Below are 144,179 nucleotides of genomic sequence, written 5' to 3' on the forward strand. Positions count from 1 at the left end.
ACAGCATATTTTCAAAGATTCTTTGAATAAAACAGGCTAATATTGTGGGCAAACAAAGGTTTAATTTCGGCAGTCAACAATAGAAAGTATAACAAAGAGAATTGCTGGAAGAGACACTATCATGAGGTTTCATGATGATACAATAGAGAACACAAATGAATGAAATTTTTTAACGAAATTAAATGAATAAAATTAAGGGAGTTAATTATAACTTATTTCTTTATCGTAAAATTTAATAGGAAGTAACAAGATAATAATATTTTGTTGATCATCAAAGTTTTTCTTTAATTTACGATATCAAATAGCTCGGAGTTTTACTATCGCTATTAAGTCATTTAATTGTGGAACTCTAAAATTACTATTTTTATCTATTTTTAATAGATGCAAGAATAGCTGGACATTAGAAAGATTAAAAAATATTGTTGAATGATTAAAAATAATTTCATTAGAATGATTAAAAATAAAATTGTTCTCTTCTACTACGCTCGTCGATTTGGAGTGGTCCCTCATAAATTCAAACCAATGTTGGATCAATAATGTAACGTGTCACTGAATTTTTTCTGTATGCAGTGCGCTAAAAATTGAAGATTTATCTTCAGAATGAAGGTTTTTTCTGCAACATTTCAAAACAAGATTTTTAAAATTTTTAAATTTTATGCACAAAATATCTTCAAAATTAAGGTTTTTTAATGCTACTGAAGTTTTAGAAACAAAATTTTTTACACTTTTTTCTATAATATTTTCCAAAGTTCATAAAAAAACATTTTAACCAAAAAGTCAATTTAGCCGACAACGCATGGTAACGCTACTTTCATAACAGAACATTTCCGATATTCTCCGCTGCAATTAGTTTTATATTAATCTGGCATTAATAAAATATTAATAAGAATTATTAATGTCATTAGTTTTTCCTTTTGGTGCCTGATATGGTTCGATATTGGTGTTGTATCTGGTAACTGTATGTAATCCATTTTTTTAAGAACACTTCCATGAATTAGAAGGTCTAGCAAGGTAATTTTTTAAACTACATTTTATTCTTAAAAGAAAAGACCTTGCCTACAGTCTTTATCATTAATAATTGGTTATAACGTTTAATTTAAACGGATAAATGGCATGTAACGAGAAATATTTCATATTCTAAGGAACTCGATTTAGATTTCTTTGACTTATGAATTATGGCTCAGAATATTAGAAAAATTATATTCTTCACTTTTAACACAAAATACCACTTTTACCAGATTCTACTAGAAACAGTTTAGAAATCTGTAAAATTTATTAATTTGGGATGAGTCTTTACATTTCCTAGAAAAGTTATTTTGCAAACAAGTACTTCGAATTTGAAATAAGTAACATATGAAAGAATTTCAGGAATGGTAAAGAAATTTTATTATGGTGATATTCCTTTAATACCATAAAAGCTTTAAAAAGAATCTACTTCAACCATGGGCACTAAAGCACACAGGTAGAAAAAAATTAAATCGAACCTAAATATATTAAAAAAAAAATGTACTCATTTACACCTTTGATAAAAATCAATAAAGGCATTACACACTTTCTGAAAATTTCTCAAATTTCTCAAAAAAAAATTATTACAATTTTTAAAAAATTCTTTGAAATTTTTTTGTTCTCAATTAAGAGCATTGCCGAAAAATACTTATTAATTCTTTGTTGAATCTCTTAACACAATAATGTTGTATAACATGTGTGCGTGTCAATATTTTGGTACACTCGACTAGGATTTTAAGTTGTTTTTCTAAAATTACCTAGATCTGAACTGGAATTATTGCAAAAAAAAAAAGAGGATAGAAAAGAAAAATAAAAATAAATTTCAAATTTCTTAGTTTTAAAATGAGAGTGAGAGACAAAGATGAAAATACAAATACACAATGAGTGAGATAGACTACAGAGGAAAATATATTGTATATTAAAAAAAAAAGAGAAGTAAAAATAAAATAAAAGCTTTTTAGATAAGATAAATTTACCTCAGAGTATAATAATGATGTGGCTAGGCTAGAATATAAATTACTAGACAAAAAATTTGTATCCTATATAAGAAAATAACGTAATTGTATGTTAATCTATACATACGTATTATATACGCATGTATATGTATGTATAAGATTGTACAATTTATATTTATTCATTTTTTCCTGATTATGTCTTAAATGTACTTTTGAAGAATATAAAAATAATAAATATAATATAAAAAGCGGTATATAAACCTAATGTAGATATTTGTATATAAAAGAAAACTTGAAAAAAATGTGGGTCTAAATGTGAAAATAAAGATAGATAGATGTACATAGAGAAATAGAAAGAAGCATATTATAGATAGATGGATTGATGAATATAGATGGATAAAATCTTGTTCTTGATGATGTTGGAAGAGGTCTCGCCTGTTATAAATTGTTTCACTTCACCCAAAAAAAAAAAAAAACAGAAAAATATTTTAAATAAAATAAAAAGTATTCGAATGAAAATAAAAAGAAACTCAAAGTTATTGATAATGAAATGTAAACCACCCTTCTGTACATCATCAAATAGAGGAAACCATTTTAAGGATATAGTAAGAAAAAAAGGTAATAGCGGTTCTTTTAGATAATGAAAATTTTTGTTTTTACGTTTTCTTATAAAATATTTATTAATGGAAAATTTACATAATATATTTAAATTTTTTTCTTGTAGACGCATGTAGACTAATGTAAGTTATCTGAACAATATCAGTTAGTATACTTCATAAAATGATAAACATGGTGATATTTTGAGTGAAAATTCTTACTTAAATTATTGTAAGTGAATTGAAAGTTAGAGAAATTTTTGTATATTGTGCCATCGGAAAAGTAAACTGTTATATCACATGGTAAATTTAATTCTACATATTTAACAGTAATTAAGTTAATTTTAGGTAGAATTCAATTAAATTTTTTGTTAACAATTTGATATTCAGTCCTGGTGTCGAATATGAAAAATACGGGATAGATATTCAGCTTACAACAGTAAAAAAATAGCACTGCATATTTTCAAAGAATATATAGTTATAATACAATATGTAATCATAAATTTTTGTATATAAATTTAATGTAGGGGATAGAATTCAAAATATCTCCAAAAATGAGGAAAAAAAAATTCTCATTGTGGAAGTTCTATATTTATTATATTTGCAAATTTTATTAATATTGGATTATTATTAAGACCGAAAGAAGTTTCTTTACCTTTCAGTAAATCGAATAATTGCATTTTTGTTGAAAACCCTATATTATACTATTTGATTTGATCGTTTGTTATGACTGTTATACAAACATAATATTGGCGCGAGTCGCTCTTTTTGAACAAGAAATGTGTTTTAATATAAAAATTACAATTAAATTCTTATTTATATACAGACATACAATACATTATACATAAATATAAAATAAAGTAATTTATTCGGAATATGTAAAATTTTTAATCCTAGAATCTTTTCTATAGCTAATGCTGAAGGAAAAACGCATATAATCGACATTCAAATATTGAGAAATAACAAAATATGCTTTCGTTCTTGAGTTTCTAAAACTATAATAATTTTTACAGAAAAATTTAATTTTAAATGACACCGTTTTAATACTGTTATATTTTAGTTGCTGTATCTTTCAATCTTGAACACATTTGGTAATTATGATAATCACATGATTATTATTTCTTCATTGTAAAAATATATTAAAGTAACATATAGCTATACATTTCATGTCTTATATTAATAATCATCTGGTAGTATTAGTCAGGCTAAAATCTAGACGCGAAGCTAAAAATTTTTTTTTAATTTTGTGACATCTCATTTTTAATGGATTTTTTTTCTTCCTTTCCGCCATGCCACTATTCAATGATTTTAAGTTGTTGCATGATTTTTTGCACAAAAATCTTTAAAACCATATAATTTCTGCCCTTTAGAAAAACAGACAAAATTACCAGAAATTTCTGTTCAATTCGAAGAAAACCTATAATAAATTTCTGATAAATTTTTGAGATACCCAATTAAAAATTGTGTAATGAGAAAAACCATTGTGTCGAGATAATCAAATTCTTTTGGTATTCCTTGTGTTCCTGATTATTTTTCATCAATGTCAATTTGATGTTCTTTTATACATTTCAAAATGTATGACAGACAACTTAACATGTTGAAATGAAAAACAAAAAAAATTCAATAATAAGGATGTTATTTTCAAGGTCAAATTCCAAGCATGTATGCATGCTGATGTTTTTTTAACGACAAAAAAAGTAAATGTACGTTTTGTTTTTCACATACTTTATGCCATCATGTATATATATATATTGTGTACATATGTATGTATGTATGGTAAAGTATTTGTCAGATTCATAATTTAACATGACTAGTAACATTTTTTGTTTGAGATACGCATTAAAATGTTAATTTAATTAAAAAAGAACAAAACAAACAAAAATTATAAATATTTTATGCATTTTTACGATTTTAATTTTCGTAGTAACTTTAATATTTTTATTACAATAAAAAGTAAAAGAGAAAATTTCTTTTTAAAAGGATTTTGCAAATTGACATAAAGTTCAATAATAACTTTTTTCTTTTTAACCATAAATTTGAAATTATTTGCAAGTAATATGAAAATATTTTTGACATTTCATTTTATATAACAAAGTTTTGTACTTTTTATTTACCTAAAAATTTTTCAATGCGCACACTTTCCTTCCATTTTTAGATATTGCAAAAATTTTCTTTTCTCCATAAAATAAGAAAATTATACACTTAAGTTTTTATTTTGTTTCCTTTAAAATATTAAACCATAATTTAATATAATCGTTTATATTACCGTAATTTAACTGTAAATTACGATTAATAAAAATCTGAATATTATTTATCAATTTTTTTTCTCTTATTGTAAAAATAATTTAGAGAATTTTAAAAAATGTATAAGAGAACGGAAATTGTCACACCACGTAATGAAATTTTAGGGTTTTCCCGCTTTCTGCTATATTACGATATGGCATCCTGGTAAATAACGCTGACTTTTTATTTACCTAATATATGAATATTTTGAATATGAAAAATACATTTAAATTGAAACAAATATGAAATGAATTTTTAATGGCCATTTGCAGCCGGTCAAATACCATAATTAAAAAAATTATGAAAACGTCTTTGAATAACCATGAAATCCTCTTTTTTCTTTATCGCCTTATTTACATATCAAGTTTTGTTCACATAACAATTTTTTGCTCCATATGATTAAATATTATTAAGTTTTTTCAATATCAGAAAATTTAGCAAAATTTTGTCAAGGACTTGAATTATTCCTCATTATCCAATAAAAATTCAAATCAAAACTGTACACATGTAAGCCAAAAAATAATCGTTCTTTTTAAATTGTTACTGTACTCATATAATTACAATATGACTAAATTTTGAGATTTAAACCTAATAATTACAAATCTTAATCAGTAACTAATCTATAGGATAACTACCTAATATAAAAATTTTCAAATCAACTTGGAAAACTTTTAGTAAAATATTAATTATCAACTAAAAATTCGATACTAACGATGCTGCATACTAAAAATTATTTTAACTTTTGTTGTTCGGATTAATGGGCGAAATTTGAAAAAGGAATTACTTAATTAATATTAATTGCAAACAAGTAAGATATTAAAATTCATTTTATATACAAACAAGAACAATTGACAAAAATAATAGTTAATCTTTATACATGATCTTCAATCTTATTCAACTTCAATATTTTGTGGAAAATTCCATCGGAGAAAATTTCATTGCCTCTACTATCGGGAGATCCAATACAATATAATATTATTTTCCTTGTTCATTATTTCATATTATCTTTTTTTTCTACATTATTCACTTCCTTTTCTCTATGCGTCCACTGACATGAAAATGAATGATGTACCGGATCAATGGTATGAAATTATCAATCAATATTATCAACGATTTGCCTATTATTGCTGTTATAAATTTGATCATTCTTTTTTAACCAAAATATATAACGTAATAAGAATAATATTTTAGTTAAAAAAAAATGGGAAAAGAAAATATTGAAAAAATGTCATTGAAAAAATAATGCCGATAAAGGATATTTAATCGAATTCCCAGAAATGGAGTTGATACTATAAAAATTGGTGATAAAAGAAGTATGAATGATGAAGTCATCTTCAATACTACAACTACTACAATAAGAAGTTAATTAATTTAAAACTGTACAGGACTTATAAAACCCTTTCAGCTCAACAGGAGCTCTATATCTAATATAAGATATTTTTACGAAATCATAAGATTTAATGGAGTAAGATTTATACTACCACTTGCGAGCTTACTTTACAAAAATATAATTAAGTGTGAACTAGCAAATATAACAGCCACTATGTCCCGAACACATCCTGTACAACAATCCCTGTATAACAATCTTAATATGCCTTTTAACGTATTTAAGAAATATTTTTGTACTAGACAAAAAAATTTATATCAAAATTTTAAGACTGCTCACCAGTAGTGTAAACTTTAAGTATAAGTGTTGATGTGTGTTTTCACTTTTCTTTTGATGTATTTTCACATGCAGTTAGACGTCAATATACAAAGTTGACTGAAAATTTTTAAATTTGGCTTGTGCTGAAAGAATGTTTCAGAACGAATCTGGAACTTTTTAACAAAGATGTGTGATAAAAATAATGACTATTAAAACAAAAATCGAAACAGAATATGAATAAAAGGATTTTCTCGACCCCATTACATAGAATGAGAGAGAAGAATTTGTTTTCATATCAAATTTCAAAACCTTATGCTTTTCAAAATTGCTCATCGAAGCATAAACTGCTTTAAGAGAAGAGTTTGTTGTATTGTCCGTTTCATGTACTCAAGTTCAATTAAGCAGCTAGTTTCTACAAAAATTTGTTGTCGAATTCATTTTTAGAACGTAAAGAGTTGATTTGTTGATTAAATTTTGGCGCATTAAGTACTTAACCGTACACCTAGGCAATATGTAGGAACATCTAGATTCTCTCTGATGATATGTTAGGACATTGGATAGAAAAACTCGACATTTATTACATTCAAGACAATTATTATTAACGAAAACTAATGAAACTTAATATTAGAAATTTGTTTATCAATGAAACTAATATCCCTAATCGGACGTCAAAGTGCTGAATCCTTACCTATTAAGAACCAAAATGAAGATAAACCGAAAAGGCTTCTAGTTTTTTAAAATTAGAAATAAGTGAGCATAAGTAAGTATATTGTCGCCATTCAACCCTTTTGAATAGCTGATAAGAAGATTTATTGAAAAAAACTTTCATGTGCTGACCACATCAAATTTTTCGAAAGCAATATTCATATATTTTAATGAATACATAAAATTTCGGTATTTTTGGTGCTCTTAAATATAATGTCAATCATTCTATTATCTATTTTTTCTCTTTTATTTTCTTCGTGATTTTCTTTTTAATGTTTAAATTCATATATTCATAACAGACCCAGACTGAGGCTTAGTCGATTATTTATTGAATAACAAAGAGGGTTTTTTTATGAGACTTAATCCTTTATTTTTTTTTAATATAGATTTAAGCTGCCAAATAGAAAAAATAAAATGAACAAAAGATATAACTTTTTGATTTTCTTTCATGGCAAAAAAAAAAAGTTATTTTTATAGAAAATTATAATTGATTAAGGGTTCAATTTTAATTTACAGTACCCTTTTCTTATATTTTTTCGATTTTAAATTATTCAAAAGATTTTATACCTAACGTTTTCACGTGCCATTCAGGTTGTCTTTTCTGTGTTTTATTTAAAACCTTAGTATTTCTGTTGTTTCGAATTATTCTCACATTTATAAAATATTGCAAGTGAAAATTATTTACGCATACACCCAAAGTGATTATTATTTTACGCTCACTATCTGTCTGTGTTGTAAATGTGAATGTTTTGCAAACTTATTTTGTAAAACAACCTAAAACTTCAATCAAACACTCCATTCACATTAATATTGATACTTAAAATATGAATTCTTTATAATGTAAAACTTTGCAACAGCAGCTATATCATAACTTGAATAAACGTTACAACCAGTAGAAATAGAAACCATATTCCTGTTTTATTATAAGCGATACATTCTGTAATAAGTGTGAAAGAATTTCAAAACATTTTCAAATTGTTTCAAAAACATTTTTACTTTAGCACACTTAATTTGGTTCAAAATTTGTTTTTAAAATCTGCATTGCGTTTATGACAACTACGTGCTCTAAATCTTTCTCTCGACTTGTAATTTTATAATTATAGTTGTAACAGCAGTTATAAATAATTTAGCTGAAAGAAACGAAATTGTATTGAAAGAAGGGTTATTTATTTTGAAATATGAAATGATGATTTCAAAGAAATGAGTTTATTATTATTTCCAATTAAAAATTTGCTATAGGGTAAGCAAAGTGGCGAGATTTCACTTTTCAAACAGATTACATCTTTTATTTCATTATAATTTTTAATTAACCACGTCATGTGTTTAATCCACTTTTATTAACACTTTGATCATAAATTATTTTTAAAATTTGATATATTGCATTTTATTTCAGGTTTCAAAATTTCCTTGTAAATAAAAATTAAATTTGAAGAGGAAATCAAAATCATACAATATCATTGTATTTGTAAATCTATTCCGCCTTAAAATATGTAATAAATTATAAACTAACAAAAGGAAAAAACTAAACCAGCTTATTGTGATTTCGTGTGCACATGAAATACAGTATTTGATTTTTTTTTTGTTTCCACATTTGTTTAAATTTTCCTTCAACAAATTCATGCTTATTTAAGTTTTGTGCACATGGCTGAATTCACCTTTGAGGTTTTTTGTTTAGTTTCGAGATATTTTTTTGCTTTGTCTTTTTTTTTTGTTTTGTTTAATTATTTAATGAAAATAATCTCAGTAAAAAAAAATCTACAAAATCTCCTTTTTTATTAAAAATTTTCGAAATGTAAAAAAAATTGAGAATTATTTGTGTATAACTATTTTTTATAACATAGTTTCAGGCCAATGAATTTCATTTTCACATTTTCAATTGCAAATGAATAAAAAGTGTTTAATACGAATTGTAATTAAAAAATCACAATAAAATTCACAGGAAAAATATTTTTTCTTTTCGGATTAATTTTAAAAATATTCCTGCGTAGTTCTACCATCAAAAATTAATAAATCAATATTTAGCACCCATAAGTATGCAATTTTTATTTAATTTTACCACAGTATTACTAAGCCTATTATAACGGTAATATTAAGTTATTAAATTTAAAATCTTCTATTAATTTATTTTATCTGCTTTTAAGCATATTGTCTTATTCAAGTACAGAATTTTTAAAATTATTAAACGTGCCCAAATTGATTATGTATTCGATAAGTTTTTCCAAAGTCAAATTTTACCAGTCTTGACGAAATTTTAAGTATTGAGATATATGTCTATTTTTTGTTGTACATCAAACTGATTTTACTTGAACTCTTCGTACCTCGAACTTTACAGTTTATCTTGAAGTAACACCTCAATTACTTAATTTAAATCATTTTTTATTTTATTTATTATTTATCAATTATTTCTTTAAAACTTGTTTCTGAAATTCAAGGTAATTTGAGCTTTGCAGTGCCTTACTGAATATTGTATCGTTTAATTTTTACATAATGTAGAACAAAGCCCAAAAATCATATTCATAGTCTATTTCTATAACTTTGTATTCGAAAATGACGGGCTATTTGCCAATATAAAACTTAGAAAAAGTATTTGATTCTTTTTTGGTACAATGTTTCTAATAAATAACGTTCTACCAAATAATACCAAGACTAAATTTTCTTAAATAAAGTAAAGTGAAAACAACAACTTTTACAGTACACAGTTTTATTGTTCGGTTTTGTAATTTCTCTTCTTTGTCTTCTTTTCCTTTTTCTTTTTAAATATCTCAAGGAAACGTTTATAATTGCTTTTTTTTTTCTTTTATCGCCTTTGCTTTTCCACCATTTATTCTTCGTATATAAAAAATTGTTCTCTTTTACTAGTATTTTCGTTTTCTTTACTTTTAAATAAAATGCTTTTTCATATCCTGTCAAGTCAGAAACGTTTCCTAACAGGAATTTTCGAAGAACAGAATTCGAAATAGGCATCTAAAGTAGATTTCTGAATGATATAGAAAACCTTCTAGGAAATCTTTTCCATTAAATTTGTTAAGATTCACATCGTAGATCTTTATAAGGATCTTTCACTTTTGAGAAAATTAAAGCTTTTCTTACTGTATTTTCTTTATGCATTTAGCGAGGAAGGAAATTTCAAATAGTTCTTCTACTATTTTCATATCCATACACAAGGTACATTTAAAATACTATTATAAATTCGTTGCTTCATTTTAACAAAAGTTAACAAGTCTCTTAATATAAGTTTGTTACTTCACGAGGCGTTGCAGTTGTAAGGAAATTTATTAATATGTACTAGTTCAAATTCAAGCGAGTAGCATTTCAATTCAATATCAGCTGTGAGCCAATAAAATAATGTTTTTTGTTTAAGGATCCTTCCGCTTTCAAAATATTATTTTATGCTAAGAAATTAAGCACACAGGATAATTTGGGTTGTCTTATTGCTATAAATTGCTCGAACTTGTTGGTGTACAAAAATTAGTTTTTATTACAACAATTTAGTTTTTATTTAACAAGCGTTCATTTCGCCCTTTTGTCACAGTAACAATGTGCCTAACTTTATGCGTTTTGAAGTATTCATGATATTTGACTGGTATCTTAGGGTTGACAAAAATTAAAAATTCAATTTCTCACTTTCTTTACGTATATACTTGAATATTTAAAAATTCCAAAAATTTTAAAAATAATTAAAATTTACAGCTCATTAAAGAAGCAATTAATCTTCTGCGAGAGAGAGGAAATATTATTATATTTTTATATTTGAGTATTTTAATAGCTAAAATTAAAATCAATTTTTTAAGCCTTATATTATATAATAAGAATACATAAATATAATCTAAATTCTTATATCTAATATTGAAACATAATGCTTATTTCATCTATAGATATTTTTTGTGTTAGCCCAAAATCATGTGGTTAAAATACATTATTCTGCATTCTGCATTTTACTATAAGTAGGAGGAAAGTTTAATTTTCATATAGTGCGGAATTCGCAAAGAATTGAAACCTAATGATTTTAGTGTAACGTAAACGAAATTTTTATGTTCATTGAACCTTAAAATATCTACAATTAAATTAAGTGAATTTGGTTTTGCATGGGTTCTGACAATTAAAACAAAGTGAATTGCTTTCTTTTTAGATGAATACCAGTGCTTCCATTCATAATATTTTCCAAATTTTTAACTTGTTATTCTATGTTGGCAAGTAACGAATAAACAAGTAAAAGATATTGAGCAAAACTTTTATAAATTATGTTAAAAAATCCTGATATTTTGTTTGTATTTGTGTTCTAATATGATGATTTCGCATTATAAATTTATTACCTATTATAAGAAACAAAATATCCTGTTGTCTCCTAATTTTCAACCAAACATTCTGTAAAATTTGTAGAGAAACAAATATTCCTTGCAGTAATCAGTAACCGCGTTGACTTTAACTTTTGCAAAAATTTTTTTCTTTTACGAGTTAAAAATTTTTACAATCACAATATTCATAAATTTTCAAATTCGCTAACCAGTTTTCCGATTAAATTTAAATTAATAACTCTTTTATGAACTTCATGTGTCTAAAATAAAGTGAAATTAAATTTGAAGGATGTGCTTAATAAACTTCGGTGTTTTTTCTTATAAGCAAAATTCTTCCAAATTTTATAAATATATCTATGGGTACATATAGGAAACTGGGGCGCAGGGTTACTGTGAACTACGCTGGATGCTGCGCTTACTGTGAATAATGACTTCCTTTGGTCGTAATTATTCACTTCCCTGAAAATCCACAATACTTTAATTTTAGTCTACAATTTCTTCAAAAAAAATTTATTCTCATTATAAACAGTTAATTTTAAAAGTTCACCAATATTAACAGAAATCTTAATTTGATTTTTTGTATTTTACTTCAGGAATTTTGAAATTTACGTTTTGTACCGTCAGATACAATAGTAGTAAATTTCCTAAAAGCGTGCAAATGAATTTTTCTTTTCAAGATCAGGAACAAAACTCATTCATGGTACATCAAAAGTTGTTGATTTCTCAAAAAAAAAAAAAAATAATTGACTAAAACCTAAAAAATATTCCAAATTTGCTGATGGTGAAATTTTATAAATTTATCTTGGCCTAAGGACTAAAAATATAAATTAAAAAGTATTTTTCAATTTTTTTTTTTTTTGTTAAATCAAACAAAAGTGTCCTGTCCACCTCATTAATCAAAAAAAAAAAAATACATTCGAAAGAAATTTTTCAAATAATTTCAAATTATTTGTTTCCTTTTCCCCAAGGCTGTAGGTCGTTTCTACGTTACTCATTTTAACAATAACAACAAGAACAAAAAAAAAATCAAATTTTTCTTTTGATGTCCTTTGTAATAAAATTTTAACCTTACTTTGACTGATTTTTATTTTTCTTATTGACCTGTTCCCAGTAAAAGGATTTACTAAATGGAATTTTTTCCCCTTTGAGATCAAGGACATCTATTTAAAAAAAAAAAAGAGAAAAAATATTTTTCTCAACAACAAAAAAAAAAAAAAAATCACAAAAGGAAGGACAACAAATAAAAATAATTTTGGAATTTTTACTTGTTTTCTCTTTTTTTTTGTTAAAGGATAACAACATTTTTCCGGAATATTTTAATGGGGCTTCAAAAATTCGAATTACAATGAATAGATTTTTATTTGGTTTGAAATATTTTTTGTTTTATATGTATATATACATATACGAGTATATAGATATATATACGTATATAACAACCAATTGAAATTTTAAATATTTTGTCAACTTGGTTGACTGAAATTTAAAAAAAAAGACTGTAGTTACTTTTGTCATAAAAATTTGAGTAGCAAGAAAAAAAAGCAATTTATGGTCACTTGTTGTACGCATTCTTCCACCATTTTGTTTACAAAATAATATAAAATTTTTTTCAATAATTACAATGTTTAATTTACTTTGAACAGAATCGCCTCTGAAAAATTAAGTCTGGAGGTTACAACTAAAGGGAATACTCATTCTAATTTTTTTTAAATTAATTTCCTTAAAACATAAGGTCGAAATTAAAGTATGCCAAATTATATAGAACCTTCAGAAGTTTTTATAATTCTTATCATGATTATAAGCCAATTGCAAAACTAACCGGGGCTTTGCCAACAGCAAAACTAACCGGAGCAAAATATACCGAAGCTTTGCCAACAGCAAAACTAGCCAATATTGTAATTTTGTGAAAAATAATTTGAATTCCTAAATTTTTTTAGGTACATATTTAAATTTTGAAAAATTTTTTATTTATATTTTTGCTACTTTTGCTGTCTGTGATTATTTTATTCAAAAAGAATGAACGAGAACTAATTCAACAAACAAAGGTTTAGATTATTTGAAATTTCAAGTCACTTCCTATGTATTATTAAAAAAGTATTAACGATCAGTGGTTTTGACATTTAAAAATGTCAAAAGATAAGAAAGTCTGGATCCTAAGGATCCTTTAAATATTTTATTTTCTGCATTTTTTTTGGCGAAATGAAATTTTGAGTAACACTGATAAAATAAAAATAGAAGCAATTTTCGTTTAAAGTTTACGCATCTGGTTCTGTTTCGTTCAACCACGTCCTTTGAAAACTGCTCTTACTAGATATAAGCAAATAGGATAAAGTATGTAAAACTTCAAAATCACTAAAAACACAAATTTATTAAAAAAAATGAGGAAAAATGAAAAAGAACGAAATATTTTTTCTCCTCTTTTTACCGACCGTATTGTGTAAACAATAGGTAGGTTATGTGATGGCAACAAATTTTGCATATCGAGTTTTCGGTGGGAACGAACTTCTCCATAGTAGGGAAGTGTAAATAAACTATTTTTAGCAACCTGTCGGTCTGTCGGTCTGTCGGTCTGTCGGTCTGTCGGTCTGTCGGTCTGTCGGTCTGTCGGTCTGTCGGTCTGTCCGTCTGTCGGTCTGTGTGTGCACGCGTGTATTTCAAGTTCGGCTGAACCGATTTTGATGAAATTTTATATACAAGTTTATTTCCACCATGGCACGGATCGATCAACTTTTGGTATATATCAGGCCTCGGGAACTGCACTTTTTAGCGGGCCTGTTTTACATTTTTGAGCATATTGAAGAACATATTCAACCGATTTACTTGAAATTTCATATATAAGTTTTGCTCTACCGGCGATGAAACCTCCTAATTTTTGGAAGAAATCAGGCGTCAGCAACTGGACGTTTACTACGGGCCAAATATACATTTCTGTGTATATAAAGAGAAATAATCACCCGATTTTATTGAAATTTGATATATAAATTCCTCGTATGAAAACTATGAACATATAAATTTTTTGGAAAGATCAGGGCTCGAAAACTGATTTGCGGGCCGATTTTACATTTTTCACCATTTTGAAGAAAATATTCAACCGATTTACTTGAAATTTCATATATGAGCTTTGTTTGACCGTCCGTGAAAATTCCTAACTTTTGGAACAAATCAGGCATCGGCAACTGGACGTTTACTACGGGCCAAATATACATTTTTGTGTATATAAAGAGAAATAATCAACCGATTTCATTGAAATTTAATATGTGAATTCCTCGTATTAAAACAATGAACATGTAAATTTTTTGGAAAGATCAGGCACCGGCAACTAGACGTTTACTACGGGCCAAACATACACTTTTGTGTATATAAAGAGAAATAATCAACCGATTTCATTGAAATTTAATATTTGAATTCCTTGTATTAAAACAATGAACATGTAAATTTTTTGGAAAGATCAGGGCTCGAAAACTGATCTGCGGGCCGATTTTACATTTTTCACCATATCTACGGAACGAATTGATGGAGTTTCTTGAAATTTGATATTTGAGTTCTGATTGTTACCGAAACTAACTGGCGAGCATTTCAGGGAATTCGGGTAGCACAAAGCGAAACTCTACTAAGAGCCAAATTTACATTTTTCTAGGTATGTTAACTATAAGCTTACTAATGTCCTAAAAATTGGAAAGAAGTATTTAACAGACATTCTTATAATACTCTGTAACACTTTCACTTAACTAGACAATACCCATTGCGGTCGGTTATGTGCTGACCACATCAGATTTTTTCTTTTCGTGTTATTTTTTTGCAGTTTCTCTAAATATCCTTTTTATTTTTCTCTTTGTTTTTTGTCTTTTTCTCTCTATTTATATCATTATTTTTTAATGTCCTTTTCCATTAAATTTTTCTTTATAGTAAAAGATAACAGCATAAAAAAAATTATTGTGAAAATGCTTGTGGAACTGGTAAAATCTATTGCGTTCCTTTGCACAAAAACAAGAGAAACATTAAAACAAAAAAAAAATACTCAACTCATTTAAAATTATTTTAGATTATGCCATGGCCATCATCATCTAGCGATTAGAGCGGATGGATTTCATTATGCGAAAAATTTTCGTATTTGAAAAAAAAAAACAAAAATGGGTCAGTGATTAAAATAATGAAGATTTAGGTGGATAATGTAAAAATAAAAGAGAAAATAGAAAAAAAGTTGAAAATTATTAAGAGGAAAACCATAGATTCTAGTGAAAATATTCATAGCGACAAGAAAAAAAAACATTTAAAAATTAAAATGAAAAATTGAAATTTGTATACTAAGGGAAAAAAATACTTAGGTTTGGTGATAACGTTTTGATACCTAAAATTAGGATAAATGGTTTTACAAGCATTTCACGTGAATATTTTAAGAGAATAAATTTAAGGTGAGAAATGAGAATATAAAAACAAATTCAGAATATTTCAAATACACACAAAAAATTAAAATAGAATAGTGTGTCAAAGACCCTCAATTTTCGTGGAACTAATAACTTGTATAATTTAAAAAGAATGAATTAATTTTGAATGTGGAGAAACATTTAATGCTTATAATTAGAAAATTGTAAATAGGGAATAGATTATTTTTATATAAGTCCCTCATTTGAACTGTGACTTTATAATATTTAATTTAAAATTTCGAATTGTTTGCTTCCTCATGCTTCGGATCAGCGTCTGGGACCCCATCTGTGATCTCATGACTCAGTGTGGACGTATTACAGAAATTTTTCATAGACTTAGATATGTATTTCATATGTGGATGGAAGCGCAGGTCGAGAATTCTATAATTTAGAATTAGAAAGGCCTAAGTATTTTCCTCAAAAGAAAGTAAAGAGATATATGATTATTCATTCGCGTTATATGAAGTAATGCCTTTTATATTCTGGGTTTCGCAAAACTAAACTCTAATAAAGGGGAATAAATCATACGGATTCACATTTTTAATCAAAATCTTATAAAACTATTAAAATCGTGGTTTCGTATTAAACTCAACATTGACAAGTGTCAGATTCTAAATTTCTCTACAGAAAAGAATGAGTTTCAAAAAGTTATTGATTTTAAGAAAATTTCAGTAATAAATTGTTTCAAGAACAAAACAGTAATAAATAGACTAAATTCAAACTTGCAAAGTGTTATGGTGTAAGTTTTTCAAAAATTTTTATTACATTTCTTGTACGATAGCTTCTTTTAATTTTACGCATTTCTTTGACTTGACCAGATTCTTACCAGAAGTATTTCAATTTAGGATGTATGCTATTAAATAACCTTTCTCCCTTTCTTTAATCGGATTTTACGACTTAGTATTGCCAGTTGAAAATAGTTTTTTCATATAACGTAACCAGTTGCGGATATGATTTAAATAATCAGTCGTTCAATACATAACCACAAAATATATAAAAAATGTTTAAATTTCGCATTGCTAAGCACTCATCTCTTCAATATCTTTTCGATATGAGAAACGAAAGCACACAGTAGATAATTGAAAAAATAAAAAATCCACAGTGATTTACATTAATCTATAGATTTTGGGAATTTCAAAAGAAAAATTGCAATAAAACAAGTCTGTACTCATTTTATTTTCTATTGTTATAAAGTTTTCATGAAGTAAACTTTTTTATTATTACAAATTAGCAAGTAAAGTTCTTCAAAAAATTGATAAGATTTCAAAATGATGAATGAACTTGATGAAATAACAGAATTTCCTTACAAATCTATTATTGAAGCTAATTATAATATTCTGTAAACTTTATGCTTTTAGTAATTACTTCTCATTAAATTTAAAATTTTAAATTTTGAAATTATTTTAAAATTTTCACCTCTTTAAATTCACTAGACTTGAAATTTTCTTAAATTAAATTCATCTTATTTATATAAAATGCTCTCAGTCTTAGTAAGGATGTTTTCTTTTAAATATTTATCTTAAAGCTAATTACTGTTCACCACTAAATAAATGTTTGGTGTATAACTAAGTACTTTACTATAATTTTTTACAGCTATATTTTCGCATATACATACAGAAAAAGAAAATCATAAATAATTCTTTGCATTGCGGGGGATAAGTACATTTCCTTTTATACTATAAAAAGAAAATTCATATTAAATTTTTGCTCTTTTTATGATTTTCCCTTTCTGTTTTTCTATGCTTTGCAATGAAATTTAAGTCACGTTCTAAAACTTTATTAGGGTCTTCTTAAAGATTTTTAATTCATAAAGGTTCTTGTAAGTTTTTTTTTTGTTGGTTGGTCCTCACTTCGTTTCAGGAAAATTACAAAGTTTAATACTATTTACTAATGAATTTCTTTTTAAAATCATTTTTATAAAAATGTACATAAAATAATAGGGTCTAAGAGTTGAGTATGAAAGAAAAAAAGATGATTTCAAACTTTAAAGGACAAAATTTAATTCTTAAAAGGGTTTTTCGTCTTAATTTTTCATTTTGATAATTTTTTTTCTTTTTCGGTGAGTTATGGGTTTTATATTATGGTATCATAATATTTTTGTTATGGAATGATTAAGAGCAGTTAATTGATGCCATAATTATAACATTAGCGATTTCATTTAACTAAAAATAATTCAAAATATAAGATTTCTAGAAGGCAAAAAACTGAAATAATTCTGAAAAATGTGACGTTTTCTATTATTTTAATATTAAAATTAGTTGTAGTTGTTTATTATTATTTTCGAAGTTAAGAAAATAGTAAAGCTCTAAAATTATGGCAGATTTCTTGAGAAATTATTTAATTAACGGTTAAGAAGTCCACATAACGCAACAATTTCAGTAATATAAGTTCTCTGAATTGAAACTTTATAAACTATTTTCTGTTCTGTTTGAGCATAGCTTATTAGAGCAAAATATTTTATGTGTTTTAATATACTATTACTAATCAGATTCATTTTTTAATTAAATATAATTATTTTCAATTCTTTCAGGTATAATATTGTGTTATCAAAGGCCAAATCATAATTCTAATACAAATAATCATGGTAATGATAAACCAACACATGTACCACATTCACCATTTGGTCATAAATGGACTGAACCATATTTTGATGTTCAAATGCCTAGAAATGTAACATCATTAGTTGGTAAATCAGCTTATTTAGGATGTCGTGTTCGGAATTTAGGTAACAAAACGGTAAGTTAATTTTGTTCATAATATAATATTCAAGTTGAAATTGTTTGGATGAGATGTTGATAAATAAGCTCATTTTAATACATAATTAATATAGATCCTATATACACCCTATATACAATTAGCGTATTGCTCTTTATGTGTTGTATATTTTCCGCGTTAATATTAATAGTGTTCTAAGATATTAATAGTGCCGCGATTGTGTATGAATAACACTAGAATAATAGAACTACAATAAGAGCAAACTTGTAAAAATTATATTGTTTATATTAAGCGATAAGGTGGACAAATTTTATTTTTAAGTATGTGTAGAGTTACAAAGATTGTTGAAAACTTTTTCCCTAAAAACAACTGAACCTTTTGATTAGTGTATTGAAAGTTGAGACCAAAACAAGAGAATAACTTATATATTGTACGTGCTCAAATATTTTGAATATTATTTTTTGTTTTTGCAATTAACAATGCGACCTTGCTCACGTTCCTACAAATTGAGAATAACTTATAGACACTTTAAGCATAAATGGTTTCCTATTTTCCTTCTTTTTTTTTCTTTATGTAATATGAGTCTGCACCAGATGGTGTAAAATATAATATATTATCTTTTCATAAAAATATTCTTAAATTTTAATAAATTAAAATTTCTATAAATTTTTTTTTTCTAAAAAACTAGAAAAAAAAAATCTTATTGACCATTTTTAATGTCATCCCATTCAATTGGTTTTCCATCCGAACTTAAGGCTATCAAAAAGGTATATATAAAGTCAAAAATAAGAAAAACAAAAAAAACCATAAATGAACACCAAAAGTTAATCGTACTTATTGAATATCATAGAGAAAATGCTGAGTTTCATATAATTTTTATTTTTCTTATTCTAAAAAATTGCGAAAAACTTGAAAATTTCAATAAAACAAATTTTTGTTCTCATTCCAATAATGTAGTCCTAAATAACATCCTTGAAATTTTGTTGGCTTCATTCAATTCCTTTTTTTTTTCCATATCAGTCTACAAAAGAAAGAAATGTAGTATAGGACTGGGTAGTTATTATAAAACTGAAATTTCTTTAGAATGAAAATTAAATTATTTTCAATAAAAAAAAAATATTTTGCTGCTCGTGCTTCCTTAAAAGTGTTTGCATGCGTACGTGCATTTTGTTTTAGTCTTTATAGCTATATAAATTTTATATCACAACTGTGTAAGCATTGTAAATATTTGATATATAGATTTGGTAGAGAAAATCTAAAGGAAGAATATTTTTTATGTCTTCTTTAGAATAATACTGCTAATAAGGTTCTAACAACCTGGCCAGTGAATATTTTATAATAAATAGCTTAAGTATTTAAGGAATATCGACAATATTTTAATATTATGTATATCAGCTTCGTCTTACAGAAAAAATCGCGGAAAAACCTAATATAATGGATTGTTGGTAAAAGGTAAATTCTTTCGTTTAAAAAGAGCAAAATTCATGAACCATCTTGGATGTTTAAATGGGATCGACAATAATTATATTATATTTACGAATTGAAAACTTAAAACATCTAACAAAATCTTAACCATTACAAGATCCGTATATAGTTATGGCATGTGACAATACACGTAAAATATTAAATTTCTGGTACAAGGGTGATTCCGGATTTTTACTCATCATATAATTTTAAAGTTATTGGATTTATTCTCATTTGTGCTAGCATTAGCTGTACTCTTATCATTTGAAGTAAAAGCTACTACATGTCCGTGTGAGGAATGATTTTCAAAAAGCAGCTACTTTTGGAAAAGTTTCTATTCTAAAAAGTTGTATTAACATTTTTATTGAAAATTTGTAAGTAGTCCTTTTTATACTTCTAAAAGGAACAAAAAAAAAAATAGATCCCAACTCAAAACGATTTAAGTCACTTTTGTTTGTGAAATATTAAAATCCCTTGGGATTACATTCGGATATAATTTTTTTAATAATTGTTTCTCAAAAAAAGGAAAACAAACTAACGAAACAAAAGTCAATAGCAAAAACAAAAACAAAAAAGGCGAATAAGCAGAAAAGTAACATCCTTTTTAATAAAATCAAAATTTAGATAAATTTACAATAAATAAAAAAGTATACGGAAATTTCGGGAGAAAAATTATTATTATATATTAGGCTTCATAAGGTACAAAAAACAAAATAAATTACTGGGACTTTTAAAATTTATTCACTACGTTATACTTAAAAACTTGCGATGTTTACTTTGCACATTGAGAACTGTAGCTCACACAATTTTGTTAAAGAGTAAGAATTCGATTTTTTTATTTAATGTAAGAATTTGAAATTGAGCTACTGGAAACTACCTCTAACTTTTTCCTAATATACTACAACTACTTACCCGAACGACAATAAATAAGAACGAAATTTATTAAGTAAAATTCCATTTTTTTTTTCATGTAGTTTTCCACTAAAAAATTCATAAATCTGTTTCGTCCTTGTGACTAAACTTTTGCATAAATAAAATATTAGTTTCCATTTTATTTGTTTCAATTCGCATACATGAATAAAAAATTTTCTATTACTAATTTCGTGAATCCTTTCTCTTATATCAATGTTTTTGTTTGTTTTTTACATAGAATCAATTACGTGTGGAAACTACATAAACATTCTTTAACAAGAATTCATTATAGATAATTTCACATGCACATCAAAACTATTCGTCAAAACAATTGGTCTCTGATATATTTATGAATACAAATTGTTAAAGCCAAAAGAAAAAAAATAAAATAAAATAAATAAAATTGAGTGTAATTTATTTATTTCAAAAATTGAACAAAAAAATAATAATCATAAAATTACATGCAATTTATCACAAATCAATTGAATATTTTTAAAACTCAATTGCTTTCCAACAAAAAAAAACACGACAATATTAAAATTATATGAAAACAAATCGAAATTTTTATTGGATGTAATGAACGTTATATTGAACGAGGAATTTTTAAGTTGAGCAATCTACATTATTATGGCAAGAACGTTTTGATAAATACAAAAAAAAAATCGTACGACAAATATGTACGACATATAAAAGAATATACCCTTTAAATTGTTTATTTTTTGTAACTAATACGAACTCTTACTTAAATTAAATGGTATTAAAAATTTGTTATTCCGTACGCAGCTTTAAGAAATAATAATAGAAGATAAAAATATAGGAATTGGAGTCCCTGCTATTCAAGTTTAGAAGTAATCTTATAAAATATTGAGAACGTATTATTAATCAAACGAATGTGCAAATAAAATGTAAAAATTGATTAGGATTGTGTGAGTACTTTTAGTATAATTAATACAAAATGATTTCATAATATAACAGACACTTTATAGGCCGCAATATTCAAATATTATTTTTAAACTATTGAGTTAACACGAACTATTCTTAAACAAAGCCGAATAAAAAGAGAAAAAACAATTCCTATTAATAAAACCAATACTTTCTAAATGAAACAAATATTGTCGACATTACATCAATTCATTAAATTTCGGCTGCATTCAACAATAATGCTCTGACTGAATTATCCAGTTTACACCAAGATTTTTCTATAAAATATGGTCGAATACATTAATATACGCTGTACAAATATTCTAATTCATGTTTAAGTTTTCAAAAATTAAGCAAGCGATCAAATCAATTTATATTTTCAATTTTTTTTGTAGATTTATTTGCAACCTAAGATTGTTCTTAATACCACTGTTTCAAATGTAAGACTAAATTTTTTTTTCGTATCAATTCAAGTGCATTACAAAAGTACAAAATAACTGCAAATCAATATTACTTACCAATATCTTCATACATAGGATATATGTATATTTAAGGAAATGTTATGATACAGATCCATATGAAGTAACTACATGTGGAAATTTGCTAATATATTCCATTTAACGTGTGAGAAAACAAGAGGAAAGTTTTATTTTCATTAAATTGTTTCCAAGATTTTTAACTTGGAGATAAATTTTAAACTGATTGCATCAATAGTACAGTTATCCTTTGCATGCGATCATCTCGATTTAGAAAAATTCTATGGAAATCGCTAAAATTTCGGAAATCTAATAACTATAAATATTTCTATATACATATATTTTTTTAATAACTCCAAAATATAAGATTTAATTTTTCTTATCTAAAATTTGGGTATTAAAAGAACCCAAATTCTTATCTAAAATTTGGCTTTTAGTCTGAAAAGAACTTTCAGCGGGGAATTATGTTATTTTATCTCAAGAAACTCAGCGATGTATATGTGGTAATTTGGGCCAGAAACAACAAAATAAATTTAAGGTTCAATAATTAGAAAGCTACATCGACATTCAAATTTTTTTTAAATTTTTTGCAGGGGTGCTAGACTGTGATTTGGTATTAGGCTGCCTAATGAAATTGTCTATTAATTGAATTATCTTATAAGCAATTTTGATAAATACTTCTTTTTATGTAAACAAAACTCTCCTAGGAAATTAAAAAGAATTTCTCTAACTTAAATTATAAAAGGATTTGCTAGTAACTAGTTATTTATATTTAAAATAAAAGAAAACTGCTTAATGCAAATACTTTCCAAAATACCGTATCAAAGTCAATTTTAGAGTAAAACTGTTATATTCAATGATTTTACATAACAATCCTCTTTAGCGAATATTATTACAACTATATAACAGCAGATGTATGCATGTATGTTTGTATGCCTGTTATTTAGAAATGCGTACAAATAATATTATAACATTTCAATATATTTTGAAAAACATGACATACACATGAGACAAACTGAATAGAAAGAGCACGAAAATTGTAAAAAAAAAAGTAAAAAAAAAAAATAAATAAATATAGAAAAACAAAAAGGAAAACAAAGATAATATAGAGGAAAATTACAGGAAATTTTAATAATGCAAGACGTAAGCAGGTCTTGAAAATATTTTCACGCCATTTTGTAATACACATCATGTATACATATTCATGGATCTACATACATAAACATGTATACATACATTATTGCGGTACCTACATAAGTAAGTAAGTTTGTACATGTAATGCCGTTTTAACCTCTTTTTCGTTTTTTTGTTTTTTTTTTGTATCAAACAAATTTTCAAAATGTCAATTTGTTAGAAACGAAAATGTGTTTTACGTGCTGTATTGTTAGACAATAGAGAGTACAGTTAATATAACAGGAAAAGAAGAAAACAATCATTAAATGATAAATAACAGCATAAATAAAAAAAATGAAAAAGAAATAATAAATATGAAAACAAAAAACGCAAAAATGGTGGGGATAAAATTTTAACAATGATGATGACATGAAATCGGAAAAATCATGAAAAAGGAAAATAATGTATAAAAGAATGTTGTATTTGCATACTCAAAAACAATACAAAAATGCTTTATATTTCAGTTCATACGTACAGGCATATGCATATACATACATATATGTGTTATGTGTGCAAATATTTATACAGACATACATATGTATTTCCATATGTACATTTTCTTACCCGAATAAGCATTTTAAACTTAGTTTTATAATTTAAGATACTTTCTTTTTTTAAGAACATGAAATTTTTTCATGAAGTTTCGCTTTTTCTGGTCTCCTGAACCCGATATGCCTTTAATAGTCGATGACAACTTTAATAGTTTTAAGTATAATTTTATATTGGTAATGTTTCGACTAAAATTAACTAATCTTCTACTTTTCTAAGAAATCTATGTGTATATAAAAATTTTAATATAAGATGATTGCCAATACAAAGCAACACAAAATCTGTTACATTCTTATTGTTATATTTAATATTGTGAAATTGAAGGCTAGTAACTAAATAGTAGTAACTTGCCCTTTGTAAATCGATATAAAATAGATAGCACATTATACTTACCCAAATTTTAAAAAAAGACTCGAAAACTTTCATCAAGTCAAGTAATGTAGTGAAATAAATGTCCAATTTTATTTCGGGAATGACAACAAAGAGTCAAAAATTAAGATAGTGAACGTAAAAGACCTGCTTTTCCTAAAATTAGTTGCTTTGTATTATTTCTCACTAACACTTACTTGTAAGTAATTACACTTATTTAAAATTTTAAAAAAGTTAGTAAACTTTTAATTGGCATACTTGCTTATAGGACCATGTTGAAATCCAAATATATTAATATGTTCCTATAAGGAATAGTTCTCTTTGGAAATCATTGGCTTCTCCTTGACGTCTCTTTGGAAATCAAGCAGAATATATTATAGAATTTCGTTGAAACCTTTATATCATTTCATTTGATATACCTATAGCTGATATGCTTACGAGATCTGATTAAAAACTGTCATTATATCATTAAATCATTCCTACAAAATCTATTAAAATCATTGCATTTTTGTTGAATTGCTTATTAGTGCTAAGATTTTTCAATTTTTCATATTTTCTGTTTTGCCGAAGCATAACTGCAAGAAAGCATATATCTAGGAAATTTTTCTAAAAGACAGGTGGTTGTTTTTTCGGATCCATTTTAGAAAATTTAATTTTTGTCGAAAATTGTTTATGCGATATTTGGCATGAAAACCAATTCTCTAACCGAAATGAGTGTTGCGTTCAGTAAAATCTATAATTTATCGAACTGATAAATAATTCTGATTACTGAGTTAATGAAAATATTGAAAAATCAAATTTTATGTTAAAAGTTTTATTTTTATTAATTTTGCTAGAAAAATTATCAAAATATAACTTCCATGTACAATTGAAATAATGACAAAACAATAATAGAAAATTAGGGTAATACAAACTATCGACACGATCATCGGTGTAGTGGTTATGGCACTGGTCCTTTAATAGAGGGCCTCAATGATTGAAATGACTATCTATGATAGCATGCACTAGCCTTATGTTCCTCCTAGGAGTGAGCAAATGACAAAAACAAAAAGGTAATACAAAACTTACTATAACCCCATTTTGCGCTATGCTAACATAATCCATATGATACAATTTTAATACAGAATTAAATATTGTTTGTTGGGATAAACAAAACATGAGCATTTAAAGCTACAAGAAAGTACACGCAAATGTTATTTCCTTATCTAATATTAAATATACGGTTGACAGTTATTCGAAAATGTTTTGCAAAAGCGTTTATTCCGGTTTCAGGATTCGATTTTTTTTTCCTATACACCATATTAATTTACATATAGAGGAACTTTTTTTGCTGTATTTTACACATGGAAAAAGAAGAAAAATATTATTACTTCCTGGTAATTTACCATTTTTATGCTTGTGGCGTTCGAAATAATAGAAGTATTATGTTGGAAAATATATTGGAAATGGAAACTCTTAAAGCGATTCATATTAACATGTTGTGATACATCTACATTGTAATTTTAATAGTCAAAACAAGATTTCCTTAACAATTATCATTATTAAATTCATTATTTTATATCACATAGTATTTTGTATTTTAATTAAAGAGCTAGTCCTGAATATGGTGATATTGATTGTGGAAAATATTGTAACTAATAAATGACTGCGAAACAACTTTTCGGATCTAATGAATTTATTCAGTTAATTCTGTTGTTTAGAAAAAATTATGGGTTGTAGTTTTTTGGTTTAGTTTTGTATTCCTCAATTAATGATTTTTTCCTAATTTATCCTTGTTTACCCAAAAAACACATTGTCTAGTCATCATTAAAAACCTTCATTGCTTCAATATTTTAGGACTCAAATATGAGATTTCAACAAAACATTTTCATTAGTCCAATTGTGTTGGGGCGAACAAATTAATTCTCACTCAAAATTCCCAACTCCCTTGATTTCTCACTCAAAAATAGCACTCAAACTATTTTCGAATTTAAACATTTTTAAAAAAGTAAAATTTTCTTTTCAAATTGAAAAATTCTTTTCAATTTTTCAATCTGAAAAGAGAAAACAACTTTCCCTACGTAACAAAAAACATTTACAGGCCAAAATAGTAGTGAATGTGAATTGAATGAATTTTGCTGTTATAAACATGAAGTTTGAAATGTGCATCATTTGTGAAAAAACTACCTATAAAACTACAAAATTTTTCTTTAACGAAAAAACTGTTTGAAAAAGATTAGATTTCAAATTATTGTAAGGAGAGAATTCATGAATTCCACCTCTATATTACTTTTTTTTAATTCCATTTCATTACTTTTTGATGCAAAATTGAGAAATTCCAGTTGAATTCTCATAAATTTTAACTAAAAATAAAGTTATCTTCATTATACCAATTCAAAAAAAAAAAGAAAACCTATGTATACCTACATATATGTAGGTTTGTGATATGACTTTTGTTCACATTTTTCAGCCATAGGGGGTTTTTACAATACACCAAAGAATTGGGACAACAGTCGAATGAGAGCAAAACTAAAATGAAAATTTAGTTACTTTGATTTTTAACATTTTCTTTACGCAAAATTCTCAGAAAAAGCACATTTGACATTATTTGAACTACACACATACGTTCACATGCATAATATGTTACTGTAAAGATGTAATTTCATTTAGATTTTACGCATATTATAGATGCATTCGAGTGTTAAAAGATCTTTATGTATCGAAATTAAAACTTTTGATTTCAACTTTATTTTAAGGAAAACATGGAAAATTTAAAAAAGGAAAATTATTTTTCTATGTAAACATGTAAAAAATACATTTTAAAAATTTGCATTTTGTTTTTGTATTTTTGTAAGCAATGTTGACTTAAGGCAACTATTTGATACCAAATATGCATTCAATTGGATCATATTTTGCAATCAATTTATTTTGGATAAAGATTTCAATGAACTTAATCCTTCTTGAACTATAAAATTCTTCAGCAGATTATGTTAATTACGAATAGCATTGAAACTAATTGTTTACTTTGGAAATATTTATAGCAAATTTTAGAAAAAAGTTGTACTATTAAAGTCCTTGGCTTGGAGTTGGATTTAATAAATTTTATATATTTACGGCATAATCAAGAGTTTTCCAGGAACTTGTTCTCCACATATTAAAATTTTTTTTTTGTTCAGATAAACAAAGTCAATTTGACATCTTATTGAAAATATTAGTATAACCGATTGGTCACTCAATTATTGACACTAGGTTTCTCTCATACGATTACTCCAATGATAACTCAGGTAATAAAAAAATTTTTGTAAGTTATTTGGTTTCTAATTTTTATTTGGGCCCTGTTTGCAAATATTAAATCAATTTTGTAATTAAACTAAATTTTAAAGATAGCACAAACATATTCTGTTTAAGTATAACACCGATTCTATTCCGAACCCTTATCGTTAAAAATATAATATTGAAGTTTTTATTTCTTTTGCCGTAAAAACGTAAGTACATATGTATGTTTTTTATTTCATATGTACATATATATACATAGAAAATGAATTTTTAATTCTCGAAATATTTCAGGATACGAATTTAATAAATCTGTTTTATGTGTTCTCAATAACTAACGAACCAAACCAAAAAGGAATAAAAATCAAATTATTGAAAAACTTACAAAAATAAATTATGAATGTTTATGAATATGTGTACACTCAATATGTGTACATGTATGTGTGTATATTGTATATACTAATCAAAGCAAAAATCCTTTTAAAAACGGGAAGTCGAACATTCACAAATTAGAAACAAAAGCACGAGAGAAATTTATTTATTTTTCATTGAAAAATGAGTTTTTGAACTTCAATTTTGTATAGAATTTTACAGTTTTCTTTATATTTTGTAACATAATATAACATTTAGATATACAATTGCATGTAAGGAAGGTTAAGCGCGAATAAAAAATTATTTATACTGAGGTAGAGTGCTCTATTTGCCTGCTTTCAGAGTACAAGTGATTTTCAGCCTTAAACTAAACTTATTACCCTTGTATAATCAGCGATTCTCATAAGTGTGTTTTCCAAGAGTTTGAAATAATGGACAGAATTTAATGTGAACGAAAGAAATCAACAATTTCTTCCCTAATAATGGCCACCATTCAGAGTCTTTTTCACAAATTTGAAGCATTGTAATTAGAATATAACAAAATTTTTTTTATTCTGCAGTTATTTTAAGAACTTAAACAACCGCAACCAAAAATTTACTGAAATAGTGACTTTCCCATTAAACTGGTTAAAACGAAATTTTAGATTTTAACTTATAAGATGCGGTTGAATACTTTTTCTATTATATTTAGCATTATAATAAATCAAAGTAAAGTGTATCGTTAATTTGGTCTAGTTCAATTAGACGAATGGATAAAGCGATGCAGCTCTGTAATCCACTCAGAACTCATCGTTCGTTTTGGGAATGAAGAATTGACTTAAAATTAATTCTAATCGCATGGGCTAGACCAAATCTTTTGTAGATTCAAATTTGGTATCGTTATCAAATTAAGGCACACGATTCTACATATTCGATTTCGATAATTTAAAATGTTGAAATTTTTGAAATAATTTCTTAAAATTTACTTCAAGTCTCTCTGCTACAAAATTTGTTACATTTAAAAATGTCGTTTTGTGCAAAAAACCCCATCTATTACTGTCATCAATAAATTTGTTCAATATAACTGAATTTGTATGTTGTTTCGAAATCATTTTCTAGGCGATAATAATAATTACATGTTCAGATATAAGTATAAAACGAAAATGCATTCTTTTCGCGACTTGCATACAAAAGCTAGTTATTTTATGCTTTTTGATAAATTTAATTCTAAAAAGAAAAATAAAATATACAGGTAACACTATAAATAAAATGTAACTGTTTTCTAAAAGACAGAAAACAACAAAAACAATAACAAGACAAACAAGAAAAGTCAAAGTACCTAATGTTCAATAATATAACTGCGATGAGCTTCATAAACATGAGTGAAAAATTTGTTTTGAAAGTCAGTACGTGACTGAAATTAATTTTTATGTTGCGTTTTTCTTTCTTATTGTTTTCCTCAGCATAAAAACATGTAGAATGTTTCCAGAGAAAAAAAAAAGTAAAATGAAATTTTCCATTTCCAATTTGATTTGTAATATGAGATTAGGATAAAAAAAATAGAAAAAAAAAAAAGGAAAACAATAGCAAGAAAGTAAGAGAAAATTGAGTTTTCGAATAATTTTACTGCGGGTGTATACGTTGTTTGTACTGCAATAATAACAATAATTTTTTCTTCCTGTGCAACATTCTGCTGCGCCCTCTCACCAATATCATTCTAAAGGATTTGTATAATATGAAATTCTTCTTTAATTTTAACTCTTCTTCTCAAAAAGTTTTGAATAAAAAAAAAAATGTGTAGCTAAACTTCTTGCTTTGTTTTCGCTTATCAATATCAGTTTTTAACAATAAGTGGGGTAATTGTTTGTCGGGTAAGGAAATAATGTTTTAGTCATTTTTTTGTCGTATTCATGCATAGGTTAAAGCCCATACATACATACTTATATATATCTTATTATTATATAAAAATAAAAAAATGAAGCATTTAATTCTTAACTTTTAAAGAATGTGATGAAAAGTGATGATTGAATATTTCTTATAACCAAATTTTTGACATGAACACACGTTAAATTAACTTACCTGGATAAAAATTTGTAGATAAATGTCATTACATATTTAGAAATTGAATATATAAAGAAGAATCAAAAACAATTCAACAATTCTTCGCTAATTATTTTCATTGGTAGTCATACGGGAAAGTGCTCATTTCTTAAAATTCAAACAAAATAAAAAGTACTAAATAAAAGTCAATATTGAAATTAAAATAAATTGTATAATTTGTGTTTTATTTAACAATTAGAGAAGTGTGCAAAATTGATATAATGATGGGCTACTTCACTGCATACCTTTTTAAGATTGACCAACCTGATGCAGTAACTTAAAACGATAAATATGCAAATTCCCGTAGCCTCAGTGAAGGTCATGGAGGAAAAATTGTAACAAATTGAAGGCCAAATTGTAACCATAAAAATTTTGTGCAACAAGATTTGCTCATTAACTAAATTTTCTGATATTATAAAATTTTTCAGTATAATAGATGAGAGTTCTGTAAATATAATATTTTTATATGAAGCATAAATCTGCAACAATATTTCAAAACAGCATAAGCCGAATTTATTAAAAGAGCGTGAAAATTTCTGAAGAAAAATTAAAGATATTTAATGTAAAAGTAATATGATTAAACTGTAAAATATTTTAAACGTTGTATACTAGTTTCTGCGTGGAAAAATGTAAGTAGCAAGTGAATTACATTTAAACTTCCTGTACATCTTTCTCAAGTTAACATCTTTCTCAACTAAAGATTTAGTAGTTTTTATATAATATGTAACAAAATCAGGTCGAACCAATGGTATGTAATGTAGCACTTTTCTCCTCAAATAGTGAAAAAACTGTTTTTAAAAAGAATTATGTGTAGCTAATACACTATCCATCACTATCCAGGGACGCGGGCATATAGACAGACGAACGAACGCAGACAAAGTGAAACTAATAGCACTTGTTTTTCCAAATTATTTTAAAAAAACGTCAAAAATTAATCTTAAGTTTAATAGTTTATTAATAAGTTTAATAAAAGGAGGCATGTTATTAATATTTTACATCGACTTAAGTTGAATTGAGCTAATTTGAAATAAGTAACTAAAAGCAAATGTTGATTTAATAGCATTACATTTACAATAGTTATACATTCTTTGGATGTAAAATTTAATTGTCTAAATTTCATTTTTGGGTTACCTACAGCTAAGCGGCCACAGTTTTTTTCTAGAGTATTTTATTATGAAAACCCACAGTAATTTCCAAGTACGATTCAACCTACCCCTATATTAGTTCAGTTAAGTTGAGTATATGACTCAAGGTTATTTGAATAAGAAAAATATATAGAAACTATATTTTAGAACCCTATCTAAATCTATCAATAACCAATAAACTTGCAGTGTTTTGCATTAATTCTCGCTTTAAAAATTTGATTTCAATTCACATTTAATTCAGAAGTTTTTGAAATGTTAGGAATTTTTCTAACAAGCTTGTTAGAAACAATTTTAGATTGCAACAGTATGCACTTCTCAATAAACTTGGAATCAAAATAAACCACAAACCTATGTACTTGTTAAGCAATAATCAAACTGTTTTTATTCACGCACACAAATTGCATATTTATCTAGGTATACATATGTACATATGTGTATATTTTATCTTCATGTAAAATTTTAAATAACATGGTATTTATATGTGAGAAATGCGTTCTTATAAATTACTATTGTTATAACACAATTCCCATTTGTTATGCGGTGCCATAAATTTCAATTTTTTATTTTTAATAAAACCAAAAAATTAATTTACATTCACGCAACAATTATTTATTTTTTTCCCATATTTATGCGTGAGCTTTGTATGTTTTTTAGTAAAAGAAGTTCACCGAGTAATTTAAATTTTTCAAGCGAATTTCAGCGAGGTAACGAATATTTAATGGTTTAATTTTTAGCAAGAAAATTAATTGATTTGTTGAAAAATTTATGATATTCTTTAAAAAACAAATATTTTAAACACAATGCTGTAAATTTTTTATTGCCAATAATGTTATGGCATTTTATTATTATTTTAATTGAATGAAAGCCGAGTTTTTAGGCTTCTTCAATATTATTCGTTTTAATTTATTATATAGTTTTTAAGTAATGAGAATTCTTGTAAATATTAAGATTGATTTGAGGATAAATTCGAGTTTGAAAGAAAAGTCTGAAATAAATAATAAAATGAAAGGTAAATTCAGAAGCATTGCAGTCACAAATATTTGCTTAAAATTATTCGCCTGATAAATACAAATTATAGAATGTAACAGAAATGGTAGTGAAAATAATAATGAAAATGGAAATTAGAACAAAAATCGACTCCTTTCTTGATTTATTTCCGGTCTTTGTTAGAAAAAAAAGAAAATTAAAACGCACCGTTTGATTAAATAACAATGAAATTGAGTGCAGTTTAATTAAAATTTGTTATAGAATCAAGGAAATTAAACCTCCTAGAACCGTAAAAAAGAGGCGATCTTTTTGGAATAGAGCCTAACTAAGCCTCTCAATAGTTTGCAGATATATTTAAAATACATTTTTAATAGAAATAAATTATAGTGAGTGGTCATCCTATTTTCTATCTAAGTTTTTGTTTGTTTTTTTAATAAAAATTGTGAACATTGAATACTGAATTAAACAAGTAATATTACTAGTCACTAAATAGAATACTATTCATGTTAATAAATAGAATTTAATATTCATTTTACAAAACACCAATTTTCCTTGGCTTTTCTAAGTCCCATAATTAACCTCATTCTCTCTGTAATTTCTTTTTTGTTTTACATAATTCCTAGATGTGAAAAGCGCCCAAAAATTACTCTAATGTTCAAGAGAGGAAGTCTTGTTAAAAAAAGCAAGTAAAATATTTTTTCCATTCCCACATTAAGTTTTTTAAAATTCTGTTTGTCTAATTCTTAAAAAAAAAATTTCTCATAAACATCGGTAGGCGCTCAGGAATTGTAATATTTACTTGTATAAAAAAAAGGTTGATTTTTCTTTCAATGTATACAATTGCTATTATTAAATTCATTCTGCGAAATCCTAAATCAGTATTTTATTGAAACCATTACTCCTTCAGTTTGGACATAATTTATTTTGTTTCTTGTTTGCATGAAAAATCAAGGATTGATTTTAATTTTTTTATGCTTTCAATCTGAATTTACTGGATACTAAAGAAGTTCATATAATATGTATACATACATGTATTTAATTAACTGAAACCTGTCAATCTTTCATTATCTATAATTATGTCTAGGTCTTAAATCTATATAACAGAATTGCAAAGTAATATTTTAAGGTCTTTCAAATCAAATCAATCACACAAGTACAGTATTTATTTACTTTCTACAATACTTTCTTTTCCCCGTTTCCTTTTTAGTTTTTTTTTTATTGTGGCGTAAATTATCCTTGAATAGAAATTTATGGAATTTATTTGAAATCAAATTGAATAAAAAAATGGTGGAAAAAAAAACCAAAATTACCAAAACGAAAACAAAATCTACTTTTAAAAATGCTTTCAACCCTATAATGCATAAATGTAAGTTTAATCATAGACAAATAAAATTTTTATAAAAATTCATTGTAAGTCTATAAATACAAAATATACACACAACATGTCTATTTTTTATTAAAGAAAATTTCAAAGAAAAAAAAATATTAAAGAAAATTTCAGTAATATTAAAAAAAGGATAACAGAAAAGGATATTAATAAAATATAAATTTTTTTTTTGTTAGTACTTATATCTGTTATAAAGAAATTAGTTTCTAAGGAAAAATGAGTATGTATGTACTTATATAAATATCCTTAAAAAGATGAAAAAAAAATTATTTATTTTAATAAAATATGCGGTTTAAATATAAAAAATTTTTAAATGATTAAATTCCAAAAAAAAAAAATATTGCAAAATTTAATAAAATTTATATTTTTAGTTCGATTTGAAACGTGTGTGCATTGATAATTTATATTAAACTTATTATAGCCATTTTGATAGCAACGGATCGCAAAAGAGCACATTTCACTCTATAATAATTTGACTCGAAACTCAAAAATTTTAAATAGTTTTTAATGGGGACACTAAAAAGGGAAAACATTATTTCTTATTAAAATTTATTTCTTCTGGCATAATTTGTTCCATCTAGCCTCAGCTGCCTGAATTCAATAAACATTAAAAAATTTTTAACGATTTGTTCTGATATGATAAAATCATAGCATTTCAATACTAAAAAATTTGGTGTAAGGTATGCAAATACATAAAATACACTTAGTTTTATGCTTTCACTTAGAATTTTGATATAGTTTCGAATAAATAACATACCGAGACGTGATATAATTCGAAGACGTATAAGTAAATAAAGAAAAGCGTCTCTCTTTAGAAAACGAATTCTTGTTGATATCTTTTGTTGAAATTTTATAATTAATATTAAATTCGGTTACTTGTTGTAGTGCAAGGGAAATACGAAACAATAGTTAGGAATTTCATTGAAGTAGATAAAATAAATCGAATCCTCTTTGCACTTAGAAGACAATTAGAATCATTTTACTTGTAGAATAACTTTCCCATTGATATCACATTCGCATAAAATATTTTAGCACTCCGTATTAGACAATTTGAGGACGACAAGATTAAAAATTTACAAATACATAGTACATAAATTTACAGAATATAATTTTAAATTTTTCTGCTTAATCATATGAGATTTTGGGAAAAAGCATAAATGATGTTTAATTTTGGAAATATTTGTATAGTACGTGATAATTTCGTGAAATTGAAGAAGCTTTACATGAACATGTATTTCGAAATTCGCATTAATATTATATAATTCCAATTAATATAATTATAAAAAATTAAGTAAGTGTAGATATAATACAATCATAAATACTCAATGGAATAACAAGTCTTGAATCGGCACTGTTATCAAAATAAATATTAGTGCTGAAAAGAATTTTGAGAAGAAGTGCAAACATAATTTTTTTATTTTTTCAAAAAAACATTCCAAAAACATATTTTTCTCATCATTATCCTTTAGAATTTCTCTGGAGTTTTCAATAGATGTTTTTTTTATTTATAAACTTCATTAATTTAATGGTGAGATGTTTTATGTTTTTCTACCAAGTGTCTAATTGTTTTATAATGTAAAATACTTGGGATTTAAAATGAGAAAAGGAAAGTGTCTGAGTTCATAATAATGAAATGCAAATTTCAAATTCATAAAATTTTTTACCTATGCGGTTACAATGTTTTTAATTTCATAATTTTTTATGCATTCATAAACAACTTTTCACATAATTTGCTGTAATATTATTTTTAAAATTATAAAATTTATCAACGGAAATTAAGCTCTGTGGACTAAAAATAAAGCGAAAATAAAAATCGTGGCAGCAGAACATAGACTGTGAAAGTAATATTTGCAAAGTCGAAACCACACTCTCCTCTTTTGCTTAAACATTAAGTAGGAAACAATTTTTTTCAACATGAATATGTTTTACTTGAATTCGGTTCAAATGTTAACAGCCTATAGATATTCATAAGTAATTTAATTTACCTATTTTGCTAGAAAACAACTCTATTGCATATACATCGTCTCTTTCCTAGATTTATTACCCCTAAAATATTAAAAAAATTAATTTTTCAGTTCCCTATTTTAGCGGCACGAATTTCTAATTTTTATTAGTGCAAGGCAACACAGTTTCATTTAACTTCTATAAAAATTAGAATGTTACATTGACTGTGTTCTAACCATAAGATATACCTTTCGCCTGAACTATTTCATCTGAATAATTAAATCTAATATTTTTTTTTATTCCTACTTCGTCCTGGGAGGAGCACAGGGCTAGTGCACGATATTGTAGGTAATCATTTTTACGTCATTGAGTTTACTAGATATTTTTTTTTTTTTTTTTTTTTTTAAATACTTTTTATTTTTGTATTAATTATTTCTTTTCTTACAGCTTACCTTAAAAGTACGAAAAAATCAGCTTAGATATATTTACAACATGAAGTTAATTAACTTTAAGACTAACTATCTTATTTTGTTAATAGTGTATCATTTTTTTTTTTAGTTTTATTTCATTATGTTTTTAATATTATAATAAAATGATTTCAATATTTTATATATTTAGTAAAAATCAAAGAAAAATCCAAATTTAATTCTTATTTTTGTTAAAATAAAACCCTAAATCTAGACCTACCTAACTTAAACTACGTACTAATCCTAAAAAAAAATTTTATTAAATTTAAATTCTTATTTTTTTCCTTTTTTTTTTAGTAGGTCCCCTCGAGCCACCAATAATCTCTTCTAATTTCTCTATCTTTTTGTGTCACATACGTATCGAACAATAGGTCGCTTTCCAGGATGTTATTTGGATCGAAATCTATAGTCTTGCATGTAGCCCTCCTACTATAGTGAAATAGTAAGGGGACATGGCTCAGACTTTGTATATATTTGTTTGCATCCAGGTATATAAAAAATTCTGGAGCAATGAATCCTGTTTTCATTGAATATTTAATATAATCCTCGTTGTGATAATAAATATGTGAAATTAAACTGTTCTCATGCATTTTTAATGCTCTGTCGTAGTGATTTCTTATTAGTTTTATACAAAAACTGTCGAACCGTGAGATGTTTGATGCATCGTATATTGTTTTATTAGAGAAATAATGTAAATAATTTGTTTCTGGCTTTCTGATTTTGCCCGTGCAGATTCTGATACACTTCCTTTCAAATTTACGTAATTTCTCCATTAAGCTTGCGCTAATGTTATACCAAACAGGCACTGCGTAAGACATTGTTGGTCTGATCAGGGATTGATATGCAATTATTTTTACTCGCTGGTTAAGGTTTTTATTATAGAATATTTTTTTTGATGCCATAAAAGCTTGTTGTCCTTTTTGTGCTATGTAATTTATGTGCGTTATGGGACTTAATCGGTGGTGCAACTTATATCCAAGATATTTAACTATTTCTACTTTTTTTAAATTTGTGTTAGTTGGACCCTTTATATTAAATTCCCTCCAATTTTTTCTTATGTTGTGGTTGCAATTTCTGATTGTGTTGCGAAAAAGTATAGTTTCACATTTTCCAAAGTTAATTTTCAGCTTCCATACTTTACAGTAGTCAATCGCTAAATTGAACATTTTTTGCAAATTTGTTTTTATTTTAGGTAATGAATTTGCCGCTGAGTATACAACTACATCGTCTGCAAATGCTATAGAGTAATTTGGCCCCCTAATATTTTCAAAAAGTTGTAGAAGCTCAGCTATGTATAACGAAAATAGTACCGGTGAGTTTATTGTGCCTTGTTGTAAGCCGTTTTTTAATTCGAATGTTTTACTGTATAAATTTTTGCCATAGCTTAATGTGAATTTACCATCAGATATCATGTCACATACTAGTTCTAAGAGATCTATGGGAAAATCCATTTTCTTCAGTTTATATATAAGGCCATTAATCCAAACTTTATTGAAAGCTTTTTCTAAGTCGATAAAACATGCTCCAACTGCATTCTTTTTATTTATTTGCCAACATATATCTGAAACAAGTTTTGTAATCGCGTGAACTGCACTATGTCCAAATCTGAAGCCAAACTGATTATCAGGAATTAATTTCTTTTCAACAACCACTTTATTAATTTTATCATTAATTAAACTTTCGTAGACCTTGCTTATATTTGGTGTTAAGCATATAGGTCTGTAGCTATTTGAGTCTGTAGGATTCTTGTTGGGTTTTTTAACCATTACAACTTTCGATATTTTCCATGACTTTGGAAAGTACGAATAATTAAATGAATTATTGAACAGTATGACATATTGTTTTATTACGTCGTCTGAAAGATTTTTTAGAACGATATTTGGTATTTTGTCGATTCCTGATGACGTTTTATTTCTTAATTTCTTAAACTTGTCTCGTACTATGCTAAATGTTGTGAAAAATTCTTTTTGAGATGGGCTTGAAGCTTTATTTTCAATAGAAAAATTATATTTTGCTTTATTTTCATTTTTTTTTCGAATTGTATTTTCTTTAAAAATTTTAACTTCATGGTCTATTCTTTTTTGAAATCGATTGTTGCTATCGATGTTATTGTGTGTTTCTTCTAGTTTTGCTCCTAGAAAATCGTAGATATTCGAAGGACTCTTAATAATAAAATTGTTTGTTGTTGTTTTTTCTAATATACTAATATCAATTCCTACTTTATTTAATATGTTGTTGTCGTTATTGTCTATTACAATTTTTTTTACGCCAATTTTCTGTTTAGGTCTGAATAATTTATTTATTTCGGCAAACATATTGTGATTAGACGGCTTTATATTATTTATTCTTTTTTCCCAGTATTGATTCAGTTCAATATTGATTTGTTGTTTTATCAACGTCTTCACATTTTTTAATAAACTTTTAAGGGTATTCAGTTCGTTTGCTGAGAAGTTTAAATTTCTTTTATAAATTTTGTGAATGTCCTGAATTATTTTAAATTTTACTTTTTGCAGTTTTTTAAGTTTTCTAGATGCAATTTTAGATAAAATATCCCTACATTCTTTTTTTGGTATGGCTTCATTCATGCTCTTTTGAATAATTTTCTCTATTTTTTATAGTGAAAATCTATTTCTGGTATGAGTAGATTTCTATTTTCAGGAATTAATAATTCATTGGAATACTCTGTGTTGAGATTGTTGTTTAATTTTCTTTTAAAGGAATCCCAATTTACTCTATAATATGCATAAGAATCATAATTGTTTTCGTCATTATTTAAATCATATTCATTTGGAACTTCAATTTTAATATATATGGCTTTGTGGTCCGCATCGTAAGGTATAGTTCTTATTTTGTTAAATTGGTTTGCATCTACTGTTTTTAATCTAACATCTGTGAGAAATAGATCTAAGTACGAATTCGTTCTAGGATATGTAGGGGTATCAGATAAGTGAATTTGGCATTTGTACATAATTGTGTTTCGATTGAGCCAATTATAAAGATTATTACCTCTTTGGTTGTTATGTTCATTTAGCCAGGATTTGTGTTTCGCATTTAAATCACCAGCCAATACAAAAAAATTGTTTAGGTCATCGAGTCTTAGTTCCGTGAAAATTTTTTGAAATTCTTCAATGAATTTTTGTTTATTTTTTGTTGAAGCGTAAACAGCGATTATAAAAAGATTCTGATTATTTCTCATTTTAAGGCTTATTACAGTTGTTTCTAAACATCTAAAATTTTGAAAATGTAAATTTTCGATAATTTTAAATCTAATCTTATTTTTAATGCATATTGCAGTTCCACCTCCACAATTTTCAGAATTTCTGTCGGTTCTTACTAGTAAGTAATCCTTTATAGTGAAATAGTGTTTTTTTTGTAACCATGTTTCGTTAATACACATTATATCTGGTTGATATGTTTGGAGAAAATTTATCAGAGAAAGTCGCCTATTGTAAGATACTAATGACTGGACGTTAGCAGAGATTATTTCTAACATAGTATTATTTGTGTGTGTACTCATTATTGTATATTAAAACCTATTATTTCGAAAAGTTTTCGTATATTATTAGTATTTTCTTTTGTTTGCTTATCAATTAAGTCTAGTTTATTATTTATTTCTAAAAGTAATTTGTTAGTAATATTAGTATCATTAATACTTAAATCTGTTATGTTAGTTGGGTTATTTTTTTGTGTTACCTCTAAGTACACTTGCATAATTTTTACCATGATTTACATAGTTGCTATACATTTGTTGTCGTGTTATTATTTGGTTTTTGATTTTCATTTTTTTTTCTTCTCTTATTTTAATTTTTTTTTGATAGTACGGACAGCTCCTGTATGACGCTGGATGTCCCTTTTGGCCGCATAAGATGCAATATAGATGTTCTTTGCCCTGTTCTGATGTTATTTCACAATTTCCAGGCTGATGACTTTTTCCACATTTGATACATCTGTAGTCCATGTTGCAATTTACTGCAGTGTGGTTAAATCTTTGACAACGTGTACATTGTCTAATTAATGGTTTTCTTAAATAATGCCAAGACACAGATTGGTGATCGAGCAGAGTAATTTTTTTTACTTCATTTGTATCGCTTCCAGGTGATAATTGAACTATAAAATATGGAAGTATTTTATTATTCATAATTGAATGTTTTGTTGTCAGACGAGTAACTTTTTCAAATTTTATTTTTTCATTTTCTTTTTGCTTTAAATAATACATTACGTCATCTATTGGATAGTCATGTATTAAACCTTTTAGTACTAATGTTGTTCTTTTTTCTTCTTTTGGTGTGTTTGAATAGTACCTTGTTTCAGTTATTTTCAGAAAATCTGCAATACGATGATAATCGTCTATGTTGTACGTAATAATTGCGAAATTTGTCTCATTATAAGTTTTTATTGCAAATTCATCAATTTTAAGTTCTTTATTGATCTTCTCTTTTACATATTTGATGTTGGTGTTTGCTATGTGAATTGGTGGCATTTTTTGTTTAATTTTTTTTTTAATATTTTGATTTTCGTTCTCGAAAACTTCTGTTGTTGATTTTGTTGAATTTTTTTCTCTTATTTCTTTTGCTTTTTGTGAATTCATAAGTTTTAATGCTTCTATATAGTCTTCACACTCGTATTCAATATCAGTAGTGTTTGCATTTTCTACTTCATCTTCACTTTCGTCGTTCTCCCCGCAATCCATGGAAAGTATTGAGTAGCGATTGCTTTCTCTCAGTGATGACAATAATTCACCATCGCCAGTACGTGGGCTTTCATTATGATCGACATTATTTAGATTTAGATCATAATTATTTAAGTTCTTATTATTGTTTACATTGTTACATGTGCTTTTTTTTATTGTTGTGTTATGATTTTTATTATTGTTATTGTTATTATGATTATTTTTATTGTTATTGTTGTTATTATCATCAACATTTTTATCATTATTTTTTTCATTGTTATTATTTGTGTTGTTATTCTCGTTTTGTTTAGTGAGAGTTGCAATTTGCTTTTCTAATAGTTTTAATTGGTTTTGCAATTTTCGGTTCTCTGTTTTTAATGAGAGAACCAAATTTCTCTCTGAGAATTTTGGATTTTTACCGGTTCCAGAACCATGTGCTTTTTCAACATTTTTTTTCTTTGTCATTATTTGGTTAAATTTGTCATTAATTGTTCTTTTAAGTTTATTAAATTCTGTATTTTCGGATTGCATTTCGCAATCCTATACGTGATGAAAAACCACTATAAGCAACTTAGCTATTATTTTCACTATTTAAATTATTATTTCTCTTGTTCACTTAATATAAGTAAATTATTTATTTAATATGTATAATAATTTAAAAGTAAATTTTTTGCACTTGACAAAACGCGTCTGATCGGTTTAAGAACTCAATTCACTCGAGTTTACTAGATAGGTGACTAGTCTGCCGTAAAAAAAAAATTAATATTAATGCTAATAAAATTTTCATAAATATCAGTTTAAAATTTTACTCCTTAACTTATGTAATGTTATAAAAAACTAAGTATATCAGTAGATCATTTCCAATACTTGAACTTAAAGTTATTCACTTGAACCTAAAGCTATTTTAAAAATCATAGATTTGTTCACATTTAGGAATACAAATCGCGTAGCCGAAAATTTAAAATACTGAATTAAGCCTGTTTGCAAAGTATTTCAAATGTTTAAAGCATTAAAATTGTTCGTGCCATCAGCATTCAAACATTTTATTCGGATTTTTGTGCACATGCAAATTTTTTTTTGTTTCCCGCAATTCGAAAAACGAGCAATAATTTAAAATTATTCAAATTTTTTTCTCTTTTTTACAAACTTTTTATACGCATCGGGAATAACCCGGTACATATAATAATGTGATCACTTAACCAAACTAAATTTTATGATAAACAGTAAAAATTGTATAGGTATTCCTTTGGGTAAACATAATTCAAAAATAACTTTTTCTTATTTCAAAATAACTTTGTAGTAGAAGAAGAAGAAGAAGAAGTAGAAGATAATTTTCATTTTGATTAAAGAAGGTTCTTCAATTGTAATTAAGGATAAAAAGTTGTCGCAAACATGTAGCATTATAGGTACCATAAAAATATAGAAACGTTTCAAATTATGAATAGCACATGGGATTTGAATTATATATTATTTTATGAAATGAATGAATCTAAATGTTATGTGACAAGTTCTTTTAAGATATTTTATTTCTAGAGTGTAACGTACAAATAGTTTTTAACTATAGACAACACATCTTTAAGGTTACAGAGAAATAAAAGAAATATAAGTTCCATGATGTGTATTATTGGGAAAGATGTTGCCACAAAACAAAATATTGATGGCAAATAGTTGTCACACTTTCAATTTCCTAATTGTTGTACTTCTACGGAATATTGAGTTTTATATGATAAATTATTTGCAATAATCTTTAGTTACAAAAAATTAAATTAAATTTTATAAACAAGAATTGTTTATATTTCCAAAATTAAATTCCAAAATTAGGTTTTTTGCATGATTTATTTTCACCTAGAAAATAATTAAGTTCCAAATTTTTGTATACAATTTTTAAAAACATCCAAAACTTCCTTAAGTTGAACTTTAATGCACATTAAAATTGCATGAGAAAAAATAAATGGTAAAAATTTGTCTACCTTGAAGATTCCAATTAACAGAATAACTGTAATTTGTAATCGTAAATATAAAGTCTTGTTAAAATTCTCACTAAATCATTTTTGATACAAAAAAAAAAATTTACTATGATTAATTAAATTTTATTGTAAAGTTTTCCTCCTTAAATTTTCTTATCTGACGTATTCTTCACAATAATAATGTTTTTCAGTTTATCCTTACAAATTTTTTCATCTACCACACTTAGTTTAGTCTTCTTTTATATTGTATATGCTTCATAACGGTAATATACTTCATAACGGTATACTAAATTGCCGGAAAAAATGCACGATTCCATGTCCGTTTGCAATTACTATTAAAAACCGTAAAAAATGTTTTTTTTTTTTTTTTTGAATGGTATATGAAAGCGCGATTCTACTTATTTTCAACAAACACGTATACATACATGCAAATATGTATACATATGCATATATTTTATGAACAGTATTGCGAGGAAATTTGTCATAACTGTAAACATAGTGTCGAAAATAATGATGAAATCAACTTGAGTTTTATTTTTTAACATTCCTTTTTTCTCGTTTATATTGTTTTGTCTTGTACTAATAAAATTTAGAATTACCACCTCTTAATATTTTATAAGCTCTGCTCGTGTAAATGTATTTTTTATATTTGTAAGTGATACGATTCTAGTTTTGGTAATTAATCAACCAAATTAACTATTTTATTGTCATTGAGCATACCCAAAAATTTCTCTTTATTTTCATCTTAAATCAGGTTGTTCCAAAAAGTATAATTCATTTTAAATGATTCCAGTCTTAACATTCAACAACTTTTTGTAACAATATTTTGTCGAACAACAATATCCAGGCATAACAACAATATCATATTATAGCGCATTCCAGCATGAGACACGGTTTTTATATATGACGCTGCATATGAACAACATAAAATAAAACCGGATGGCATTCCAGATATGTTTTAATTCAGTTATATTTTCCTTGTACTCCTTATGCTATTGTGCTAACTTATATAAACTTATTGTGCGAGCTACATAAGTTTTTAGTTTAATGGAATAAAACTTGCTAAGTGAAAAATTCATCTAAGCTAGTTAGTAATTAGTTGTTATATAGAACTGTATCAAATATCGTGAAAGAGTATTGAGAGATTTTTCATAGGGTTAATTTTGAATAATTGTTCGCGAAAGAGAGAATTTTAAAGTTATCATTAATTTTTTTTTAAAATAGTTAAAAAAGTTTCAGTAAAATGTGACTGAAAAATTGCTTTGAGAAAAATTTTGAAGAAAACTTTTACAATTTTAAATAGTTCAGAACAAAACATGCTGTGGACAACAGTCGAGACAATAAGAAGTTTTGAAATTTCTATAAGGATGAAAATCTCTTTAAGCATAAAATAAAGTCAAATATGCATATGAAAAACATAAAACTAATTAAACATTAACCAACTAAGGAAATTATTTGAATGTGATCATATGCATCTTTTCTATTATATATTAAATAAATGATTAGTTGATTCGAATGACTAAACTTAGAACTAGTTCTCTGCAGAAAAGAAATTATTAATTTCTACTGCTCGCTGAAAAAACTATCAAATTGTGTAAGCAATTGCCATCGTTTTAAAAATTGATTCCATTTGATTTCAATTGAATGGTCAAAAACATCTTGTCTCAACCTGAAATTCACCGTTCTTACCCCGAATGTAACCTCTTTTTGCAACCTTAAATGTGGTATGCTTAACTGAAAATTTTCTCAAATTCAAATTCAAATTGTAAATAATTCTTATAAAAATTTTTGTATAATGTAAAAATATTAAATTTAAAATTGAAATTAAAGGAAGTTGAAAAAATTTCCTTAGACTCCATTTGTTTACACACTTTTTAATTTTGTATCCTTTATTATAATAATATTACCTTTTTGTTAATAAAATTTTTCATATAATTTTTCAAAATTTTTTTTTCTTTTAATCCAATTTAAAAGAATTTTCATTGCTACTGCTCATAATAAAAATAAGACAGAAACTTATTCTATTTAATATTTTTGTGTATGTTTACGTTTTAGACATGCACATAACATTTAATTTTAATTATGATGTCACTTGGCGTGTGGTAATACATGACGCGGCGTCTATTTTTGTTGTTCTTTTTGCTAGATGGTTTTATTCATGGATGATTTTATTTTGCTTTGTATCTTTTTAAATAAATTTTTGGTTTGCTTCTGACATTCTATTTCCCTCGGCAATTATATACTCTTTTTGTTATGGGAATTCATAAAAATAGCTATAAGCAAATAAAATTCAGTGAAAATAAACTGAAAGTTATGAGGACATACCAAAAAAAAATATTTTCTTATACACTAATCGTAATAAAATGTTTATATTAATTAAAGAAGTTATAAGAAAAAGCTTTAAATATGGTTGAAATATTTAAAAAAAAAAAATTAATGGTATTTAATTAAACTGAGTCCTTCTGAGCATCATATATGATGAAATAAATGAGTCGACTATATGCAAAGAAGAACTTCATTTACAGATTTCTAAACGACGAAAAATATCTCTTGTCATAATTTTATAGTTCTATGTATTCTACCTTACACACAAGAGTTACAATAATTTTTTTCAAATATTCAAAATACTTCATGCTTCATATAGAAAAAAACATAAACTTTGAAAAAAACCCTTAGTATTTTCGTCTCATTTGATTAACAAATTTAATAAAATTTGGTCAAACCAATTGTTTCTAAAATTCCACTTTTAACTTCAAACACTGAATTAATATACTAAACTAATATTAACTGAATTAATATTAACTGCCATTAATTAATATGCCAAAATATTTCGAAAAAATTGCATACATTTAGGGCGAGACAAAAAAAAATTTAGCGAATGGTTTACATAAAGGCGAATTCAAGGGTTAATTGTATTAGATAAGATAAGTAATTACATTTTTTAATGTCACTGCATTTCCCGTAAACTGTTTACATTTATAGAAATTTGGTAAAGTTAACACTTTCATTCTAGCAGCCATATTGTATTTTTCATATTCAACTATGCTGCGTTGCGTTTACAATACTCGAAAAATGCTTATGGCCTCTTTAACATAAATAATCAAAATATAGCTTTTTGTTTTGATTTTTAAAGGGAATAAGTGTTAGAGGGGGGGAGGTAGATAAAAGTTTTCTTCCATAAAAATAAGTTTCTAGTAAAGATATATTAATATGTAAGAATTTTAGGATGTAGAAGTTCTGTAAATATGTCCACGGATGGACGGACAAACAAACAGAGTGAAACTAATAGGAATTTTTTTCAAATTTTTTTTTGGAAAAGTGGTAAGAAAGTGAAAACTTTTAAAATTTTTTTAAATACAAAAAAGCTCGTATAAACATAATGACAATGATGCGAAGAGTTAATTTGGGAGATTATGTTGGACTGGTCAGATTTTTATATTTAACACTTTCCAAAACTTAAAAATCTATTAAATAGTGTACCAATTTCAATAATGTAAAATATTTCAATAAATATGTATTAAATTATATTTGATGTTGTTTAGGATATTATTCTTCATGAGCCCTTCTAGACATTTAAAATTTCTATAATAAGTAACTATATAATATTACTTCAAAGAAAGTAACATATTTATGTAGAGCAAAAAGAAGTACTAAAATTAAAATTCAAAAATTACAGAAGACTATTGATTTCAATCACCTCTAATGATAGCAAAAATCACCTCTAATGATAGCATTAATAACACATGCAGCAAGATTAAAATTATAAAGCTTAACTTATAGATATATTTTAAATTATTTGAAATTGTACTACTTTTAAACCTAGAAAGAATTCGAACAAAACTTGAACCTATTTTAGAAATTGCTCAAAAAATTAATATTATTTAGATAAGACTTCACATTTGGCCGAAACTTTTTTCAGTCATTATATTTAATAGTGGCGAACTCAAACACTGAAAAGAATTATTAAAAATTACAAGTATTTTTGCTGTGTTACCATACTTTTACTAAATAAATATGATTTCCTTTGCTCAACCTGAAAAAAGAACTTGAAGAACTTAAATAATTTAATTAATAATGAAATAAAAAATTTAATTGTGTAGTATATAGGTGGGAATCATTTTATAATTAAGTTAACCGTATTTGGATTTAATAATTTTATTATAACATGAAATTAAAATGAAAAAAATTAACCTAATTTCATTTTTCATTGTGGTATGAATGTTCATTTATACATACATACACTTTTACTCAGTTATATGAAATTTTTGAAAATTCTTCAAATTTGCTCAGAAATTTTTTTAACTCAGTTTATACTGTGATGTAATATTATTACATTACACATTCAGGTGTTCATTTTCATATATTGTACAAAATTTACCTGAAATAAAGAAATATTTTCTTCATATTTCACATTACTTTCATTTTATGGTTAGCAACAGGGTGGGCAAACAGCAGGAAGCATTCGGCTCTCATCCATACAATCAAAAAATGGAATTAGTTTAATGAAAAAATAAATAAAAGTTTCGGATATAAAATTGTAATGAAGTTTATTGTAAAGTCATTCCTTTTAGAATGTAGCAGACTTTCTTAAAATTTTTTCGAGCGGAATACGAAAATACATCTGAACTAAAATATAATATGGTTGCTGAATATAAAATCAAATTATTCTCAGGTATTAAAAAAAAAGAAAAAAATCCAAAAGAAATGATCTTTTTTTCGAAACCGACGGAAATTTCCAAATGCTGAATTGATCATAAAGCCAAGTCTTTTTAACTTAATTCAAATAAACTAATTATAAATATATATTTTCCACAAAGATTTATGTAATTCAAAGTGCAAACCAACTTCTAGACAGTGCATTTAAATAATTGACCGATGTTCAGATTTACCAGTTTTTTCGTTTCTCTTAAATGTTGCGTGAATATAAGGTAAATTAATATTTGGTATAATGTTGCAATTTTTTCTATCAAACTGCAGCTTTACTCAAGTTATAGATGACATATACATGGGTAATTAATGAAACTCTCCTGTTATGCAGAATAATGTAGTGGTTTTCTTATTCTTTTGGACTCTCTCCTAATTTTTGTGTAGAAAAGCATCAGAGTAAAAAGCTTAGGTTTCTGAGAATAAAAGATTTTAAATCAATTCAATTATGGTATTCTAAAAATATTAGTATGTGTGTGAAAATACATATCAATTCTCTCTCTCTTTCTCTCCCTCTCGAGTCACCCATTAGTGTTATGAAACATTTAAGAACAAAAATTTATGAGTAACTAAAAGTATAAAGATCGTGACACATCAAAATGAATAACATACCTTTGTACAATTATTATTCTTTTCAGAAGATTCAGAATTTCCAGTTTTATTCTAAAATCAAAATAATAAAGTTTGAAAACCTCATTAAATGCGCTATACATTTTTAGTTTAGTAAGATATTTAATTACTAATATGTTATTAAAATGAAAATGAAAAAACAACAAGTCCTTGATATGATGTTGTACAACCTCAATCAGGTTTGTATTATACCATATACAGATAATCATCAAGTTATAATGTACAAGTAAAAATTATTTAAATAAAATGTTAATTTCTTACTGTTATTTAACATGAAAGTGTAAAATGTAATTATGTTCCATTATTAATGATTATCTTTACAATGAATCTAATTTTTTAATTGTCATATAGCGCTAAGTTAGACATGAAATTGAAACTATAATTTTATAAAGTAATTTTTTAAATGAATGTAGTAGCGAAATGTTTTATTGCAGATATGAAAGAATTGTAAATATTTTTTAATTTATATAACTAATTCTAGTTATGACAGAACTATTTCAATAATTGAAATATTGTATAATATTTTAAGTCAATGCATTCATTAAATTTTATTGATTAGGTGAAAGTTATTTCAAAATAATTATAATCAATGCTTTTTAAGGTCGAAGCAACTTTCGTATAAATCTCTGTAGTTCTTTTGTTGGTTTCAGTAAACAAGAAAATGATTTCATGTATAAAGTTCAAAACGGGCCAGAAGGGAGGAAACCTGAACTCTTAAACAAATTCAAAAAATGGAAGAACAACCCTAAGTTTTGATACAATTTTATTGTTGGTAACGTCTTACTATTGTCCAATATGGAAAACCTCTCTTTTTGTTGGTATTTTCCTAACAATATTATTGGTTAAACTCTTAATTTCAAATTCATTAAATTTGATTTAAGCTTTTTTTAAAAAGTTTTTATGCATCAATAAAGATTTATACGAAATTTGTTAACATTTTCATAGCTTTTCGCGCAACTCTATAGTGAGGTTTGAGATTTGAGAAGTATCGCGTTTCCGTATGAAAAAATTTTGCAAAAGAAAAACAGCTATTCTGTTCATTTTACATTTTCCTAATATTTATAAGAGCATCATAAAATTTATTTTTATTGCATACTTTTAGGGAAAGATCGAAAGTTAAAATAATCATTAACACTTTTATATGATTGGACATATGTCATTTAAAATATATATTTTTCCCGCCGATTCCAGAACCAATGATACCGCCGAAGCAATGTGATGGAATGCGTCCAAACGAATAAAAAACACCTTTGTTTTTAATTAAAACATGATTTTTCTCTTAAATATTAACTTTATACTTAAATAAAGTCTACTTTATACTCTGAAACTAAAAAAGTGTTTTAGCACCACTGTTAGATACATTGCTAAAAGAAGAATTTCGAAAGATTTTCATTTCAAAAATTAGTATATAAAGATATAAATAAAAACGTTAAATTAGACGATTTTCAGAATTCAAAATATGAGGCCTAATAACTCAAGAAGTTGTATAATACAAAAGCTCGAGATGTGCGCATATTGACTGAACACTGAGATAAGTGCATATTTCAGTGTCGAAAAATTGCCAAACCAAACCAAACTTATTTTGACTCACCTACATTTCGAAAGAAATCATTTTAATTTTACCGCTATTTTCATCGATTTACCTCACTAGTTATGGATAGTATTATTTTGAACTGAATGAAAATTAAAGAAGTTTGTTAAAAGTAAGCATATTAAAATTTGGAGTTGTAAAAGGACTATTTTTTAAAATTTTCACATAATTTTCGCTTTAACTAATTTTGGGGTCTATACTCACATTGCTCAGTTTTTGAGTTATATGCTCACTCTATGCTCAATTCTAAGAAATTGTTTTTTTTTTCTCATACATTCAAGTATTAAATGCGCTTAAATTAATTCTAATGAACACTACCTCAACTACACAAATTTTTACTAAAAGAAATAACATAATTTTCATTTTCAATTGTATGCTATAACTCCTCCTTGCTTATTGTTTTGGTATTATGCTAAAGCCCATCTAAGTATTTATATTAAAAACCACCTAGATATACTACTAAGCCTTAAAGGGTTAAATTCTATTTTATTTAGAACTTACTTTGATTATAAATGTGAATAAGAATAAAATTTATTTTTCCATTATAAATTTATTTTTTATTAACATCACCTTTAAAATTCAAAAAAAAAAAAAATTAGAATTTTACTTTAAAGCTTAAAAGTTTTATCCCGTTTTTCTTGTTGTTTTACAGTTGGGAAATTATAAAAAAACAAAAAACACTTAATTCAAACAATTTTACACCTGATGTACCTACGTTTTAATTAAAATGCGAAAAGAACAAGAACCTGAAAATGCAAAATAATGAAAAAAAAAACTAAAGCTCTTTAAAAATCACATAAAAAGTTTATAAAAGTTCTCAAAAGCAAACAAAATGTTAATGTTCTAATTATATAATATTAATTTCCTTCGCGTTTATAATAGAATTTAAATTTTGTAAAATGAAAATTTCGCATAATAAAATTTAAAAAAAAAACTTTAACTCAAAACAATATAAGTAGTTTATTTTTATTTTTTGAACTATTTAAATAATGTGTAAGAGCGAACATGCCATTAACTTGTACAATTTACACACATAGACATTCATAGAATTTGTATGTGTAGTGCATGCTCATAATCAGAAAGATTTTCTATTATGAAAATATGAAATTTTTAGAGTGCAATTCATAAAGTGCATGTAAAGTTCAAAAACCTCACAATAACAACAAAATATTTTTAAAAAATGCAAAATAAAATTTATGAAAATTAAATGTAAAAATTTAACGATGTACACGGGAAATTATTACATTTTTTTATGTACATAATTTACATAATTATGTAAATAATTCGCAGGTATTATATGAGATGCAAAGAGAATGAAGTTCAGGTTATCATGAAAATTCAGTTCAGTTGCATGAAAATTTTTTAATAAACTTGTTGCAGGATTGATAATTTTCATTTTCCTACGATATTCTATAAGCACGTATTACTATTAATCGGAAGTCAATTGTACCTATACCTTTACTAAATAATGATAACGTGGAATACGAGTATAAGTCAAAAATATACATTTTCCAGGAGAAGGTTAAAACTGGATAAAAATTGTTTTGTAACACTTAAGAAATTCATTCGAAAGACAAAAACTATTAGTTTAACTGAGTTTATGAATAATGTATCCTACGTATTACGTATTCTCTGAATTTTGCCTGATATGAAAAAATAATGGCATGTTGTATTTATATTGTACTTTATAACGCACAGTAAAGAGAAATATAATATTTGTACTGTTCGGACTATTGTACAGTACCTATTATAGACTTACGCTATTTTTACCAAATATGTCTTTTGACTTCCTTAATTAACCTGCATACTTATATCATCAACAAAATTTCAGTTTATACTCGTTTTCCGCGTCATATAAAATAGCTATAAGTTGTTTTGGTAGTCGTTTTCTTGTGTTATAAAAGCAGCTACTTTGATTGCAAAAATTTTTGTAAAATGATCTTTTAAAATTAATGTCTGAGATTTCAAATAGAAAATTTAAGAAAATGCGTATTTAAATAATTTTATTTCATATAAGAATATAGAAAGTTTTGAAGAAAAATTGTAAATATTTTTCAAAAAATCGTCATCTTTACTGAAAATTAAAACTATTGAAAAAGATTGGTTGTAAAATTTGTGGTGAAGGCAAATTTTTACAGAGAGAAATCTGTAACGTTTTTCCCCTTAACTACAGTTGTTATAATAGAGCTTGTTAAAGATTGTTCCAGATTTATACTTGGAAACTGATTGTGACTCCATTAGCTGAAGCGTAATGCAGCTACAATAAGTCTCCAAATCTTTGAAAATGTTTCCACTCTTCAATTCTTTTTAAAATATACAAATCTACGTATAGGAAAGAGAAAAAAATGGCGAATATCGTAGATCATTTACGATATCGCAGACTAAATTTTATTTGATAAATTATTTGTTTTTAAAATATAAAATTATTATTTAAATTTAATACAAATCTACAATACTTATATTTCATTAGGTATAATGGTTGGTACTCAATCTAATATTTTGATTATGACTAATCAGTTAGTGTTGAAATTTGTAACTAATCTTTTGGCAAAGTTCTATTTTTATAATATTTGAGTTCCAGTTTCATTATTCAATTCATATAATTTAATCAATTGTAATATTCAATTAAATTTAAACTAAAAATAGTGAGTATTTGTCTTACCAGCTAAAGTCATAACAATTTTCAATTTTGGAGAGCGAAAGTATTCTGAACGAAATTTTGAATGATATGTGGACATGGTTTTTTTTCAAAACAGAAACCCTTTATTTTTGATGCCGTTTCACGTCAAAGTTTAAAAAATTAAGTTCTTAAATGCACTGTGCGACTATTATTTTGATCAATGCACCAAATTAATTTTGATCAATGTCCATAAACTTAGCGTTCTTTAATACATAGGTTTTAAAAACTGTACAAGACGTAGAAAATTACTATTTTTCGCTAATTTTAACCGTTATTTAAAAATTAAGAAGTGCTTTGTTTCAATTAATGTTTAAATTTTGGGTCGTTTCTTTGTAATTCTGTTGGCTCATACTACAAATAACATGATTATTCTTAGAGTTAAAGGCGTCGAGCGTTTAAAGAGAATTTTTACCAAAAATCTGCGATTTTATGTATCCCATATCCAAAACGTAAACGTTAAAAATCTACATCATTATCCGAAAATTATCTTTGTTTATAATATCACGAGGTAATCTAATTTTGGAAGAAATTGGATAATTTTCAATAGAGATTTTGGATTCCATGATGCCATACGCATATAAACTGCCCAAATCAGTGTATTTTTCTGAATGTAAAGGATCAGTGCATTTTTCTTTCATAGGTTGGAATCTGTCTTAGTGAGTTTATTATAAAATCTACCTGTATAAGAAAATCATTCTATATTTTTAAAAATACTAATTATGATTACAATTTATTCACAACAATAATTTAAAATTTAAACTAAGAAAAAACATCGGTTTCTTTATTTCCACTTCAGGTTGCATGGATTCGGCATAGAGATTTACATATATTAACAGTTGGAACATATACGTATACAACTGATCAAAGATTTCAAACATCATTTCATCGTGATATCGATGAATGGACATTACAAATAAAATGGGCGCAAAAACGTGATGCTGGTGCCTATGAATGCCAAATATCAACTCAGCCAGTTCGTGCTTTTTCAGTTAATTTGAATATTGTAGGTAAGTAACTATATTAATAAATTTATTACTAAAGGTTTGTAGATAAATTTTATAAAAGTTTTTATAAAATCTAATTCTTATTTACTGTAGAAAAACTTAACTAAATAAAAGGTTTTTGTACTTTTTCTAAAGGTATTCAAAGCTGAAACAATATCTTATTGATTCGGTTAACACAATTAATAAAATACCTTTGTGTTTATAGAAAATTAAATTTCTTTCACAATATTTAACAATTAATTTTTAATGAACTTTTATTATACTTTTATAAAAACAACCTTGATTGATTTTTGTTTTCATTTCTTTAAGAGCAAAATGTCTTTTAAAAAAAAACATTGTCTATAACTAAGCAAACAATTTTTTTCCTTTTTTTTGTTGATTTGTCTTGTGTGGTCCTTTTAATTTCTGGACTAGCATAATGAATTCTACATTATTGTTGTTATGGGATTCTATTAAAAAATTTTTGTTATCTCAACTCATATTTTGATTGTCCATATAAGAAAACAAAAATTTCTTTGTTATTTTTGAAAGACTTGTGAAAAGTTTTTTTTTTTTTTTAAGAAAACAATTTTATTTTTCGTTCTTTGTTTTTTGTTTTCTAATCAAAATTACAACAAAGAATTTTAAATTCAAATTTCAGAGTATCTTGTAAAGTTTCATCATTCTGTTTCATATACATATATGTTCAATGATCAAATTGATTTTCTTGAATAATTAAATTGCTACACAATAATTTACTTTGAAAATACAGTGAGGAACAAAATTGTATTAGATTATCTGAAACCTTCTCAAAGGAAATAACTCTTGGATTAATATTAACTTGAATGTCTTGTGAACCTTGAATCTTAGTACTCACCCTATTTTCCCATTTCCTGTTATTATAGGGCTTAGCTTGAGGGAATAGAATAACGATCATTTTTACCGTTTTGTCAAACCAAAGGGTTTTTTAGATAATGCAGTTCTAATATTAAGCACAATTATAATCTTAATATTAGGCAAGTTCAATAAATCAAAACTGCAAAATTCACAAATTGTACCTTATAGATAAATCTCAGTTATAAGTAAAGAACGATCGTAAAAGGCATGCATGCCGTGCTTAATTTTCAAAAATCTCGTCCATACAATTTTTTAACGGTAGCTGTTATAAATCTGTGCAATGAAAGCTCAGTATTAGTTCACGTTGCAAAAATTGTACAATATTGTTTGGTGTTTTATTGCAATTTCTATTGTATTTTATTATAGCGTGCAACTGGTTTAATTTATAATTGAATATTTAATTAAGTTACAAATAATTGGCATTTTTTTATAGAGCATATAGTCTTATCTACGAGTATATATTGCAGAACAAAGGGAGCTACTCTATTTTCTATAAAATTTCATTTTAGCAAAATTAAGGCTGAGTACATTTACACAAACTTTTGATTTATTTTATTGTTGAAAAGTTTTTAAAACAAAACTCAGTAAAATATTTATCATTCGGGGTATATACTTCTAGATCCTCGGAAGCTTTATGTTTATATGATTCAAAAAAAGCTGCTTCTATCCATTTTGCAATTTATAAATTGTACCTGTAAAAATAACTAAAATGTGAGTAACATTAATTGGTAATTGAAATTCCTAAGTTAAAATTAGATGGGAATGTGGCAGACACTATTAATTTATCAAAGCAATTCTTAAATTTACAGCTCTTAAATTTATAAAAATTAGGTAAATCAAAAATTTAAATTTAAGAATTTTCACCATTAGGTTTTCACTTTTTACCACAACTGTAAATTTTGTTGAAGACACTTTCATACTCAAAAAAATTTTATTGACCATTTACAAGTCTTATTGATGGGTCAGATAGAACAAAGAATTTCATTATTTTTTTCTACATTATTTCTCTAATAAAAATGTTTGTTTGTGTATAAAGGATGCATGTAATCTATATTTATGCACATATATATATTTATATTATAGCATTTATAAGACATAAGTTTTGTTTATACAATATATTATATATATGTATGTACATATTTGTGTATGTATGTATGTGCCTGTTATTTGAATTAGCAAGAAGTTCATGTTTTGACTATAAAATTCTGATTTATTGTCAAGATTTTTAAATTTTGTTTTCATCGTTTTACTATGATTTCTCTATTTGTTTCTTTAGCTTTTGGAATAAAAATGGAAAAGTTTTAAGGATATGAAAATGTAAAAATATCATCGATTCAAATTCAAAATGTCAAAAAGTTTCTCTTGTAGATATTTTTGAATTCGAAAAATTTGCAATATTTTGTTCTTGAAGTAAATTTAAATTTTGATTGCTGAAAAATGACAAATTGTAAAATTAAAAAAAAAAGTTTTTTGACACTCTACTGAGAATTTTTTATCTACGAAAAATTGCAAAATATATACGTATGTATGTATAAATATCTATTTTTCAGATTTCTATATGAATTGTTTCCACCTAAACTTAAAAAATGTTATTTCGTTCCATCAAGAGGATATAAAAGGTCTGTAATGCAAACCGAAATTGTAAACAAAACTGGAAAATCGATTCAAAAATTTACAATAATGACCTTCGTCAGAAACTTCAACATTTTATGGAAATATTGGTAAAACCTATGGTACAATAGAGATGGAATAAACATGGCTATCAAAAGGCATATGAATCATACGAATCAATCCAAGGTTTTTCATTACTTTTTATGGGCTCTTGACATTTATATTCGCCTAGTCCTTATTTCGTAGAAACAAATACAAACCAAAAATCTTTGTTTTATATCATTGCTAAACTTAGAAATGAGTAAAGTATACGTGTCGGCGTTTCCTGCTGCTCTTCACAGCAGCTTCGGAAGAGATCGTACCGGGAGCGGTATATTCTTCAGGTATGGTCGCCTATTCTTATAGGCAGAGAGATCTCCACGTGAGCTCCTACCCATTCCCACATTATTTTAAGGTAGGATTTTAAAGTCGTGGTACAACACAGCCATTCTGCAACTCCGCTGTGTCTCCAACTTTGAATTCGACAACTGGAAATTGTTCACTTTGAATGTTACTAATTCTAATGCTTGTCGTTGAAGATGCTGATGACCGATACTTCTGTCAGTGCTAAATTTATCTAATATGAAGTAGAATTATTGAAAGACTCCCAATGTTCAGAAAAGATTCGTTGTCTCTCAGCAATATTTATAACGTCAAACAATCTTTAAACCTGGTCCCTATGTAACACAGGGTCGAATTATGTAGAGAAGGACACGGTTTACCGCTGTCCCCGTAATAATTTGATATTAATTTTTAATTTATTTTTAATGTACAAAATAAATACCAGATATTCTAAAAAACATAAATTTTGCAAATATGTGCTTTGTACTACTTTTTTTTATGAACTTAATGGAATATCGTTAAAATTGGAACTTCAAAAAAGCCAAAATAATGTTAAATAGCGTTAGATAATTCAAATTTTGTTGATGTATATTCATAAAACTTTAGATTCTCTATAATAATTCATCATTCGAGTTTGCTGCAAATTTGTTTCTGAAGTTCCTTGTATATCCAGTTTCATAAGGTGAGAGTTTGCAAATTAGGCCAAGAATAAATTTTAAGGACAAACCATTACATCATACGCAACTTTTATGGATTGAAACTCAAGAAAAAGAAACATGAGTGCTTGTTATAAAAAAAAATTTGTTTTTGGCAATGAAATATCTAAAAACATTTTCTCCCACATGCAAGAAAACTCAATAATATTGTAATGGAATAGCACATATGAGTAACAATACCAGATTTGCATGGCACACCAAGCGAATTTCTTCAACAAGACTTTAATTCAAATTTTCATCCAAATACTTTTCCATATCTTTTGGACATCTGTGCAATTTATTAACGATAATAGTCTTACCGCTATTAATAGAATTTTTAAATATAATTTAAATTAATTTTATTAAATTTACAATAATTTTTATTTGCATACTGTATGTTTCATAAGAATAATTTAAATATTTTTAGATTCAATTATAATCGATACAGATAATCTTCTGCAACAATATTACAGTGATGATGCATTTCATATTAGTTCAGATCGTTTTTATGAACGTAGTAATGATGAATTTGCTGGATTATTTCCAATGAGAACTATAGCTGGTCTGTAAAATTTTTTTAAATAGTCGTGTTGAGTTTTAAATTGCCTATACTAATTTCAAAAAAGCGTGTACGTGTGCTTTGTTTTCTTACTAATAAATCACGAAAAAAAAATATGAAAAAGATTGCTTATTAATAATTAATTTTTCTTATTAATTCTTTTATACATTAGTGCTTAGCTATTGTAAAACATGTAATTGAAGGGGAGGTTCACACAACATCCTCCATTTAAACTGATGTTATTTCATTACTTGAACATTTCGATTGATTTAAAGTGACATCGAAATGACATCTAACACCAATAAAAAAAACAATATTTGAATAAATTCTATTAAAATAGTTTGTAATTATTACACCATAATTAATTTAGAATGAGCTTTAAACAAAGGCAAAGCAAAATGGAACAGTGAACCGGACAGGAGTCCTTCAATTCGATCATCAATAATCAAAACGCGTTTATTAAAATTTAAAACCAAGCCAAAAAAGGACAAAAATTGAATTTTTATTATCCTATGCTATTGAAGCACCGAATTACTGTTTGGAAATTTACCTTCGTGATAGTGCAAGAGGGTTTTGGAAGCATATTACAGCTATGAACATGGGATCAATTTTCACACATAAAATGGAAGGACAATTAAGATTTTTTCAATTATATGTCCCTGAATAACCACTTTAAAGAATTTAAAGACTTAATGTGAATCCTTTATTAAAAAATTTTCAGTTGTTTTGAAAAAGCTGAACCGTTGTAAAGCAACTTGCATAAAGCAAATATATCGGGAAAAATTTAAATAACTATAAGAATAGTAAAAACAATAAAGATTCACAATGGTCAAATAAATATTCAAAATATGTGATTTTTATGTAACACCTAAAGTGTTATTACACTCAATTAAATTATAAAAATTTTCAATTCTCCTTAAAATTCTCTTATAAAGTGCACATATAGTTGTTCAATTTGTTTAAATATAGTATGGAAAAACAATTAATTTAATAACTTTCATTTAGTGAAAAAAGTTGAAATTAAAATTTTTATCAAAAGTACAAAAAGTTTTAATTGCCATTTTAAGAGCTTTAAAATGTTGAACTTTTCTAATAGATAATCATTTTTAATTAAACTACCATTTCCAACATTTTGTCATAGTATTGTTTTTACCTTCATTTTCCAACTATACCACAATAAAATTAAGAATTCTATTCTCAAATATAATAGTTACTATATACTAGAAAATATTTTGAGTGTATCAAACCAACTTTGAGATATTCCTTTCAAGGAGGAAAGAGCTGCTTCATAAAAACTATATTTCAACTTATAACTCAAAAGAGCTGTGGAGAATACTGATTTTCATAAAGCTTCAATGTTTAATGAGTGAAAACTGTTTCCGGACATAATAGATCCTCTTATAAAATGGGTTGTATTATTAAACTTGGTAACAAATCTACTATCTAATTGAATATTATGAAAAATTTATGAATAAAACAGTTATTTTTAAGAAAATCATATTTTAAAAATAGTTACAAGTTTCCGAACTTTCAAATTTTAGCAATTTCTTTCTCTGCAAAGAAAGGGCTTAGTGTTGATAATTTTACAAAATAGAATGTTATTTAATTTAATATACTGATATTTCGATTAACAATCTTGTGACAACTTTAAGTCTCCATAAAACTTTATTCCTTCTTTATTGGTATTACAAAAGTCATACATGAGAAGATTCACGTTACAAATATCATACAAAATGTGTACTTAGTTAAAATTAAATAGAATATTTCGCTCTTCCGACAATCAATTTAAACTTTTTCTCTTTTTTTTTTTAGAAAATATTTCCTTTGAAATAATAATGAAAGTTTTAAAACTTAAATAATTATTGTTAACCTTTTTAAATAATATGGTTGTCACCCACTTTAATGTTAAACTTTGTTTTTTTTTTGAGTCTCAATTGTGTTTAATACCAATATGTAGCAACATTTTAATATAACCTAAATTCTCTCTATATATACGAGTACAGTTTATAGTATAGATTCTATACTATAGAATATAATATAGAAATATATAGAGAGTATATAATATAAAAAAAATGGGAATGAATGGTATTCAGTATTAATTACAATTCTTTCAATTACATACATTCATTTTAATTAAAACTTTAAACCGCTTTATTCTTTTATTATATTTTATAGTATAGAAAATTAACAGAAAAAATTGTTGTTTCTAAAACAATAATCATACAATAATCGTGATAATAACAGTAATTTTGTTTTCTCACTATACTTCAAAACTAATAAAATTGTATGTTTGTTTGATTTTTTTTTCATTACGTACAATATTAAAACAATAATAATAAATTAAATATGAAATAAAACTAAACTTACTAATAACAATTTATATTTATTATTAATGTCTTTAATATTTCCTCTATATAAAATCGAAATAAAAAATCTTCTATTTAATCATATAATCACAGTGTCGGATTTTTTATTATAAAGGAAGTTATTGGTGGCTAATTCGAAATATTTGGAATGGACAAAATTTTTCAAATGATTTCAATAATCGTGTCGACTGTCGTAAGCATTTCGAGCACATGTTTTCAAAAATAAAGAAATAGAAAACGGTAGGTCACTGGTTCGAATCCAGTTCGAGGAGAAAAATTTTTTAATTTTTCTGCCTTTAACTCGTTCTTCTGATTACGTCATTCATCTGTTCTGCAGTTGTACGAAGAAATTTTCATTAAATTAATATAAATAAAGAAATACTTTATTGAATCACTTTCGAGGGCGTGTTTATGAAACCGAATAAACGCAACCAATAAAAAACCGAAAACAAAATATTTTTTTTTTAAAAGGAACTTCAAATTTTCCATTTTTCGAACCAAGAAATTTTTATTTGTAAAAGTGCTTCATACCTACTAAACGATATTTGTTTTGGGACATTTTTCAAACTTCAAAATAATTTTAATGGCAATTAAATAATTTTACAAACTTAATTATAATGCTCTACATTAGTACGATTGCTATAATACAAGTATAATTGTTATATAGGGATAGGTATTACTACATAAATCAAATACAATTATTACTAGTCCGATAAAATAATGACACTCATACAATAATTATTAAATCCGATACTGTGATATTTTTTTACATACCATATAACAGCTAATATATGTAACATATTGATGAGAATGAAAAATCCTAGAACTAGTTATGAAATTTTTACTATTATTTTATTTTTTGTTTTCTTTTAATATTAAAAAGTAAAAAGGTATTTAAAAGCTGTGTACCCCATATAGAGTGCAGTCTTAAAATTTAATATGAAAAACTAAAAAAATATCCTTATGAGAGTGTTTTTATGTCACCTCTTTTATCCTTTATTTTATATTATATAATTTTCTATCCTTTTTATTCATTTTAACTATATACAATATTATTATTACGATTTTAATTTTTTTTTCTTTTCATAGTGCCAACGGCTACAATTCTTGGTGGACCGGATCTATATGTGGATAAAGGAAGTACCATTAATCTGACATGTGCTATAAAATTTAGTCCAGAACCACCAACTCATATCTTTTGGTATCATCAGGACAAGGTAAAAAATAAAAAAAAAATATATATTAAAAAAAAATAATTTATAAAAAGAATTTAAGCAAAATGAGAAAAAATAGAGTTGAACATGTCAACTCTGTGATAGCTGTTTGAATGTTTTTCAAAATCTACTTTACTCTTTCTCAAAAAAAAATCGGTGCTAACATTTTACAGAATTTATTGCTATTTTATCGTTCTATTGCTAAATTAGGAAACCCATTTTTAAATTTGTGTAACTGCTATTATTTTAAGAACTTATAAAACTGAAATCAAATATTACTAGAATTGTGGCTCTATCATTATTCTACCCTTTTATACCAAATTTGAATATTATATGTACGTTTTATAGCTTCCGAGATATTATGATCAAATTACTTATGGCATCTATTTTGAGAATATATTCAACCACAATCAAATCCCAATGCAATAGAGCAATTGTTATTCCATTCATTTACTCAAAATTTTTTGTACTCTTAGCTCTACATATCCTGAATAATATGAGCAAATAAATTTTAGAGTTGCATGCGAACTATTCGAATAATTGCTTTGTTTGAACTCAAATTAAATTGAACTCAAATTGATAACAAATCTCTTTAATTGATGGAAATTTGATTAAAATAGCTTGATGAGGTATTACATCACCAAATCGAATCAGACACCAGCTCTGATTAAAATCATTAAATCTAAAATATCTCAGAAATGGAGTGGTCAATTTATAATACCTTTCGAAAATTCTTTCGTACGGGTGTAAAGAAGAAAAAGAAAAATAAAAACAAATTATCAAATGCATAAGTTTTTATCAGGATCTTGGCTTATTGCTGTAGAAAAAGAAAAATTTTTGTCAACTTTTATTTTTCCATTTCAACTTAACCTTTTTTTTTTATTATTTTTCTTTGTATTATTAATTTTGTACAGTCTTTTTCTCTTTTATTAGTGAAAAATTCGTAAACAAGTGTGGTGCATTATAACTGACTCATGTACCTTACAAGCATTTCAATTTTCTTTCATAGAAGACACAAAAAACTAACAGCTAATAATTTTTGGAATAGATAGTGGATTTCTTAAGACAACTGCTAAATTTCGACAGCTAGAACATATATTTTTTTTTGCAAGAAGTAACCATATGCAAAACTTTATTTAGATATCAAAATTTCTTGAAGAGAAATTGCTTGTGAACAAATTGTTTTAGAAGTTATATTAAAATCATCTAATGTGTTCAGATTAAACTAATTTGTTTAATTTTAATAGGAAACATTCAGTCCAGAACAATCATAATAATAATATGCCTGGTAGCTTGAAGTACCCGTGCTGTTTGCGCTTTGATTGTAGTGTAAAGTGGTAGAAATGTAAAAGGGAATATGAATATTTGCAAAACAACTTTTACATTCAATTATTTGTTGAATTCAAATAACTCTCAAAATCCTATAAAGGTGTACAAAATATTCTTATAGTTCTGAAAGCATTAATTATAATTAGCTCATTTTATTCAATACCATAATATAGTTTTTTATATTTATACCACATGTTATACTTACCCAAAAACATACATACGTATAAGAACATATATATGTATAAGATAATGTTAACCACATCAACCATTGAATGATAAAAATTTATTAAAACCACAGTTATACGAGTATCAAGGATAATGAAATTTTATTAAAAAGAAAATTTTAAATGATCGTTGATGATAGATAGTTTTGATGATTCAAGGAAAAGTAGTAATTTTCTAGAAAATTTTCGAACTATAAAGTGTTGAGACTTTTTTTTTTATTTTAACAGTTTCGTATTTTCGTTTCATCTTTTTAGTTTCAATATTGTCATTTATCCTTAATTGCAACTCATAAGATTTATATTTTTGTTTTAATCCTCTTAAAAATATAAGTTTAAAGTAGCTTTTTCCTTTCAGTGTTTATTGAATTCAAAAGTAAATAATTTGATAAATTGAAAATTTTCTAAATACAAAGTTAAATAACTTTTAAAATGGATTTCTTATAGCTATTACTGTAATTAATCGAAGATTTTGTATTTATTTTATAGAATCAAAAATCATAATCAATTTATTTTAAAAATTCAGATTATGGTCGATGTTAAATTAAAAGAGAACTCAAACAAACTGATAAAAACTGATTAATTTAAAATCAAAAATTCTTAAAAATGCAAAATTGAGAAAAGTTATTGAGAACTAATCTTTAATTAAGAATATTTTTAAAAAGAAATCTGAGAATTTTGGAATAGAAGCTTGTGTATATTTTGTGTAAAATGAACAATTTACCTAAAGTATAGGTAGATACAGTTATTTGTCAATTATAGACAGTTGTGGAAATTAGGGACAATATCAGTAAATATTTAGTTGCAATAGCATTTTTTATAGAAAATTTTATATAGTTTGTAGATTAATTTCGATTTGAGTGGGATGTCTGCAGTTATTAAATGCCCTCCCAAATGTTAAAATTTTCGGGCACTATCCATCAATAAATTTGTTATTCTTAAAGTTATTTCTAATGCAAGTGCGGTTGTACTTGAAAACCTGTTTTTTAACTTAAGTTCGGGAATCGCATTAATAATATCAAAAAGCTTTATTAATTTTTAAAGTTATTTGTGAACCAAAATGCATATGTGACATTGAGTTTTCAATTTATTTTTTAAATTTTTTTAGAATAAAATAATACGCAAAGAAAATAAATTTAATTAAAGCGAAACAAAATAGAGTTGACAATGTCAACTCTGTGATACCCATACGAATTTGGTATCCTATATGCGAATAAAGATGCCATAACTGACTATGAGACAGACTATGACTTTAAGTTGCCGTATTACTATATTAATGTATGCAAAATTTCAGTACTGTGTTTTTCAAAATGCTGTGTGTGCCAAACTACTATTGAAGTTGTATGGCAACTACCAGAAAGCGCCAAGAAATTTTAACGAATTTTATCAAGCACATCGGCCCTACTAATATATTCGTTTGTATTATATATATATATACTAATATATATAGTTTCTGAGATATAGCCAAATAAATTTTGAAGTTTTATGGCAGCTACCCGAACCGGTACCCTGACCATGTCCAATTAAAATAGGGTTCTGGCACTTACTACAATAAATCATTTGTCAAAATTTAGTGAACTTAGCTCAATTAATTTTTGAGTTATCGTTGCGACGTACGGACGGGCGGGCGGACTGACGGACAAAGTTAAATCAACTCAGAATTTCACACTGAACAAAAACATACATTTGAGTCTATATCTAAGACTGTTATTTCTTAGCGTTTCAAACGGTAAGGCAAATTTAGCATACCCTTCGAACATAAGGCACTTCGCATCATACTCTTCCTATTCTTAAAAATTATTACATTAATCTACAAACAATTTTAACTAATTCGTATAGTTATTATTATCATACTATTTAATAGTCATTATAGTGCTTCTAACATTTTATTGTGTACAATTTAAAATTGTACGGCAATACTTGACCTGCTGTCGCAATCGAACTGAAATTTAAGGACTTGATTTTCTACCTCGCTATTTCACTCGAAAAGTGAGAAGAAAATGACCAACTATTATTTGCATGTAATTTTCGAGTGAGAAAAATTGTTTTATATTCCGTATCTCGTTTTTTCTAAAATGCATACAAAATTTATTCATTTTGTTTTTGGAAGTGAGACGTTCAGTCGATAATTTGAGATAAAATGCAAAAATTCAATTCTTTGTTAAAAAATTTAAATTACAAAATGAATTAATGAGAAAATTAGATTATGCTGGTATATTCGTCTACCTTAAGTTGTCTCAAAGAATTTTCCAAGTTGTCTTTTAAAGTAACCAAAAAATACATGTGTGTATTTGAATCATAATATTCCATGATTTTACAAATGCCCATACATCCGTAAAATTAAAAATTTGAATTTATTACCACAATATTAATGCCATAAATCTTTACAAAATTCAATATATTAGATTTTTTTTGCAAAAATTTTAATTTAGTGAACAAAAAAATCTAGCACTTTTTATAAAAAACAGCTTTTAGTATTAGACAAGCTATGTATAATAAAAATCAAAAATTTTTAATTATTTTTAAAATATTTTTATTCATTTTTTTTTTAACGAACATCCTTGAAATGAAAATAGCTTCAAAAAGAAAGCAAAACTTTGACAAAAAAAATTCAATTTCTATGAAACAATCATTATCAAACGTACACATATACTTACATAATTTTGATATATTTATACACGTATACCGAAAATAATATATTTTTCTTTATCCTTGAAAATGAATCAAAAACTTTAAAATAACTAATGATAAATTTCATCTAGCCATCATATTAAAAGCATATAAATTTTACCTTGATTTTAACATTTTTGGAATATCTACACTAACACCTACATATATGCAATTTGAATATTTTGTTTTTTTTTTTGCTTAATCTTTTTACCGACAGCATTGCATACAATAAGGGAGGTATTATCATGGCACAATATTTCACATGTCCAGTTTTGAACGGAAACACATTTCTCCATGATAGTGAAACGGTAATAAGCTATTTTTAGGAAACTATCAGTTTATCATGAGTGGGTACTTCTCCTCTCTATTAACTTATCGATTTGTACTGGGTGTACTGGCTCCTCTCCATTTGTTAACTATTAGCAACTATAACTGTTAGTAACTATACTTTTATTATGGACCGTATTTAAAGTTTTGCCCATATCCAGTAAAGCAATCAACTGAACTTCTTGCGATTTAATATGAAACTAAGAAACTTAAGTTATTAAAATCATGAATCAGCAGATTTTTTGGGAATATTGGGGATTAATGATTTTGGGAATAAGAATTTCATGAAACATAATATTTGAGTTCTATTTACAAACGAAACAAGGAAATCGGATCGCAAAGAAAGAGCCTGTGCTGATTATTTAGTTCAATTTTATTTTTAGGTAGTCATGAAGCATTTTATATAATTTCGAATGAGTTCTTATATTAAATTTTTGCTACCTTGTCGAACCCTTTAAGCACACTAATAAAAAGAGTTTTACTGAAACTCATATTATTCGAAAATACTAAATTAGAATGGTTATGTTCTGCTCACATCGGGACGTTCTTTTTTGTTGTTATACACACATCGAATTTTGTGCTTTGTTTGTGTGTAGGTTTAAAGGTTCTATCCAAAAAATATTATAATAACACAAAGTGAAGATAATATGATATATTTAAAAGAAAATGTAGCCCTGAGATTTAAGGTACATATGGGATTCATGAAAAAAAAGCTGAGAAGCTATTTATAACATTTCTTTTAATAATCTATTATAATAATCAGTTTTTTTATAATATTTAAAGTATCAAGTAATATAACAGTGGAAAATTTAACACCTACGTAAAGAAAGGATTGAAGACAATATGACAATTTTCAAAAAGTTGAATTTTGTAAAACTTTCCTACATCAAAAAGGTTTTTTGTTACATCAGTTCTTGCCTTTTTTGTTAACTTCGTCGAAAATATTCAGGGATTTGCTGGTTAATATTATAGAAAGGACAAAAACAAGGATTACTCAATACTTTCTCAATGACAAAATAAAAATTTCTTTTTCGTCAAAAATTTTGTAATGAAATGCTTATCATATAAATATGTTTTCCTTCTTTCTCAACTATATATTGTATTGCTATTGGAAGTTGTGTCGGTATAGCTGAGTTGTGTCGGTTTACTCGTAAACTACTTTAACATCAAAGCAAAAAAAAATATTCCTGCTTTGTTTGACTGCAATTTTTATCGCTTCAGTGATTTTCGAAACGGGAACACTCTTCAGGCATTTCCTCAGATCACCTCCTGTATTCATGAGATATTAATTCTCTTCTTCATTCTAAGTAAAATGTTATATGTTTCAAAAAACTATGGAACTATTTTATTTCACCTGAAAAAATAATTTGAATGTTGAAATAATTTATTTGGGGACTTACAACATAAACGCAACTATTCTACGTTAATATTTTGTATCAAATTCTTTTTATTTCTATAAAAATTGCAAAATTTAAATTAAAATAAAATGAATTCATTCTTAGATACATTCATTATTCTTAAATGGCAAATAAATGAATACACTTAATGGCGAATCAGGTTCAAAATTTCATTTAATCTCATATATGTATGTACCTTTACAGGGATGGATCAAACATAAAAGCCATAGGTGTCAAAATGTCCAGGATCCAGTTAATTAAAGATTCAACCTAATAATAGTTTTTATCGACTGCATTGTGCATACAATAAGACAAGTCATGTGATGGCAACAAATTTTGCATCACATAATCTACCTTATTATAAAGGTAGCCTACCTTATTGTAAGTTTTCGATGGAACGCATTTCTCCATGGTAGGGAAGTATAAATAAAATATTTTTAGCAACCTGTCGGTCTGTCAGTTTGTCGGTCGGTCTGTCTGTGTATGCGTGCGTGTATTTCAAGATCGACTGAATACAAATTTTATATGCGGCCTCGGGAACTGCACTTTTTAGCGGGCCTGTTTTACATTTTTGACCATTTTGAAGAAAATATTCAACAGATTTAATTGAAATTTCACATATAAGCTTAATTCGACTGTACGCGAAACCCGCTAATTTTTGGAAGAAATCAAGTGTCAAAAACTGAACGTTTACTACGGGCTAAATACACATTTTTGCATATATATAAAGAGAAATAATCAACCGATTTCATTGAAATTTAATATTTAAATTCGAGGTATTTAAATAATTAATCTATAAATTTTTTGGAAAGATCAGGGCTCGCAAACTGAACTGCAAGCATTTAAATATTTTACCGTAACTACGAAACGGATTGAAGGAATTTCTTGAAATTTGATATTTGAGTTCTGGTTGTTACCGAAACTAACTGGCGATCTTTTCAGTTAAGGAATTCGAGTGGCACAAAGCGAAACTCTACTAAGAGCCAAATTTACAGTTTTCTAGATATGTTAACTATAGGCTTACTAGTACCCTAAAAATTGAAAAGAAGTGTTTAACAGGCATTTTTATAATATTCTGTAACACTTTCACTTAACTAGAAAATACACATTGCGGTCGGTTATTTTTGACTACATCAGATTTTTTATATTATTAATGTCTAATTTTAAATAAAAAATGTTTAGAATTCTATATATGTATGTATGTACCTACATTATGTATTACATTTTATCGTTATTGAAAGTAAAATTTCGGCCAGTTTAGTCTGTTTTATTGAAAAACTGTGATATATGAGCAAAACATATTTTGATTTTGTTCATTTTTTTGCTTCATTTTTATTAATCAAACTCTCACCTTCGAGCTTCAACCAAACCGAATGCTAGAAGGTAAATTAATCCGACCCTGAAAAACTGTATATGTAATTAGTGGGTTTATTAAATATCTATATAAATTAAAATAGTTATGAATTTGTTTTTTTTCCCGGGCTCATAAATGTTTAAAGACAAAAAATAACGGTAAAATTATTACAGTTATAGTTTGATTTCCTGCCAGATTATTTAGGTCAAATTTTAATATACATAAAAGAATCAAAAAAAAATGTGAGCAAAAATAAAAATAAAGGAAAATGGCATAAAAGTAGTAAGTTTAAATAGAAAACTTTTTTAATTTTTTTATTTTTGGTTGAAATCATCTCCCGCGCCCCCACTTACCCCATTCTTTCAATTTTATGCTAATATAAGAATGAAAATACATAACTGAATAATTAGAATTGGACAATTAATAATAAATTTTTTTTTTCTATTTCTTATAAATTCAAATAAATTTCCATAATGTTGTGACAAGAGCAAACGGTAAACAAAAGTAAAAAGAAATACCGAACAAAAAAAAAATTACCACCTCTTTTAATATACGCCATTTTGATGTTAAGTGAAAATTTCAACCTTATTATAATTTATACAAGTCGACAAACGACGCCATCATATGAAATTTCCTTTTTTAATAATATCTGCAATGAAATTTATTATAGAAAAAATTATTATGGTCACACCTAAACTCTTTTTTTATTATTATTAGATTATCTAAGTACATATTAGTTACAATGGTATTTACCTGTACAAAAAAGCTAATTTTATTCATAAGGATTAGAAATGTTGTATATTTGCTATATTGCAATGTACGAAAATTATAGGAGAATTAAAAACAAAAATTGTCAAAACAGCGATATTATTGTAGAATGGCAGCTAATTCAAATCTAAGAAACTGTGTTATTCAAAAATAAATTGAAAGATTTTGTAAAAAAATATCTGTTGGTATTATTATTGTAAAAAAATATAATACAGTCTTCTAAAAATATCCGCTCTAATTAAATGATGGTATTGAACTTTAAAACATTTTTGGCCTAAAATAATTAATATAGGGATACTGATTTGCAAGAGGTCCCCGGTGTCTTTCTGATTATTGTATATGTATTTTAGAATATCTTTACGTTGTTAAGAGAAATTTAATAGAGTAAATCAATTTATATTTTTCGGCAACTTGTTATACCTTCAGTTAACACGTACACAAGTTCCACGGAGGAAAATTAATATTACGAAGAGTATTGGTTACTTTGAGTTAAGGTTTTTTTTCCCTATAAAAATATTCTGTCCTAAAATAATATTGAACAGAAATATTGGAGAGCTAAACTCAAAACTTTCGATATTCTGAACAATTCACCTCCAGATTCTTCAATATTATTTAAAAATTCACCCAAATTTTTTTAAAAAATAAAAAAAAAAACGCGGCGTTTAACTGTTAATGTTCGGGTCTTAAACCATTATAAGTTTTGGGCTATAAAAAACGATTTTCGCTCTTATACCTACCGTTATTCACTCCGATTTTAATTAAATTAAATAGGACCAAACAAATTCTGCAGGAGTATGGTTATTCTGATCATTTACACTATGTTTACCTTAGAGAATATGATCGAGGTGCTGATGAAATTCGCCCCATACGTAACATAACATAACATACCTTAATGAATTTCATCTATTTTAGAACTAGACACCTACATAAATCTAAAACTTCTAACAAAACCAATTTAAAAGTGAACTTGTCAACTATCAAAATATTGAATACTTATAAAATTATTTCATCCGACAACCACCGTTCTCTTCCTTAACTTAAAATTTCAGTATCTTATATCTCTCTCTTTCTATTGTTTACATTTATTTATTTTTATTTATTTTCATCAAATATGGTGTGGAAAACTTTAAGGAAAGCTAAATTTTCAAGTTTCTCTTCCGTTTCACTCCTTATTAAATAAAAAAAAAACAGAAAAATTTGTAGCGTAGGAGAAAAGGTGGAAAATCATAATTTAAAATAGTAAGCAATAAACAGTGCAAAATGAAAAATTACCAAAAGTAAAAATTCAAATACACAAGTACACAGCATAGAATACATTTAGCCAAAAAATTTTATTTTACCGTTATATATATAAATTTTTTTATTATTTTGTTTTTTTTTTTTAGAAATTTTTGAGTAATGAAGGGATTCCGTGTAAAAAATATCTTAATTTATGATTAAGGTGTCAAAATAATGCTTACATATAATGTGTACGTTTGTATAACATTCACGTGTGTATAGGTATGTAGCCACACTATGATTAAACACAACGAAAATAATATATTCTAATATTCTACCAAAAATATATCGTTAGCTACATAATATATGTGTTCAAGAATAGAAAATGTTATTTAAAAGAGTCCTTGAACAATACATAATAAAAATAAAATTATACAAAAAAAAACACAATTCACCATAATTCAAACCAGAAATTTTACAAATAGAGAAAAATGTACAGAAAGTATAGAAAGGAAAAAAAAAGAGTTAACAACAATTTATACGAAAACATCGTGTCCTTGAAACACTTTATCATAACTGTAATTTTTTAAAATAAAGTTTTGTTATTAATGTAAAGACATTCCATTAATATTGTCATTGTTGCACTCGTAAGGACAATAGTTACTCATTTTTTTTTTGTACAATGAATTTCGTAATTATTATATGAGATATTTAGGACAAATTAAAGTAAAAATTTGAAGATAAAAAATAATTTCATAAATACAAAATTAAATGGAGATTAAACAATGTGAAATTAAGGACGAGAAATGTTTTAGAAAATTAATTGATTTTTCTTTGTTTAAAATTAAAGAAATTTAAGATAACATAGTAAGATAAGATTTAAGATAGCATAGTTAAGACATATCGATCAGTTCAATTTTTAAAATTTGAAGCGTTTGGGAAATAATTGCCACGACACAGTTAAGAATGAAACGAGAATGATGTTGATCACAAATCCAAATAACGAGAAACATTATAGTAGAGAGAATATCGGCTATGATAACGACGGAATGAGATTACTTCGATACGGAAAGAGATACGTTCTAAATCATATTTTTCCAAACTGAAATCCACCTATCTGAAAATTCAACAGGCAAACACCAGAAATCTAAAATTATGTGACTAGAACACTAAAATTCAAATAAAACAACAGGCTATCCTTTATAAAAGTTATTAGTTATTGAAAATTGAAAGTCATTCGCATGCAATGCAATTTACGAAAAAACAATCGGCTCTAAAAATAAGAAAGTTCTGCGAAAAAAAGATGAAATATGAGTAAACTATTATAAAAATATAATAGTTCTAATAACTTAAAAAAATTCGGGTCCCCCGAACATAATTTGAATAAATTTTTCAAGAAATAAATTTTGTGGAACTTTATATTAAAATTTTAATTATGTCAATAAACAGTAGATAAAAAAATCAGTATGATTCTGACTGCATAAAATAAAAAAGGTAATAAAACAAAGTCATTCAAACTAGCTTACGCATATCATTCTCTTTTGTTTAAGAGCCAAAATTATACAAGTAGGTACAATTTTCTTTAGACTTATCGAATAACGTAACCATCTTACATAAACCAAATAAATTATATTTTATTCTACATAGCTTGGGTTGAATATTTTTATTATATCAAATTTAAAGATGTAGCTCTACAAATGTTTCTGCTTTCTAAATTAACATATTATACTCATCTACTGAAAATTCTATAAGTCTTCCAGGTTTTGAGACATTTCATTTGGATAACTACAGTTATTTATAATTTTGAACTGTTGGATTGATACAGTTAGTGGACACAACTATAATAGATTGTACATAATACGTAGTTTATGAAAATGCCCAAAACATTTATTTTCCAATTTTTTGGTCTACCACATGTCTATAATCCGCCAAAATAATCCAATAAAAACTTTTTTATTTTACTATCCTATAATAAAAGTGAAAATAAAAAAAAAAAGTTCGTAAATGCTTTTTATAATCTTCAACGTTTTTATTTTAAATATATTTTTATATATTCATAAATCACACCTAAGAATTTATGTGTGGACATAAATAATTCAGAACTGTCATAAAATCCAATGAGAAACTCACTATTTTTTGTATACGTACCTACTTCCTCATTGAATAAAAATTGGTTTTGTATTGAGAGAACTTCACAAAAACAAAAAAATAAAAACAGCAATCGTTAATAAAACGATCAATAAAAATATTATGAAAATTATGTTAATTTACTTCAAATTAAATTAATATGATCCTTATTTTCATAATAATTATGACTCATTAAAAATTTAACCTAAAAATCTTTTCCATAACATTTTTACTACATTTTACGTATAAAAAGTCTTTTAAAACACAATTTATTATCAAAAATTTTTTTATTTTATTTTTTTAATTTTCTTTTATTTTTATACAGAATATAAAAAATATTCTATAAATTTATTCATTTATTCAAAAATGTCCTTTAATAATCCTTAAAATAAGAAAGAACCAAAAAAAAAAATTGTGGTCAACCGCTAATTTCACGTTTTATTAAACAGTTATATATTCAAGAATATTGTAATTAAGGGGTTTCACCTTAAGCAAAAAATTATTTTACTTTAAGAAGAATTCAGTAAAATTTTGGAATTGACTAAAATTAAAGGACAATTCTTGAATATTGTTCTAGTAATATTGACTTTCATTTTTATATTTAATAAAATTAATCGACTTGATTTGTAAAATATCAGTAAGTATTTTGAAATATGAGTCATTGAATATCAGTGCGAATTTTGATTTTGAAAAATGAGAACGATTTCACAACTTACTTATAATAACAGATATAGGTGCTGAAACGAACATTGAACTCATATTCCAATAATTTATACTTAAATTCCAAATATGAATAAAATAAAAATTGAGGTCTAGTGAAGAAGCATAGTATACTGATAAAACAAACAAAACTATGCCGAGTGAAAGCGAAAATGAGATTCCGAAAAAATTTCCGGTCTTCTGCTTGACTATGAGCTGTACGTAACTGAAGTTCTTGGAAAAGAAATGAGTAGTCCAAAACGAAATGGGTTTTTTACCTAAATGTTTTGAATCAGTAGAAAAATTCGCATATATTTCGAAAACATGCTAAATGCAAAAAACTATATTTGAGGTGGCTGTTATTGCATGGCGAATACACTTAAAAGTTAATTTATTTAATAGACTTTTCTTTAATTCAGCTTTGATTTTGACCATACAAAATCAAAGCTGAACCTAACTGTTTAAAAGCAACTTGTTGCATCAGTCTCATGAACATTGTTCGTCAAATAATTGTTCTAATAACCAGAGACATGAAAAATATAAAAATAAATTTTTTGGCAATTAAGTCTACGAAATTTTAATAAAAATTGTATTCCTTTGGCTAACCCAATATAATTTTGCATTATTTATGAAAATTATCGAATTATTTTTATTTTTTTTTTTAGTCCTTAGTTCACTCCTAATTTATAATTATTTTATTTTTTCATAATTTCAGTTCCTGTTTCTTTCTTTCTTTTGTAAACTTACCCTTGTGCCATTAGCAAATTTCAAAAAAATATTTATATATTCCAGTTTATTTCCTTTTATTTATGATTAATGTATTCATTAATTTTTATTGTAAATGTCTACGATATAAAAAAGGAAAAATCAAAATAAAAACAAAGTTACAAAATGAAACCATCGAATTAACGGCAATAAAATTAGTCTGGTCAGGAGATGATTCTTAATTTTTTTGTATATATTGTAGTGTAGAGGTTCTGGTTTTAAAGTATAAAGAAAAATCCTTTCTTTCTTTTTTCAAATAGACTACAAGTATGGTTAAAGGACTGATTAAGCAGAATTGTATTAAAAAGTTTCTGTTTTTTGATTTGGTTTGCTTATGAATATTTAATAATTTCTTTGATTTTGAATGCTTCTTTGAGCATAAACTAAAATCACAATGCTATAATTAAAATAATTTTTTGTTTGTGATGTGAACTTTTGTCGTTTTATTTTATTAGGAGGAGCTCCTCATACATACATATTATAATTTAATTAGTGACATAAATTTGTTAAATGCCCTTTAATTGCTACAAACGCCTGTGTAATCTTGAATAATATTAGATGAAAACTTCTATTACTGTTTTGATGCGTGAAGGATAGGGCTCAGTAATCAAACAAAACTTGATGGATTTTGCTCAATGAAAATAAATTTCATGGTCTTTTATGAATTTTACTAATACAACATCATAGTTGCGGAATTAATAAGAATGTGCTTTTTACACTACTAATTTATCTTAATGGAAATTTCTTCATGCAACTGCAGAACAGATGGATGACGTAATCAAAGGAACGAGTTAAAGGCAGAAAAATTCATTAAAAAAATTTTTCTCCTCGAACTGGACTCGAACCAGTGACCTACCGCTTTCTAGGCGGACGCTCTACCAACTTAGTTACAGAGGCATGAAGAAATTGCCGACGAAATGTTCTCTACATTGCTTACACTGTAATTCACATGATTACTAAGTATTTGTTTTTTGTTTACATTGCCTTTAACTCGTTCCTTTGATTACGTCATCCATCTGTTCTGCAGTTGCATGAAGAAATTTCCATTAAGATTCATGGTCTTTTCTTTTTCCATATGAGAAAAAATCTATGCAGTCAAACTAAATTAATAACCTTAACTAATAAAAACCGCACGAAACAGTTGTTTTAAAATACACAAAATTGTACAGAGTTTTGAGCATATCAAAAAATTATTTTTGAAATTTTCGAATTAACCACGTATGTTTAAGTTGCTACAGTAAGGTACACATAGGCCTGTTGTAATACACCTAAATCCAGAAAATCCTTCACCGTCACAAAAACAAGCGTGGCCTTTTCAAAACCGGATATGCCATTTGCATTAAAAAAGGTTACTAAATACCTTACTAAAGCCAGAAATGAACAAATGACCATCTCATTGTCGCGTCCTCCTCCTCATTATATCTGCTCCTTTTGAGATCATTTGCAGTTAAGCTTAACCTTGTATCATGTTCAGCAATAGGAAAATGTCCTATTATGACGCCAACAACAGTTTCAATGTGTCCTGGAGAAGAGACATAAGATCCTTGATTCGACAAAAATCCAGTTTTGGGCACGATTCTCTGGTCGCGTGGAATAGAGCTCGCCAATCTACGATTGTTTGTTGTAAAACAAGACAATATATCTTAAATAGATCGAAATTGCTTTATTATTTTCAGCTAAAGAAATTTTAAAAATTGTGGGATATTCATAAATCGTGTTTTTACGTTGTTTGTAAAAAAAAATTTATTTTCATTTCAATAAACTTTAGACTATTTAACAGTAAAAATTTGTTTATACTTAGTATTAGCGAAGAACACTCTTGCTAGCACACTTTCAACCTCTGCTTATGTCTCACATTTTTAAATTTACGCAGGTTACTGAAATAACCTTTAAATTTCTTAATATTTCCAAAATTTAATATAGTAAAGGATTTTCTTAGCATTTTAATTGAATGGTCAACTTGATTTTAACTTTTTTCTCTCTCATTCTCAATCTCATTCAGTCTCACTCCAACTCTTTCAATCAAAAAAAAAAGTTACCGTAACCTGAAAATTATGTTATGACGATTCTAAAATAGCTCTCACATAAAATATCGTAAATAAAAATCTTAAGGATTTAATAAAATTGAAATATAAAAATTATGGTTGTAAAAAACCTGCTGAAGTTAATAAAAAAAAAATTTTTTTTTGGATTTAAGAAAATAACCGTTTTCAAAATAAAAAATTGTTATTTAATTAAACTCTAAGGGTTTGAAAAAACAACAAAAAAGAAAAACTAAAAAAGTTTTGCAACTTTTTCACCCCTAATATCTTGGGACCTAGTCTAGACATTATTAATTAAGTGGTACAGTTGAATGTGTGTATAATTCACAATTTTAAAAAATATATTAATCATAAATTTGAATAGATTATTATTATTAGTAACGGTGAATTCATTTTAATTAAAATCCGAAAATTTTTAAAGTTAACATGTAATAAAAATTAATTTATAAATTCACGGTTCCTTTAAAAATAAATGGGAGGAAAATTTTCTTATATTCTTGTAAGAAAAATTAAAAAAAAAAAAAAACAAACAAAAAAATAACTGAGGAATTGTTAATGAAAATTTTAAAATTTGTCATGATTTTTCCTACTCCTTTGTGAATCTTAACCTTTGTATCTTCAGCAGTAATTTAGGATATTTACTTATATTTGTTCGGATGTAGGTTTTGCTAAATAGAAGAATAAGATCAAATTATTTCAATAAAATTTTTAAACAAATGGGAATAATTAGAAAAAGTTTAAAAAACGCTTTAGTAATTAATTTTCATTTTATTTTTTTGATTCTTTCAAGCGAAATTTTAATTATTCTAACGAGATATTAAAAGCAAAAAAAAAAATAGTTTTAATAGGCGAATTAAATTTGTTCTTTAATTTTTTTTTTAATTTTTATTGTTACAATATGTCTCTGGTATTATTATAAAGAAAAAATTGTTTTATGAATTCGTAATGAGACAAAAAGTAAAAAAATGAAGAAATTGTTCATGTTTTGAATATTTAATTAAATTTTTTTGTATAATTAAATTGTAAAGAAGAAATTTTTTAGAATTCAAAATTTAAATACGGGGGTAATTTTAATATAACTACTTCTTAGGCAAACCGATATCTTCGACAAAATTGTCTAGGAAATTAAGCAAACTTGCTGATTAAAATTAATTTATTATAATAAAATTATGCATATTCTTCCGGTGTTAGCAATACTGAGTTTTAAAATATTTTTCTATCTTTTAATAACACATGAAATTTTAATTATAAAAATATATACATACATACATGCAAAATAAATATTTGTGCCTTTTTGGCCTTATATTAACAGATTATTTTTAAAACAACGAGCTCATTGTCGTATTTTGTCGAGTTACGACAATGAGCACAATATTATTGATTGCTGGGTATCCAAACTAATTTTATGGTAAGTTAAAATAATTATTATGTTATTCAACATTTGAAACAACATTTACAATATTTTGTTCTTATGGGAAGATAAGCAAAAGCAAAGAGCACGAACCACTTAAAGTGAAGTATAAAAATAATATATTTTAGAAACAACGCCAAAAAGTTAAGCCTCTCAAATTTGAAATAATGAATTATTCTGGTATATTCGAAAAAAATTATTACTACATCTGCCATAGCCTTGCATGCTATTAGTGATAAAAACTGGTAAAAATCGGGATAGTAGAAAAAAATAACATTTTGTGCCATGTCTTATTGAACTACATTACTAATAAAATTGGGTCAAACCAATGGTTTGTATTGTAGCACTTTTCCCTTCAACTAGTCAAAATTCTGCTTTTAAATACAGTCTATGTATACTTATCACACTATTAAAATTATTTTCATTCATATTCAAAGCTATTCCTAGGATTGCATATATTTAGGATGAACGATTTATGCAGTCTTTTAAATAAAGCGAAAATTATTATAGAGAGGGGTTAACATAATGCTCGATTTTATGGGTTAATTGTGTGAGTTAAGAAAAATAATTATATTTTTAATATCATGGAATTTACCCTTAACTTTTTCTGTTTATAGAAATTTGGAAAAGCTTGCGGTTTCGGAAATATAAGGTGTCAAAAATTCAAATTTTACAAATTTAAAGAGGCGATAACTTGAGAGGGGGTGGAGATGGAAAAAAATTTTCTTCTAACGAAATGAACTATTTGTTAGTGTCCAAGAGACCCTAAAATTCATGCTTCTACAGGCTGGGGTCTAGAAGAAAAACGAAATCAAAGTTTAGAAAAAAAAGACTTTAGATAACGGTAAATTTGAAGGGCCATTTTGTTTTTATAAAGTTTAACTATAGTATACCGCGCTAGGGAAAGCAAGCCGCTGCCTTTTTGCGTTTGCAAAATTTCAAAAATGCTTATGGCTTCATTGCAACAAATAGTTAAAAAAGGCCATTTTTAGGGTTTTGGGGGGAATAACTTCTAAAGGGGGAGAGATAGGTAAAAATTTTGTTCTACGGAAATAAGTTTCTAGTAAAGATCTATGTACATACAAGCTTTCTATCTTCAAGGGTGTAGAAGTTTTGTAAACAGACACACGGATAGACGGACGGACGGACGGACGGACAGAGTGAAACTAATAAGCACTTTTTTTCAAAAATTTTTTGGAAAAATGCTAAAAATAGTAATTTAATATAGAAAATTTAATAAAAAATAAATGGCGAGAAATTAAGCAAATGAAAACTAAAGTAAGAAAAATGAGAAAGAGACCCTTGTGTTTCCCCATTGAAACAAGTTATTTTACAATTTTATGAACACTTCATATACTGGTTTAACCCACGCTGAATAATCAGTTTGCGTTTTCTTTTTTTTTTAAATTTCTGAAGCAAATTGAATAACACTCTAAATTTTTTTAAAACCATTCCTAATTTTTAAAGTAACAACGTTATTTGTGAATAATTGAAATAGTAGTGACAATAAAGATTTGTGGTAAATTATCCACACAATAATCGACTCGAACTTGCGATGTTCAATTATAGACCAATAATTGACTCAATTAATTCAAGGTGAATATTCGAACCAACTGTAGTTAATATTCGAGCTGACTGTGCTTGCGGTATTTTTTATATCAACACACTTTCATGCTTGTTATAATATATAACGACTTCCGAGTTTTTCTTTTTCCCATTATCAATTTAATTTGCGTTGTGAAATCAAAATTACAGGTCTAATTTTTATTGAGAACATATGAGCAAATTCAAATATTTTTATTCAAAAAAGTAATATTATTTCTAGAAAGAATTTTGGGTCTTCGAGCTGCTAACAATTCTCGAAGAATTTTGGTTTTGCACAATGTTACTCTGAAAAAAGTTATACCAAATTCAAGTTTGTACAAATTTCTTGTGTCCCAATAGTGATTATAATTAAAAAAGTTTCTTTTTATTCCATAACGTGCCGAGTTAAAAGACGGGTTAATTTGAAAACAACGACGCAATTAAAATGTTGTATACTTTAAGTTGAATAATTTTATAATTTTTCTAACTACTTGTCTTACTTTAGATTTATAGATTTTGTTGCTTTAATTTTCCTTTAAACTAATTTTTTAAATAATAAATTTTTTCTAAAAATTTTATGGTTTCCAACAAATTGTGTGAATACTAAAATTTATTTAATATAATTTTTAGGTACTAAGTGAAGATTCTGAACGTGGTGGAATAAGTTTTGTAACAAGTAAAGAAGATTTTTCTAAATCAATTTTATTGATTGACAATGCTGATCTCCCAGATTCTGGAAAATATTCATGTTATCCATCAAATACAGAAATTGCCAGTATAAGAGTTCATGTGCTAAATGGTAAGTTTAAAGAGAATATTGTATTTCAATATATTTAGGTTTTTGTTTTAACTATAGTTACTTAAATATTAACTGTATTGGGAAGATTTTTCTCTGATCGAGTAAAAATCGTATACAAAATAAGTTGAAACTTTAAATAAGTTGGATTCAAGAATAAAAGCTCTGTAACAAACTGATTTGTACACAGAAGCAGTAATTTTTATTGATTGATGCACAAAAGTTTGTAAGACTTAATGTACCTACATACATATAAATTTGAAAAGCATTATAAAGTTTGGTAAACAAAAAATTGCAAATTCCTTCGGGCAAATCAAACAGAGTTAGTATTTTTCCGAATAGTGTTAAAAAGAACTTGATAGGTACATTTAAGTTAGGCAATTAGTAGAAATTATAAAAAAAAAACAACAAAATTTTAACAAACCTTTTAAAAACTAAAATTTTTTCACTGAAACATTTTATAAGAACGTATTCTTTTCCTAGAAAAAATAAGATTATATAAGCCCGCTATTATTATTTCGTATGCTTTTCATGGAAATAGACGAAAGACAATTGCAGAGGTAAGTGGACAAAGGGGTTAACTTGCATTTGCATTGTGACACATTTTTTCATTAACAAACTATAAAACTATTAATTTTTTTGTCACTTATCTCTAATGTGGACTGTCGATTTCGTCTTCTATTAAGTTTCTATAGGTATAAGAGTAATGACAGTTGTCAAAATGTTAGTTAACCTCTTGATCCGCTTCAATTATTACTTTCAAATTTTTAATTCTTCAATTATTTTTTAATCAAATCTTGCTGACCTATAAACAGACGATCCACCTTAAGATATCGTGAATTAAATAATAATTTATATTATGCTTAATGTATACTGCCTTACGAACAAAACTTGGTACATTGCTTACGATGAATTTTCTTAAAAATTACGTACTTATATACTTTTTTACAAATAATATACATTTATATTGGGTGGATATGAATGGCAAAGAATCAATAGTGAAAATATAAAAGAAATTTTCTCTTTGAATGTGACTTACAATATTTCCATCATCAAAGTTTTTGAACGCTTAATTGAAAAAACGAACTGAACACACAAACTATTGTCATTTTTCATTTCCGTCTACCATTCATACGGAAATCCTTTAAACTCTTATTTTATATGTTTATTAACTTCCTGTATATAAACCTTGTATATTATACTCATACAAACAAATAAACATTGGCAGTGAATGAAAAATAAGTAAATAAAAATGTGATATAAAAAAGAAATGGAGGAAAATATAAAAAAAAAATCTTAAAAAAAATTCAACTGTAAATTAAAAATTAAAAATGAATTGAGAATTTAAAAAAAAATATACTGTTACATAATATAGTCTTCATCTATATGATTTTTCTATAGATTTAAAAATTTATCACCCAATAATATTTTTTTAAAATTAATGAAAAATAGTGTGGGCTAAATCGTCGAGAGGATAATCTGGAAATGATAGAGTTAGAATTCTAGCTGAATTAAAATTATGTTATCTATCTAGATAGCAGCACCTTTTTAGAGATTGCGATCAGAAATAATTTAAAAATTTTTGGACCTCTTATTGAGATCTCAGCTGACATTGCGAGATTAGGCAGCATTTCAGAAAACTGGGCTGAAAAAGTGGGACACTTTTGGATTTTATGAGCAGGAAGAGGAGATTTCAGAACAGTTTCTGGAGAAAATAAGAAAAATATTGGGGAACTACATATTCCCTATGGCGGAGTTCCGGTGTACCGAACTTTTCAAGTTTTTCATAGCTAGAAAAGACATAATAGAGATAAACTGATTGTTATACACTGTAATCAGTTTTACCAGGATATAAAGAGTAAAAATTCAAAACACATGATGACGATTAAAGATTTAAGTAGGTTTTTGAAAATATTGTATCGGATCACTAAACAATGGTAAAGAAATCTTTAGTAGCACAAAGCAATGGTAAAAATTTTTCGATCCGATTTGTTTTAAATACTGAACTGATGCAATCGATTTGAAGCACCAGAAGTATTTTCTAACCAAAAATTTTACATTTTTTATAGCAGAAATATGCAGTTTAATTTGCATTAAAACTAAAGCGTACGCTTTACTAAAGTTCTTAAATTTTTTGAAATGCATAAGTTGATGTATAAACAGTGGCAACATTTCCATTGGTATTGCAATATAAAACGAAATAATAAACCATCGAATAAATAATATAAAAATAATTTTTTTAATAAAAATGTAAGAGGATTTCATGGCTTATAAGTATAATCATTTGGGTATACATTAGATACACAATTTTTCCATTAGTTTTACTACATCAAATATAACGAAATTTGTTTTACTTGATGTACACTGAAAGTATTGAGTGAATGAAAAATATAGATAACAGTAAATATATGTAGATCTACTTTATGTTATTTTTACAAAAATATGTAAAAACTTATGCCAACATGTATTCGTAGTATAATATGAATAAATTTATAATTTATAAAGTCCATATGCAATTTTTCACATAATATAATTGTTACGTGTGATTTGGTTTGTATAAAAACTGTCTTATGTGATCTATGTTCTCTGTACGAAGACACATAATTCAGCATTTTAACATTATTTAAAAAAGAACAACAAGCATACGCTAGAAGAGAAACGGCATGAATGTATTCAATCGATAATAGTTTAATTCAGGTTTAGGAGCATTGATTTAATCATAAGTCCAAGTTTTTAATTTAAAAATTACTTTTCAGCGATTTTGTGTTTGCTAAGCTTTTGCTTTATGGTGATGATCAATCTAAGAGCCATAATTTAATTATACTACATAATTCAACAATGTGGTTCGTAAGATGTTGGCATATAACAAAACATGGAAGTTCTCACAAAGAATAGAAAATCGTTCTTAAGGTTTTCGCTGTATTTAGGTTTTTCTTATAAAAATATAATTTTGTGGTGCTAAATTATAATTTTCTTAGTGGTCAACTGTGAATAGAATTTTTAAAGATGTTTAATATTCATTAAAATTTTCATGCCATAATTTGATTAAAATGTCCTTCTGACTTCTAAAAAATTTATACTGCTAAAATATTTACGAATTATCTAGCATTGGTTGTCAAATTTTTCAGCATTGGACGCATAGTCTTCATGACACGATAAGGGCTCTTTATACTATTTCTTGAAAAATAATAGAATCAACCTATGGGTAGATATATTTTAACATGGTAAAATTGTTTACCTTAATAAATAAGACGAAATAGTACAAAATTATCTGCTATTGGAGTAAAATAGTTCCACTTATAACTCGCAATCTAGGGCGTGCTGCAATTGACATAAAATTCAAAATTTGCAAATAAAATTAAAAAAAATTTGAATATTAAATTTTAGACAGTATGAAGCAAAGTGAAACTATGAGTCTCATTAATATTAGCAAAAGTTACAATCAAATTCGCAATAATCAAGCAAAGTTGGCAAAGAAATTTTGTTATACAGACAACATAACCTAAGAACGATAATACATGTCTGCCATAAATTTTTAATCTTTACAATGAAACTCGAATTTTAAAGTTTTATTTTTAATTTTATTTTGATTATCGTATACAAAGGAGTCAACATAACAATGGCACTTAGTAATTACTATATGTGATAAAAAAGTTGGGAGTGGAAAAATAAAATATCATGTTAATGAATAGTAAAATTTACTTTTTTGTTACTGAATAGTCTTCTCCTTTACTGTTAATTTTTTTTACGTTAGTAATTTTTATATTTTACTTTTACAGTGTAATTATTTTCGTTACCTTTTTGTCTCTTATTTCCCTGATTACTTTTTAATTAGAACACCTAACAATTATGTTAGTGAAAAGGTTTTTTTTTTGTCAACTATTATGTGCTTTTAAAAACGGAAATTTGATAATAAAATTATGATTTTGTTGTTTTAGTTCTTCTTTGTAGTTTTTTCAACAGAAGCTATAATTAAAAAATATAAAAATTTTGCGAGTTTTATATGTGACTTTGAAAATTGGAGAAAAGTGATGAAAAATTGAGTAGTTACAGTTTTGTCTCATTGTGGAATTTTGCACTAAATCAAATATGAACAAAATTAAACTCTGACTTTAAACTAAATCAAATACAAATTCTACTTAAAACACAGTTTAAAATGGTAGATTGAAGTTAAATATAAGAATAAGTAGTTAAGTCCGCAAGAACAGACACTATTATACTGCTTGAGAAGTGAATATGAAAATTCTATTGTCTGTGATTATTCTAATATAAAATAAGGTTTTTAGAAATGATCAAGGACTCTGTTCAGTTCACAATTTTTAACACTTTACCAAACGCCGGCCAAGCAATAATTATTAAGCGTTAACTTACATTAAAAAAACTTACCGCAAAATAGCACCAGCAAAAAACATCTATTCTTTGTTGAAAAACAATAAAAATAAAGAGTTAAATTTTCAGAAGACTCTTCGGAAAAAAAGTTTTTGCTTTTGCTTACTTAAAAATATTAAAATTGAGCACGCCAATTTACTGGAGGTGGGGGCAAATATGATTTTCAAGGCAGCAATTCAAAATAAAATAGTATTTTTAGAAAATTGTATGCGGAAGCCCAAAAGTAAAAATTATATAAAAACTTTCTAATTTCTTAATAAAACAAATATATATTTTGGAAAATTTTGTCAAAATAGGAGAGATTATAACACAGCTTTCAGGTAAATATTTCCCTACTACTTCAATTTAGACATATTTTGTGTTGTGTCAGCAATTTTCTCGTGATAATAAAGTGACACATTATGTATGTGCTCAAATGTATTGAGGTACTATATACGTACTTCAAACCCTGATATCATACAACATGGGTACATAAAAATTCACAATATTAAAGAAAACTTTGATTTCGCGAAAATTTATAATAGAAAATACCGAAACTATGAATTCGAATGCGCGATACTACTGAAATCAATGAGAAAAAAATCTAATAGGATTTCAATAAAAAATCTATATGAAAAGTGTGCTATACTACACGACTATATAGTTACATGTATAAGTTTTTTTTAAGTCATGATTTTCTCTATCATAGCATTATTTTAAGAGTCTTTTCAGTCAAAACTATATTTTTTTAGCTGGTTGACACGTGATATATGATGTTCAGTACTCTAAACGTTCCATTTATTATTTGCTTTTCAAATTTTCTATTTTTATGAGAAATAAATTTTTTCTTTTATTTTTTCCCTGTGTGTATGTTGACTGTGTCATAAAACAAAATTTTTCGATTAGTGATTTTGACAAATCGTTTTATGTTCAAAATAAAAATTATTTTTATACTATTTTCAAGTTTTATTTATACTAAAAGTATAAAAATCTAATAAAAAAAAAATTAAGCTGGTATAGAATGGAAAATTGGGTCAAAATATGGAAGCTATTTTAATCTATATGGATTTGTAAAAATATGAAAATTTATAAATGTCTTACATTTCACAGTTGAGTTTTAACAAAAAAAAGGAAAAAAAAAAATGGATTTTTATGAAAAAAATTAAAGCTCCTTCAGTTTTTGTAAGTTTGATTTTAGTACCTACACAACCAAATTACATTTCGTTTGCAACACTCAAAAGATCTCAAGACCCGAAGTAACACTGTACAACATTGTATATTTTACATCTGTGTACATACATATATATATCATATATTTTGAATATTTTGGCCATGGTGCCGAATCTTAAAACTATAAACCGTAATTGAACTTGTTCCTGTTCTATATCAACACTGCAAGGATATGTTTGCCTAATGAGTACTAGACACAAATTTGCACAGAATTTTTGAAATTCAAAAGTTGCTTCATAAAAGTCTTAAAAAGGATCGTCCGTATCTCTAAGAGATCAATTACAAAATCATTTTCGGTTCCAAAAATTTTGTTCAGTCAACTGTATTTATTCAGTATCATTCTTTCTAATACTATACCATTAAATTTACTTATTGTTTCTGCAAATTAACATGTACTTTGAAAATCAAAATGTTAAGCTGTTGCCTGTCGAATCAACATTTTAAAAATGTAGTGACAGTATGAAAAAAATTCATACTTGTCTCGGACAAATTTTTCCACTTATTTAAACGAAATTACAATTGCTTTGAAAAATATTTTACTGTAAAGTAACAAGGTCCTAAATTTTTGGGTCCACAAAACTATATATTTTTGTTCGTTCATTTTACATCACAGTAACAGTGTTTATCACAGCGGCTTTCGCATTGATTCTCTTTTAGATTAATTCTAAGTTTATTTCTAATATTCTTGTTCCAATATTACAGCATTTTTTTGTAAAATTTTACTTAGTCGCTTTGTCATAATATCGATTGTAGTCTACTTCTTCTCGAATTGTATCACCCTGTACAACGTAGCAAAGCAAGAAACCTACTAAAAATTTATTTTACCTTCCTCAACATTTTTTTTATTTAAATCTCCATAATATTATTATTTTTTTAAATTTGACAAATTTTTCTATATTCCTTAAAATATCCTGAGACGCGTTAAAACTGAAATGAGATTAACAAAAACAAAAAAAGAAAGAACAAAGAAAAACAACTAACAAAGGAACTCATTAAAATTTTAAGGATACAAAGCATTTTTTTTTATTTATCAGGTACACGACCTCTATGCACGAGTATGAGAGAATACAAACGTTCGTTTTCATGTTTGTTAGGATTCGTTTGACAATTATTATTTGCGTTTTTATCGTTTCTCTTTTTTTTTTTCTAGAATTTTTTGGGATTTTTTCCTAACAATGTCAAAAAGCCGATATGAAAAACCCATACATATTCAAAACTTTGAATTTTGTTGTTTTTTGTTTTTCCGAAAGGTAAAAACTTTTCGCTAGCAAAAATAATTTGATTTTATTTTTTTTTATACTTGTTACATTATTTTTTATTGTTATTTTCGTTCTTTTTCAAATTTCTATTGTTGTATTGTTGAATAATTAGAATAAAAAATTTAAATCAATGCATAGACAAAGTGTTTTGGTAACCGAGAGGCAAGGAAGTGAATTAGAAACGAAAATGTATAAAAATAATGTTTTTAAAAATATGCCAGTGTAGAATTTTTATTTTATTTGTTTGCTATTTTTTTGAATTTCTCTCAACCATAAAAAACTCACGTTTTGTATCAACAACCTTTATTTTTGAATGTTTCTCATTTCCCATTCTGTTTCTGTTCTCCCACTTCAAAAGTATAACGAGGAATAAAATGAGAAAAAAAAATAAAAACACTTCTTTTTGCGTAGGTCGGATGAAAAACTTCAAAGTCCTAAATACAAAAATGAGAGAGAAATTATGCAAATTTCTTCTTTATAAAAACCTCGAAAACAATAAAAATAATAGAGAAAAATTAAGAAAAAATTTTTGTTTTTAAATTGAATCGAAAGGAAGCTTTAAATAAAAAGTTTAGGAAAATTTTTAATTCATTAAGAAAATAAGGAAAATTCTTTTTTTTTAATGTTTTCTCTTATACCGAGTGCATTCTGAGTATCAAACCTTATAAAACAAGTCAGTCAAATTAGTTTAATATTATTAATTTATTAGTGAATTGCGTTTTGAATGAGCAATTCAGATATTTAAATTTCTTGCAAAGATCTATTTATGTCTTTGTACGCCAACTCATACTTACAAGCGGGCAGAAATACAGACATGGTGAAACCAATAAGGTAAAAATGTGAAAAAGCAAAAAATTCAAAAAATATCGATCTATCAGAGATTCAAAAAACCTATCATTTTGATCTTCAAGTCCTCTATGTTTTTAGAATCCGTGACTACCGGAGAAAACAAAAAAAACCAGCCTTGAGTCCTGTTGTGTCAACGGTTTAAAAATTTTAAAATGCCTAATTTTTGTAAAGTACTAAGTAAAAAATAAATTTAATTTTTACCAAAGAAGAAAAAATCTAAGATATATAAAAAGTTTCTTGAATTTTATAATTCCCTTAAATTTAGAGAAAACGCATGGTACACGTGGAATTCAACACCCTTTTTGTTTTTGTGTTCGACAGTAGCTAGGCGTCAGGCGACTCAACGTACTAAATATTGTGTTTTCTTTCTTAATCTGGAAGACACATATATTCTTAATGAACAATCATGAAGAACGAATTAATACAACCATTACAATGATTTATAAAATGTTGAACCAAAACTTTTATAATTTTGTACAAATATGTTTGAAAAACAATATTTAACGTTAAAAACCAGTTCCTGCTAAAATATTCACGTCGTCTGCAAATGCAATGTAAAATATTCATATATTTGGTTGAAAAAGTGAATTTGTGTTATAAAATGTCTTAATGATAGAATTCGATCAGCCGTACTGTTAAATGCTAGTTCTGTTACGTGTTCCTAGTTAAGTTTAAGTTTAATTTAATACCGAAACTTGTTTAAATGGAATATATTGATTTAGGAATAATTTAATTTTTTCCATTCTTTGGAAATGTTTAGAATAGTGAATTCTGTAATTCATATTAGAGAATTCATAATACTACTAATTCATATTAGATGTACTGAAAAGAAAAACTGGTGAAGAAAATTAAAAAAATGGGCCTTGGATTGCCTCAAAATTTTCGTTAAGAATGTAAATGCCATACGAAATTATTTTGATGTTTTTTAATAAAATTAATTTAATGTTTTCGAAAGTATTATGAAACTATTGTTATAAATTTGTATTTGCAATGTGAATAAAGTTAAACATTAAGGACTTTACATCCTCAATATTGCTTTCTCAACGACGATTTCGAATTTGATAAAACTGTTTGCAAAAAAATTTATCATAAAGAACCCTGGGTTGCCAATTTTATATGCTAAAATGAATGTTCTTTATATAGTTTTGCTACTTATTGCTGGTGAAATTATTAACATAACAATAAAAATTCCCAAGGGGTGTAATGAATAGATAAAATTTTTATGTACTTCAATATGAGCCAAACTTTGATATTTACTTACAAAAGAAATTGATTAGCGGATTTTCTTAAAATTTATTATTTAAACTGAATTCCAGATATTTGGCATTTAACAGAGACCAACAGTAATTTTCATAATCTTGTACAATTTCATCTTCAATGAGAGGAGATTTCCTAGAATTTCTAAATGTTATTCAAAATAACACAAGTTGGTAATGGTCTGATCCCATCAAATTCATTTTTTATACGATTGTATCATATTTCCGAATAATTTTAAATTTACACGTGTAAATATCATTCATATATTTAATTTAAATATCAACAAGAATTTGTAAAACTCATAATGAAGTTATGAAGAAAAAAATTCGTGAGTTCATTCAATAAAAAATGTGTTATACCTTCAAAGAATAATGAAAGTATGAAAAAAATTTTCATTTTCCTTTTCCATATTGCTTACATTACGAGTATGAAAGAAGTCATTTTATGCAAATTTTTTACTACATATAATGCTCCTTTCACCTTTATGCGTGGAAAAGTACTATAAAATATTAAAAAATCCAGGAAAAAAACACCATATGCGTTACTTGCCGTTATTTAGAAAATTACAATTCATGCAAATTTAAAATATCAGAAAACTTCATTTTCTGGGTACGTATTATGGGGGGGGAGGAATTTATACATAAATAAAGAAATTAAAGTAGGTGTATCAATTTAATATGATATGTGACAAATGAATGGAAACGTTAAAAAATAAGTGCATAAGAAGAGAAAGTAATTGCGATTGAATTTATTTAAATTACTGCAATTTGACTATTAGTAAAACCGAATTTAGTTTAGAAGTATTTCATATATAAGAAATTGATTAAAGAATGCCTAACTGGCAAAACTATAACCATATATGATAAAAATATTAAACACAAAAAGATTTAAGTCAACGAACTGGTAGGCAATGAAAGTCACTATATTTAAGTATAAAAAAAAAGAGATTTGATATTATTAGGCCGAACATCGAAGAAATTAGAAAATATTCCTGCACTCATATAAAACTAATAGATTGATATATTCCAAGTGAACCGAATGGGACAAAAAGCATATCCTTCGGGCCACCGCAGCCATTTGCGACGTATTGCAGCCTTCCACTTGTTCCAAATATAAAACAGGAGATATAGATATCCACATGGGAATTCGACAGCAGTTCCCGAACACTCGGGAATCCCTGTCCAAGAGAAGCGCGACGCCACAGAGCCAGTACCAGGCAGTCGCAAAGAATATGCACGGAAGTTTTGTTACCGTCCCACAAAATCTGCACAAGAGTAAGCTCAATTTTCCCAGCTTATGAGTGATACCTTACTGGACAATGTCCAGTTAAGAAATTCGCAAAAGCACGAACGCGGTTTCTATCCATCCTCAACAACGCCGTGGTTAGCTTTATAGAGTGAAATTGAAGAAACACCTTCGCATGACGACACTCCTGCCTGTTCCGCCAGTGAAGGTCGTATTCCTCCACAAGCAGACATGCAAGCCTAGCCCCCACGGCAAAAGAAGGCAGTCCAGGCCGCACAAATTCAGTTCCACTTCCTTCCAACCACGTCGTGTGGCTCTGTTTGCCGATACCAATTTCACAGGTACACATACAAACAAAAAATGGAATTAATGCTGAATGAATAGCATACGCTAATGATATTTTCTGTCTTAAACAGTTATGTTAATATATTGGGCATAACATATCCTCAATGTTTTATTAGCTATTGTTGGGAAAATGCGTAATGAAAATCTACGCGAATCTCTATTGATTATAGAATATTTCCTGCAAAGTTTATCAGAACCTCGTAAACACTTAGTTTGACAGTAAAATATAACAGGCAATAAAGCTTTTAAATTCGGTAACGAAGCTTTAGCTTTTTTACTTATGCAATTAAATAAAACTTATAATTTTTATTCCAATTAAGCGAAAATTTTGCAATTAATTAAGTAAAATATGAACTTGTTAGCTTGTGTTGGAATTGCGAAAATAAAAACAAGAAGAACAAATGGAAAGATATAAAGGATATAAATTCCAATAAATTTCATTTTTCAAGAATTTCGACGAAGAAATCTAAGATTGAAACGATTCTGAACCAAACGTTGAATTTTATGTAAAAAAACCTGGTTGGGATGTAAGCCCTATAATAAACTAGACTCTAACCAAGTAAGGAAAACTAAACTCTGTCAGATTGACACAATGTGTACAAAAACTCCAAATATTCTATTTTTTTATGTAATAGCGGCATATAGTATATTTCATTTTTTTGTTTTTACAACCCACATGACATTGGGATTGCAAGCTTTAAATTTATTTAAAATTCAATTTTTAGTCAGTTCGTAATGTATGAGAAATTCAATATTCTTCCTAATACATTTTAAATTATTAATAAAAATATAGATAAACATTATCCCTTAATATTTAAATCACGTTCTTCTCATCATATTGCAAAATGGAAGAAAAATAAATAGCAAAAATTTCCAAGAGAGACGAGTCCTTATATTAGATTTAATAAAGCAATTCAACTTTTCAGTGATTTTTTTTGCTCAAAATTTTTTATTTTTCTTTTTTCAAACATTTTACGATTGCGTTTTTTTTTTGTGAGGATTGTTTTTGTTTTTCCTTAATGGAAAAACATTTTTATTTTTTTAATAAATATTATAATGTTAGCATAACACAGGCCGAGTCCACAGTACAGAAGAATGTATGAGAAAGAAAAATCAAATTTCATTAGGAAATAAAGCTAGCCAATGATATTAGCTGCAATGTGGGAGGCTAGACAACTAGCAAAAAAAAAATTTCAAAAAAAAAATTATATGAATTTTTTCAATTTGTGCTTTTTCAAATTGAGTATATCATACACCTACCCCATTTTAAAAAAAAAAAAATTGAAATATTTTGTGATCTCACAAATGGAATGGTAAATTCATAATTCTTATCAAACATTTTTAAGCCATAATAAAGCACCCACATTTCTTTTTCTTTTAATATTCCATTTTTTTCTGAAAGAATTTTCAAAATAAGAAAAATGTTGAGTTTTCCTCCTTAACAGTATTGCAACAGATGAAGAAAATTTCTAAACAACGAAAAAAATGAAAATTATTACGATAATTTTCGCTTAAAAATATTTTTTTACTTCTTTTTTTATTTTTTTAAACTGTTATTGCTTTCTTCAACTTCTTTTTATGAGTTTCAAGGGCATATTATGAGATTTTCTGTAATGATTTTTATTGTATATTAAGATGAATTTCAAGAACTATAGAAATGTTTTTCATTTCCGTTTGTAAGAACTTATTGGAAATTTCAATCATCTGACATCATTCCAAACGATTTCATTATACATAGGTGTTCGAATGTGCTAATTAAAATTTTATACAGTGTACGCAGGATTCAGGTCATTGTGATTTGATGGAGATTTGAAATTGATGACCATTAGTTGAAAATTTCAAATTGATTTTTAAATACGGAAATATTGGTAAAAATAATTTTTTAAGCTAACCTTAACCTTTATACTATAAAAATTGTAAGAATTACATTCTTTTCTTGTAGTTAAGTATTAAACTTTTTCAACAATTTTATTTCCTGAATTTGAGTAGCGTTTATGGAATTAAGAGATTTCATTACTGAATTCTTGAAAAAATTTAAAGTTGGCAATAAATTTATTAGTGTTGATAACAATTTGAGAGTCAAGATTATCGAACCCAATAATGTGATTTGATTGAAATTCTTCCTAAAAATTTTATTAATAGATTCTCGATTTTGAGTTACTAGCCACATATTAGATTCTTTTTCTTCAAATTTCTGCCAAGTTGTTCATATGACAGTTTCCATTACGTTTGTTACATATTTCTTGAACAATTTTGAATTTTTATAACTCATAGTAAGCTAATAATGTTAAAATTTTGAAACTTAGAACTTTGTGTTTTATTTTTTATTTATGTATAATATGTATTGAAGTTATAATGTAAAGATGCTGCTCTTTCGGTAAATGTAAATTTACGGTATAACTATTGTATAATATATCGTATATCTTACAATAAGCAGTCATTTTATAAAACAAAAAAAAAATAATGTTTTCATTCTTATAAGCCGAAAATATTGAGAATTAATTTTTATATTTTTGAAAAAGGGAAAAATTTATGATAAAATCAAAATTGAAAATTTCACATTTTTGTAGTAGAATTTTTCTTTTTTTTTTTTTGTATTTACTTTTTCTCTTTTAATGTCTGTATTAATAAGTATAAAAAAAATAAATGAAAATTCTATGAAAATCAATAATTTTCAATAAAGTACAAGAATTAAATTATAAAGAAGTAGATGTTTATGTAGGTTTTAAAACAAAATGAGAATAGCTAAAGTTGATCGTGTTAACTCTTAAGCTCCAATTTCAGGTTTCTTATTTTCAAATATTAAATATCTTGATATTAAAATAGTACACCTTAAATGTAGGCAAGTTCAAGTATTGTTTGTACTATACAATTACAATTAAATCTTCTGGAATCTTTTGGAATTAAAATTTTTCATAAATAGTGACATATTAAAAATTCAGTTCAGTAATGAATCTTTAACAATAAGTCTTTAAGTACGATTAGTAGGTTTTAGAAAATTTATGGAACTAACATTACGACATTTTATACAAGTACTATATCGATTAATTTTTGAATAGCAGCCCTAAAATATTAATAATTATTCGACTTTTTTAATGACATCTTCGGGAATTTGTATCTGGATCGAATCTTTAATATAACTAGGATTTATATTATTTGCTATAAGAACTGGGGATCTTATAAAATTTTTATCACAATATGTTGAGCTCAAATAAATTATTTTTTGAATAATGATCGGACATTGAAAATAACGTACAGATGATTCGATAGACGAAATGTCGCAACAAAATCTGCTAAGAATTTAACGTTAATTTCCTCAACTGTTTTACAAGATTTTTCACAACGGTACAAGTGAAATGTTAAATTTATAACACCTAACCAGTATAGTTTATATCGGTATACAAATGTATTGTATTCTTATGAATTTTTTTCTTTAAAAAAAAAAAATATTGAGTATGTACTTTAAAGAATAAACAAAAAATTATGACCCTTTTAATAACATTAATCCGTTTTTATTATGACGAGAGCAGTTGTTTAATAATAATTTGATTGCATAATTTATTTAATTATAAAATATTGGATAAATTAAATGTTACTTATTTTTTTGAATCCCGTAGGAATTTTATTTTAAATTAAATTTTCTTAAAAGTTAGGCGAAAGTAAATAATTTTTTACATTTCATTAAAATATTCTATTATTTTCATAAAGAGCTCATTCTTCTAAGAATCTAAGACATTTGAACATGACTGATCGTTGGACGACAGATAATTTCGATATGACAAAACTTTTATTTCAATATCTTTTAAATGCATTCATTTAACTAAATTATTTTATAAAAGAAATGTGAGAGCCGTTTTGAGCTTTTTTAAGCCAAGCGAAGATTACTCTGATATAAATTTTAGATAACTCTCAAGATTTAAATTATTGCATGGATTGAAATATTGAAGTAGAAGATAAATTTAAGAAATATTTCCAATAAGTTATCTAACACTATATCGCTAAAAGTCAAAAAAATTTTTTGGGTACTCATTAACTTTCATCTCCGCTTATCTCCGCTTTATGAAATTATGTTGGAATTGACTGTATTTGACACTATTTTTGAATACAGAAATTGTTGTGTACTCTGTGGCTTCCCTCACATTATTTTTGAAGAATCGGCAAAATTTTTGCGGGTAGCAAACCAAATATTACCACTTAAAATAAATATTAAAATTCCACACATTACAAAGGAATCGTACATATATGCCAACAATTTATACTGCATTTCTTTTTATAAATATTTTTAAATATACAATAAAAATTAGATAAAAAATAAATATAGGTTAGGAGAATTATTTAAGTATTGGCGTTAGAACAATGATAACATTAAGAAAGAAAAAAAATTTTCATTGTTGACACTATTTATTTAGAAAAAGAAAAAGAAATTTTTATTTTATCACTTCTATAATAAATTTATTATTGTTTAAATCACGCTTACTGGAAAATAAAATTAATGTTATTTTCTACATTGTTTACTGTGCTAACTTATCAAGATTCAGAAATTTCCTTCACAAAATAGTTGCATATATATAGCTCGTTGTTTCACTTGAGTGTACGTACTTTACATTGATTATTTTTTGTGGAAAAATGCAGAAAATTTATGATAAAATTTCTTTTACAATTTTTAATACTTTAATGTATTGCACATAATATGCCAAGTTTTGATTGTATATATAGAAGTGTTTTTATATAGTAAATAACATTTTATAATAGCTGAAAAATAAATTTTATTTTAGTTTCTTTAAAAAAGGATGTTTTATTTTTCATAAGGATTCTAAAGAAAAGGAAGATTTGCAGCGAAAATAATGTATTCGAGTTTAACTAATGAATTTTTTGTGAAAAAAAATGGCTTACTGAGAAGAAAATTTAGACTATCCTATTATGTATCTAGTTATTTTTCATAAAAATTAGAAAAAATTTCAATTTCTTAGTGAATTTTGAACAAATTATGGGTACATTTATTATTGATGATTTTAGAGCTCACGAACTGAAATTAGTTGTTTTATTTCTAAAGAGGCTTTTGTAAAATTTTTATAAAATTTTTAAATTGAACACAATTTCGAAATTTTGTAGTACACCAGCATTAACTTTACCATTGAGATACATTTCAAAAAAATTACTCGTCAAGTACTATAAAGCTAAAAACCATTTTCTTTTCTATGTTTTACGAAACCATCCTTTAAAATACAATGAAGTCTTACTTAAGTTACCGTATAGTACCTTTCTATTGCATATTGTCAAGGGTTGAAAAATTATTAAATTGAAATGACTAATTTAAAGTTGGTAAACAAATAGTTGAATGAAAGAGGATTAAAATGACTATTGTATGTCCTGTATGCATAAATTATGCTTATCAAAATATATCTGAGATTATGAAAAGCTTAAATTCTCCTTTTTGTTTTAAATATACCAATATCTACATTTCATACAGTAAGATTATATATAAATTATGTTAATGAATTACTTATTAAAAAGATTTTTATAAAATTAGTGACCTACTAAGTCATCGTATCAACTATTTAGTCTATTTTTTTTTTGTTTTTTACAAACATTTACCTAATTATCGCGTCGTAAAGTCATTAGAATTAACTGACTTTTAATGATGATTATTTTTAGTATAACTTCATGCAAATATCATGGTGTGTATATGTGCCTTATGCACCACACTTGCATAAAATTGTTGACAGAAAATAAAAAATAAACAATATGCTCCATATTTTTTTGTTTTAATTTCTCTGTGTCTATTTACTCTACATAATTTATTTATGTATATGTGTTAGTTCATATACAGAACAAGCACAACTACTATTTCTAATTTATTTCTTTACTATGATTTTTTTTTCTATTAAAATTATAAAATAACTAATTTTTTTTTACTTTTCTGTTTATTTTTCTTCAAAAAAAAAAAATAATTAGGTGAACGACCTGAAGCGATGCAAACAAGTGGTGCATCACGTATAACAACATTCATTGGTTATAATCCATCATTTATAAAATTGACAACACCTATATCAACAACAACCATCTCAACAATATTATCGACAATGACATATTCATCAACAACATTAATACAAATTTTCATTGCAGTCATTTTATTAAAAATCCTTGGAAATTGTTTACAATTTATAAATAATTTCGACATAATTAATGTTTTATATACGTGCAAAGAATCCAAAATAGATAACAATAATGATAATATCAATAATAATAATAATCATTATATAATAAACGAAAATAATAATAATGTAAATGAAAATAAATTGGGATATGAACATCATAAAATCGTTGATATTAATAAAAATTTTAAAACTAAAATAAAAAATACATCTTATCGTAAAAATCATTATTATCTTCAACAACAATATAAATGTCCAGGATTAAAGAAAGAACAACAACAACCTTTCCAAAACAACAGCTATTGTCGATGTTCGAATAATAATTATTATCACCATTTTAATTGTCAACATAATTATTATAATAATCAATATCATTCATTTAATAGTCATATAAGAGAAAAAATACTTGCATTGCAATTGTATAATGAAAATAATTATAATATCTGTTATTATTGTTCATCTAATTACTATTATTACAATTATAATTACATTTCTAATAGTAAAAATTCTAATGAATCTAATATCATGACTATTCATTATAATTGTCAAAGAAAACAAGAAAAAAATCGAATAAAAAATAATAATAAATTATTTAATTATAAAAATGGTGAGAATTTGAATGATTTTAAAAATATTTCAAAAACTTCAACTACAATTACTATTACTACGGCTAATACTATTGCTACAACTACGAGTACCATCACCACAACTAACTTCAACCAATTAAAAATGATGAATTATCTCTTAAAATCATCATCATTATTAACATTACCAGTGGTATTATCATTATCATCATCATCTTCATTATTAGCAACAATATCATCTTATCGTCATATATTAAATATTAAAAACTATGATAATAATAGTGCTGTCGATGATAATGACGATGATGATGATGATGATGTTAATACTGATGATGAAGAAGGTGATGTGAAGAATGGCGATGTAGAAAATTGCCATTATTGCTGCTGTTGCATTTGTTTTTACTATTTTCACTGTTCACTAAAAAATGAAAATAAAAATTCAGGTGAATATAGAAAGCAAATGTCACAGCAATATTTAGAGCGGTGATAAATTTTCTGCATTCTGAATTTTATTTTTTTTTTTTTTAGATTTTATTGCTTTAAAAAAATTATTTTTTTTTTCGTTATTTTTATTTATTTGAATATTATATAAGATTTTAGGAATAGGGAGTTTTAAAAAGCGTAGTATATATAATATAAAATAAAAAAAAAGAGGACACAAGAAAAATATAAAATTGTATAAAAAAAAAACAAAAAAAAAAACAAAAAAAAAAAACAAAAAAAAAAGAATTATAAAATGTTCTTACAATTTCATATAATTATGTGTGTATGTAGTCATGCATGTAGATATGTAAAATAAATAAAATACTTGTACCTATATGTAAATATAAAAAATAGAAAATTAAAAATTCGAAATGGAAATTAAAACACCTCTTAATTTTGACTTCCTGTTTTATAAATACATACATACATATATACATAAAATATTTAACCCATTTGTTTATTTCTACTTGAACTGTATAATTTGTTTTTAATATTCTTTTAATGAGTTTAACACTAAAACTTCATTAAGAATTAGATTGAGAAAAATGCAAGGTTATTAATGTTACATATATTTCGGCCTCTGCGTTCATTATCAAATTATACAGGTAGTACTAATTTAAATTTATTTATGCAAAACTTTATACTTTTTAATAACATATGGTTTAAAATTTTAGTAATGCATAAACACCAGTGGAATAGCACTGATTTTTTTTGATTTTTCATAATCAGTTCTAAAGTTATACACAAAAGTAAAGATACACAATTAAATCTAAGAATCAATACAAAAGTATTATGGTTTTATTTAAAAAAAAATTATTGTTCAATATACAGAAGTACATACATTAATATGAATTTGTGCGAGTAAAGAATATATGTAAAACATGCGTTAAAAAAATGTTCGTTTTTACTTAAATTTTAGACGTTATAATTAATCTTTGTTAGAAAAACTGGTTACATTTAATGCACACAAAATCAATGTTAGAAATCAAAATGTCAAAAAATTTTGATTATTTTTTAATATTTTTAAAATAAATCAATAATTAATAAATTACGTTTAACCTACATTATTTTCAAAACACAACTTTTTAAATGCACATTTTAATTTAGCTGACGGCGTATTTCAGAATTTTAAATAAGGAATTGAAAATTAGTTGTGTTTTGTTATTGAATGAAAAATTTTATAATTAACTTATAATAATTTATTTGATGTTTCACTTGTGATACAATCAAATTTATGACCTTTCCGATAATCAACTTTAAGTTTAATTTACAAAAAAGGATCCATTAATATATAATAATGAAGTTCAAATAATATGAAAACTAAGTATTTGGACAAAGTTTTCTAAATTTAGAAATACGAATTTCAATCTTTCTAAGATTTATATGACACTCTTTCTGCAAAAGTCTATTATATACACTCTTTCTCTTTCTATAATGTTTCCTGTTTCATATATTTTTTTTTTGTTTATCATGAATTCTTAAAAAAAAAACTGGTTATTGACAAGTGCGAGACCCAAAGCAAAAGAGACTGCGACAAATCGTGTCCTATCAACAATTTTTGCTGTCAGAGTAGTCCTCGGTCGCACAAGTTTTTTTTTTGTCACAGTAATTTGAAGATTAGAAATTATGTCTAATATATTGTCGGTTAAAAGGCAGATAGCACTAAGTGCATTTTTTGAGAATTCGAATATTCGAATTATATTCTTTGTTATATAAAAAATCATGAATATAATTATATAAAAATATATTCTTTGTTGTGGCAATCCAGAATATACTTTAGAAATTAAAGAAACCGATCCCATTGCACTAATTGATTAGTTTTACAATTTTACGATTTTTTCAAATTGAATTTACTCAAAACACGGTTTCCTGACTTAATGCTTTCTGCTTCTTAACTGACGATATAGAAGACTGGCTCTTGTTCGGAGTATTTTCTGAAAATTGATCCCTTCCAGCATTATATGAAAAAAAGTTCGGGGAGTGTTTAGAGAAACAGTATACCAAATGCTAATACGATATATTATTAAACAAATTTTATAAATATCTGCAACTTTTATTCGAACACCTTATAAAATATCGCTGTATATGGGGTTTGAAGTCTCAGAAAAGTCTTAAAAATAATAAGACTCAATGTAAGTCAATATCGTATGTCGTTTGGGTGCAATTTTGATTCATACGACATATTTTTTGAAACGAGAAAATCCTGTTTAAAATCTAGCAACGTTTTTTTTTTTTTAAACTGTTTAATGAGATTTATTTTACTTTTTCGCAGAAATTTTATGATAGTTTTTAAATTTCGAATGCAAAGCCTCGGTTCATTTCAACGCAAGGTTTAAAATTATGACTATATTATTGACTATATAATTATGGTTAAATGCAAATATTATTTATTGTAATAAAAAAATATATCTTTATTACACAATTGTAATTTTACTCAAACTCATATAATTTTGTTTTTATTGTGTATCTAGGTCTTAATCCCAATTCAATCCATCAATAATAATTTTTCTCACAACTAATACTCAGCTAATTTCTCGAAGGCTAATACTTAAATTGTGTTTGGAATGCTTGAGTGTCATATTTAAAGAATTCAACAATAACAGTGGTATAATGAGTATCAGGATTTGTATATTATTTTTTCATTCTTATTTTACCTTAGTTTGAAGTTATATTTCGGCTTCTCAAGTATGATTCATAAAGTCGAATTAAAATTATTTAACTTTTAAAAATTCTTGTTTATTTTACAACTATTGCACTTATAGCAATGGTATAACCTATAGTAGTGTGCAAATAAAATATGTATGTATAGTAACACAATCAAACATTTTAATTTAATTACAAAATTTTATACGAAATTTTTTAGTTTTACATTATTGAATATAATTTACATAATGTTTAAATTAAATAATGTAAATATTAAAATATATAGAAGAGATAAAAAATTTATTTTTAAAAATAGTTTTCATATTTTATTATAGAGTTTAGTAAAATACTAAAACAAAATTTTGATACATGCTAATTATAATAAAATTACAGAAAAAAAATAAAAGAATGAATTCATTATGATATTGTGTAAACTATTTATAAAAAAACAAATATTAAAATAAATTTAAAATTCAAATATAAAGAAAAATACCAAAATTTTAATTATTTATATATTATAAAAAAAAAATATTAAAATAAAACAAAAAATATAATTAAAAATTCTAAGCGAAATCAAAAATAAATTTTTAATTTTACATTGAAAAAAAAAACATTATTTTCAAAAACTTAAAAAAAAAATGTTAAATTTCAAAAAAAAAAGTGATTGCATAAATTTAGAGAGGAAAACTTAAATTAGAAATAAATTTGTATAATGAATGTTAAAAGAAAATAATTAATATTTAGATAAATTTATTCCATAGTTAAACTATACATTATAATAATCGTTAATAAATTAAAATGGAGAAAATATACAACAACAAGAAGAAAACAAAAATATTAGTCAAAATTATGGAAAAATTCTATTATTAAGTTACTTTTAAAATATTAAATATAAAATTATAAATATTTAAAAGATAAAAAAAACACAAAAAATAAAAAAAATAGAAGTTATTAATAATAATTTTTAGAACTTAAGTGAAAATATACCTAAAAATAAAAAAAAAAAATAATTAAAAAATCAAAAAGTTCATAATAACGGGTGCAAAAGGATTGAATATTAAAGAATTTTTTTTTATTCATACAGTAATGTTTGTTTAAAAATAAATAGTAATAGAAGTAGTAAGAGGGACAGACCCCTATTGAGCCACTCACGCGAAGGCCATTAAGAACGCCCGTCGGCAACCCTCAAATCAGCACTCAATAATCTCCGTGTAATGCAATAACACAGAACTAATCAACCTCCTTGGCCAATATCGAGAGCTGCACCAAAAACTTTCTGACAAAGCCGACATGCCGTCATAAAATTACTTACAGGACGTGTTTCCTCCTCCAGATCGAAGACATACAGTCAAAAAGTAAAACTAATTGTTCCACGTCCTCCATTATCAGGATGTTGCGCTTGATATCCCTGACATATGTTGTAGTGACTCCTCTTGCCCATTTTCCCCAAGAGATAGAGTCCTGTCAGCGCTTCCATCACTAAATTAAAATCAATTTTGCCGTATCTCAACAACCCCTTCGTTCTTTTCTCATTTCTTAACCCAGCACCTGCGACCACCTCGTCAATCCTTTTAGTTTCCTTATCTATGATGTTTAAAAATGAATAAATAAAATATATGCTGTTGAAATTGATTTCATCCTTGGAAAAGTTTAAAAACTGATCACAAATGATTGTTTAAACTTGCGATATTCTAAACTTATAGCTAACATTAGGGTATGTATATTCTTTTCACAGCCATATTTTATTTACCAAAATGGATATTAAGTTTTCATAGATTACAAAAAGAGTTAATTTGCATAATTCAAGACATAATTTTTTTTTTGAGGAAATTTTACAAAAAACTACATTTTATTCAAGATTGAGAAAACTATGGAGCAATTTGTTAATCGCTTTTAATTACGGCTAATAGAATTTTATAAACAGAAATTGAAGTTTTGTTTTTTATATAAATTTCATATAGATGTCTCTGTCATAGTTGGTAAATTTTTTTACAGTTAAAAAAAGATTTAACGATGACTTCATTAATTTTTCATCTTAATTTGTCGTAGAAGTATTTTTTTTATTCTTTCTTAATATAACCTCGTTTAAAGTTGTAGGACAACATAAAATTTATTTATTTTAAAAAATCCTTTTGAAATTTTCTTTCTATTGCCTTTCTTTACCTCAATTGAAAACGAAGTTTTTAAATATTAAGAAATTTTGATTCATCAATTTTATTGTTTAGTGTTATTTGATGTTTTGAACAAATCGTTAATTCGAAAAGTAACGATATAGTATAGTTGTTAAAGATGAATATATTGCTTAATTATGTAATCGGTTTGATCAAATGGTATAATGGAAACAGCAGAGTTAGTATGATTTTATCAGTTATTTATTGCTGTCATTCAACAATATGTAATTTTAATGTTCTTTTGTACTATCTCAATTACTCACAATGTCAATATTTATTGTAGGCAATATTAGCAATGATTAGCATTTTAATTGGTTCCCAAAATTGGAATTACACATAATTAAGGTAGGAAATTTTTTTAACCAATTTTTTTTATAATTACAAAATTTGCAACAACTCATTTCAAGAAAAACCAAAATATTTTCGCTTTCGTCAATTCCCTCGAGATTATCGTAAAATTTTGCAGTTGTACACCTTAGAATAATACTATTATAACACTTCCTCTAAATCCTAAATAAACTATTTTTATACAAAAATTTCTTCCATCTTTCAATATAGTTCTATCGTAGAACATAAATTTTCCCATAAATACTCGGTAATTCAATTTAAAAAGTTTAAAATATTTCATAAAATTAATTTGAAAAAGCAGTAACTCAATATAAAATAGGGGGGAATTAATTAATTACGTAGGTTCAATGAGTGCTACTAGGATATTTTTAATAAAAATTGCTGTATGAAAATTAAAAAATAAAATTAATTTTATATAAGTTAATTGTACAAAAAATATAAAAATAATATAAAATTTTCAAAAAAATTAAAATTCGAAGAAATTTATATATGAAATTTAACTAACATAATATAAATTTTATATGTGTACATGTATACGTGCATACATACTAACATATAATATGTACAACAGAATATGAAATGGAGGTTGGTAGTTACACTTAGTTAGGGAAAAATAATTCTTAGAATTTAATTTTTTTAAAATTATTTTTATTTATAAAGAATAAATATAAATATTTTATTAATAATATTTTGTAAATAAGAAAACATTTTACAAAATACTTACCTACCTACAAACATTTTTTTATTTATATGTGATTTAATTTTCTAAAAATATAAATTTAAATTAAATATTTATATTTGTTTTTCAATTCTAAATTTTATATTAAAATTTTCTTCTTATTTTGCTTTAAAATTTTTTCTCAGTAAGAAAACATAACATTTATTTTCTAAATTAAAATACATAAACTTTTTTTAAGGTAACTGAAATTTTCAGATTCTTATTAGGAAATATTTACGATTATCCATTAAAAATTCGGCTACTTAGGCAATCAAATTTATTTGACATTCTATTTTTTTTCAATATTACATTACATAAGGTGAATTTTGTTCAAACAAGCTAAATCATCTTTAATAATTTCAGGTTCAAATCAATTTAAATAGCTCACTTAATATTAATGAACATGAATTGCCACAGTTCGGTTAATATCACTTTTGTCATTCCAAAAATTTGCGAATTGTTGCAATCGTCTTAAATGATTTACTGTGAATACATAATTAAATAATTCTTAAGACTTCATCTTCTATGGATTTGTTAATCAATTTAAGTTTACGTTTTGGATTGTAAAAAATTTCAAATGGGAATTAAGATCTCTTTTGTAATATTGTTTTGGATTATCTTTAATATTCATTTTTTCCAATATTTATTAATTATTAATAAATATTTCCATTAATTCTTCTAAAACATAATCTCCAATGCTATTATATTATTTCAATAATTCCAAAAGATTACCTGCTAGATTTAAGAAAATACTAAGAAAAAATTATAAACTACTTTATAATTATCCATTGTAAGTAAATATTTGAAAAATCATTATTAGACTTTAATCACATAATATAACTTTCAAAATCCAAAATTTAATTTGTAAATGTTTTGTAAATAAAATATTAAATTTCATATGCAATATATGAATCTGATGTTAATTAATTCCTTTTTTAAATTTTAATAAAATATTTTCAGTATTAGTTCATATTTTGGCCATGTACCTACATATGTATAACATACAGTGGATTCCAGAAAAAGTGTTTACGCACCTCTCTTGCATACCTTTCTCATTTTCAATATTATTTAACAAAATTTTTATTCATTCAACAATTCATAGTGTGTAAATTTATTTTGCTAATTTGATCTTAAATTAACACTCCTTCGCATTATATACGAACATACATAAATTAGTTAAATTGTAATGAGTTACATTTTGAAACAAAAAATAATACTGAAATAAAGTAAACCGAGACGCCTGTCTTTTACGTACGCTACAATCATAGTACAAGGTACTCATTGATAATTACATTTACCTATGTACTAAATTCATTAAAACTTCAAGTTATTCAAACCGATTCTTTTGTAAATACTACTAAATTGTGTATATTTCTTTTTTGTTTTTTGTAGAAATAAAATTAAAAATATAATATTAATATCAAAAATAATTTTATAAAAAATATTGTAATAAATAATAAAATGAAATTTATTCGTTTTTGTAAATATTATTATAAAAGTTAATTAAGTTTAAGATAAAAATATATTGTAAAAATAAAAATAATACAATAACTTCGTTTAATCGAAAAGGCATGATGTATTGAAAAGTAACCATAAAGCTGAATAATATTCAAGAAGTGAAACTAATATATTTTAAATTACATATAGAAAAGATCAAATAACTTTATTTTCGAAATTTTATTGTTGAAATCTACAGATCTTTAATTGAATATTATATAGGATTTGTTATCTGGGGGCACGGAAGTGCCTTGCTCAGGATGAGCTAAGTAAAAGCTAAATTGAAGGCACCGACTAAACTTTGTGGGAGAGCTTCGTCGTTTCTTTGAACCCTGATAATTTGAGTTCTGATTATATCATATACAATGTCACTATCTGCTTCATATAACGTATTAAGCTGCGTAGGTTTTATGCTTTAAATTTTATAAAATCACTGGTGATCATCAAAATACATAAAGCAATTCTTGAAGTCCCAAAAAGTTAGAATATTTTATATAAGTTAGTATTAGTAAACAAGAGTTAGAATGATCAAAATATCATAATCATACCATCATAAATCATAATATTTGATTTTAACGTTTAATTATAATGGATGAAACAAACGATGCTAAAATACTATAGAGCCTCTTAAATGATACCACTTTTTGGGATTTTTTTGAATTGTTTTTTTTAAACAAAGTTTCTCGCTCTTGTTAAAGAAGTTCTAATATCTTAAGAACAATAACTTTTACAGAATTAATTCAAAAAATATAATAGCCGATACTGTCATAGAAACTTAAAAAACTTAAATATTACTCGTATAATACTAAGATATTAATATTGGTTATATAGCGAGCTGTGCGGCTTTTCGATTTAGTTGCACCACCTTAATCACAATTTGTTTGAAGCATAATGCAAGTCGGTTCGTTATTTTTCTCAGAAAATTGGTAAGCAAATAGATTTCCCCTTAAAAAACTTCAACAATAAAGAAACCACTTTTCATAACAAAAGTTAAATGGATATTATTAGTTTTAAATTTCAGAAACTAAAATATCAAATAATTATACAAACTGCGAAAAATTCAAACAAAATGTGCTCTTTATTGGTAATAAAATCCATATAAGAAAAATTATTTCAACATTACATAAAGAGCTATGTATAGCAAATAAGCATATAAAATTGCAAAGAGATTAAATCAAAATAACGAAATCAAAAACATAAAAAATACATAGTTTTTAAGGTGAAACACACACATACTTACATATAGATTTTAAGTCATAAAATATTGTAATAAATGTATGAAATTGTATAGTGAATAGTTCCAATAATTCTGTTAAAATAACAATATATAGATAATAAAAATATTAAATAAAATATACAAAATAAAATAGAGATGAAAAAGTGAAAGAAAAAAAAATAATCTAAAACTAAATTATAATTAAAAAATGAGAAAAAAACAAAAAAAACAATAAAAGAATTAATAATTACATAATATTGAATATGAAAAATGAGATTTATGTAAAAGCAATAAAAAAAGTGAATAAAAATAAAAAAAAGGGTACTCTATTATTAATTTACTTCTAGTGCGTTTTCACAAGACATGACTACGATTTTCTATGGTAGATAAAATCAATAAGGCCAATCAAAACCAAATGTTTTCAAACTAAACGAGAATAATTAAAGTTGAACGTATCAACTTTGTGGCACTCGTACAAATGATTTGAAGAGTGATTTGAAGAGTTTTATAGTGCTACTTTAAATGTATGTGATTGTTACCACAGAAACTTGTAACTCGAAGAGAACCATCTCAAAATGTTTGTAATGGTGGCCATATTATCATATTCGTTCATGCAAAATTTCAATAGTATGCATAATATACGGCCAAATGACTTTCGAAGTCTTATGGCAGCTTCCACCACGAAGTCAAGAAATTTTAATAGATAAAATATACCAGGCCCAATATTTCTCTGTGCGAAATTTCAACACTGTAGCTTCTTTAATTTCTCAGATAATGCCAAAAAAATATTGAAGTTGTATGGCAGCAAACACAATGAGTCAAAAAATTTGAAAGATTTTTATTACACATAACAGCCTCAATAATCTATTTGTTTGTTCGACATTTCGATATTATAGCTTCAATAATTACTGAAATATGGCCAAATAATTTTTGAAGGTATTGGACAGCTGCTCAAGTTTTTTAGTTGTCGTTGGGACGTATGAACAGACACAATCTCAGATAGACAGCCAGAATTAATTAAGTTGACTTAGAATTCGATGCTGATCAAAAACATACACTATGTCCATATCTCAGACAATTATTTTAAAAAGTAAGAAAATTTTATAGTAAAAGTTCCCATTTCTTCAAATCACATTTGAGAGGTTTAATTGATTATATTGGCACCATCTACTGGCATTACCATTAATGAACCAAGTCAAATCAAGTTAATGTAAATAAATTCAAAATAACAAATATTTCTGATAATTGGAAAACCGAATTTATTTATTAAAAGGACTTCTTTGGAACGATCAAATAAAATTAGTACGATTTTTTCAAAATGAAATGCCAACTCCATTGTTCTTGAATTGCATCTTTTCGCAAAACTAAGTTGGACAGCTTTTGTAAAATATGCTTACAGCTTTCGTATATTCTACATTCGTAGCGATAGCTTGCTTCATTTCAGCCACTGCTTGTTGTGCTTCCCTCTTATTTCTGTCAGTTGACCCAGAAGCTGTTACTTTGCTGTTTTTATTTCAACTTTTCACGAAAAATTTTTCTTTTATTACCTTTGATGTATATATTCATAATAATTATATTCTAACAACACTAGCAACCTATAAGCAACACTTATAACTTTGAGCAACGTCAACTAAAATATTAAGACATTACATAAATAAAAAAAATAAAAAAATATTCAATTTATTAGTTTTATTTATAATGTACCAACTCTTCGAGATCCGCAGAGTCTTATCATTTCCAACTCTACGAGATTCGTTAAGCAAAATAATTATTACTTTGACATTTCAAGACTACTTTTTTATTCACAGCAAAGTTATTTTTCAAAATTTTCCTTAATATTTTTTATTAGATGAGCATAATGCAATGGAAGCATACAGGAAATTACTCATAAAACATTTTACAAGAAAACAAAAAGAGCAAAACCCAAGAAAGTTGAACAAATTCTAAATAACTGAGAAGAAAAAATTAATTTCTTTTTATAACTTTTTTGATGGGAAAACTTTTATGTGTTTTTTTATTAAAAATGAAATATATATATATAAAGATACCCTAGAGGTGCAAATAAAATTTCTTAAAATGTTCTATAAAACACCCAATATGGTGCAAAAGAGTTACACATATTTTGAGGCTTTCATTTTACCCAGACTTTGATTACAACGAATTCTTCTTATTAGAAACCCAATGAATTAAAATCAAATTATAATAATAGAAGATTGTGGGAATAGATATTCCGAAGTGAAAGTAAATTTTGTTTTTAATTTCTTGCTAAATTAAAATAAAAAACCATTTCAGTGTTTCAAGTTAAAACACCTAAACTCCTCTTATGATTTTATCTCTATATTTTACAATTAAACAGTTTTGTGATTTTATCTTGTAATACGTTAGAATTTTTACCGACCGTATTGTGTATACAACAAATTTTGCATACCGAGTTTTCGGTGGGAATGTACTTCTCCATAGTAGAGAAGTGTAAATAAACTATTTTCAGCAACCTATCGGTATGTCGGTCTGTCGGTCTGTGTGTGCACGCGTGTATCTCATGTTTTGCTAAACCGATTTTGATGAAATTTTATATGTAAGTTTCCACCATGGCACGGATTGATCAACTTTTGGGATATATCAGGCCTCGAGAACTGCACTTTTGAGCGGACCTGTTTTACATTTTTGACCATTTTGAAGAAAATATTCAACCGATTTACTTGAAATTTCATATATAAGCTTCGCCCGATCGTCCGCAAATTCTTGTAACTTTTGGAAGAAATCAGGCGTCAGCAACTGGACGTTTACTACGGGTCAAATATACATTTTTGTGTATATAAAGAGAAATAATCAACCGATTTCATTGACATTTAATACTTAATTTCTTCGTATTCAAACAATGAACAATTTTTTGGAAAGATCGGGGTTCGAAAACTGATTTGCGGGCCGATTTTACATTTTTCACCATATCTACGGAACGAATTGATGGAATTTCTTGAAATTTGATATTTGAGTTGTGATTGTTACCCAAACTAACTGGCAAGCATTTCAGGAAATTTGAGTAACACAAAGCGAAACCCTACTAAGAGCCACATTTACATTTTTCTAGGTGTGTTAACTATAAGCTTACTAATGTCCTAAAAATTGGAAAGAAGTACTTAACAGACGTTTTCATAATAATCTGTAACATTTTCACTTAACTAGACAACACACATTACGGTCTGTTATGTGCTGATCACATCAGATTTTTTAAATTGTATATAAATGAATATGGAATGAATTACGACGAAAATCATGTAAATTACAATAAAATTAAAATTAATCTTTAATTTAAATTTTTACTTTTTATTTTAGAATATCAGTGGGTTTAATTAAAATTGAAATTAATAAGAGTAAATTTAATTTCAACTTCTAAGAATTCATATTTAAAGTAAACATTTATCATACTTACTCGTATCATGAACTAGAATTGGTGTGTTCACAATATTATGAACTAGAATTGGTGTGTAAAAAATTTTGAAATTAAAGTTCTTCACCAAATTTTAGTCAGAACGGCATCGATGTACGTCTATCTAAAATTATATTGCCAGCGTGAAATCATATTTTAAGGTTTTCTATTTATTGATTTAATGGTAATCATATAGGTTTCCGCGCCTTAGTTCTTATTATATGAAAAAATTTCCGAAAGAATTTTGAAGATCCCAATCCATATAGAACATTCTGAGAAACTAAACTGTCATTTTTTTTCAACCACGAAATTTAAGCAAATTTAATGGGACTTACACGCTATTAGTGAGTTTCTTTCTTCAAAACTATTAAATTTATTAAAAAATTCTGAATTAACGCTTTGCAGAATTCCTACCGAGATCTTGTCGGGGCAATGGAGATTTAGGGGGCGCCTCAGTAAACTGGACATGAAAAGTGTAGATACTTGCAGATTTTCTGGGGAGGATAGGGTGACTTCAGTACATCTTCTGGGGGAGTATGATGCACTTGCTCATACGAAAAAGGAAATATCGGGCAGTTTTGTTCTCACTGCGGCGAGGTTACAGTTTCCCGAGACTCACAAGGTGCTTCTATTTATTAGGAAGGTACTTATCGAGCATGTGTTGTACTGGACTCAATATGTGGGGGGCGCACTATAGATCCTTATACAATGATCGAGGTGCATTGTTTCCCCTGTTGCTTGAATTACGGACTTAAATGCGTTTTCTCACTTAAAAAACAACAAAAAATATGCCCATTAAAAAGGGTTTCAACAACTTGTATAGCTTTGAAGTGTTGTTTAATAAAATGTTTATATAATTCGCCATAAATTTATCACAAAAAATAAAACACAAAAAGTGAAATATTTTACCATTCAGCCTTGAATTTCTATAGTTATTATTATGTAGGTGTAAATTTCTAGAATTTTAATTTGATTACTCAAATCCTTTGTTTTTCTATACTTAAAAGCAATAGGTATATAATATGGATTTTGATAGTGATTATATTTAGGAACCTTTGAAATTACTAAACTTTCTACGAAATTACCCATTTATTTTATTTTTATTTTATTTCTAGGAATTATTTAAGAATATTATTATTTTTTTTTTCTTCTATTTTCTAAAACTAATCTGAAAGGATTTTGAAAAGAAAAAAAAAAATTCAAAAATATGATTCAGAACACTTTGAACTCAACTACATATACATACTTGTATATATGTATGTCATAAATAATTTTCTTAAAAGAAATTAATTTCAAAAAATAACCTTCATTATTTTCATGTCACGGATCTTGCCTCTTTCATCTTTCCATTAATCTTTTGTACGGTATAATCAGTATTATTATGATTTACTCATACAATTTCATATTATGATAGTGAAAAGTTTATAAAAATCTTATTTACAATAAAAATTGAATCAAATTTCATTTGGTTTTTTTCTTTTTCAACAAAAAGAAAATAATTTCCATGAAAATTTTCAGGGGCTACAATACATTTTCAAAAAGAATAGAAAAGTAACCTTTTAAAGATCTATGGTATATATAAAAAATAAAATATAAAGAGCTATTTATGTGATAAATTGTCTATATGTTGTACTCATGTAATATTCCACATACATACATAACTTGATTACATATATGTACACATATAATGGAATTATTAAAGAATAACACAGGTTTAACAATATAAATGAAAATATACTAAAATGACTTAAAACAAAAATCTGAACAATATCCATTCACTCACTCTGTCATATTTAATAGTTGAGTTTAATGCTTAATTTCAAATCCAAATTACATACATACATTCAATTCTATATAATATAAGATTATATATGTAAAGGAAAAGTCCACCTACTAACCAATCTATAATGCACACCTGAAATATATTAACAATTTTTCACAAAAAAAAAAAAAATTTAGCAAGAAATGAAAATTATAATTTTTCCAAAAAATTTTATATAAATTTCAATTTTATTTCCCGATACGAGCAAAATGTAAAATTAGCTTTACTCTTTTATGATTTGCAGTTGCAGATTTCATTTTGATTAAATATAGGGTGACAAATCTTAATTAGACAAGTGGAAATTCTGACTTTTCTACTATTGATCATTATTTATGTTAACATTTCTGTTAAGGCAGCATCTGGGTTCTGGATTAATTATTTTATCAATTGATTATAAATTTAGTTTTAGACTTAATCTCGAATTGCAATATTTATAGTTTTTAGAACAGAGCCGAAACTATGTCGAACGCTAAGAAGATTTAAGAAAAAAAAAGCACGAAGTCTTAGTTAACATCTAATGAATTGGTGATATAATTTGATTTTGGATATCACAAAACCTGAAATATAAAAATTTTTAAATTTTTCAGAATGAAAAATTCAAGTATAGTTATTGCCACAGTAAATTCAATGCAATTGTAAAGATATTCTATAACTTTTATAAAAATATTGTATACTTCTACACATATCGAAAAATTTAATTTCCAGTATTTTTTGATAAAGTAAAACGATTTCAAAAGAAAATTCCCCGTCTCCGCCAAATATTTCGCAGAAATTTAATCGAACCTCTTTAGATCCTCACGAAACAAACAAAATTTTATTTGGAATTGAATCATTTTATACATTAGAAATACATAACAACCTAGAGTATCTAACAAATATGATCCATAACATTAATTTATGACTGATCTATAACAATATTTAATTTCCTTACACATTTACAAGAAGATTAATTCAATATATATAATTTCCCTACAATCCTAGATTTTCTATTAAGTAAACAATATTTATTATACAAGTATAAAGTAACTCAATCGGGAAATTTACGGTATTTAAGTTTTATTATTTTTTCTCTGTCTCTCCTTATATATGACTAAAGAATAACATGTGAACTTATTTTTTCAAATTTATTTTTTCATACTAATATAAAAGATTTTTACGTACTTAAATTTTTAGCTCTAAGACCAATACATATAGTAAGGTAATTGGAAACAGAAGTTGACTACAACTTTAATAAATAAGTTCAAAATATTATTACTTTGTTAAATAAAAAAAAAGAAAAATATCTGCTTTTGAAATATTACGATAATTTCTTTTGCCAAAAGGTGGGCCGAATAATAATAATAATAAGGTCACCCATAAAGAAAAAAAAAACCTATTATACCTAAAATTTTTCAAAATATTGTTATAAAAAATAATATTTATCTATATAAAATAAGATATAGAGATCTTCAGAAGCATATGAACTTTGTTAAGGGATATAATTTCAAAGAATATACCTGCCATTGAAACAAAGTGTATATTGCATACTTGAAGGCATTTAAAATTACATTTTAATGTATAAAGTATCGAAAATTTCTTGAAAAATTTACCAAAATAGAAATTAGAAGCTAGAACAAATCGTTAGTATATACAAAAATATTCACATATTCAGGGTCTAATTTATCAATGAATGAATAAAACTAAATTTGTAAATATTCTGAAAAATTCAAATTTGTTTGTAATGGTCTTATTTCATTCGACGTGACTTTTTCTCGCATTTTTTAAATGATACTTAAATTCTGAATTTTGGATAACCAGAATCTTAAAAAGTAAATTATTTTATAGTGTTAATGTAATTTCGCAACTTAATCTATAAACGATTTATTGTGCACTGCTTTGAAATGTTGAACGTTTTGCCTCGAAAATTTCTTTAAGAATAATAATCTTGGTGATCCTGAACAATACTTCAATATAAATGCATTGACACAGAACTCCAAGCCCAAGAGATCCCTCCATTCTAAAAATAGAAAATTCGTCTGTCGTTATAACCACTTATTTTCCTTATCTTTCACTTTTTCTAGGACTAACTGTGATCCCCGGAATATCACTGTAAGTATTCTTTGTTCTTTCAAAATAAAAGTACTTGCTTTATAGATCTTTTAGCAGCCACATTTTCCAACAAAAGCGGTTCGAAAATTATGAAAATTTAAGGTTGATAATGGAGATTGTTTATTAGGGATTTAGCTCTATTCTAAAATGTGTACCTAGATATTGTATTTCTAAAATTTCTCAGAAAAAAAATAAACTTAATTTTTTTCATACCCGTTTTTAATAACATGATAAATGGAAATTTTTAAGATTGCAACGCATGGAAAAAACATCATTTTTTTAAGGGTTTTAAAGTCTTGGGTTAAGAAAATAAAAAAAAAAAAAAACAAGGCAAAATGTATAAAAAATGCTTAAATAAAAACAAAAAATTTTTATTGCTTTCTGCAGTTTTCATATAATTTATCCTTAAAGGAAGTGTTGTCAAATCCCAATAGGTAAGTATTTTCAGTTATTTCGTAAAAATAATATACAATTTATTATGATCGCAAATTATGTTAAGAGCATTTTGCTCAGAAATTGAGAATGTACAAAAACTTTAAAAAGGTTAAATTAAAAAAAAGGTAAAGAAACAAAAAAACGTGTTCATTCTAGGTCGACATGTAAAAAAATTTGCCAAAAAATATTGAACAAAGTTCTCATTATCAGAAAACATAAATTTTTTAATATAAAAATTGAAAAAGGATAAATTAGATACAAACTTTAAGCATAACATTTTTCATACAGTTTTAAAAATTAAGTTTTTAAATTAAGGTCGAGATTCTTGAGTCTAGAGCATCAAAAACTCTAATTATTAAATTTCATCTTTGTAATTTTTGTATGAAGTAAATTTGCTTCTGTTTTTTCTGACTTCCGGGCTTTCTCTATTGAGAGAAATTTGTAGTAAAATTAAACATGTTAGATTAAGCCAGGTGAAAATTATGTCTGGATTTAATTGAGTAGAGATTGTAAAGATTAGAGTAAGAAGATTAGTTTATTTTCACATATTATATTAAGTTGAATTTCATATAAATTTCACATTGTTCTTCTACTTTTAAAATCAGAATAGCTGTAAACGCATTTTTGTTTCTAAATAAAAACGAGAATAAGTAATGTGATACCAGTGCGTATAAATGTTTTTAAGTGATGTGTGTTAATTGCCACATTGCTTCATAAGTACTACTAGTTTTTATTTGTTTATGAAAAATTTCAGCACTGTAACTTAAATAATGTCCAAAATATATGACGAAATGACTTTCGACGTTTTATCGCAGCTAGTTTTATTAAATATATATAAGAACCGTTACAAAATATTTTTTGTGCGGAATTGCAATGCCTTAATAATATGCGAGATATTTTTTGAGATTTCAAATAAGTTTTATAGTTATATGGTGGCTATCATAAGCGACCATGATAGCTTATCAGCTTTTACCAAAAATAATGGTAATTTTAGCATATTTATTTTCAGTATACCATAGTCAAAATTTTAGTATACCATAGCTTTAACAATTTCTAAGTTATGATCAACTAACCTTTGGATTTGAGTGGCCACAAGGAGTCAAGAAATTTAGCGATATTTATAGTACATAACAACCCAAATAATATATTTATTTATGCGAAGCACCCCAACCAGTACCTCGATCATATCCAATTTAAATAGCGTTCCGGTATTTCATATTACAAGTCTTTTCTGCAAATTTGCTGACCTTAGCCTAATTAGTTTTTGAGCTATGGTTGGGACGAACGCATGCGCTGACGGACAAGCATGGTTAAATCGATTCACGCTGATCAAAAACATACACAAATCAGACCATTATTTCTTTATTTATCAGTTTATTTATCAGACCACTATTTCTTAACATTACAAAAGGTAATACATATTTGGAACATACCTCCGGACATACGTTCGTACGGGTATAATCAATATAGCTATATGACATACGAGTAATAGTAATATATAAGTAATTGTAAAAATGTTATTCAATAAACAAAGTTTCTTGAAAGATTTCAAATGAATGGCAATCAATGATTTATGAGAGACGCATTTCAATTTTTTCTTGCACATATGACTTAATTGTTCAAAAAAAAAATTTCTTACGAATTTGATGAACAACAAAATTTGATTATAAGTAAAAAAGGCTTAAAACAATCATTTCAATATTAGTTAAGCTTTTTAAAATCTGTTAGTTAAATATTTTGGCTTAAGAAGAGGCTTCGTTGCCACACATTTCTTGAATTTCCAAGTTAGTCTTATTGAGAAAGAACAGGCGTACGAGGATGGCTAATTCAATTCATAGTTAGAATTATATGCATACTCTTTAAAATTGTAACAAACGTTTACTTGTCAAAAATATAAAAAATTTAATATATGTACTTCCTAAATGATCTGCAGATAATAAAATATTTCGTTAAAGGTAAACAAATAACAAAAATAAATAATTTTCAACTACGGTTTTCGTGCTGCACACAAGCAGCAAGTAAAGTAAATTATGCTAATACAGATGAACAAGGACACCATGCAGTTGTATATATAAACAACTATATATATAAACAAGGACACCATGCAGTTGTTTATATATCTTTTTCATTTATTTATTTATAAATTATGATTTGTACTACTATACTACTGTTTATTTAAAAACTTTCTATATAAAAACAAGATTAATCAAAAAATATTTCAAAGCCGAATCACTGGAATTGCTGTAAAAAAGTCATATAAAATTCCCCAGAACAACAAAAGGATATAATAATATAATATCATTACACTAATGACAATAACTTAATATTATAAAATTTAATTTGTAAATTCCTAAGAGCTATAAATCAATTAAAATTATTTTATTTTATTTGAAATATTATCCTGTACATCATTTCAAAATACACATTATTTATGTATGTACATATTATACACAATAGTGCATATACAGTTTCAGATAATCTTCAGACATTATTATATGTTAAATTTAACTCAAATTCCCTTCGACTGACATTATAAGATCCTTATACAATATTGTTTCTTTCCGTTAAAATGTAAATAAAAATGTTATTTTGCATATATTCAATTGCCTATACTATAAGTATCTTGCAAATGTACATATGTATATATATATATGTAGAAGGAATAAATCTATTGATGTAAATATTGTATGAAGATCTTATATTCCTAAAGGATTTATTTTATTGAAAGCTCATATTTAATTTCGAGTAAAATAACTTACATGTAAAACATTTTACTGATAAATATTATATATTAACATTTCAGAAATAATAATAATATAAAAATAATATAAAATAAATAAAAATCCTTAAAATACCTAATACATTAACATCTTGATAGTGTGTATGTATTTATTTAAAATAAAATAATATAATATGTGTGTAAAACAATTCACATTGTTGTTCTAAAAAATCAATAATTTTAATGTTTTTCAATTTGAAAATAAAGCCCATAATATTATTCAAAAGTATGTAGTGCTCAATAAAAGAAATGATTTCAAGAATTTGAGGGTGGTTTCTTCTTTAAACATTTTTATGTATTTTGAATTTTTTATGTTAGTTTGATAAAATTTTACTTTCATCTGATTTATGTAAGTACTTATAAATAATACCATTTCGTATAAAGTGCTACCAAACGTAAAGATTTATCATCAAAATGAAGGTTTTTTGGTCATACTTTTTGTGCCATACTTCAAAAGATTCCAAAGTTCATACATGTGCCATACATTTTCCAAAGTTCACTAAAAAACTTTTTGACAAAAAAGTCAAATAAATTTGCAAGACATGATAACGCTACTTTCATGACAGAAAATTTCTGACATTCTTCGTTACAACTAATTCTATATTAATCGGCTTGGCGCAATAACTAAATCGGTATGCGACCTACGTCATTGTGCGTGTGATTTTAGTTTTTCCTTTTGGCATCTGATTTGGTTCGAATTGAAATTGTGATATTTTGGCTTCTTACTTTTTTCAATTTAACTGCAATTGAAGATCTCGAAGGGTTCCCAATTATTTTTGTTTTTATAGAATCTTCAAAATCAAAATTTTATTTTCAATAAAAAAAGATATTTAGGGTAATCTATTTTGTAGCACTGCTTGTATATAAACATTTCGATAAGGGAATACTTTTATTATACCAATTCCAAATTATATTTAATATTTAATTTATCAAAATAGTGAGTAAACTCTTTACAAATAAAATATGGTGTAAAAATTCAATTACTCATTAGGTGGTGAGTATTAAATTAAATATGAACAAAAAGTTTTAGCTGAGAAAATTTTCACTTAGTTTCTTAACTCAGAAAATGTTTATAATACACTAGAGTTATAAATAACTTACGCGTTTTGCATCATTAAATATTGAAAATTTTGTGCAACATTTAATTTTCTTTTTGAATTCAGTAAACAAGAAAGTTAAATGGGAATCTTTTAAATTGTTGGTTTTAAAAATAAATTAACAAAATACTGTGGAATATAAGCAAAAAATAAATTGTTTAAAAAATTCTTAAAGTAATTTTAGAGTAAAATTAAACGAAATATTACTATTTCACTTTTCAGACTAAGTTATATTTAATAATATAGGAGGATGAAAATATTTAAAAGCCGTTAAATAATTCTACGTGCGTTAAATATTAAAAAAATTTGGAAATTGACAAAATCTAAGATTTCTAAAAATTCTTTAGTTCAGTAGATTAAATAAGGGGATCGTGCTGTGAAACTCAACAAAATATTTTATTTGACAAGATCATTTGTTTGTTTTTGAGAAATAATTTTATTGACCTACCAAGAATGTTATGTAAGAGCGAATTTACGAAATGTTTTATGTAAATTTATTTCAAAATTCAAGATTTTAACAAGAAATATACGTACCATATATGTATGTGTTCCATCTGCAGTCTACCATATACGTACAGTGTACATATCCACATATATAGTGCCTGTACTAATGCATTTATGTAGGGCGGGTCTAAAGAATAGAGAATTTGTATACTTGTGTATTTTCTATTCATAGCGTATGCGACAATATGTAATAAATATGTTCCTTTCATAGAAACTTAAATTTAACAGAATGTTTTGTTCAAATTATTTCAACAGCTTTTTTAAAAACATATTTGATCCAGAAATTGTTACAGGTAGCATGGAAGCACAGGTATATTTTGACAATTAGTACATTTATTCTGTTATTTTTGATCCTCTACAATTTTGTTCTGGCATAGTGTAATTATTGTGAAGCAAATAATAATGGAATACAAAAATTGTGAAGCAAATAATAATGGAAATGTTTTTAAAGGTAAGATTTTATAATTTTATAATGAATTTTATATTGAATTATAATGAATTAATAAATTTAACAATATGTTTTTAGTAATTGCAGTTGTATCTAGAATTCATTTCTAGACAAAACTGCAATTAGTAAATACATATTGGTAAATTTATGATTATTTTTAGACTTTCGTATAGATTTAATAGGTAAATGGGTAAAATTAAAAATAAAATAAAATCAGAAACTATTCTATGCGGCACATTAGTTTGATTGATAAATTCAAAATTGCATATCACAAACAAGGCTCGAGGATAGAATAATATTAATTATCGAGAAAATTATTTTATTATTGATATTCGTAGTTTCATTAGAAGCGTAAATGCAATACACTCCATACAGCAAATTGGAGGCTTTAACTGAATTATACAACAAAGTAATTTTTTTGGGATCTAATTTAGGAAGTTCTTCGTCATGGGTCTTCGTCAAATCTGAGCTTGCATTCAAAGCAAGGAAAAATTTTGGACTCATTCAATGAGAATGTTGATAAATTCAACAAATAATATAATTCTGGGTAACAAATGATATAATTCTGGGTAAAAAAAGGGGGTAAAGTGTTTCCGTAGCTATCCTTTTTACAATTCCGCTATATCTTAACCAAAGCATATCAAAAATTACTTCGAAAAAAGTCTTTCCATGAATTGTCAATTATTTACAACCTTTCTCTATACTGACACAATTACAGCTAACAATATTTTTAAATTTTCTTAGTACCTTAAATTACTAAGTACTTAAATTTACTTTTAAATTTTTTCAGATCTCTTAATTCAATTTGTATCATAAAAATGTAAATTCAAATACTACAAAATTTGCATTCAACTCATGTTAAATTTTAGATCAAATTACAGTTACTGATAATATCAATTTTAAATTATATGGACCAAATCAGTTCTTTAACTATGCAATTTAAAATTATAAAGCAATTTTGTTCAAATGGAAATATCGAAAGAAGAAAATGGGATAATGTGAGCAAATTGCGTGTAAATCTGTTCAGTTTTATTATAGTTTCATTTATACATTTAACCTTTCAAAACGTATAATCTTCATCGTTATTTTTTGATTTTAGGTTTTTGCATTTGAAACTTAAAATCATTCAGGTATGCATGCATGCATTACGTATTAAAATGTAGAAGAAAGTTTTCAATTTCATAAAATACAAATTTTCTTTATTTTTAAAATTTGCAATTTTTTTTTCATTTATTTCACGTATTTTTTCTTTTACACCATAATATTTTCTCCTTTACTGCATATAACACTTTAACTACGGGGTCTAGGCAAAAGAACGCAAGTAATTTTGCACAAGATTTCAAAAGAGTTTTTTTCCTATTACAATGTTGTTATTTATATTGCAATTTTTGTTTAATGAGTTTTTATTTGAAGGGCTAACAAAAAAGGTTTCATAGTTCCATTTTCCAACTAAATTCCAACTAAATAATTTATAATTTTGCATTTTATTATATAAACAATTCTGAAATTTTCATAAAACTATCAGTTAAATGCGATTTGCACTGTCATGAACCAAATGTCGGGCATACTCTCACTTTTAATGCCAAATTTGGCTAATAGATTTTAGTTTTGTATTGAGTTTTTAAAAGATTATACCAAGTGCATTTTTAGCATAATAGCGTTTTGAAAAAGCATTGTAAAATCTTTTGAAAAAAACTTCTAAAGGTTTCATTTTTACAAGACAGTTTTCATTATTGGAAATAATAAAGCACATTTATTCTAGTAAACAATTGCCACTGATTCGAATTTTAAAAATTTGTTATTTCTAAATTTGAATATTAAGACTAAAAAGATGGTTTCATCTATTTACGCATACGTTGAACTCTTTTGAATAACCAAATTTTTAAAGTTTGGCATAAAATGGCATTTTATTTTGCGTAATCTAGCGCGATTTACTCATTTGAATATACCAACAAAAATTTTAAATTTTAGAGATAAACTATAAATTTAAGTTACTCCAAATTTTTCAGACAACCTAATGCAAGGTGTAGATGACAAAAATGTTTAGATAAGATATGGTTTTAGAAAAAAATGACTTTGTACTTTTAGTTTGACATCACACATAATATGTTTTTGGAAAAGTACATTCATTTAGTTGATATGATCCTTATGCATATCCTTTCTGTTTAACACATTCAATTTCTTACATAATTATTTTATTTTTTTTTTTCTTTACACAATACTCTACAGTTTCTTGTCAGTTTTATGGAAGAAGAGGAACAAAAAGTATTTGCTTCATTTATATAGAAAAATAACAAGTTCTTCTGCGAATTTACTGGGAATAAAATCTAGCAATTTAATTTTATTCCTGAATATATGCTCAGATTTCAATAGAAAAAATATAAAAATAAAAAAATATGAAAAATTTTATCAAAATTCAAATAAAAATTTTGAAATTATTTTTTGATTTTTTATTCTTAAATTACCATACCTACATTGCTAAATTTTTTCATTGTTTTTGCATCCATTTTTTTCAGTTAAAAATGCTAACTAAGTCATTAAAATAAAAATGCTGCAAATCTATTCTGCTCTCTTGTTTAATAGCTTCCGCGAAGAATCGGTATAATAAAATGGTAATTTTACTCTTTTTATAACTGTAAATATTGAAACTTTAAGATTTTTAGAAAATTTTTCTTAATAATTAAGCAGGCCAGTTATTACTAATGCCCTTTCAAGTCTTATACGCACACATGAATTAAATAATTCCAACTCTGTGATACCAGTACGAATTTGTTAACATACGTGCGAAAAAAATATGCCATAGCTGACTATGGGACGGACTATGACGTTTAGTTATCGTATTACCATATTAGTTTATGTAAAATTTCAGTATTGCGTTTTCAATATTTTCTAATTAGTTTTTGAGTTATCGTTGAGACGAACGGACGGACGGACAGACAAAGCTAAATCGACTCAGAACTCGACGCTGATGAAAAACATACACTTGATTCTATATTTCAGACCATTATTTCTTAGCGTTACAAACGGTAAAGCAAATTCGGTATACCCTTCGAACATACATTCGTACGAGTATAAAAATCTGATTTGGTCAGCCCACTATCGAACACTGGTTTAGTGGAAATATTGTATAAAATCATAAGATTTCCTTTGAAGACCTGTTTAAAATTTTAAGGACGCTAGTAAGCTTTTAGTTAACATTATTCTAAAATATGTAAATTTAGCCTTAAGTAAAAGATTACTTTAAGTCATTCGAATTCTTTTAAAAATTTGTCTGTTATACATAGTTTCGACAGCAAACCAAATTCAAATACTAAACTTCAAGAAAATTAATTAATTTATTCCTAAGGGTGTTGATTAAAAGCTTAAATTTTTAGTTTCTAAGATTTCAAAGGCATTTTTATAATCTCTTGCAACACTTTCGTTAAACTACAAAACTATGTTGAACAACAAATCTGGCCACAACAAATTTATTTTTTGTTCTCGTCCAGGTATAGTAAAAATAAACAACTGTGCCATAATTTGATTTCTAAAATCTAATCACAGAATATTTTTCAAAACTAGAAAAAGTTTATAAAGAATTGCATTTTTGGTTAAGATTTTATTCACTTTTTAAATTGCAAATGAAACAAAATCTCTAAAAGCATTCACAAAATATGTACGAGTACATAAGTGCATTTAAACGAAATCAAAATATTCATGTTATAATATTCAAGAAATAATTGTATTTTGCTACTGACGCAGGATTCTATATTATCATTCTACATTTCATTCTCACTCATATTCATATAGGTTCTCTGTGTATACCTACATCTAACTACATTACATAACATAATGTGTGTGGTAATGAAATCTTGAAACATGAATAAAATGGTAAAAATACAATCACAAAATATTCTAATATAAATGTCAGAGCTTGCACAAATACTGGAAAAAGTTATGTTAATTATTCAGAAATTGTAGAACATTATGTTATAATTAGAAGTAATTGAATAGCATTGAATGTAAAATTGAATATAAAAAATCATCAACAATTTTCCATTACGCAAGTTTTCAATGAACACTCAATCATAAGATGAGTGAAGAGAACTGATTGAAATATCACGTTTTGATTTTACTTAGGGGCATATGAGGTCAAAAACAAAAAATTTACACAAGTATGTATATACAGGGTGATTCTGAAAGGTATACAACATCATATGCATATGCCATTGATTACAGGATCGAAAATGAATAAATCTTTTATTCCGGACTGGCTGCCAAATCTCAAGGGTTTCCGAGTTCCAGGGATTTTTACGAAATTTTTACGCCAAGTTTATTGATTATAACTTCCTTTCTGAGAAAAATAGGAACTTCAAACAAACAGTTTCTGAAAAGCCTAGAAAAGGATTTAAAACAGATATGCTGCTTAATTCTGTATTTTTTGTGCCTTCGGAATATCAAGAATTCTAGCTTTGTGGAAAATCAAATTTTTCACTTGGTGTGTTTTTTCAGTTTTTTTTTAACCAGATAATTCTAACCAGCGTTGTTCTATCAACTATTATTATTTTTGAAGACAAGAGTCACTCGAAAAATAGTTGACATATTTTTATGAGCCGTAATTCTGATAAAAAATCTGAATTTTAATATTTTTATTGAAATGTAACAATTAATAACAAAGTTGAATCGAAATTTTATACAAACTTTTAATTTGAAATTTTTGAAAAGAGAAACTAGAATTTTGTATTAGGAAAAACAAAAAAAAAGTCTAGTCATCAAAAATTTTTTTTCGAAACTTTTCTTGGTAAAGAAAATTGACAGGTTTTTTATTTTTGCCAATTTTTATAAGAAATGGTACCTATATGGTTTAAAATTTTTAAATGCATTTTTCTCACACTGGGTGCAATTTAAAAATTTGAAAAAAATATTTTCGAAATCTGGACACCATTTGGCATCTGAATTTATTAAAATTAACAAGCTGAAGCGAATTTTAAAGACATGCCATACAAATTTTGACATTTATTCTAATAGAAAAAAAAATTTTTTTCAATACGAAAATTGATTTTTTTTTTAGAAAATGGAGTTTGTAAATTATATGGTATTAACATTATTAAGCTAATAAATAATTAATAAATAATTTAAGGGAATTAATAAATTTTCAACAAATTTCTATGAAAAAATAAAATTGGAGTACGGTTGTTGCAACTAAAGAGGTGTTCTAGTAAAGTCATTAATTTAAAATTTGGGATTGAATAGAAATAGTAAATTTGAAAGATACATAAACTTTTGCCGAATTAGATAAATTTCAAAAGAAAATGTAGAGTTTGTTTTAAGAAATTTGTAAAATTTTTGGATAAGGAATTCGTATTTTTTGACAATATTTTTGATAAATTTTTTGATAAAGGAGTATTAAATTAAATCTAAATTTAGTTTAAACCAAGGTTTGATTTTAATTGAATTTGTGACTCACGGTATTTACGGCGTTTGTGCTATATCTTCTGTACCCAAGAAAATGTTTTAATGTTTCATGACTTAAATTAAAGTTTAAGCAATTGGGAAAAATTCTATAAAAAAATTCAAGGTTTCAAAAAATTTCTTACGAAATTATGTGGTTAGAAAAAAATGAATAAATAAACAAGGGAAAAATTTGATTTTCCTCAAAGTTCGATTGTTTGGTATTCCGAAGGTACATAAAATACAAAATCAAGCAGCATGTCTATCTTAGACAATCAAAAAAACTTGGAAAAGTAAAAATTTCATGAAATCTCTGGAACTCGGAAACCCTTAAAATTGGCGCCCAGTCCGGAACAAAAATTTTACCCATTTTTGATCCTCTAACCAATGATATATATTGTCGAATATCTTTCAGAATCACTCTATATATAAAAATTGTAATATTATGCGTAGAAGCACACATATTTAAAAAGGTATTAGTAATGATATGACAGAATTGTAAGCTGTAGAATAAAATTGTGCCAGACTATCTAGAAAAATGTCGTTTCCATTGTATTCAATAAGGGAGGCTATGTGATGGCAACAAATTTTGCATATAGAATAGAGAAACGTAATTAAACTATTTGTACCGAATCGTTGGTACTCAATTCCCATTGGATTCATTTTGATAAAAATTTATATCTGAGTTAAATTTCTCTATGTTACGGATTGACCAAAACTTTTAGGATAATCAGGAACTTACCAATTTGGAATTTAAGATTATTTTATATTAAGAAAATATTCAACAAATTTACTTAAAATTTTACTTATAAGCTTCGTATGACAATACGAAAAGCCACGTAGGTTTTCGAGAAGATCAGATGTCGGCAAGTGGTTTCTTTACTACTAGCCAAATTATTTCATAAGTATACAATGAAACAATAATTTTTTTTGGAATTTTACATTTGTTGCCATGTGTTATGTGTTAGGAACAAGCAGACGAAATTTCTTGAAATTTAATATTTGACTTTTGCTATTCCTTTATAAAGTTAACCTTTACACCAAATTTTACGTCTTTGTGGATTATATTAACTTAAAGCTCATTAGAGTTTTTAAATTTAAAAGACATCTTTTGCACATTAAATTTGATAAGAATTTAGAATTTGTAAAAATATTTTTTATAGTTCCAATAAAATTATATGTTTGACTTACTTCACAAGGAGAAACGAATTGATAAGCATTCATTGTTTTTTTCAAGAAATTTCTTTCCATTTTCTTAATTTAAACAAAAATTTCCAAAACTTAGTTTTTTTCTTGTCAACATTTTGTGCACAATAAAACAACTTGATATACAAATAGAATGCGTATTTTTAAGATGCAAAATTTTGAAATAAAACTAAATGTTTGAATTAATCGCTGTAAAATTTTAAACGATAATTCTCCAAAAATTCTCCAAAAAACTTTAGTAATTCATTAAAAACCAGTATGCGGTTTAGAATATTCTTCCTAGATTCAGTTGATATGCACGAAAAACTTTTAAAACCGATGTTCGGAAAGTATTCAAACCAGTAAGATTCAAAAATTAAAGTATTCAACTATGTGAAATATAAAAACTGTGAAACCAAAGCTATTGTAACAACGAGAGAGCTGCAAAGAACGAAAGAATTTTATTACTCAATTTTGAATTTATTTCGCCAGCATTTCAAAGTTTTCTAGGAGTAATTTTTTTATAGTTACATTATATTGTCGTTTTAATTCGTAAAATCAAAGTTTAGAAACAAACACATGAAAATCTATGGCTTGCAACCAAATTTTTTTCTTCAGAAACTTGTTTAGGCTATGTTGCAAAATTATGTCATATCTGGTTACTCGATCTCAACATTTTGTTGCAATGACTTTCTTAAATTGTGTCAAGGGTTCCAAAGAAGTAATTTTTTTTTCGCTTAAAAATTTTTCTAATTTTTTTTTTTCATATTTAACTTTTTTCATTTTTTTAACTTTCAATCTTTAGACAAGAAGGAATTTTTCAATTTTCCTCCTCTGGAAAAAAAAACTCCTCGTAATTCATTTTTCTTTAGTAACATCATTAAAATATCAAGAAAAATATTGAGAGTCTTGTCTTTCTTGACATTTTACACACATACATATATTATACTTAGTCACTGCACAATGCATACACTACTTTTATGCATGTAAAATTACAAAAATCTTATAACGATTTCATATATTAAAGGATCATCAACACATGCAAATATTTTATAAAGTAAAAATTACAAAAAAAAAAATCTGATGTGGTCAGCACATAACCGACCGCATTGTGTATTGTCTAGTTAAATGAAAGTGTTACAGAATATTATAAAAATGTCTGTTAAATACTTCTTTCCAATTTTTAGGACATTAGTAAGCTTATAGTTAACATACTTAGAAAAATGTAAGTTTGGCTCTTAGTAGAGTTTCGCTTTGTGCTACCCGAATTCCCTGAAATACTCGCCAGTTAGTTTGGGTAACAACCTGAACTCAAATATCAAATTTCAAGAAATTCCATCAATTTGTTCTGTGGATATGGTGAAAAATGTAAAATCGGCCCGCAAATCAGTTCTCGAGCCCTGATCTTTCCAAAAAAGTTATATGTTCATTGCTTTAATATGAGGAATTCATATATTAAATTTCAATGAAATCGGTTGATTATTTCTCTTTATATACACAAAAGTGTATGTTTGGCCCGTAGTAAACGTCTAGTTGCCGATGCCTGATCTGTCCAAAAATTTTACATGTTCATTGTTTTAATACGGGGAATTCATATATTAAATTTCAATGAAATCGGTTGATTATTTCTCTTTATATACACAAAAATGTATATTTGGCCCGTAGTAAACGCCCAGTTGCTGATGCCTGATTTCTTCCAAAAGTTAGGAATTTTTGCGTATGATCGAGCAAAGCTTATATATGAAATTTCAAGTAAATCGGTTGAATACTTTCTTCAAAATGGTAAAAAATGTAAAATCGGCCCGCAAATCCGTTTTCGAGCCCTGATCTTTCCAAAAAATTTATATGTTCATTGTTTTGATACGAAAAGTTCATATATTAAATTTCAATGAAATCGGTTGATTATTTCTCTTTATATACACAAAAATGTATATTTGGCCCGTAGTAAACGTCTAGTTGTCAATGCCTGATTTCTTTCAAAACATTCGAATTTTTGCGTACGGTCGAGCTGAGCTTATATATAAAATTTCAAGTAAATCGGTTGAATACTTTCTTCAAAATGTTCAAAAATGTAAAACAGGCCCGCCAAAAAGTGCAGTTCCCGAGGCCTGATATATACCAAAAGTTGATCGATCCGTGAAATGGTGGAAACAAACTTACATATAAAATTTCATCAAAATCGGTTCAGCCGAACTTGAGATACACGCGTGCACACACAGACCGACAGACGGACAGACCGACAGACCGACAGACCGACAGACCGACAGACCGACAGGTTGCTAAAAATAGTTTATTTACACTTCCCTACTATGGAGAAGTACGTTCCCACCGAAAACTCGATATGCAAAATTTGTTGCCATCACATAACCTACCTATTGTTTACACAATACGGTCGGTAAAAATTAAGAATAAAATCAGATTTTATGAATATTTGTTTCAGGGATCAAGAAAGATTACACAGACCATACCCACGCTGTTACTCACTTGTGGAAATTTTTAGAATAAACATTTGAAATATTTTTTAACTATTTTATATCTTCTTATAAAATCGATAATTGTATGAAACTAAAAGCACCTAAAGGGGAGCAAATAGAAGCAAAAGTATAGTAGGAAAGCTTTGGTTTCCATTACATCAGAAATGTGCTAAGTCCGACAAATTGAAATTTTTCCAGGATAACGTTTTGAAGTCTTATTTTTTGAAATTTGTTTTCTTACAGTTTTTGTTATTAATGAAATTTCAGTATTTTTTAAATTCCATTCGTTAAAATTATAAATCGAACACTGGAATTGTTAATTATGATTGAAATAATTTTCCATGAGAAGTTATAGAATTTTGTGTTCACCACCTTATTCTCACAATAGCAGCAAAAATAATATTAAAATTTAATGAAAGATGAAACCTTTTTTCCTCAAAAATGGACTTAGAATAATTCTGATCTAAAACGACAGTTTATATTTGCACGTAAATTCACTTGTTATAATTATGTGTATAAAATGTACATATTATGTACATATTATGTATAATGCTATAGTGTTTAAAATCTTGTTTAAGCACAAGAAAATTCTTTTATCATTGAAAATGGAAGACTTGCTTTTTCAATTTTAAAAATAATCGGATTGTGTGCACCTTATAAAATATTTTTTTTTTGTTTTTATTCAATTTTCAAATATTTTATGTGTACTCTTGCATCTATGATCATATTAGATTATAGTATGTATAGTATAAAAATACATACAGGTATATAACGTGAATGTGGTTATGTACTTTAATGTCATTTTCATTGTTTTTTTGAAATTTTAGATTTCGAAGTGTTCTTTATAGTTCGGGTAATAATACAAGTTTTCCATCAATATTGAAACAGAATTGACTGTAAAATTTCATCAAATATAAAGAATATGACAAGAATATATTTCTTGGAAAACAGCTTTAAAACGCTAAAAGTGTTCAATTTCCTTAATTTATAGAGAAGTTCTTTTGAATGTTTTGATTAAATAAATAGTTATGTATAAAATTTTTTCATAGAAAATTCTAATTGAATTTGTTAAAATTGAAATTTAATATTAGTATCAAATATAAATTTCAATAGACGCATTGATAGTTGCTGTAAATGTATTTAAAGATTTGGAATTTATTCACATTCCATGAAACTGTTCTAATCTACGAGATTTTGAGTGAATATCTACATTTAAGTGTACTGTAACCTTATTTTGTGAGCTATATTACTAAATGATAACGCACCCTCAAATTATTTAAGAGTGATTAAAATTTTAATTTTAAGAAAATTTGGAGTTAAGGGTAGTTAGGGTATGGTAGGTAGTATATTAAGAGTTAAAACAAGTTAAAACAAAATTGGTAACCAGCAGTATTCTTGTTTTTAAAAAATATCTGCCATAGTCCATATTGCAACAAGGAAAAATTTAAAAAATTAACTAATTGAAAGTTTTTAGAATTGTATTTGCAAGAGAAAATGATGGGTATGAAGTATATGAGAATGTTCTAAATCAGCTAACAAAAAAAAACTATACCACATGTCCTCAATTCTACCAATAATATTTTTTTTGATAATGCCGGAGATCTGGGAAAAACAAGTCAAAATCAAGCACACATTTCAAAACAGAAAAACTTTTTCTGACAAAATTCAAAATTAGAGTCATTGTTGAGTAGTAAGTTACGTTGGTCATACTTGAAATGCCTACTTTAATATAGATCTATAACAATATTTATTCATTTTAAAATTTTTCTTAAAATTCTTAATAAAATGTTCAAACTTGTGATTTGGTATACAGTATACACAAGTCAAATGCAATTTTTGGTCATTTTATACAATAGTAGGGTTCCTTTTTCTCGAATACACCGTTTAGTTTTCGTTTTCGAAGCAGTTATAGTCTTTAGTCAATTTCTGAAATTATCACGCAATAAAGTGATTGTGTCGCTAAGTGTATTAATGATTTTATGTATTATCAGATTAGGCTGGAGGAGTGTTTTTGGAATTTATAGATTTAGATTATTTTCTTGTATTTTTAGCTTCCGCTATTCTTTTGCTAATAATGAATGCTTTTATACTTTTCTTAAGAAAAGTACTTCAAAATATTTTTTTATGTGTGGTTAACAAAGACGTGTGAAGTAATTAAATAAATAAACTTTCGTAAGTCTGGAATATGATTTTAATTTTACATTTTTCTATTTTCTATCCCCATAGCCAATTACCAATTATTTGTGTTATTAGAAAATATTGTAATAATAGGCTTGATACAAGTTTAGCACTTATTGCAGCATAGATTCACTAAAACATGTTGTAAATTTGAATTTATTATAAATATTTCTTTGGAACTTGTGATCATTACAGAAAAATATTTTAATTAAAACCAAACCTTTAAAAAACTTTTTTACAACCTCTAAAAGCTAGAAATATTTTTTCTTCAAAAAAATTTCCAATTTATATTCACATATTTATTTTAAGATGCTCTAAAAATGTAATACATATTATATATATATATATATATATATATGATATATACACATAGATAATATGATAAAAATTAATTATACTTAACTAATTTGCATTTTGTTACAAGTATGAAATATTTGTCATTGAGTAGAAATTTTGCTTGTTTCGGAAATAATTTTTTAATTTAAGCAGTCTCTTAAACACGACAATCAACTCATTTAACTACATTAAATTTTATTCTACAATAATTCTTGTGCTATTTTTTTCTTATACCTTTTCAAAAAATTCCCTAACTTTTCATTATTCTACGAATACCAATTCATTTTATCTTTTATTTTCTTCCTTTTTCCAATGTTATTAGTAACATTTCTGCATTCTATTCTCTCTTAAATACATTATTATTGGTTACCATTTAGCATCTAAAGTGTGAAAACCATATTAATGTTGATGTCATGCATTTAAGCATTTAAATTTCCGAACACATTGCTGTTCAGGTTCCTGTGCATTTTAACTATTTTATTGTATTCCATTTCTTTTTTCTTTCATTATAATAAGTAACCTTAATAATGAAATGCATAAACTACTTGTCAGGTTCATTCATTAATTCATATAAGAACTCTAGAAAATAAAAGGAAGAAAAACTGTATGGTACTGGATTCGTTTAATGGTATGAAAACACGGGTCTACATAAAGTTGTCTTAGCGCATATGGAAAAGAAGTAGTTGCAAATAAATAATAGATTCAGTGCAACGGCTCTAAAGTGTTTTAAGGGTATAGTAATTTATGTGCTATGATATTGTTCATTTATTGTTCAATTGCTGGTGGTGTTTATTTTTTCAAAAATATTTTTTGTGAGCTTGTACTTGCAAGGTCTCGTCCACATGACTTTCTTTCCATGTAACTAACATTTTTTTGCTCCACTCCGTAAATTGTATTTTTGATTCGTTATGATTAATTGAGCACCCATTTGTATGAATTTTTGTGGTAATATTGATTTCTAAATTTATAGGTGACGATTTTATCAAGACAATATTATGAATTTTAGTTTGCTAATACTTGGGAACTTTTAATTTTGTTTTATTATTAATTCTTCTTTTTAGAGACTTATCTGACCAAGCTTAAAGAATTTTAAATTTGATAAATTTTTTAAAAAAATTTTTGCAATCAACTCTGCGAAATAATACTATACTTGTAATACAATATCTTTAAAAGAAAAGAATTGGAATTTTAAAAATTTTCTTGCATACAGAATAACATCACCGACATGGGCTATAATTTTCTTACTTTATTTTAAAACCATTCTCCTTTAAAATCACAGAAAAGAAAACTGCACTTCTCTTCTTAATTTTTTTTTGAAGGAAAAAGCTATAAAAATTTAAAAAACAATATTCTTTAGTTGTTTGTATTGTGGGTGTTTTGTATAGAAGATATAGATATTTTCTCTTCTAGCACATCTCATTGTACAACATTGCATGTCAACCTCATTCTCTATTATTACAATTATTTTTGTCTTCTACTACTATTTAATATTTAATGAGAGGGAATTCCTTTGAGAACAGACAGAGGAAATAACAGAAATTCTGTTGGAAGTTATTGTGTACTCACAATGTAATCAATAAAAATAATAAACATTGGAAAGAAGGAAAGTATATATTGCTTTTTAGGTATGTAGTTAAGTGAAAGCAGAAAAACAAGTGTTGTAAAATCGAAATTTTACAAGAGCATTCCTCTTACTCCTTGCAATACCTTATAAGTGTTAACATACACTCATATATGCATACATGCTTGCTGTGTTTAATAAAAATATTTTATAATATTGATTCTGATTCTGTATAAAGGAAAGTTGTATTTCATTGTTACAAGTTTTATATTGAAGTTGATTGGAGAATAATGTAAAATATTGCACAGTGCATTTTTAATAAGTGAAACTATTTTTGTTTACTTTCTGTATGTATACGGAAGTTTAGTTCATAAACTTTAGTTTTTATAAATACATACATATAAGTATAAAGCGAACCCTTTATTCCCACAGCTGACACGAGAGCTTACAAATTCATTCAATCAGTTCATTCATCCAATTGCGGCGTAGATCAAAGAAAAAATAAAGCAAACACAATCAAACTTTCAAGAATTATTTCTTTTCTATTAAAGAGAGAATAAATGTCATTGTACTTTGAAAACACTCGAACAACGAGTTCGGGTAGCTGTTATACAATTAAAAAAAATTGCCATTTATTTCAAAAACTAATAAATTTAAGATCGATTGAAACGTTTTTACTTTTTTTGTCTTTGTATCTTCATAATTTTATGCATTCTGTCTTATGTCGAACATTATTAGCTAAGAGCTTTGACATTGTACATAAAGTGCAGCATACTGTTATTCTGATTTCAGAAAAAATCAACCTTTTACAATTATTGTAATTCAAATTAACTAGCACTATAACATATTAAAGTACAACGTGACCATTTAACAAACATTGAGGAAAAAAGAGAATTTCTTGAGCTAGTGGTTGTTTTAGTAAACAAATTCGTTTTCACCATGTAACTGCAGAAAATTGCGTTGTTTATCAAATATTAAAATAATAAACTTTTTTTGAGCTAGACCTTTTTTTACCTAAGAAAAATTAAATTTAGTCATTGTATTCTATTGTATATTTTATAAACAGCATTTTCTTGCTGTTATAGCAAAGGAAATTATGTAGATTCAATATGTGAAGAATATTTGATTATTCTTTAAATGTTCACATATTGTAATGCGCAATATATAGGATGCAGTATACAAAATATACCCTACATTTCACCTAAGAAATAGTCCATTTGCCTATCTCACCGCAATCCGTTTGCCTATTGAAACATTCGCTTGCTTACTGAACGAAAACTTTAAGGATATAATATGTGACCTATAATTGGACACAAGACTGTCAAGTTTCATAAATTTGACTTTATTACTTTTCCAAATACTTAAATGTAGCTTTTGAAGTTGTATGGCAGGTTTGACGAACCAGTGCAGCTACTCCATCAAAATTTTATATAATATAGTTCGACATATTCTTACGAAATTTAATTTTAATATCTTTTTTAGTTTTTGAAATATTTAAAATAACCTCTTTGATGTGTATGGCAACTATTCGATTCTGTTGTCCGAGTTGGACCAATTATAATAGCACCTGTCCTTATAGTGGCATAAGATCAGAAAGAAAAAGATTTTATAAATAAAAGCAGTTTAAATAGAAATATTAAGTAGCGTATGATATCGGCGATATGATAAAGCTTAATTAATTTAGCCATTCTGTTTTAATGCATATCGAAAATTATTTTTAAAACTTACTTAAATTTGAAGGTTGTGGAATTGTGTGCAATATATTTACTTATCACCATAAAATTCATTGACTAGAAGCTTTGTTACCTATACAAATTGATTTTGTTTTAATCTTTTCACATTTCAGAATAACATCTTGTTGTTTACTTTCATATAATATGACAAAATTATTCGTTTGACTTGGAACATTATATTTATCAACTATTTATTAGAGTACAAATTATATATAATTTAAAATACTTGTAAATTTAAGCATTACTTACAAAAAAAAGAAAAAAAGTAAAATTGCAGCATGTCAACTTACAAATAGTTTTTTAAATAGAAATTTTATTGAAAGTGCGCCTGCAGGCAGGCAAATAAAATTCACTATCGTAATTTTATTACATTTTCTTCGTTCTCTTTTCGTTTCCTTTCCAATAAACCAACTAAAATATTTACAACAAAAAAGAAAGTTTTTCTAAACATAAATTTATTTCACAAATAAAAAACAATTTTACATACCTACAATAACATGCAATGTGTATAACATACTATTTGCACACATAATAAACTTGATGAAATTGTGTTATCGGGAAGAAAAATACCTTTGGATAGATTTCAACACGTTCATATACAGTGTAGCTTCCATACTGCGAACCTCTTCAACTTGAAAATTTCCATAACTTAAAGCAATTAGGGTTCTCTAGGTAATTAGCACTTTTCCAAAACTTTTTTGAAAAAAAGTGCTTATTAGTTTCACTCTGTCCGTCCGTCCGTCCGTCCGTCCGTCCGTCCGTCTGTCCATCCGTCTGTCCGTGTGTCTGTTTACAAAACTTCTACACCCTTGAAGATAGAAACCTGAAATTTTATATGTGCATAGATCTTTACTAGAAACTAATTTTCGTTGAACATAATTTTTACCTATCTCCTCCCCTCTAAAACTTATACCCCCCCAAAACCCTAAAAATGCCATTTCAACTGTTTACTGTAGTTGAACCATACGCATTTTTCAAATTTTACAAACGCAGAAAAGCAGTGGGATGCTTCTTATAACACGGCAACTTTAAAAAAACAAAATGGCCTTTAAAATTTACCGTTACATAAAATCCGTTTTTTTCAAATTTTTGATGTTGTTTTTCGTCTAGATCCCAGGATGTGGGAGCCTGAAATTTTCCATCTCCACCCCCTCTCGAGTTATCGCCTCTTGAAATTTGTAAAATTTGAATTTTTGACGTTTTATATTTCCGAAACTGCAAGCTTTTTCAAATTTCTATAATCGTAAAAAACTAATAGTAAATTCCATGACATTAAAAAACATAATTTTTTTTCTTAACTCACGCAATTAACCCTTAAAATCGAGCATTGTTAACCCCTCCTTATATAAATTTTTACTTTATTTCAAAGACTGCATAAATGCGTTCATCCTAAATATATGCAATCCTAGAAATAGTTTCGTATATGAATGAAAATAATTATGATAGTATGGTAGGTATACATCGATTGCTTTGCAAAGCAGTGTTTTCACTTGTTGAAGGGAAAAGTGCTACAATACAAACCATTGGTTTGACCCAACTTTATTTTATTAAAAAAGACTATATTTAAAAAAAAATAATTTTAAAAATAAATTATTTAAAAATTTTATTAAAAAAATTATTCTATAACTCGAATTCCCTTAACTCGAAGTACTTCCATTCGCTTCTCATTGAAGTAAAAATTTCCTTAGTTCGAAAAATATACAAAATTTTGACTTACATGACTTTTCTTTTTCTTTACAATTCGAAATATTTTAGCGCGTCTTCGAGTTATAGAGGTCCCACTGTATATATACGCATATAAGTACAAGTAGGTACATTCATTTTATATTATTTATACGTTAAACTTTATGTTGTTCATTTTAACCCGAGCACAAGGCAGGTATTGTTTTCGAAATGAATTTTACATGCCATATGCTTTGAGCCACAAAAAAATGCGCTAATTTGTTATATATAGGGACTATAATTTCTGCTACCGTACAATATTATTTACCAATATTCGATCAGAATTGATTTTGCTGAAAGTATATCTTTCGCAAAAGATTTGTGGTGATGATAATGAATTATTCAAATTTTGGAGACAATTTCGTAAACAACTATGGGCTGCTAATAGAAGTCGAATTCACATTTCGATCGTTGTGTGTCAAGGAAAGTGAATTAAGTAATAAACTGGATGATACAATAAAAAAATACACATTTAGGGCACTTTATAGAGATATAATGCCAAATTTAGAATTCAGATAGCTTTCATCGCTTTATAAACTTCTACAATTTTCAAATTAAGTGAATATTTCAGTTGGCCGAAAATGATTTAAAATTGTCAAATTTTTCATTACTTTTGAAAATGAATAGGTGGAATCATAAAAATATTTAAAAAACAAAAAAACATAGTCAGTCATTTGGTGTTCACATTATAAATTTTTTTTTTTCAATGTATTGTAGTTTGATCCTTTCATATTGTACTTTGATCCTTGCACACCTATTTACTTAACATGCATTTTCTTGTTCTTTCAATTCTCGTATTAAATGCAACGAAACAAATTCTTTTTACTTGAATTTTATCAGATTTCAAATTGCATGTTTAGCGACAGTAATTCATAGGAGAAATTTCAATTTCATGGCATTATTATTTTGTTATACCTATACATTTATATTGTTATACTTCTATATTATTTTTTATATTATTCACAAAGAAATTCACCTATTTTAAAAAGTTTCTTTTGATATTTCTGCCACAAAGTTCATATTATATTATGAACATTTGCAAATACCTGTATACTATCTAAATTAATATATTATGTAACTAGATTTAACATGTAGCAGACATATAATATTTTTAATATTAATTTGCAACTACAAAGGCATAATGTACAACATGCTTTATAATAGAATGCATAAAATAATAGAACTGATGTATAAAATTAGAACGATAAAACCATCATATTACGGCGTTAATAATTTATTCATACACAAACTCTGTATTGAATACATATAATAAAACAATAATAATTTCAGATCTAAGAATATAAATGTATATTATGTATATATATGACGTGTGCTTATATAATATTGTTAAATGCGATAATAAGCACTACACATGTTTTTAAAGAATTAAATAGGCATAAATTTTAACAAATTGGAATTTTCTGTCTCTTTCGAAAGTTTTCCACAAATATTTTGTTTAATGTTTTTAGTTATTTTTAATTTTTAATCAGTTTTTGAATAATTCGAATAATTTGTACTCTAGAAAAACATAGTATACATAGATCACTGCTGAAATTCATTCCAATCTAAATGATATTATGAAATATCTCAGTTTAAATCTCGAAAACTACTCATCAAATTCTTACATAATATTATATTCCAAAAGTACAATGCAACTCTGTGAAAAGTAGTATAATTTCCTGAATTTGCTGAATATCTTTCTGAGTTATCAGACTGGCAGGTATTACCCAAATTGGTTTAATATTCGCCGAATATTAAAAATGTTAATGTTAAACTTATAATACCCTTCGAGTATGCGTTCGTATTATGTGAATGCTTCTAGTATTTGTATAACTAGTATAGGTAGATTTTTGTTTTGTGGAAAAAGTAATTTCAGTCGTTCAAAGTAAAAATTCTATTTTACAAGACCAATTGATTTGAGGCAACTTCATTTTAATTCGCTATAATTTTATTTAGTAAAATTAAACAGTTTTATAAAAATTAATCAACCAAATGCAAATAAATCATTCTAGAAAAAATTTCATCAGACATTCTGCCCACTCAATTAAATTGACATCCCACTCAATTAAATTGAATAAAAAGTTTAATTTAGCAAAACTTTTTAAAATTTTCGTATTTTTTGTTTTCTTTTAATAATTTAAAACTTTTCTTAAGAAATTTTTTCGATTCAAAAATTTTGAACATTTTGCTTTCAATAAGTACTGTAGGGTTTATTAAATTAAAGTACTAATTCATTACTCCTTACTAGCTTATGAACTTGTAAGAAGAAATTTAATAAGAATCCCAAGTGAGTAATAATGGGTTTAATAAAAAAAAAATGTAAAAAAAATATTTTATTTTTTGTAATAATGGCAATCGCTTTATTTAATAAATGTCTAGCTAAACTTTATCTTTATTTGTCCAAAGATTTTTGCGTGTCCTTACCTTACACTTGAAGCGTGTGCTTCATATACACTACAACATTTTTGCGCTTATCTGTTCTGTTTTACAGTGTAATTGATAACAGCGGCCAAACATATTTTGTTACAAAATGAAAAAGTTAATAATAAAAATTATAAAGTTTCTGAGAATTCAATTTTATTTGTACTTTGATTATTTTCGTATACCAAAGGGGATATTTTGACTAAAATAAAAGAAAAGGATAAAAACTTTATACTTCATATAAAATATTTTTATACCCGTACGAACGTATGTTCGAAGGGTATACTAAATTTGCCTTACCGTTTGTAACGCTAAGAAATAACGGTGTTAGATATAGACTCAAGTGTATGTTTTTGATCAGCGTCAAATTCTGAGTTGATTTAGCTTTGTCTGTCCGTCCGTCCGTCCGTCCGTCCGTCCGTCCGTCCGTCCGTCCGAACGATAACTCAAAAACTAATTGAGCTAAGTTCACCAAATTTTCACAAATGATTTATTGTAGTAAGTGCCAGAACCCTATTTAAATTGGACATGATCGGGGTACCGGTTCGGGTAGCTGCCATACAACTTCAAAATTTATTTGGCTATATCTCAGAAACTATAAAAGTTGTGGTATTGAAATTTCACACAAACGAATATATTAATACGGCCAATGTGTCTCATAAAAGTCGTTGAAATCACTTGGCTCCTTCTGGTACCTGCCATACAACTTCAAATGTTATTTGACTATATTTCAGAAACTATTAAAGCAATGGTATTGAAATTTCACACAAATGAATATATTAATAGGGCCAATGTGTTTCATAAAAGTCGTTGAAATTACTTGGCTCCTTCTGGTACCTGCCATACAACTTCAAAAGTTATTTGGCTATATCTCAGAAACTATAAAACCTGTGATATTGAGATTTCACACAAGTGAATATATTAGTAGGGCCGATGTGCTTGATAAAATTAGCTAAAATTTCTTGGCTCTTTCTGGTAGCTGCCATACAACTTCAATAGTAGTTTGGCACAACCAGTATTTTGAAAAACACATAGTACTGAAATTTTGCATAAATTAATATAGTAATACGGCAACTTAAAGTCATAGTCTGCCCCATAGTTAGTTATGGCACATTAGTTATTCGCACATAGGACAACAAATTCGTACGGGTATCACAGAGTTGACAAAGTCAACTCTACTTTTTTTCTCGTTTTATTTTAATTTTGTTATTTTCAAAGTTTATTCATTAATAGTACACGCAGGCATTATTAGTTTTACTTTATTACTTCTTACTTTGATAACTTTTAAGGATATTTTCAGTGAAATTGTTTTTAAATAGATTAATTCAATTTCTCTCAAAAACAATAAAGTAAATTGTTAATGGTGGTTTCATAATAAATTTACGTTGGCATAAAAATGATTAAGTTGCTAGTATTAGAACGATTTGTTGCTATTTAATTTTGTTTCAGAAAAATGTTGAATTTAAAATAAGTCATATTATGGGGAATATGAAGGTCATTAATAAATATATTCGAACTATATCAATGATATGCAATGATTAAACATAAAATAATCCAAATTTAGAGTAATTATTTGACCTTCGGCTAGTTTCTCACAAACTACATAAATATTGGGTTTCAGTAATGATTAATAATGAGAAATTTTTCTTTAAAGGTGAAATGGAATTTGCATGACTAAAATTGATCAAAATATCAAATTCTTATTACGTTGCAAAATTTATATAAAATTGCGAGTTATTTAAAATTGCAAACAGATTTTGATGGTTGTCCTCATGAGTATTAGAAATAATTTTCCAATCTTAATTTGTTCTTTAATCTAGCATAAGATAATTATAAATTTTATTGCATTGCATTTCCTATATTCTTTGAAATACTAACATGAAAGTTACATTTGAAAAAACTAGTACAGCGTTCAATTTAGAAATCTCAGAACACTACTTAATTTATGGTTTTGACCATTGTTTGGGCAGTTTCTATTCAACTTCATGTTATAGAAAGCCAGTAGAGTAGGTGCCATGCAAATTTAGTCCATACAGATTTAATCTATTTGTATTTGTAGATATTTGTATGGCACCGACATTTTATTATTTAGACTAAAATATTAAAATTTTGAAAAAAATAGTATTTTATTTAATTAGTAATTGAAATTACACAAATTCTTAAGATATCCGCCTTAACCGTGTATGAGTCCTTTAACCAAATGTTTAAACTGCTGATCTGAACTTCGCACAAACAAAAACATAGTTACAGATTTGTTAAATGGAATTGTGATTGCATAGTTGCATTTTGGATGCTGTTATTGGTCTTCAAAATTTATTTGAAGCAACTATATTCGAATTTCCCATATACAAGCTCTCACGTCATATTGTAGTAACAGTGCCATCATCGTTACTTTAATATTTTAAAAATATAAAACTATATTTTGTTTAATAATTTTATCTTTAAAGCCAAAACCGTTGTTATGCTTTGCTCTACTTCTATTTAACAGGTGAAAAAATTTATTAAACTTATCTAAAATAAAAATGCGTATAATCAATACTATCTCGCCTTACAGTCATATTACATTCAATTAATAAAATGTGTATAAGGGCTTATACTTACATACATAAAATCCATTAACCTAATATTTAGTACAATATTTAACAAATTTTATTTTATGGCGATAAGAGTATCGCCATTCTTTCTTCAGCATGATGTTCCAAAAATTTTATTCTCTTTTTGCTTTTTGTTTTCTGTAATTAATTGCTGCGATATCTGAAAAAAATATATATGTATATGGGAGACAATGGAGTAGAACAAAAGAACATTTTAATTGCTAACCTTAAATTGTTTAACTTGTGTGAAAAAAAGCTCTGATTTAAAGGATTGAATAAAATTATCCAAATCATTATTTTTACCTTCATGACATGACTATAATGCCGGCAGGCCTTTGTTTTATATAGATTGCTTGTGACTAGACGAAATGACATTTCAATTTAATTTTATTTTAAGGGATTACTTACATACATAATATATACTTACAAAAAGTAAAATAAAATTAGTGTTAAGAATGGGTATAGAAAATTTGCGATGCAATACATTTAATATTGAATTTGGAATATATTAATGTTCCAAGCTTAACATTGATTTCTAGAATAATTTGCAAAAATTTTATTTTCTAGAACAGAAAATACAATTATTTAATAAATTATTTCTCAAACTGTTGTGGAAAAAATTTTCTAGCACATTGTGTTCATTTGTTTACCACAAATTGAATAATACTTTGAAAAATGAATAATAATTTAAGGCAAAGTTAAAGAATTTAATAAACTTTGCAGCTCCGAAAACATAGCAATTATTTTTATTTAAGAAAATTTTAATTTACTCAAAAGATAAATCGAAAAAATCAAACAAGTAATTAGATTTCTGTTACCTTTTGTAACTTAAGGCAAAAATTGTGATTAATGTAGTTTAAATATTTTGCGAACTCAAGACGGACTAATAAAGTAGGACTAGCCAAATTCGGAAGTTTTTGAAAAACTTCCGAATTCAGGAATTCAGGTTCGATTTTGAAATTTCACGAAAATTTTGGAATAGTGTGCAAAAATCACTGCTTTCACATAAATGATTTTTCGTATTCCGACAACTTATATGCAGTTACTTCTTTTTACTTTTGCAGTTTCATAAATGTACCATAGTACATTTTGTACAAGATTCAATTGAAAACTCTACCAGCTTAGTGTAAAATAGAGAGGGAGTTAAATTTTTTTTTTAGAAATTTCCCATAAGTTTAAAATATTGTCCTTTAAAATAAGATGGAATTTATGTGTCTATGTAGCCTTGTAAAAAATTCTGGCAAGAACTTTTGTTCTAAAAATTTTTGGTCCTTTACATCAAAATACCTAACTACTTATTGTGTGTCTAAGAGACTCTACTCTATGTTTTTGTCCTTTCAATGTAAAAATGTAAAATCGAGTTGACAGAAGAATAGATAATTTCCTTTTGCAATTTTACGCCCAAGTTGGAACAAACTCAATTCTGAAGAAGAAATTATTATTTATTGCATCCTGTTTTTAAATTGTATAGCGACTCAAAATATAATTTTTGAAAAACTTTGACCCGAACGAATTGATATATCCCTGGCAAAGGAGTTTCCGAAGAACGGTAATTTTTAATTAAATATAACCTCTCTTTCAATCTAAGGTTTAAATCAAACATCAAATAAAATTAATAATTTTCAGTATTTGACCGTAACTTGTGCCAATATCATGCAGCTTGCTTTATTTTCAATCATCCAAAATACAGTCATAATTTATGACTTTATCAAACAGAAAAGTCATCATAAAACCCAAAATATAATTTAGCATTATATTTTGTTCAAAGTTTTTATAGATTTTGAAAATCATTGGATATTTTCTCTAATAGGTTATTCTGTTCGGCCCGATAACGCATACACAAATCACATTTTAATTTAATTTTTTTTTATCTTATTTAATACAAACGGAAATTCTTTCATTCTATTGAAGCATTGTAATATTTTATTTTCGCAAATAATTTCTAAAGTCCTTTGATTGTTATGTTACCAATTTTAACAAAAAATTTACCTATGTTAAAATGAACGAGCATTATTAATTTAATTAATTGTTTTATTTTTATCTAATTTTCGAAAACAAAAACTCACAATTTTGTATAAAACATTAAAAATTCTTTTTATTGGGAAAAAGTCATTTAGTGTCTGATTTTTCTTTTTTACAAATTAGAATTTATGAATGAATTTTTTGTAAATGTGTGGCTGATAAATCACGCAAGCATAATGTTACTTTAGTTTTTATAATATTGCGTGTTTATTTATTAACATGGCCAATATACAACATCGTTTTATATAGAGAAGAAATTGCTTGAAATTTTATCTCAAGTGCTATAACAAGCACTTTACATATACAAGAGCTATGTAATATAAATTAACTATCAACAACATTTAAATTGTAACATCCTTACAAGAAAATGTCAAAAATTTTGATGTAGGTTGCGTATATGATTTTATTTTTCAAGGTCAAATATTTTATTTGAAAACATATACATTGCGTGGGCAGCATACGTGCATGGTAATAACAATATTTGTACAATCCAAAGACCATTTATAGAAAACAGTATATATATGTAAAGTGTGTAACCTGGGCAACAAATATATAATATTCTAATAGAAGTCATGCAAATTGATTATAAATCGTGATCATACAAAAATGTCAATAACTAGGGTTTTTGTATAAAATATAAAAAGAAATAAGATCTTAAATTTTACATTAAAAATGGATACTATATAGACATTGATTTCCTCGAATACAAGAAATTAGAAAATTTTTAAAAATTTCTATAATAACACGTGGAGTGTTTGACATGTTGTTTTAAAATAACTTTAAGGTTATCTTTACTATACACTTTAAATTAAGATTTTAAATTATCAACTGCGGTTTCTGTTTTAACCAATCTACCTCAATATTTGAATGTATTGTTCATTGTTTCACCACAAAGTTAATTAACGACCAAGTCTTTTAAAATTGGATATTTTTTTTAAAATATTTAATTTTATTTTAAAAAATATGACAATACAAAATGTCCTTTATTTTTAAATGAATAGCTAAGAAATCACAATCAAATATTACTGTTTCCTTACAATTTTTTTACCGACCGCATTGCATAAAATAAGACAGGTTATGTGATGGCAGCAGTTTTTGCATATTGAGTTTTCGGTGGAAACACACTTTTCAATTGTAGGGAAGTGTAAATAAACTATTTTTAGCAATGTAGGTCTGTCGATGTGTCTGTCTATGTATACACGCATGTATCTCATGTTTGGCTGTTTGTTCAACTTTTGGGATTTATTAGGCATTAGGAAGTTGACTTTTTTGTGGGTCAATTTAACATTTTTGGGCATATAATTAACCAATGTCCTTGTAATTTAATATTAAGATTGAGGGTGTTCAAATGTACCAAAAATTTTTTTGGAAAGTTCCGGACTCGGAAACTAAACTAGAAGAACTAGATTTTACATTTTTTACCATATTTACGAAACTAATTGAACGAAATTTCTTGTAATTTTTTATTGGAGTTCTGGTTGTTATACAAACTATCTGACGAACTTTTCAGGAATTGGGATAGCACACAGCTAAATTCTATCTAGAGCCAAATTTACATTTTTCAATGTACGTTAACTAAAAGCTTACTGTAGTGTCTTTAAAATTTTAAAGAAGAATTTAATAAGCATTTTTATAATCTTGTGCAACATTTTCGCTAAACTAGATAATACACGTTGCGGTTGGTTATGTGCTGACCAACATAGATTTTTTTAATACTGCAGTATAAAAGACCCGATTTCATTCATATTAAAACGGAAAAATTCGTAACTGCAGAAAAAAAAA

The 144,179-nt window shown here is 26.0% G+C and overlaps 1 protein-coding gene across 1 annotated transcript; it reads left to right on the forward strand.

The window, feature by feature from the left end:
• The first annotated feature begins 18,435 nt into the window (after positions 1-18,435).
• Positions 18,436-97,690, forward strand: LOC129609117 (probable serine/threonine-protein kinase clkA). Its single transcript, XM_055520997.1, has 5 exons — positions 18,436-18,642; positions 53,156-53,366; positions 60,941-61,068; positions 79,608-79,776; positions 96,282-97,690. Exons 1-5 carry the CDS (start codon positions 18,565-18,567, stop codon positions 97,550-97,552), a joined length of 1,857 nt encoding a protein of 618 aa, XP_055376972.1. The 5' UTR covers positions 18,436-18,564; the 3' UTR covers positions 97,553-97,690.
• Positions 97,691-144,179: the final 46,489 nt, after the last annotated feature.

Source organism: Condylostylus longicornis, unplaced genomic scaffold, assembly GCF_029603195.1.
Source record: "Condylostylus longicornis isolate FDR11 unplaced genomic scaffold, ASM2960319v2 ptg000038l, whole genome shotgun sequence".
NCBI lineage: Eukaryota > Metazoa > Arthropoda > Insecta > Diptera > Dolichopodidae > Condylostylus > Condylostylus longicornis.

Bases quoted from the DNA above. Each gene is read 5' to 3' on its own strand.
- LOC129609117 (XM_055520997.1), top strand. From the start codon at position 18,565: ATGCCTAGAAATGTAACATCATTAGTTGGTAAATCAGCTTATTTAGGA. The intron at 18,643-53,155 runs GTAAGTTAATTT...TTTCCACTTCAG, and splicing joins GGAATTTAGGTAACAAAACG to GTTGCATGGATTCGGCATAG. The intron at 79,777-96,281 runs GTAAGTTTAAAG...AAAAATAATTAG, and splicing joins AAGAGTTCATGTGCTAAATG to GTGAACGACCTGAAGCGATG.